Source organism: Psammomys obesus, unplaced genomic scaffold (assembly GCF_907164565.1).
Source record: "Psammomys obesus unplaced genomic scaffold, mPsaObe1.curated_primary_1811, whole genome shotgun sequence".
Lineage (NCBI taxonomy): Eukaryota > Metazoa > Chordata > Mammalia > Rodentia > Muridae > Psammomys > Psammomys obesus.
Genome location: NW_026596095.1, coordinates 9,622,911 through 9,767,089, shown reverse-complemented (window position 1 = coordinate 9,767,089; position 144,179 = coordinate 9,622,911). Strand labels below are relative to the sequence as shown.

Genomic DNA, 144,179 nt, shown 5'->3' with positions numbered 1-144,179 from the left:
TTTTGGTGTAACACACACAAAACCTTCAGTGGCTTTGTTAAGGCTTCAAAAGGAATCTTTCAGCACCCTCTTCTGGCACATTGCAGAACAGGGAGAAGAGAAACTGCCCACTAAAATCTTAAGGAGGGCCAGCCAAACACCTGACTGTGTCGTTAATTTTGAATAAGCCTGGAAGGGTTTCTCAACCCTGGCACTGTTGACTTGTGAGGCCTGATGGTTCTTTGTTTCTGGGACTCATGTGCACTGTAGGGCGCTAAGCAATAGCCCTACCAGTTACTAACATTATTTCTCTGTAACACTCAAAACATGCTCCCCATATTGCCAAATAGCTAAGGGCAGAGGGCAGCTGGCGGCGGGGGAGAATGAAAGGGGCCCGGAGAGCCTGGAGTTCTCCAAGGTTAAGAATCATCGAGAAAGAGCAAACCGTGGGTAAAGTGAAAGTTAAAGTGGCGTTAGAGGTCACATAACTTTCATTCTCCCAATTGTTTTAAAACAGAGGGGAAAGAATTCAAAACACGATAGCTGTCATTTATGTCATTAGAAGACCACTGCCTAGAAAAATGCCACAAAGCCACCTGCTCACACACCATGCAGGCTAGGACCGTGCCCCTCACCCCCACGCTGGTTCCTGTGGGCAGATCTCTCTTGAGTGCCTCTGATTCTCACAACTGCATTATAAGGTTGCATCAAGAAATGTGTGTGTCTCCGGGAAATCAGAAGACTTGTTCTTATGCCTTCCAGCTCCATCTAAAAATCTCTCCTACTTCCTCTTCTCAGTTAACAATTGCACCTCTCACCACACTTTGTGTTAGCTCAGTATTTCTACCTTTTCTTTCCAGACACAGCATCTTCTGAAAGCCTTCAACAACACCCTTATCAGTGAAGTCTCAGTATAGTAATCTAACTTATATACTTCAAATTTTATCTCTCTTGGCCATCCCTTTTACTCCATCCCCCTTTGTCATTGTCAATAGTTCATTTATTGCTCATTTCTTACCCATCTATCCTAGTCCAGGCACAGTCTTAAATGCCAAGGACAGACAGACTGAAGACCCCTCAGGACCTCTTTGTGTGGTCCAGAGGGAAGGACAGACATGTTATACTACATTGTGCACAGCAAGCGATAGAATGAAGGTGTTGGCGGAGGGCCAGGGGAGCCTTGAAGAGATTACAATTAAGCTGGGTATTCCGATGAATAGGAGTTTTCCAGGTAACGCATATGGCAAGGGAAGCACCACTCCGAGAGAACACCCCGAGCTGAAGGGAGTCCTTCCTCCTCTCCTCCAACACCTCACATACAGGCACCCCCTCAGAGCACTCAGCTCTCTATGCTCTGGCCTCTGTTGCTCTTCCAGTCATCTCTTCCTCGTCTGGCTCCCTCTCCCTCCTCTGCTCACATTTGTTTTGTACAAACACTCACCTCAAGCTCCATCGCCCCTGTCCTGCCCAGCCCTCACTTCTTATCCTATGACTTTGACTTAGACTCAGGCAGTCCTCGCTTCTCTGGAATCTGGATAGAGCCTCTTGGCGACTCTTGTCCGAGGTCCCCCGCGCCAACCTGTCTATCCATAAGATGCTTCATACCTCAGAATCAGGCAGTGAGGAAAACAACGGTTACTTCCAGCCTTTCACCCGAGATAAGCTCTGTGGCAGAAAGAGGTGAGACAGTGAGAGCAGTGTGGCTGCAGCTTGAAGGTGAGGTCCCGCCCTTAGAAGACCCAGCTTATTCTCCTTCAGCTTCCATCTCTCCATGGCCTACCAGGCCCTGCAGGCTCAGCTCTCACTTCTCCTCACCTTCTCCCCCACTCTGTTTCAAGTTTCTGGGTCTCGCATGTACCTCTGCCTCTTAGGGCCTCAGGCCTTTCTTAGCGCTCATCCTGCATTTTTCACTTTCTTGACCCCATCACTTCTTCCCTTACCCCCCCCCCCGCTCATAATCTGTATTTTTTCTCTCTCTCTTTCCCTCTTTCTCTGTGTGGTGGTATGTGTGAGTGTATATGAGTGTGTGTGGTGTGTGTGTGTGTGTGTGTATGTGAGTGAGTGTGTGCTGAGGGTGTGGTGTATGAGTGTATATGAGTGGTGTGTGTATGTGTGTGTGTGTGTGTGTGTGTGTGTGTGTGTGTGTGTATGCATGCTTGTGCACCGTGCTAGAGATTAAACCAGGGTTACTGTTCCTGAGATGTCCCGAAACAACCCTTTGTAGGCTAACAAGCTGTTAATCATTTCCAGTACCTCTTACCCTACTTGGCATTTCCATGTTTCCTTATTTTGGGTCGCCCTCCATGAGAGCAAGGATTTTGCTTACTTCCTTCTCTGCTGTACCCAGGGCCTGGAAGAACGCCTGGCACATAGTTGGTATGGACTAAACACCATCTGAATCAATGATGGAGAGTAAGTCTGAATGAGTGATGGAGAGTAAGTCTGAATGAGTGATGGAGAGTAAGTCTTATAGCTACTTCCTCCACACTAAAACATTGCCTGAGTAGAGGAAGGACTCTCATAAGACTGACACCTGATGAAGCTTATAAGGCTCGGGTAACTGAGAAAGCAGACCCTGGTAAGGGCACACGACTGCAGGTGTCATGTGAATAGAAAAAAAAAAAAGTCAGCCCAAGGACTAGGGCAAAGGTGAGCCGAGAGCTCTACACTCAAATAAGGCCCTGATCAACCTAATTCTCCTGGATCCTTGGTACTTTTGGACTCTTTGAGCTTGTTTGGGTAAGCATAAGGTTTTCTCTTGTGCAATCTAAAGTATCTCACTGTCACTCTGACCTTAGGCTGCTACTCTGTCCTGGTAATGTTTTAAGAAGGCCATTCACCAATTATAACACTTATTCATTCTTGAAGGAGTAAATTCATTCACCAAATACTTATGAAGGACCTCCTGAGTATGCGAGGAGCCTACAGAGGAGCGAAGTGATAAAGGATGGAAAACTTTATTTCAGGGAAAATGATGAAAACTGAGAGTACTTTTGCTCACGGAGAAAAAAAATAGGGGGGTCATGAAAATGTTTTCCTGAAGCATGGGGTTTTGTGGATTTGAGGCGGGACTGCCTGAGGCTTGTATCTGGGTAAGAGTTGATACAATATGAAATTCTGTTTTCTGGTTTACATGCCAAGCCTTTTACCTAAAATACAGCAGGGAAACACATTCACGAAGAACAAAGCAAGAAAGGGTAAAAGTGCAGGCAGCTTGGGCCTCACCCCCAAATTACCATGCTTCTTCTCAGAAGGAGGACAGAATCTTCCCTGGGAGGGCTAGGATCGAGGCAGAGCAATAGCCTTACCATGATGTGTTTTTTTTTTTTTTTTTTTTTTATTGATTCAGTGTGCTTCTTACTACTCCAACAGAAAGAGGGATGCCCACACCAGCCTTTCCACCATCAACTCTTCACACGAGATCACAGCCCTGTAAAAGGCTATGTTAGGTGCTTTTCATCACTCTGACACAATGCCTGAGAAAACAAGGGAGACCAGTTTCAGGGATTTCAAAAATAGATTTCAATCCATTTTTTTCTGACCCATGTGTGAAGACACAGAACATCATGGTGAGCAGAAAGTAGCTTACCTCATAACACAGAGGCCAAGTATGGATGGTACCAGGAACAGACAACCTTGAAGGGCAAGTTCCCAGTAACCCGTTTCCTCTACCCAGGCCATCACAATAGCATATCCAGTATGAGCTTATCAATGGGTTAACTAATCGATGTAGTTAGTGTCTTCATGATCCAATCATGTCTTAATAATGCCATCAGCCAAGGACCATGCCTCAACACATGAACCTTGAGACCATTTGCAGCAGAGCCACATAGAGTCATAGGCACCAAGGTAAGCCAAACTGTGTGAAGTAATACATTTCTTCTGTTTTTAAGCTATCAAGTTGTATAATTTGTTACCCAACATAGAAAACCAACACACATGGTATCAGGATCCATGATGTATAATTTAGTTTATTTCCAGCTTTTCTCAAATTTTGAATATTAAATACCTATATACATATGCAATGCCCCCATAAATATATGTATAAATATAAATATATATATATTCCCCCAAAAGATTATATACCAATTATACTCTCATTAAAATGTACTTGAGAGGCAGAGGGACATCACAGGTGGAGTAAATATTTAGCATTTGGGAGGCTCCAGGTTCAATTCCTAGCAAAAAGAAAAGTACAAATTGAAAGAAAGAAAGAAAAAAAAAAAACAACTTTGTATCTTTTGCTCCAAAACCTTATCAGTACTAAGCATTAAAGACCTTTAAACATTATTTGTTTCTATTTTATGTGTATTGATGTTTTGCCTGCACATGTTTGTGTGAGGGTATTGGATCTCTTGGAACTGGAATGGCAATGTGAGCTTTTTTAGGAATTGAGCCTGGGGCCTCAGTGCTCTTAACCCCTGAGCCATCTCTTCAGACCAGCATTATAGATCCTTATAATTCACCAATTTGGAAAAAGAAACAAAAAAAAGGAGGGGGTAGGTACCATGTCTTATTGACTCCATGTTGTACATGGCCCCCTTGCAAAACAACCATACCATGCACTGTCAGAACAGGGTCCAAGAATGGAGTCATTTGAAATGAATTATTGGTGCTGCTGAGAAAACTCGAAGAAAACAAGAACCTTGTGACTTCAGTTCTTCAAAAACACAGAACTGTTCTTGGGATCTGCTTTTGTGCCCCTTCCAGGTATATTGGCTAGGAATGAGTTTACTTCAGATTGTTATGACTGGCTATCGCCATTTGTTTACATGCCTCTATGGAAAAACATGTTTTCACCATGTGTGCCTTGTCCTCGTGAATGCACACTTTACTCATGCGACTCTTAACCTTCAGAGTGCAAATTGTCTGGTGCTCTGAAAAAAAAGCTGGCTACTGCAGGAGACTTTTAGTCTAGGCTCCACTCTCCCAGGTCCAACACCCAATTAGAGCGGTAAACAACACAGTGTCATTCTGATCCTATTTCTACAGATGATGGCGTGGCCAGCTTGGCCCGAAATGAAGGTCTTCTAGAGACTTGGGTTTCTCCATCTGACTGTCAGGCTATTCAAACATTGGATCCTAAGAAACGGAAATTTCCCAAGACCCTCATGCTGAGAGAAGGAAAAGATGCCAAGGCAACCAGGAAAAAGATTTACAACGTGTGAGACTACCTTATGGGGTGAGAGTGTCGTCCAGTAAGGTGGGCAGGACCACACCTTCATCCGGACTGCTTAGATGTCATAGCCCAGCCCTCTATTTCATTTCAGTTTTACTTCAGGGCTTTGGTGGGAGGTGTCTTTCTTCCCAGTGTGACCACATTGAATAATCTCCTGCCGTTTGCCATTATCTTGGTTGTTTTAATGTGCTGTTTGAGGATAGGTAGTCAAACTTGGCTTCTTGGGGTTCAGACTGTGACCCAAAGTTTGGTAACTATGAGAGCAACTGTTGACTACAATCTCCGGATAGCCCTGTAGTGGAACAGGAGGACTCAGGCAGAGTTCACCCAGGCAGATGCTTAGGACCCAGACTCAACGCTGGAGTCTCAGCTTTGATGAACTGAGAAGGTAGAGCCAGTCTGGTGGCCATTAGGCCTCTTGGCATCCACTTCTCTGTGATTCACACCTTCATGTTGTTTTCCCCCTCATGGCATACATTCTGTTTGCATTTCATAGTTACTCTTCTCCACCTTGCCCTGCCTATGTGACCTCTGTGAGCTTCATCACCCTGGCATGAATTAGGGTTTGGCTCCAACTAGGGTTCATCCAGGGGAAAGTTTAGCAGAGATTAGAGAGGGAAGGGAAGTTCAAAGTGCTTGCTGCCCTGAGCTGCTCCCTGTGAGAATGCCTCTGAGGGTTGTCTTTAGAACAGGGTCCATTGCTCTCCTGACCCTGCTCAGAGCTCTTGCAGCCTTCTCTCCAGCTGTTGTTTTAACACTAGACATAGCCATTAGAGCTGCAAATAGCTCCAGATAACTAAATCATACCTTTTATTTTCCTTAAATCACATATGCACAACCATCCCCTTTATAAATAATTCCTCCTTGATACATTCTAATTGGAGGTAAAATACCGTTTTCACATCTTCTTCTTCCTCATCATCATCATCATTTACTGGCTTGCAGGCATTGTTTCCAAATTGGAGTTATAACCTTTTGTTAATCACTTGTGGGGACATTTTCCCCAGCTTGTTGAGCTTTGTTTTATATAGATTTTGTAGTGTTCACTAAAGATCATACTCTGAAAAAGGTGGCCTTGAACTTTGACACACATATGGCAATGGCCTCTTTCAGCATGTTTGGGGTAAAGAGTAAGCTGTCTGGTTGCAATTCCTTTATGGTTCAAATAACCAGCTTCTCCTGAGAGGCCACAGTTCTCTGTAAGGGTTTGGAAAGACTTTGTCCTGTGTTCTTGAGTGGTCTTCCAGGAGCTGTCTTTCAGTATTAAGCACTTCTTCCCCGAGCTCCCATTCTGCTGTGGTCTTCAGATAGTCTCACTGCTGCTACCTGCTAGAATTCTAGGTATCGTCCTGTCCTCTCCAACTAGAAGCAGTTGAGATGACGAGGTGGTGAAAGCCAAACTTCATTACATATGTTCCAAAATACCACGACTTTTCTGGAAGTGCAGAGGACTTTATTTCATCAGAGGGCCTCATTGGGATACCTTGATGATTATTATTATTTAATTTTTAAATTTTTTATTTCATATGTATGGGTATTTTACCTACATGTATGTCTGTACAACAGGTGACAGGTGTGTACCTGATGCCCACAGAGGCCAGATGACGGCATCACTTTTGCTGAACTGGAGTTAGAAATGGTTGTTGGTTATCACATGAGTGCTCGGAATTGAACCCTGATCCTCTATCTGCTGAGCCATCTCTCCAGCCTTTATCCTGATTATTAACATTGCTCCTGTCCTTAGATCTCAGAAGAGGGTTAGACTTCTTCTAATGTCTGCACTGTGGCTGAATCTCCCTGTCCACAAGGATCAAGTCTGTTCTCAACTGTTTTTTTTTTTTTTTGCCCTTAAATAGTAGAATATTGAACATTGACGAGGCAGCTTCAGGCATGTGCAGGGGAAGTGTTCCTATTGCCTTTACAAGCCCCTGAGCTGCCTGAGGTAGGGTTCAGCACTACAGGGTCGATGGATGTGTTCGGAGTGGACAGAGTCCAGCTTCCTCGGAGCTGTCTGACCGCCCACAGGTCCAGTCTTCATGCTCCCTCCATTGAGTGTATTCTAAATTGCCACTCCTTTAAACACACCCAGCACAGCTGGTTTTACAGAACCTCTGGGAAGGAAAGGATTTTGCTTTGAACTGCAACAGCTCTTTAGTCTAGTGGAGAATTGGGGAGGAAGCATTGGTTGCATGCCAGTGGGAAAGGAGGGACTAGGGAGAACACAAAGCACAGATACATTTTTACTTCCTAACCTGAATCGACAAGAACAAGTCAGATTCATTTTTGTTTGTTTGCTTGTTTTGCTTATTTCATCATTATCATCATCATCATTATTAGTTACAATTTACTAACCTTGTATCCCAGCTGTAGCCCTCTTCCTCATCCCCTCCCAATCCTGTCCTCCCTCCCTCTTCTCCCCCTATGTCCCTCCCCTAGTCCACTGATAGGGGAGGTCCTCCTCCCCTATATCTGACCCTAGCCTGTCAGGTCTCATAAGGACTGTCTGGATATTCTTTCTCTGTGGCCTAGTAAGGCCCCCTCTCAAGGGGTAGGTCATCAAAAAGCAGGCAACCAAGTTCATGCCAGTGACTGCCCCTGCTCCTCATTACTAGGCAACCCCCATGGAGACTGAGCTGCCCGTGGGCTACATCTGAGCAGAGGGTCTAGGTTCTCTCCATACATGGTCCTGGGTTGATTCATCAGTCTCTGCAGGACAGCCCCCATGGGCCTAGATTTTTTGAGTCTGTTGGTCTCCTTATGGAGCTCCAAGGACATTTGTTCAACTATGTTCATAGCAGCTTTATTTATAATAGCCAGTGTCTGGAAACAACCCAGATGTCTCTCAGCGGAGGAATGGATATTGTTGTATATTTACACAATGGAATACTACTCAGCAATTAAAAACAAGAAAATCATGAAATTTGTAGGCAAATGGGTGGAACTAGAAAAGATCATCCTGAGTGAGGTAACCCAGAAGCAGAAAGACACACATGAGATATATTTACTTATAAGTGGATATTAGACATATAATATAGGATAAACATACTAAGATCTATGAAGCTAAACAACAAGGAAGACCCTAGGGAAGATGCTTAATTCTTATTCAGAAGGGCAAACAGGATAGACAGTGGAAGTAGGAGAAGACAGGGAACAGGACAGGAGCCTACCACAGAGGGCCTCTGAAAGAATCTACACAGCAGGGTATCGAAGCAGATGCTGACACTCATAGGCTAATTTTGGGCAGGGTGCAGGTAATCTTATGGAAGAAGAGGGAGATAGAAAGACCTGGAGGAACAAGTCAGATTCTGAACTGCCGATCTGAGGCAGGAGAAGACACCATGGAAGATGTTTAGTCCTCGGAAGCATGCCACTGAAGGAAGGTCATAGAAAGGATGGCATACACAATGGGTTCTAATTCCTCCCTCTTCTCCTCCTTTCTCTTCCCCTTCCTCCTCTCTTCCCCCTCTCTTCCTCCTCACCTCATTCTTTCTTCTTGTCTCACTACTTCCAATGGAATATTGGTATAGAGTTCAAGCTGGCCTCAGACTCATGATGTCTTGCCTCAGTCTCCCAAGTGAAAGGCTATTGGTTGGTCTTTACCACTGTGCCAGCAAGATCTCTCTTTTAAATGAAGACATGTTTTTCTTTTGGCCTGGAAATCTATGTCATTTGCAAACATGAGCATAAAATCTGTCTGTAAAGGAAGGGGAAATATTAAGGGGGAAGTCACCAAAATTCTGAAAATAAGACACAACATAGACTGTGTAACATTGTTGAACAAGGACTGTGTTACACTGTTGAAGGGAGGAACAGTGGTTATGGTGTGTGTGTGTGTGTGTGTGTGTGTGTGTGTGTGTGTGTGACTGTCATCTGTATGTGTTCTGTGCATATTCAAAGATAGATGCTGGTAGGTTGGGATGAGTTAAAAGACTTACTGAGATAGGACTAGCTGGAGGGAGGGAAGGAATGTTTTGCTGTAAGTGTGTGTGTCATGCAGTAAAATTTCAGACAGCCTGGAGAAACATTTGTGGGTAGTCTGAGCACATTCTGGGAAACGAAAGCGACTGTCAATGGCCCAGAGAAGGTGGTACAAGAACACAGGAGAAACTCCCAAGGGGGTTATGCAAAGGTTATTAAAAAACACCTCAAACAGAATCCAGGTACCCATTAAGCAATAACTCCTCATTCTCCTAGGTGACTTCTATTGCCTATAAATTATACCTAAATGCAGCTGATTTTTACAGAGTGCTTTCTCTATGCATGCAGTACCAGAGGGCCTCCTTCTGTTTGAGGTGATATAAGAGTTTTAGAAATAGGGTGACGGTTGGACACCAGTGTTAGTATAATTAATACCACCTACACATACACTTAAATTAAAATGGTACTGAATGCCTTCTATGCATAAATTTACCCCAATAAACTCCACCAATTAATTAAACATGAAACATGGCCACCATTTCCCAAAGTTTCCTTGCGGCCATGAGAGAACAATCCCATTCCCTCAGACCTAGAAAACTCCAATCTATTTTTTTTTTGTCACTATAATTCTTTATTTTCTAGAATTTTATATAAATAAAATCATCAATTATACAGGTCTTTTATGTCTGACCTTTTAAACTTATAACATCTTTTCAATTACTCCATGTTATTGTTTGAACCAGTCTTTTATGACAAACTTTGGTATCAGCTACTGCTTTAAGAATATTGTATGAATCACAAAGGACCCCAAAGGGCAGCAATGGTGCCCCCCTCTGGCGTAAAGGGACATGCTTGCACGCTATCTATGATGAAAGGTCTGAGTCCCCCTAAGTTTAGGGTTTCTGTCTTGTAACACTGACCATGGGGTGTGTATCTGGTAATATCTGGTCTTTCTTTTGGTACATGGTGGGAGCTGAGGCTTAGGAAATACGTACACATGCCAATATATGCCTATTGCAGTGTGACAAATAATTAAGGCCTTTGGCCATAATGCAGGAGTCTTACATCTTCTGCTGCCAGCCTGAAGCTATGGCCAGCTAATTTAAATTATAAGTATGGTAGAATCTCAGGGCTCTTCATCATTCTTGGCAAAGAACTATAACCAAGAGGGGGTGTAGACAGATGGTATGCAGGAAAGGAAAAATGAAGGCACCGCAGTCATTTTACAGGTTTAGTCAGGAGCCCATGGGAATCAGGAGTGGACGTGTTAACCAAATGTTATAATCAAGAAGGCATTGATTATTTTTCTTTCTTTTATGTTTTAAGTTCCCCTTTGAGATAAGGTCCCAAACTCACCTTGAATTTACTACATAGCTGACGATGACTTTGAACTTTGGGTCCTCTTGTCTGCCTCTTCCTTCGATTGCTGGGATTACAGGATAGCTCTATCAGGGGAATCCAAGCCAGGGCTTCAAGCATGCCAAACAAGAAACACTCTAGCAACTGAACACACCCAGCTCCTGATTGTCCTCTTCTCCTCTTTCCATGCTCTCCTCCCCATCCTCATCTTTCAGTTGTTAAGAGTGAATTAAAAAGTTACAGGTTGGGGCTGGAGAGATGGCTCAGAGGTTAAGAGCACTGACTGCTGTTCCAGAGGTCCTGGGTTCAATTCCCAGCCACCACATAGTGGCTCACAACCATCTGTAATGAGATCTGGTGTACTCTTCTGATGTGAAGGCATGCATGAAGATATTGTATACGTAAATAAAAAATTTTAAAAAGTTACAGGTTTACTATTGAAGTCGATTCAAAATCAGCTGCTTAGATAGTACCTCAGGTAATATCAGACTATTGTCTGAGCTGCAGACCCTCTTCAGCAATCTAGCAATGAAGTTTTGGGTCTGCTCCACTGTAGCAAATGGATAATACTTATCAGGGTGGGAAGGAGATTTGGTACATTTTGGAAACTAGGCCATTATGTGGCTCAATCACACCTCAATCAGTCTGGCATAACCAACCTTACACTGAGACAAAAGTAAAAGGTCTCAAGGTTTCCTAGCTGGTCTCAGTGGCTCTAATGGAGCTCTGACTTTTAGGAGACATTCTGTGACACAGACTTTTATCAAAAGCTCTTCCTTCCTGGGCCTGGCTCATAGAACCAGAGGAAGAAAACCACAGCAAAAGGAGAGATGGACTCAAAGAATTCTAGCCAATTCTTGTGGCTGGTTCTGGAGCCTGGGAAAGCTTATGGTGAAACATTATGTATATTTTGATACCAATCCAGATTAAGGTAGACTCCTTAAGTATATTGCCAACATTGAGAGCCCAGCCTAAGTCAGAGAAAGGGCACAAACCCAACAATACTGTTAAAACGTGGCTATGACTTTGAGGCCAAAGGGTTCCCAAGGCTGAAGAAAGAGAACCTTGACATTGAGAATGAAGCACTTGGCTGATCTAAAGGATTGCAGCTTCACTTGGTTGACCCACCATCAGCTGCCAAACATTGTAAAATGAAAAGTAGGTGTCAAGGCCAGACAGCTAGAGAGGCCCTTTCCTCCTTGGTTGATGTCACGCCTCCTTCTTCCTTGACCTTCACCTCAGTTATGGATAGTACAGAGATTCAGTCTTCCTTCCTATTCATCAGATGCTTCCTCCAAGGCTCAAGATGTAGCTCCGTTGGTAGAGCAGTTGCTCAGCATGTGCCACATCCTGGGTTCAGTCCTTAACACCACATGAAACTAAATTAGAAGGATCAGAAGTTCAGGGTTATCTTTTGCAGCTCAGAGAGTTTGAGGCTGTCCTGGGCTCCATGAGACTCTGTCTCAAAACAAACAAACAAACAAACAAACAAACAAACAAACTGAAATACTTGTATCCACAGGCATCTGAAGTGTTGATCAATGGAATGACCTCAAAACTTGACTCAAGTAGCTTTCTCAGTGATCACACAGTAATCCCTAAGAGATCACCTCCTGACCAGTTTCTGGATAATAATCAGAACAAAAGCAGTGGGAGGCTGTACAGACTTGAAATTGGAGGTTTCTCCCTGACCATTCCTAGGCACAAGAAATATTTCCCACTCCCCCCATAGCAATTCTATGACAGCCTTTTGATACTCCAGATGGTGGCAGCCAAGACAGGCAGCCTGGGAAATTAAAACTGAATTCTAGTTCATCCATGTGGATTCTCTAGTTAGTGTCCCAGTGTCCTGGATCATAATGATAATTGTCACTTGGCTGAGTACACACTCACCAAAACCTCCTCCTAAGGCCTACACAGGCAAATATGAAGACCTTCACAGATCTCTCACACTTTTATGAAAACGTTTGACATACCAAATAAAAAAAAGCTTTGATGCAATTAGGAGGTGATTGCAAAAATAATAAATGATAGTCCTGGAAATGGAAATAAGAATTTTGAGCAGTAGAGGGCAAACACCAACAATATCTACCAGAGTGGAAACACCTCTGTGAGGCTCATGTTTCCTGGCATTTGTCCATGGTTCCTGGTTTATAACTTTCTCTCCATGTCAGACTATAAGAGACTAGAATTTCACTTCCTCCAGGTGACTCACAGAAACTAAAAACATATTGCAATCTTTCCTTGCCTCTCTTGTCTTGGCACTACCCATAAAGACACCCTCACTCTCCAGCTTACCTTTGCTAAGAAGTAAGTGATAAAACTTGAGGGATCTTACCCATACCCTGGAGAGGGGAATGTTGTACACACTTGTGCAACTAGGAAGAATGTGCAATTGGATGAGTCTTGCTGGCTGGGTTTCCCACTAGCCTACTAGCAATCCTGTCTATGCAAGGCTTCACCAAAATCCAAAAGGACTGGGTTCAGGAAGTTTCCATATAGCTGAACGCATCACATGGAGGTTCAGAGAAATGGCGACCTTATAAAATACATGCCAGCTCCATCTTCCTGGCCGATGCCTTACCTACACATCTGTCCCTCTGCGCTCCTTACACATTCGTTATAATTAAGACAATAACTTAAATGCTTCTCTGAGTCCTGAGCAAACTGACTGAAACCGAGGAGGTGTTATGGGAACCTAAGTTATAGCCAGTGGGCCAGATGCATGGTTAAAACAGGGTAGGACTTGCAAGTGGCATCTGAAAGGTGGAAAGAAAATAGCCTTAGGGGACCAAGGCCTCAAATTATGAGGCTTGACAGGATCTTGAAATAGACAGAGTCAAAGCTGAACTGGATTAGAGGACACCAGCTGGCACCCACCTGAGAAATTCTTGGCGTGTGGGAAGATCTGGTGTCAGAAGTCTTCTGTGCTGATTATTGTGTGAGTGAAAAGAATGGGAATTTTATTTACCTCGAGCCTAGAGAAAGGGGTGGGAGGGAGGGGGTTGAATAGGGCTTGTTTTTCTGAAGGAAAACATTCCACTGTGGTGTTCCTAAATTGGTGTGAAGGCCTTAAGTCCAACTGACTGCTGGATCTGCAACCCTTTGCCCAACCGATGGCTCTGACTGATATGTCTGCCTTGTCCCTTGACTCTACTGGGAAGTCTGTAAAAACAGCAGTGGATGGCTGGCTCTCCAGCACCTCCCATACAAAACACCTGCCAATACCTACAGACACCTTTCCTAACCCAGCACTCAGAACTAGCATGGTTTCCCTCTGGTGGTGAATAACCCACAACTGATGATGCTGGGAAGCAAGTTAGATAAGATTAACTGCCATCAGGCAGTCCTAAAACCAGACTAATGTTGTTTAAAGAAAATTGGAATTTTTTTTTTAGCAGAAAAAAGTTTATTAAAAGAAAGGAAGGAAGAGAAAGAAAGAAAGAAAGAAAGAAAGAAAGAAAGAAAGAAAGAAAGAAAGAAGAAAAAAAATGAAAAAAGAAAAAGATACTCCAGAGAATAAAAGTGAGCTGGTGAGACTGGGAAAAGGCATAGCTCAAAAAGAGCTGGACCAGGAGTCACAAGACCCTTTGTAGGTCATTTCCACAGCATCCATCTTCTTTCCATCTATTTATCTCTGCCTTTTCTTATACGTGCTCTGTTTGTTACAGGTGGAGAAGAATTAGAAAGGAGAGCAGGAGGAAGGGAGGGGAGAAGGATGAAGAAAGGAAGAAAAGAAGAAAAGAAACGAAAACTATTAGCTAACTAAAAAATCGTTTGTTGAGTGATTCAATTAAAGTCAAGAAAGCCACTGAAGTGGATTCAAGTTTTTGCTTCTCCAATCTTCTCTGGGGACTTTAAGGGATGGCAAGGAAGGTTATACTGCCTGCCCTCATCACCCAGCTTCTTGCAGAAGCAGGACAGGGATGCAACCTGCAATATCAGAATAAAAATATGACAAAACCAAGTCAACAAAATCAGGCTGGAAATCCTTCTCTACCTGTGCTACCTGTAATAAAATTGGAATTTTAAAGTTAACTTACTGACCAACAAGTGAGGTTGGAGACCCTTGTAGCATCTTTCTCTAATCTATGCAGCTCCCATTTAAGGGTCCCCAACAATGATAGGCAAGCCTTTCTTCTTTAGTGTAATGCTCACACTGGGATGTTATATTATTTGTGGAACTGAGGCACTAGCCTTTCTGCCTTGTAAACAAAGTGGTTTGCAGTGTAGTAGATGTCTTAAGAAACCTTTAAACACTTAAGGAAACAGCAATGAAAAAGCTCATGTAGACCTCAGAATTAAAGGAATCTCCCCGAAAAGGCTACTCTTGTGGGACAATGGTAAATCTCAATTTCAACTTGACTGCATTTAGAATCATTATAGAAACACACTTCTGAATATGTCTATGAAGGTGTCCAGAAAAGTTTCTGGTTTGGGGTTCAAGGAGGAAACTGAAATGAGCTGTCATTTTGGGTAACAGAGTGATTGGAAGAGTTTTTAATGCCATGGACAGACAGATGGACAGCAGTACTATAGGGGATCTGAGGAGAGATTATGAGGCCCTCTGATATTCCACAGTCTAGCAACCTGTTAACTCCTTGTGGCAGTGTGGAATGATACCTGTCATTCCACCACAATCCAGATACCTGGGTAGTCTGCTAGAGAGAGGTAGAAAACCACAAATGGGGGCTCACCATTTTCTTACATCTGCTGTGGCTATGAGAAAGAGACTTCTGTCAGAAGACAGTGAGAGACCAGAGAATTAAAAATTAGTGGGTATTGGTTTAAAATTTAAAGCACAAGCCTGAACAAAGGCCAGCCAGGTGGAGACATGTCTAGCCACCTGCAGGGAAGAACTAGCCTTACTGTATTTTTTTTTCCTGCCCACCAGAGATACAATTGCTAGGAAACTGGCCCAGATGGCCAGGCCAGAACCATTTTTATGGTCTTGGTGCCTAAAGTAAACCAATCATTTAAAAAGTCAGTTTCCCTTACCCAGTCATGTAACACCAAGGCATGTACCCCACCGCTTGCAGTTTTTCCCTTTAAAATCCCTGTTCCCCTAGACCACCCGCCACACTCCTCATCTTCACCAAGAAGGTTGCTGTGACCCAGACTTAAGCTTGTATTAAATAAACCCTTATGTATTTGCAGTGGAGTTGATTCCTGGCAGTCTTTGCGGGTTTCACGAACTGGGCATAAGAGCAGAATCCTACTGTAGTTGGGTATTGTGAGACTGTAGTTGAGAATTGTATGAGACAAACTGAGTAGATTGTGTTGTTGTTATTATTATTTGGTATTATTTATTAAACTCAGGGCCTAGAACATGATAAACATGTACAGTATCATTAAGCTATACTCCAGTCCCTTTCTATCAAAGGATCATAGCCTACAAGATTTATGATTTCCATTATTTTGACTATTAGGAAACTAAGACACAGGGACTTAAATATTTTGCACAGCTCATACGTCTAGTTAAGCAACAAAGCCGGAATTCAACCCTAGATCTACCTAGAACTCACAGGGTTATCTCCATTAGTTCACACTAGGCCATCACTTTCAGCCTAAAAAGTGTTTCAACTGATTCTCGATATAGTTTCCATTGAGGCTATCTTAAGGGGTTGAGAATTTGGCCCTTCTGATCTCCCAAGTCCACCTCTGCAAGCCAGCTTCCTGCTTCTGAACCCAACTCTAGAACAGGAGGCCAGGCACCAGTGACAAATTCTATGTCCTGTTGACCTTTATCCCCACAAAGGGATAAAGGTCAACATGTGAGTTTGTATTTGTATATCATGGTCTGGATTTTAAGCATCTTGATATAATGAACCTATTGTGTGGGCCAAATCCCATCTCTTTGGAGAGACTCTTTGCTCTTAAGATCTGGCTGGCAGCAACCAGAAACTTTTAAGTGTATCTTCTTACTGTTGAGGAAATAAACAATTCTTCAAGCATGTCTCAGGAACCTTTTACATATATAGATATACATATATAAGCACGTACACAAATATCTAAAGATTTTATATTATAACACTTTTGGGGTGGAAAGTCACCTCAGGTGTTAAAAGTGCTTGCTGCTCTTTCACAGGACTGGAATATTGTTCCCCAAACCCACATCAGGTGGCTCACAACTACCCATAACTCTATCTCCAGGGGATCTGACGTCTTCTTCTGGCCTCTGAAGGCACCCGAACACACAGGTCCATCCACATATAAGTATATAAATAAAAGAAATCTTAAATATATGTTATAAAAGTTTCTACATATAAACTTACATAATTACAACTCTTCTACCTTTTGTTCAGCATTATATTTTCTTCCCTCAGTAATTAGCACAACAATAACCTCAACATTACATAAAAAGAGAGGAGAACGAGCATAATTGCCAGACAAGACCAACTTATTCACCTCTGCTCCCCTGCCCTTTGTCCCGGGATGTCTCTTCCCATCTCCTCATTGAGAGAGCTTGTCTGCTGATCACATTCTGCCCAACCTGTGACTGCAAGAAAAGCTGGACTTTGCACAGGAACAAATCCTCCCTGTCAACTCTCCATTCCCCACCCATCCTCCACTACTACCAACACTCAATCCAGATCGTTTTTTTAAACAGTCAGAACAATGAGGGGAAAGGTGAAAGACGTTCTGAAACTGGGGCAGAAGTTATCAGAAGTTTGTTTAATTTCAGGGTGGACTCTTGCTTCACTGTGAGGCAGTCCTTTAACACTGACCTGCTTGAGGTCATTTCAGAAAAAGCAAGAACAGAAATAACATTACATACTTCATCTTTACAGATTTCTGGACCAAAACATATGTGATGGTGAGTGAAAAGGAGATGGATGTACTTGACATTTGAGAGATTGCCTTATATTTAAACAGGGATGGCTTATTTATTTTGTTTTGACTGCTAAAATCTTTTGCATTACGAACACTTGAACTGTGTTTTAAACCTCTCTAAAATCAAGCAGGTGGCTCTAACACTTATCTGAATTTAAATTACAAAATGTATAAAGTCTCTTTTCTAACTCGAACTTGGCATTTTTGTTTGTTTGTTTTTTCAAGACAGAGTTTCTCTGTATAGCCTTGGCTGTCCTGGACTGGCTTTGTAGATCACAGTGGCCCTGAAATCACAGAGATCCGCCTGCCTCTACCTCTCCGAGTGCTGGGATTCCAACCGTGTGCCACCTCAACAGGATCACATTGAGCTTTGAAGAGAAAGGTCAGTGTTCTCAATTTTGTATAGATAGATAATGAAGAGGGTGCTCAAAGGGAGTTGAGATGTTTCTTTGTGTGTTTGCTGGAAGAAGTTACTTGTTTTAGATTTAAAAAATATGATATTCTTTTTCAGACCAAGAAGAAAAAGAGGAAGAGGAGGAGGAAGTAGAGGAGAAGAAGGAGGAGAAAGAAGAAGGAGAAGGAGAAGGAAGGAAGGAAGGAAGGAAGGAAGGAAGGAAGGAAGGAAGGAGAAAAGGAAGAAAGGTAGAAATAGGGGATGTTGAATGTTTTTCTCGTTGAGACTGGTCCTTTGTTTGTTTTGTTTTGTTTGTTTGAGACAGGTTTCTCTGTGTAGCTCTGGCTGTCCTACAACTTACCATGTAGACCAGGCTGGCCTTGATCTCAGAGGTCAGTCTGCTCTGCCTCCTGAGTGTGCCACCATGCTCAGCTGCTGTTGCTTTCTTAATGAAGTAGTTTAATAGTAAAGGGGTGTCAGGATAATGTCTTTATCTCTTGGAAATAAAATACCACTCCTTGTGTTATAGCTAGTAAGCATTTACTGAGTGATTCTTACAGTAGAATTATCCTCAGCATAACATATTGCATAAGCTGAATGTGCTGGCACATGCCTATGACTCTAACACTTGAGACTTGGAGGGAGAAGAATTACAAGCTCAGGAATGAGGCTTCCAGGAGAATACCAGCTTGATTTTTTTTTCTTTTAAATGACATCAGGAATAGTGTCTTAATGTCAAGTTCTGGAGAGTAGCCAATAGGATTGAGAATAGGTTATGACTCTTAGGAGGTCTAGAGGAATCATACTGGAGGTGGAGAGTGTATGCAAAGGGCATAGGATAGAAACTGCCAACATGACTGCTCTGTTAAGTGGAAGATTTTTATTGTGGGTCAGAGAGAGAAAATATCCGGAGGCATCTGGAAGAGTCTAGAGCACTGATCTCTATTCTTATAATAATGTAATTGCTGCCTTTTCAGGTTCTTTCAGGTGAAAATACCTGATGTGATGCCAGGAAGCCAGATGCTTCTGACGGATTTTCCCCCTAGTCTCCTTCCGTTGCCTGCTGGCTTGAGCCCCTGCTTTGAACCAGCATTCCAGATTCCCATTTTCTCAAGCCCCAAGTCAGGAAGCAGCTGCAGAAGCGACCATGTCATCCCTTAACACCAACAAAAGGCTGGAATGTTAGGTCTCAGAAGTACATACATCTAGAGACGGAGGAGCTAGCTGCTCAAAGGAGCTCAAAGGATCACCGCCTTGGAGTTGGTCGCTGGAGACCATAGTTTGCAAGCCAGTTCTTCGCTTGGCTGGACTTGCTGGGCAAGTTCGGTGCTCACCAGTTTTGCAGGATCATCTGGGCTGACGAGGTGCAGGCCATTTTGAAGCAATTTGTTGGATGCTGTTGATTCCTGGGCAGGGCCACATACAGACTGGGGACAGAAGGTATTAGCGTGGTCACTTCTACGCTGAAGTCCTCATTGTAAAAAGAAAAAGCAGTTAACAACTGTCTGTAAACAGATGGAGTCATAGTGAAAAAATAAAAACCTGAAGAGCTATCAACACGATAGAAGTATAAACATTTATTTGTAACAAGACGGGATTTTTTTATTTTTTTTTGACAAGTAAGAGCACAAAGGGGAAAAAGAACTTGAGGACACAAAGGATGATTTTAGGAAAAAGGATGAACATATCTAGAGGTCTGGACGTGCAGATTAGCCTGGGGTGTTTTCAGCACAATGAGAAGCACTTTTAAGTCTATATTTAGAAAACAACCAAGGGAAATTTAAATTTTTGAATCTGTGACTATGACAATTTTTAAACTTTTATTTTAATTCATGTTTTGTGAATTTTGCATCATGTACCCCAATCCCACTCATCTCCCTGTCTCTCCATATCTGTCCTCTGCCCTTGCAACCTCCCCCACAAAACAAAACAAAAAAACCATCTTGCTGTGAAAGCTGAAGTGTCACACATTATACCCTTTTGTGCAAACAACTTCGCTTGCAAATTTTCATTGCAGTGAATCATTGATCTAGTTCCGGGGCTCTGGCTTCTGCCACAATTTCCATGCTGGATCCTCACCAGGACTCCTCTGAGATACCCTGTTGTTTTGCCCTGTGTCATAGAGCTCTTGCAGCTTTGTTCTGCAGGACCCTCCCTTTCACACACTCCAGCACTTCATAGATGGGGTAGATGTTAGGGTGGTTTAACACAAAGTCTTAGATTTGGGCCTAAATGGTAGCTGAGTTGGTCTGCTCACCAGCTCTCCTGTGTCCATGCCATCAGGGCCAGCTCTCTTGCTCTCATGAGCCTGGGGCTGGCTAATCATTGCCTCTTCCAGCTGTACTGTGCTGCCCAGGTGAGGTGTGGGGCCTGCTGTCCCAAGTGCTGCAGCCTGTGGTGGGGATGGTCATGGTGGCGGTGGTGGTAGAGTTCTCCGGCCTGCCACAGGCATCAAGGGGTGGGTGGGGTCATCTCTCCCACACCATTAGTCACTGCACAGCCAGCAAGGGGAAAGTCAGCTTTCCTGCACCTATGCCACCAGGGTCAGCTCTACTGTGCTGTACAGGCTAGATGAGGAACCCACTCTCCCACACTCCTCAGGCAAGGTGTGGGACAAACTCTCCTACCTGGTGTAGGCAGCTGGGGGTAGGAAGTAAGGTTGTCTCTCCTGTGTTCACACCACCTCAAGGCTGGTGAAGGGCAGGGCCAGCTCTCCCACTCTAGGGGCCTGCCCTCCCATCCTGCCCAGACAAGGGGTTGGAGCCAGCTCTGCTTAGCCCTCAGACATCAACATGGTCCAAGGGAACAGCCCAGAGGATAGCTATCCAAATAGCCTTTCGTGTTAATGTGGGCCACAGGCATCATACAGCAGATCCCTGCTACTGCAAGGCCACTGGCCCTCGGTGGCAGCACAGGCCAGGACATCACCATGGCCTCAGGTGGCAATGTAGGCTACTCACATCAGGTTGTTTCTCATATGTACAGTTCTACCTGTCTTCATTGTGCACAAACCATTCCACTTCTCTTTCTCTGCCATCTCTCCATCACATACTTGCCATCATAGTGCTACAGTGTGTACCATGTCAGCAATAACATCTTCTTTTGGAAGATAGGATGGTTAAATGTTAGTCTAACCGTAAGATTCCAAAGGAAATAAGTCCCTGGCCAAAGCTAAACACAGAACAGAAAAATTGTAATTCAACATTGAGCTGTCCACCACAAGAGATTAGCAAATAGGCCAGTGGTGAGAAGTAAAGACAGGAGGACAAGTCCAGTCAGTTGTAGGACTCCACTCTACAGGTACTGCTCCTCTTCCTGGGCTCGGATGCAGCTCTGAAAGTCACAGTGACTCAAGTTTTCTCAAAGGAAAAGAAGGCATAGGCCCACTGGCACTTGTGTTTGTCACTGGCTCTACTGATGGACAGTGTAATTCATTCACCATTTCCCAAGGACCTAGAACAGCAACTGCCTTCACATCTTCAGTTCTGCCTCTCATCATAGCACACACACTGCTCAGCTTCTCTTCCTTTTCTATCTCTTCACCACCTATTTGCTCACTTCTTTTTCTCTCAACACTCTACCACCTACTAGGTAGCTTGAGCCCAGCCTGGCAAGGACTTGGACACAGCTCACGGTCTTGTCTTGGCACATCCCACAGACTGTGCCTGGCCCTGCCAACTATGACAATTTTTTTAAAAAAAGTTTAGCAGCCAGTGTTTTTTGTTACCAAGGCCAGATTAACAAATCAGAGCTCCACTGATGAGCATTAAACCCTGAACTTTGAAGTCTTAACATCAAATGTATCATTTTTAAGTCTCTCTTTCTCTTTTTTTTTTTGAGACAGGTTTTTTTTCTGTGTAGCCTTGGCTCTCCTGGAACTCACTCTGTAGACTCGGCTGGTTTTGAACTCAAAGATCCCCTGCCTTTGCCTCCCTGAGTGGTGGGATTAAAGGCCTGTGACACTGTCCAGCTTAAGCCTGTCCAGCAAAGACTTCCTCTGATCTTCACAACTTGCATTCAATTTCTTCAGACCTTGACAACGAACATTAACTTTAAACTTTCTCTTTTTTTTTAAAATCTGGAAACATCCAGTCATGAGACGTAGGTGGCTAACCACTAAGAGCAGTCATTGAAAAGCAAGTTCTTTAGATAAGGAATTAAATAAAGGCAGGGTTTGTTTTGTTGTTGTTGTTTTGTTTTACATTGAAACCTGTTTTGTGAATTTACCTTTCCCAAGGTGAAGCCTGCCAGCAAGGCAAACCTGTCTGCGAGTTTAAACTTTTGGTTTTAAAGTTTGTAAGTTTGTAACATCAACAAACAAACAACATGTACATCTTTTACACCCAAAGTTACTAAAGTCAGACTGTTTCAAGGTGAAAGCTGACTTTCTAGCTTCGAGTGGACTGACCAGGCAGCTACAGCCGTTAGGGTAGGAGCTGGCTGAGGATGGCTTGCTGCTGCTAAGCTGTCTGATAAAGCTAGGACCCCCGCAAAGACTCAGATCCTCCGTCACGATCTTGATGGCTTGTTGGGGGCAGAGGTCATCGGTCTTTGTCCACTACACAGGACAGCAGTGAGTCTTGGGCTGCCATACAGGGCAGCATCGGTCTTCGACCACCTGACCCAGAAGATCTGAGAGATTTTTCTTCAGAGGAGGAACTTGGGGAGCTGACCTAGCTTGCAAAGGCAAGAAGAAGCAGTTGGTTTTTCAGTGTCTTGCTTGCCCACTGTTTGGGGCAGGGTTCTGGTGGCAAGATGAAGGGGAGTTCTTTGCCCAGTGACCATTGTGGTCACATTTGAAGTAAAAGTTCCAGGTGAGGACCACTGCCCCATCTTTGGAGGGCACCTGAGGGCTGCCTCCAAGAGTTGGCGTTTCTGTCTACCATGGGAAGCCTTTTTTGTTAAACCCCGTAAAAGTACCATATTCAGCAGATCTCTCTGAGGGGTTTGAGAGCCATCATCTAATAGAGTAAGCATACCTGATTTTAAACAAGCTTCACTTGTTTTAAGTTACTTGTTTTAGGCTTAACCTTGACAACATATGTAGAAGGCTAAAGCTTGTCCCTGTAAATGAATTACATAACTAGAAATAGAGTTCTGAGCATGAAAGAATTTGATCATTTATAAGGTGGCTATCAACTCGCATGTCTTAATTATCTTTAACAGTTTATGGCAAGTTAGTAGTTTTTTTAAGATTAGAATTTTATATTTTTATCCCTGTTAAGTTTGAGCCTTAAAATTTTGAATTGAAGATTCATGAAAGACTCTTTAGGATTAAAATAAAGCTTTAAACCATAAATACAATTCACGGAAAGACTGATAACCTTATTTTCCTCATCCTTTCATAGTATACCTTTACAAAATATTATAGTTTCTTGTATGACTCAGTTTATCCAAATAGCTAAAGCTTAATAAATTTACGAAAGACAATGTGGCTAGATATGCCCTGTTCCAAGTCATTTCTGCTAGCCTGAATAGACCTTAGGAATTCATAAACCTTATTCATCAAATGGTATGTTGTTCCTTATCCAAAAAATATTTTTTGGAAGCCTGGTGTTGAACACAGTTAAACAGGAGTTGAATCCAAGTCACATACAAGCATGCTACAGCAATCATATATATATATATATATATGTATATATACACACACACGTGTATACATATATACACATATATGTATATGTGTGTGTTATATATATATGAAATCATAAGTTTTAAATTAAGTTTTTGTTACAGAGTTTACAGATACGTTTTTTTTGTTTGTTTGTTTTTTTGGTTTTTTTTTTTTTTAATTTGAGACAAGGTTTTTCTGTGTAGCCTCGGCTATCTTGAACTTGCTTTGTAAACCAGACTGGCTTCAAACTCACAGAGATCCACCTACCTTTGCCTCTCTTAGTGCTGGGGTTATAGGCATCTGCCACCTCACCTGGTTGTTTATGGATATTTTTAAACCATTCCAAATGAATTCACAAATTCTGAGAGATACAGAAAGTTTATACAATAGTCTTACAAGTCCTGAGATAAAAGAAAGTTTATAATTTAGCTGAAGTTTTTAGAGCTATGTTGTTGAATATTAATATTTACTATTGATTTATCTTTTAGTTAGCGGTTATTCCTAAACTGGCTGTATACCCAAAACACCACCAGAGACTAGGATGTATTTAGTTAACCTAGAGCACAATGCTGGGCAATGATTACTCCATCCTAAACCTCCAAGCCAGCATAGTTTCCTCCACTCAGATTTTACCCATTATACTCACTTTCAGTCATATCTTAGGTCCAGTTCATCTCTCCTGCTGGTCTTTCCTCTCCTCCTCCTCCTCACTTTCTTCTCCTCCCCTCTGGACCAGGATGTCTCATCCTATTCTCACCATTGCACAGCACTGGCTGATTGTTTTACTGACAACACAGACAATGAATGATGGCATGTTCACAAAATCTTGAGACAGGTGATGCTTAGAATAAGCATCGCAATGCATTGTCCGGATTGAAACCAGATAGTGGGGGTAGAGAAATCAGCATTTGAATGAACAAGGGTAAACTATACATTCCACAAGAATATTATACCAACAGAGCTATAATGGGAGGCAGTATCCACAGAGTAAAACTTCTGTGATTACACTGTTGTTTTTAAAGACAGTAAACAAAATCAAGAAAAAGAGTATAGAATAATTTGCTTTTTAGCTGTTTTTGGATACGGCTTCTTTTCCTGAGCTTTTCTGTTTTGTTCTCATTCTCCCTGTCCTGACCCAAGACAGAGACTTTGGGAGAAACTTTTAAACAAGCATGCTTGGGTCTGGAATGAGCAGGCTCTAACTCAGCTCCACAGCCAGCTTTTTAGTAGAGTAGAACAGAATGAAACAATTTTTCAATACAATCCACACCTCTAAAACCATTCGAGTCTCTCTAAGACCGAACCCAGTGATCAGGGGAGGGAAGAGAGCAAAGAGTGAAAAAGTCTTAGTGATAAGAGATTTTTGAGAGTGGAGTGCAAAGAAAGCTTCAAAAGATAAGGAGATTTTCAGATCATTTCCTTGCGCCGTGGCAGAGGTTATAATCTGTAAGAGTTTGGAAACTGAGTGCAGCATTGAGACTGATTATTTAGTTTGTTCTGAGGCCAAGTTGTTTTCAGTAGGACGGTGAGGCTTTAATGAAATCTTTGAGTCTGAGGAGAAAAGAGATTAGAGAAGGTAGGTGAAGAGTTGAGGAGTCTAATTCTTAATGAGAAGAGCTCAAGGTTACAGGCAGAGCATGTGCCAGGAGCGAGCTGAGAGATAGATAAAGCAGGAAAGAACCATCCAGCAGAAGCAGAAAAGGAGACGGGAGAGGCTTAGGAAAAATGGTTGCCGTCAAGAACCCTGTCAAAGGGAGGATTCCAGTATTATGGAGGCCCAGGAGGGCATATAGCAGCTGTCTGATGTACCTAGACAACTTACAGTAGGCTCCGGGAGCTAAGAGAAACAGACACAGCCAGCAGGCTCCAGTGAGCCAACAAGAGGAGTATAGGCAGAGCAGGCAGCTCCTAGGGGGAGGAGAGACAAGAGGTTAGCTATGGTTAGAGGCACAGTAAGCTCTGGAGAGACACGGGGGCAGGGAGTTAGGAGCAAAGCAAGGAGGGGATGGGAAAGACTTAGAGGGGTAAGTGGTGTGGGGCGGAGACTTCCAATCTGAGGTAACCCCAACTGGACCAAAAAAGGTCAGGTTGAGGGTATCCCTTCTTCACATGATAGGGTGTTCAAAAGCCTCTAGAAGCTGCCTGATGAACTGGCATAATTTTTTTGTAGGCTTCAGGAGCTGAGAGAGACACTTACCAGAGTAGATGAAAAAAGATGAGTTGTTGGAGCAGGTGGAGAAGTGGATGAGGAATTGGACTCTAGAATTTGGAGTGAATATAGTGGGTGGCAGAAGGCAGCAGAAATAAATAAATGATCCATACTTCAGGAGAGTCAAATTAGTAGTTTGGTTTTGGTTAGGCCCATGAAAAGGGGTCCACCTGTGCTTCTCCTGGGTTTTAGCACCAGACGCAAGGGGGTTCATTACAGAAACTGCCAACCTGACTGCTTCACTAGGGAAAGGTTTTTGGTTTTGGTAAGAGAGAGAAAATACCCACAGGTGTCTAGAAGAGAAGCATATTGGACATGGTCAGGGCTGTCTACAATAGAGGCAAGGGAACACAAAAACATGGGGTGGACAAACCATGCAGGCTATAAGAGGGGCGAGTAGCTAGAGAGAGGGACTTCTTCAGGGCCCAGGAAACCAATTTCACAAGTTCCTGAGGAGTGCTGGCTTTTGTCTCTTCACCAGAAGTCCTTCTATAGTTCAACTTGAGCTCATTTCTAGATATATGTGCTCTCGGAGACCTAACAGAAAGATTCTAAGAGTCAGATGTGGTGGATAACATCAAGGAAACAGTGTTTTCTAGACATAACAGGGCAGTTGCCCATATAAACTCAAGGATTGTAATAGTGCTCATAAGACCTTGGCAAGCACAAACCAGACAAAATACCAGCATGGAGGAAGGAAGGACACAGAATCCCACTAGCTGAGGAGCTATTGGCATTGCACAGATTCTGAGAGAGGGTATAGCAAGAGTTTCGGTTTCTTTAACAACCCAGTTATGTCACGAGTGTGCGTATGTTTTAACCCCAGGTGTGGACTAAGAGGCTGCTTCCCAGCAGGTGCCTCTGATTCCCCTCAGGCACTAGCCGGGAGGGGGCGTGATCTTTGCCGGCTGCAGATAATTTAATTCTGGAGACTCTGGAAAGGCTATTAAATGGAAGAGTCCCAAGAAGGTCTGCAGAGGCTGTTGCTCTCCCTGCTGCTCTTCCCACTGCTTTCCCCTCTCTCCCACTCCCCAGCCCACACACACTCCTGGCTGCTGTTGTTGTGGTTTGACAAGAAGAAGTTGGAGAAATCCTGACCATGAAATCGTGGGGCACGACTGGACTTGCCCCAAGGAACCCAGAACCCTTAGGCATCTGGAAGTCATCTGAAGCAGTCTACGCCCCCTTTCCCCTCTAACGTTCTTTCTTTCCTACCTCCAGTTGGGTGGTTGGAAGGGAGGTAGATATAGGAACCCAATAAAGTAGCTATCCTAATACACCAACAAGAGGGAGAGTCATTTTCTTTAATATTGTGACTTCTGGTAGGTTGACCAAGAGTAGTTGGGCAATGAAAACTGTTCTTAACTGGGAAAGAAAAGGAAAGAAAGAAAGGAAGAAAGAAAGAAAGAAAGAAAGGAAGAAAGGAAGGAAGGAAGGAAGGAAGGAAGGAAGGAAGGAAGAAAGAAAAAGGAATGCTTCAAAGTTAGGTGGGTAGGAAGTAAAGTTGGAAAAGGAAGCTATAGGGGAAAGTTTTGGGATGAGGGTGAATATGATGAAAATACATTGTACAAGATTTTCAAATAATAAAATATAAAACTAAATTATCTAAGCTGGTCACGATGGCATGCACCTTTAATCCCAGCTCTCAGGAGGCAGAGGTAGGTGGATCTCTGTGAGTTCAAGGCCAGCCTGGTCTACCAGAGAGTTCCTGGCTAGCCAGGGCTGTTACACAGAAAAACCCTGCCTTGAAAAAACAGCTATCTATTTATAGAGCTTTATCTTTATATACTCTGTCAAGTGATTCCAAAATGCAGCAGGCACCGGTTCTTGTCCTCATAGTGTCTTATGATATGAATGTTACAGATTCTGCAGCCACATCTTGGCTTTTTTGAGACAGGATCTCACTATATCTTTAAGTCTGGCTTGTAGCTCAAGCTGTTTCCCAGCCTGGCCTCAGATTTGCCGTTCTTCTGTCTCAGCCTTCCAAACACTGAGGTTATAGGCATGAACCACCATGATTTGAAAGGTCTTATGTTTGGTTCCTACTTTGTTGTGGAGAACATACTTATATGATTTCAAGTCTCTTAAATTTATCAGGATTTCTCTTATCACCTCAGATATTTTGGTATATGCTTCATGGGTCTATGGCTAAAATGTGCTCTGCAATTTCTGAATATAGCGTTCTTCACCTTTTTTTTTTTTTATCTTCCTGATTAATAGTTTTGAATTCTTCTGATCCTTGGTGATTTTTCTGCATAATTGTTCTATTAAACCAAAAAGTGAATAAAATAAAATTTATTAATATGAGTGTGTCTGCGTGCATGCCGCATGCACCACAGTGCATGTGTGGTGGTAAACGGGCAGCTTGGGGAAAGACACTTCTACCACGTGGCCCTAGGGAATTGAAGTCAGGTTTTTAGACTGGGTGACAAGTGACTTTGCCCGCTGAGCCATACTGCCAGTCCTCTATTAATTTGTTGTTGCTTGTGGGTTGGCCTTTTGTTTTGTTTTGTTTTGTTTGTTCATCCTGCATCCCTGTTTACACGGAGGCTTTCTATGTAGTCCAGGTTGGCCTAAAACTCATAGAGATCCAATTGTCTCTACCTCTTCTACGTGTTGGGGTTGAAGATGCCGACACCATGCACCGTTTTCTATTAATTTTCTAAGAGAAGGATACTGAAGCCTTTATTGTAATGGCAGGTATATCTTTCTCCCTTTTACTGCTGTCAAGATTTGCTTCTTTTTTTTTTTTTTTTTTGGTAGTGCTTGTGTTTGTGCACATGTTTGTTTTAACGTATTGACAGTAAAGGGAGGGCTTTGATGAAGAAGAGGCTTGAACTTTGTCCCATGGGGTGATGAATAGAAACAACTATGCCAGCTGGTGCAGGTACGAAGGTCAGACAGAGCTTGCCTCGTCGGGTAAACCACCACTCACTGTATCCCTTCAATCTTGCTGTTTTCTGATGGAAACTCTGAAATCTACACTGACAGATATCTCCATCTTCTCCATTGGTTATGGTCGTGACTATCACAAAATGGAATTTGCCCCAGTGTTCTCAGCAACAGCTCTTTGAAAACAAGCTTTGAAATGTGAAGTGATTTACTTAACGTTTATAATAAGAAAATTCAAAGACGCAGAATGTGTTATCATTGCTTTCTGTAGTATATAACTTCTACTATATGGCCTTCCCTAGGTCTACATAAGAACACTCTCACTGAAAAAGTTTTAATCTTAGAGGCTTCAACCTTCTTAAAATAGTAGGATGGTATATATATATATTTTTTATCATAACCCTGCACACAATGTGCTAGCCTCATGACCTTTCTGTTTCCTCACGCAAGAGAAAGGCATTAAATTCCTACCTAGCTAGTTATAGAAAGCCCTTCCTTCAGGCACTAGAGTACTTTTTAGGAAATGAGTTTAAGCTAGCCAGATCACTTATATTGAAGAAGAAAGTTCTGGGTGTAGGATCTGAGGGCTTTGATGTCCCTAACCTAACATGGAAGAATGTGTACGGAAACACATTAGTGATTAATTCCAAGTCACTAATAATGCATTGGTATTGAATTAAGGGAAGAAATGAAGACACTTGATCAAGAGTGAGTCTGGATTTGAAGTCTCTACTTCACATTCTCCATGTATCCTGACCACTTAAGAAAGAGCTTCTGCTCCCTCTCTTACTAAACAGCACAGAAAGCATCACATGGTGGAAAAAATGGGATACTTTACAGAAATAATAACAGAGACAGGGCTAAACTTGCAAACTTCAACTCACCCAGGCAGAAAACAGTACTACAAATATCATCGCTCATCAACTGATGCCCAAGTTTTATGTTCAACATCAGAGTGGATATTCATTTTTAAAATTACTGTAAACCTCTGTAGTTGCTGCTTCCAGAATATATCATTTCAAACTGTAGTTATGTATTAGCTTAGGTTATAGAAGTTGATTAGGTGGGGAATCCAAGGCAAGTATAGTTGATTGTCACATTGGTCTCTTAAAAGCAGGCACACAGTACACAGTAGGATAGCAGTCTTGAGTAACCTCAAGGTATATTATTAATATTGGCTGTGAGGTCCAGTAAAAGTACCAGGCATGTCAGTGAGGGCCTCAGCGGAGTCGGAAGAGCAATTGCTATGAACCAAGCAAGTAACTCAAGTCCTTCTGGCTGGCTGTCCCAGATGATTGCCAATTAGAGCCTTTTAATCCACACATCTCTGTTGGGGTTTCTCTGATGTCTCCACAGCAGACTGTCCAGGACACAGCCCCCTGAGGGTTAAGCCTCCTAGTGACAACACTTACCAAAAAAAGGACACCTCTTATAAAGAAATGCTTCCCTCTCTCTTTAAGTGGTTTGAGGAGTATCTCACGTTGATCCTCAAGAGATTATTTCTGAAGAATTGGCTCCTGTAGGAATGACGCTTTCTAGGACTCTTTTATTCTCCTTCCCATTTGACTCTCCCTCATTCTATTCTTCCAGACCTTACACTTCCACATCAGATAACCACACACAACCCTGGCTCAGACTCTACTCATAGGAAGCAGGTTAAGACAACAATCTTCACAGCCATAGTGACATGGGTGTGTGTGCACACGCTTTTCCATGTCATGTGTCTAGTCAGGGCTTTGTTGCTGTGAAGAGACACCATGACCACGGCAGCTCTTATAAAGGACAATGTTTAACTGAGAGCTGGGTGGGGGGGGGGGGCTGGCTTCTAGTTCAGAGATTTAGTCTATTTTCATCATGGTGGGAATCGTGACAGCACAATGGAGACGTGTTGGAGAGGTCGCTGAGAGTTCTAAATCCTGAACCATAGGCATCAGGAAGAGAGAGCAACACTAGGTCTAGCTTGAGCTTCTGAAACCCCAAAGCCCACTCCAGTGACACACTTTCTCTAACAAGGCCACAGGTCCCAATACTGCCACTCCCTAGGAGCCTGTGGGGGTCATTTTCATTCAAACCACCATATCATGCTTTATATATAACTAAAGCTGAAGAATGAGGACACTGTGCATGGAATTCCATGGACCCAACTAGGACCATGGCATTAGAATTGACATTTGGGGACTACAAGGGAGCAGCAGGTCTTCAGAAATCTTTGCTGTTAAGCCCTGGCTGTCATGGAGGAGGCTTATCCCCTGTCCCCTGTACTAGGAGTTATTCATGTTTCTACTGGCTGATGAGCCTTGAGGCCTCCAGAGCCTGAGGCTCACTTCTCTGCTCTTCTTTCTCAGCTACTCTCTGCTTGATGGCTTTCCTTGGAGTACTGCCCCTTTTACAACTAGCCTGGTCTCCCTCCTTCCCTTCTTTTTACCCTCCCTTCCTCCCTCCTTCGTTCTTTCCCTCCCTTACTTCCCTCTTCCCTCCTTCCTTCCCTTCCTTCCTTTCTTTCTTCTTTCCTCTGCCTTCATTTCCTCTCCCCTTTTATTTTTCCTTTTCTCCTCTCCCCTTTCCTCCTTTCCTCTCATTTCTCCTCCCTCCCTTCCTCCTTTCTTCCTCCACTTACCCTCTTTTCTTCCTTTCTTCTAGTAAATTCTTTGTAAGAAAGTTCACAACCCATCTTTTTTTATCTTTTTTATTTTTTATTAATTACAGTTTATTCACTTTGTATCCCCCAATAATCCCCTCCCTCCTCCCCTCCCAAATCCACCCTCCCTCCCCCTTCTTCTTGCTTGCCCCTCCCAAGTCTACTGATAGGGGAGGTCCTCCTCTCCTTCCTTCTGATCTTAGTCTATCAGATCCCATCAGGAATGGCTGCATTGTCATCTTCTGCGGCCTGGTAGGGCTGCTCTCCCCTCAGGGGGAGGTGATCAAAGAACAGGCCTATCAGACTATGTCAGAGGCAGTCCCTCTTCCCATTACTATGGAACCCACTTGGATACTATGCTGTCATGGACTACATCTGTGCAGGGGTTCTAGGTTATCTCCATTCATGGTACTTGGTTGGCATATGAGTCCCTGGGGAGACCCCTGTGTTCAAATTTTCTGGTTTTGTTGCTCTACTTGTGGGGTTCCTGTCCTCTCCAGATCTTACTATTTCCCACTTCTTACTTAAGACTCCATGCACTTTGCCCATCAGTTGGCCTTAAGTCTCTGTGTCTGCTTTGATAGTCTGTAGGGCAGAGCCTTTCAGAGGCCCTCTGTGGCAGGTTCCTACCATCTTTTAAGTAACATTCCTTGAGTCATGCTCCCAAGCAGTCTTACAGCAAGTCTTACAGTGCAATGGTAAGAAAAGGCTGCAAAAATACACAAAAAAAGCCTACATTAAAGAGCTCACAGTTTGATAAACATTGGCACTGTCATAAAGCAGTTCTCAGCATAGATAACATTTAATTGATAAAAAGTTGTATCAGTTTATGGCAATAATTTTATACATATATCCAATATGTAATACTCAAAACAGGATTATTAGCATCTCTCTCCTTTTATTTTTTAAAATATTTTAGACAGGATCTCACTATCTAGCCTTGGCTAGCCTGGAACTCACTGTGTAGACCAGGGTAAGAATCCTTATTTTGAACCCAAATGATTCAGGAAATATGTAAAGCTACTATGAGTCTCCCATAGCATCTTTTGTTGTCATGGTAACAAATAAAAGCTACCCTTTTAACAATTTTTAAATGTACAGTGCAGTGACGGCAAGTTCATTTATATTCTTCTGCAGTCATAGCCACTATCCACCTTCAGAGCTTTTCAGGATCCTAAACTGAAATGCTGTACTTGGTCAATAACAACTTCCATAGTATAAACCCAGCTTTGCTGAATTCATAAAACAATCAGTCATTAGTCTTCTGGGTGTAGTTACCTTAGCGTTGTACCTGTAGGAACTTAAAACTAGAAACGTAGTGAGTATCACTAGCTCTGCTGAACTGGGTTTCTCACTGGGTGGGTAGGTAGCCCATCTAAACTGAAGAGTCCTGGGTTGAAAAAGAAAAGAAAAATGAGCAGGCATTATGATCTCTATTTTAAAAATTTTCTGCCAGTCAGTGGATCTCTGTGAGTTTGAGGCCAGCCTTGTCTACAGAGTGAGTTCCAGGACAGCTAAGGCTACACAGAGAAACCCTTTTTGGAAAAACAAAACAAAACCAACCAACCAACCAACAAACAAAAACCCAAAATGCTGCTTGTTATACATCTATATACATAGAAGCCAAATAAAAAGGTTGTTTTTTAAATTCAGCTCTTGCCTTTTAGTTCATGCCACTCTGGAGATCATATTTTCGCATACTGGGTGATTACTTTGTGCCAGACTTCCAGGGTCTGAGATTTAAAAAAAGAGAATGATCTTGTGTTCGTGGGCTCCAGGCCCTGGAAGCAACCATTGTCATTTGCATTCGATTTGCATAGGCAAATTCACAGCTGTTCTTATCCTACTGGTGGAATGATAAAAACTTGGGCTGTGGTCAGCTGGTTCTGATCAACGATTCAGAGACATTTGAAGTGAGCAAACAAGGACCATGCCTAAGTCGTATCAGCTAAAAAGAAATGACATGTTTCTTTAGATAGCCAGCTCTTTCAAGCACTGGACATTCCATTTGATTTAAAAGTAAAGTGCACAGATAGATTTTAGGCAGGGAAAATATCCATCTCCTGTCTGGGGCTGTTTCCTGCCGAGCAGACTGTAGGAAGCACTTGGGTAGCTGTTTGCCGAGTTGTTTTGAAGTAGGTGTTTTGCTTGGCACATGACCTCTCATGTGGGAAAGACTGGTCCTACAGGCTCTTACATAATCATTCTGCCCCAACAAGTCTCATGCCTACCCTCTCACATCAAGGCTCTTTAAGAGCTCTTTAAGCTCATCATCTATTTAAATCTCTTATGCACCTAATATACAGAGCGAGAGAGTCACAGCCTCTACAAAGAGTTCCTGACCCAAGTCTAACCTGTAGAGATTTTCACGTTCTTACAGCATAGTGAATTTAGTTTTTCAAAACTTTCACTTAAAAATATAGGGATAGAGCTAGGCCAGGCGTGGTGGTGCACTCAGAGAGGCAGAGGTGGGTGAATTGCTGTGAATTCTAGCCCAGCCTGGTCTACAAAGTGAGTTCAGGATAGCCAAGGCTACACAGAGAAACCCAGTCTCGAAAACCAACACCCCCCGCCCCAAAAAAAAGAAGAGGGATAACAGGACAATGGTGGCACATGACTTTAGTCCCAGCACTTGGCAGAGGCAGGCAGATCTCAGAGTTCGAGGCCAGCCTACTCTACAAAGTGAGTTCCAGGATGCCAGGGCTACACAGAGAAACTGTGCTTTGAAAAAATTAATACAGGGATAGCAGAATTATTAAGTCTTTACCAGTACAAGACCAGGGCTTTCATCTGTCTTAGCATTAAGTTTTTCATGTGACTATGGGAACCATAGTAAGTTCACAGGTTCTTTTTTTTTTTTTTTAATGTTTTCTGTTTTGTTTTTAATGTATATGGGTGTTTTGCATGCATATAAGTCAGTTGTGTGCCTTGTGCCTGTGGAGGCTGGAAGAGGGATTCAGATCTCTTAGAACTGGGGTTACTGATGGTTGTAAGCTTTGGGTGCATGGAACCGAACCCTATGCCTCTGCAAGCACGGTCAGTGCTCCTAATAGCCTCGCTATCTCTGCAGCCCCATCATCAGTTAGCTCTCATCCAAGTGCTTGGAGTAACCCAAATGCCTGCTAGTGAATAGACAAAAGTTGTATGTATCTGATATTTGTTTAGCTGTTCATCCATCGGTGAATGGACAGTTTTGAAATGCTAATGCTTGCGAGGCAGGCGCTCTACAACTGACCCACACTCAGTCCCACCTCCTTGAAAGAGGAGGGATTCCCTCGTGAAAAGGAATTAAAGGCTGACACATGCTACCGTACGGAGGAATGTTAAAAACCATGATAAATGAAATAAGCCAGACACAAAAAAGGGCCATATTCTATGACCTCTTCGATGTCTAGAACAGCCAAATGCATAGAGACAGAAGGCATAACAGTGCAGTCACAGCAGAATTTTAAAAGGGGGACACTGGGCATCACTGTTGAATGAATAAAGAATAAAAAAAAAAAAATCTAAATCAGGAGTGGTCACAAAACAGGCCTATAATCCCAGCACTCAGAAGGGCCGAGGCAGGCAGCGCCTCTGTAACGCGAGGCCACCTGAGGCTACGGAATGACTTCTAGGTCACTGCGAGAACTTATTTCAACCTAAACCCAACCAAATCAAGTTACTTTTATGAAAGAACAATGCTCAGGGTTGCGCAGTGTGACTGTAATTTAAGTCACTGAACTGTACATTTAAACATTGGCAAGTTTCGCGTGATGTATTTTTGTAGTGCTTGGAACCGAGTCTGGTGTACAGGCTGGGCTACTTGCCCCATCTCTTGTGCTGTTGCCCAATTCTGTCCTTTCACAACTGCATTTTCGCTCAGCATTCAGTTTGATGTCATCTCTCCAGCTTCCAGGCAAGGGCCATGTCATAAGTTGGCTTGTCTTTCACTGACCTGCCTGTGCACCTTGCAGTTAGCTGGACTCTGTAAATCATTGACTGGTAAGTGCAGATTCTGAATAACCTGTTTTATAATCATGTGGCCCTGTGCTTGCGAAGCAGTGGAGCAGGTCTCAGCGTTTTCTCTGTGGGAGCTTTCTAGTGTGGTGGTTGGAGAGCAAGACTTTAGAATCCAACAGACCTGAGCTTGAACTGTCGGTTCCTAAGCGTGTGTCTTCGGGGGAGTCACTCTGTTAGTTCTTCTGTTCACTGGATTCTACCAGGAATAAAAGGAAACAATGTATGCTTGAGAACAGGGCCTGCAGGGCTCAGAAAACGGCAGAGCGGTCATATAAACTAAGCAGCATTGCCAGCTTAAATTCTTTGCTCTGAAAGTCTGGCACATGCTTAAAGCTGATGCCAACCCCCACATTCCAATGGCTATTTCTGCAGCAAAGGACCACGTCTTGGGCTGAGCTGTCTGCTGAAGTGCTTGTTGGCAAACTGAAGGGCCAGAGTTTAGAGCTCCCACAACCCACCCACATAAAGAAAGCTGGGTATTGCGGCCCACACATGCAATCTTGGAGCTGAGGAGGCAGATGTGCAAGGGTCCCTAGGGCTTGCGGGATAGCCAGTGTCGCTGAATCAGCAAGCTTTGGGTTCAGCGAGGGACCTTGTTCCAAAACAAAGTGGAGTATGACTGAGGAAAACACTTGATGCTGACCTCTTCACGCAGGTGCACACACAACCCCTCACATACAAACACACACACACACACACACCCATGCACACCACACACACAAATACACACACACACATGCACACACATCAACACACACACAGACACCCCCCATTAATACACATACACACACACAGACATACAGACACACACACATAGTCATACATATACACATACCCATACACACACGTATACACAGACACACACACAAATGTCTTGAGAACCATAAGGGAATGTTGGACGGCCTATATCTGCTTCCTAGGCTCTCACACACTCCCAGAGGCACCGGTAAGATGCTCTGTTCTCCGGCAGAGCGAGAAGAGCCTTTCTCAGGTCAGGGGAGTTCTCACTCAACCACTCTTAGGTGCAAATGGCCGCTCTGAGCCTTCAGAGGCAGCTGGGCTCAGTCATATCAGACTGAGAGGCCAATCTGTTCGGAGAAGAGTTGGGGGCTACTGGCCTCACCCGGAGAGACAGTAGATTGCTATAAAGACCAGGCAGATTTCTTAGAGGACGGACTGGTTTTAAAAACTTGTGGTGGGCTGCGGGTGTGACGTGGTTGTGTTTGCCTGGCGTGTTCGCAACCCCACGCTCCCGAGGTCGCAGGCACACACTCAACTCTTAGGGGGTGGAGGCAGGAGGATCAGAAACTCAAGGTCTTCCTCAGGGACAAAGTGAGCTCAGGCCAGCCTGAGACACAGAAGAGCCCGTCTCAAAAGTAAAAGTAAAAATAGCAGCTGTAGGTGGCGTTGCCACTGGTCAGAGCAGAGAGCAGGGGAACAGGCCACAGAGATGAAGTAACAGGGGACCAGTTTTTCCTGTAGCAGGGACCAGACATTAAATCTTCCCGGCTTCTAACTCCCCGGAGGCTTGTTCCAGAATGGGGCGCTGGGCCTCCTGTTAGCCTAGGGAAAGGGCACATGGCCATATTTCTGAGAGAATGTGACTTTCTTGGAACTGACAGCCCAGAAGCTTAGAAATGAACTTGAGAAAATGAAATGCAGTCATGTTACCAGGATAAGACCTTTGATGTCCCAGCGCCTGGTGGGGTGAGCAAACTGAAGAGGAAGCACTTGGCCTGGAGCAGTCCTTGACAGGCTAGCGGTGAGACGGCTCAGCACGTAAGAGTGCTCACAGCCAAGCCTGGGACTCACGTGGTGGAAGGAGAAAACCAGCTCCCCAGGTTGTCCTCTGACCTCCGTATGGGCAGCATGGCACACACATGTGCATGCACGCGCGTGCAGGCGTACACACACGCACACAAATAAAAAAAGTAATAAGAACGTTTAAAGAAAAATAGAGGACCACGAACTGTCCACAGGCTGCTGCATGCAGCACTCCTGACCTGGTGGGCAGCCACTGTCACGTGGCACATAAGTATCCTTCTGGCTAGCGTTTCAAACGTAGATGGATTCTGTTTTCCCACCGGTGCGACATATGTAACTAACCTCTAAGGAGCTTGATACTTCAAAGTCCTTGTGGCTAACATGACGACACTACTAATCATCACCCAGAACTTGGAAATGTCATCCAATTAGGACTTCAGGGAATGCTTATCTGTCACTGTAAGGACTTGCCTGGGGTTTGCAAGTATGATAGAGAGAATGACTATGTTTGTGTTTATATAATAGGACATCAAGTAGAACATCAATTCGTGACCTTAATTTTGAAAAATGTGCTTGGGCTGAGGGGAAATAGAGCAGAAGGTTATTCACCATCTTCTTCCGGGGGTTATGTTTTATTATCTCTTTATATTTAAATATCCCTCCCTCTGGTTTATAAAATTTTAGTTGACTGCTTCTATAAAACTGATCTAAAATTGATGTAAATTTTGAAAATAGGGTCTTATGTGGTCTAGGCTTGTCTTGAGCTTGTGTCGGCCTAGACTGGTCTTGAACTTCTGATCCTGCTGCATTCACCCTGCAAGTGCTGCGATTGTTTGTGTGTCCCGCTTATATAGGTTTTGTTTGTTTGTTTTGTTTTGAGACAGGTCTCAATATGTAGCCTCGGATGGTCAGGAACTCACTAAGTAGACCAGGTCTTGAACTCACAGAGATCTGCCTGCCTCTGCCTCTGAGTGCTGAGATTAAACACGTGCCCCTTCATGCCTGGCTTTCACACACTTTTAAAGGGCACAAATTACAGAGCTTCAGGAGCTCCTTCTGTGTAGGAAGATGGGCATCCAGGGTAAAAGGTGACAATCTATTACTTAAAAAGTGTCCCTGAGTAGTATTCCATTGTGTAAAAGTACCACAATTTCTGTATTCATTCCTCTGTTGATGGACATCTGGGTTGTTTCCAGGTTCTGGTTATAAATAAAGCTGCTACAAACATGGTTGAGCAAATGTCCTTGTTGTGTAGTTGAGTATCTTTTGGATATATGCCTAGGAGTAGTATAGCTGGATCTTGAGGAAGCACTATTGCTAATTGTCTGAGAAAGCACCAGATTGATTTCCAAAGTGGATGTAAAAGTTTCTATTCCCACCAGCAATGGAGGAGGGTTCTCCTTTCTTTACATCCTCTCTAGCATGTGTTGTCACTTGAATTTTTGATCTTAGCCATTCTGATGGGTATAAGGTGAAATCTCAGGGTCATTCATCAGGGTCACGATGAAAAGATCATCCTGAGTGAGGTATCCCAGGAGCAGAAAGACACACACGGTATATACTCACTTATAAGTGGGTACTAGACCTATAAGATAGGATAAACATACTAAAATCTGTACACCTAAAGAAGATAAACAAGAAAGAGGACTTGGGGTAAGATGACCAATCCTCACTTAGAAAGACAAATGAGATGGACTTCGGAAGTAGGAGAAAACAAGTAACAGGACAGGAGCCTACCGCAGAGGGCCTCTGAAAGACTCTACCTAGCAGTGTATCAAAGCAGACACTAAGACCCATAACCAAACCTTCGGCAGAGTGCAGGGAATCATATGAAAGAAGGAGGAGTTAGTATGACCTGGAGAGACAGGAGCTCCAAAGGCACAGGGCACAGGGGTCTTTTATGAGACTGTTTCTCCAACCAAGAACTATGTATGGATGTAACCTAGAACCCCTGCTCGGATGTAGCCCGTGGTAGTTCAGTATCCAAGTGGGTACCCTAGTAAGGGGAACAAGGACTATTTCTAACAGGAACTCAATGGCAGGCTCTTTGACCTCCCCCCTCCACTCCCTAAGGGAGGAGCAGCCTTGCTAGGCCACAGAAGAGGATATTGCAGCCAGTCCTGAAGATACCTGATAAGCTAGGGTCAGATGGAAGGGGAGGAGGACCTTCTCTATCAGTGGACTTGGAAAGGGGCCGGGAAGAGATAAGGGAGGGAGGGTGGGATTGGGAGGGAATGAGGGACAGGGCTATGGCTCGGATACAAAGTAAATAACCTATGATTAATATAAAAAATAAAATTAAAAAAAGGGGTCCCTGAAGGTCACGGTGAGCAACAGGCTCCTTCTGTTACATCAATTTAGGTCATCCTAGTTTATGTTTAACAAGTCAGAGTTTCATAAATATACTTCCTTTTTTTTTTTTTTTTTAAGACAGGATTTTTCTTTGTAGCTGTGGCCATCTGAGAACTCACTTTGTAGACCAGGCTGGCCTCAAACTCATAGTGACCTGCTTGCCTCTGTCCCCCAAGTGCTGGTGTGGGCTGCCAGCACTCCCTGGCTACAAGTCCTTTCTTAAAGGTAAAAATTGTTCCTAAGAAAACTCAGTCTTTATTCTTGCCTGCTACATACTGTTAGCTCCAACAAGACTATTCATTCAAGCCAGCACATAGTCACTACACACTATTTACAGAATGGCTTGAAATAATGCGAAGTTGAACTTTCATCTAGTAGAAAGGCCACTGTAAGCACACAAGTAATATCAGAAACCATTGTATATTTACATACTCAGCAGAAGACCAAAAAGGCTATAAAATGCCCATATAAAATTTTCATACATTCTGAATTTTGAGGGGTTAATATGAAGAGTTTTAAATAGTAAAGAGTTTCGATTTTTGTAAGCAACCAATCGATCATTTGATGACCAAAGAAATTCACTGGGTCATTTAAGATGTTCAATGTGCCACGTTACTTTGGTTCTATTTAGTTTTCAGCTTTGTCTCCGACTCCATGGATTTGAGGGAGCTTCTGTAAGATGTTTAACTGGCTCCTTAGTTCCTCCTTCTCCCCTTCTCCCTCCTCCTTCTCACTCAGTTTCAGTCTATCTAAAGCTAACCCTTGGTCCAGCCTCTCAAGGGCTGAGCTTACTGATATGAGCCACCATGCCTGGCTGACTCCACAGCAGTGTCAGGTTAGGACAGCCCAGGAGCAGGGGAGGGTGTTCTGAGTCTGCCGCTTGACTTGCTGTCATCTTGGATAGATTACTTCACTGGGCTTCTGCTGACCTGCAGGGCTTGAATAGTTTGATGTGATTCACATGGCTCTTATTCCCCGCTGTCTGTTAGGCGATGACTTCACTGTCTGTCTTAGTTGGGGTTTCTACTGCTGCGATGAAACACCAAGACCAAAACAGCAAGTAGAGGAGTGAAGGGTTTGTTTGGCTTATACTTCTAGATCATAGTCCACCACTGGAGGAAGTCAGGACAGGAACTCAAGCAGGCCTGGAACCTGGAGGCAGGAGCTGATACAGAGATCATGGAGGGGTGCTGCTTACTGGCTTGCTTCTCAACATTTAAAGTTAATTGTTTAATTTTACATCCCAACTACAATTTCTGTTCCCTGCTCTCCTCCCAGCCTCCACCACCCAACCCACTCCTCCTCTGTTTCTCTTCAGAAAAGGGTCATTAGTTCTCCACTGTCAAAGCAATCCACCCCTAACTGACAGGGTCTCTGTGGTGACAACAGCAGTGCATGCTAGTCGTTCTCCTGAGGGCTAATGGCAGAACAAGGAAGCTGGCTACAACAGACCGGGCGGAGGTGTGCAGAAGAATGCTGGCACTCTACCAGTGACGATGGGCACATTGCCTGGTGCAGGATGGCCGTCAAAGATTGTTGGTTTCTGCACTGGAGGAGGGCAAAATGAGTCCCCCCTGCCTTTTACAACAATGTCCTATACATGACACACTGTAGAAGCAACTCTGAATCCACATGACAGGAGGCAGAGTTCACCATATCTTCCGGGATAGCTACGACTGAGTAGAATTAGCTTATGAGCTCGAATCCTTGGGCAGCCATGTTCCCTGAAGCTGTCCCTCCCATTGCCTCTCTCTGACCAGCACATGAACTCTACACTGGAACATTTTCCTTTCTCCACAGTCACCTATAAATTCTTCAAAAGGCCAGACCTATATCTTGCTCCCTTCAAAAGGAGCCCCCCGGCTAGGATTAATTTATTTATACTCCAGAAGCTCTCTGTACTTCTGTCATAATTTATCACAGCACAGAGGAAGCATGAACTTTGAAGTTACAAAGCACCGAGTTCAAAGCCTGTTTTGTTTTGTTGTTTTCCCCCGTGTACTGACGATCCAAATGTGAGAAAGTCTTCATTTCCAGAAGGTAGAGAACAATGTCTGTTCCTTGTGGCTATAGAATAAATTAAATCTACAGAAAGGACCATATCGTGATTCATAGAAATGGCTGATTATTCTTGCTCTGTAGAACCATTCAATGAAAATTTTGCAAAGTAGAGATAGACTTTCCCTTACCTTTGCCTTTGCCTTACCTGTTTGGATGGGGATAGCAGGAAGCGAGGCAAGAGGAATGAAGAGGAGAATAAGAGCAGAACACAAAGATATGCTTTAAAATGTCACAATGAAACCCATCCCCTTGCATGCTAATAATAAGCTACTTAAAAAGCATCATAGGGAACAGGAGTGAATTAAAATAGGGGAGGAAAAGCAGTTATTAATTTGACCACCACTGTGATTATCTAGTGTTCATTTCTAGAAAGAACTTCTGAGGTGAATCTCAGAACTGCTCCTCTGAGAGAAAAAAAGAGGGAAACATTATCCTCTGGCTTCTAACCATATGAAGATGGACCTGTCCTCATGGCTATTAACTACACTCACTCCCATTTTGTTTATGGGTGGCAGGTGGCTTCCTATTGGTATCTGACAGCTAATCATCAGCTGGGAACAACAATGATGAGTTGCGAGTGAAGCAGCTTATTTTTTGTGCAATGCCATTTGAAGCCTGTCCAGAACTGGTTGATAGAATAATGGCCAGGTGTGCTGGAGTGCTGGATAGTTTTATGTCAGCTTGATCCATCTGGGAAGATGTGTCATCTGGGAAGAAGACATCTTACTCCAGGAAATGCTTCCATAGGATTGGCTTGCAGGCAAGTCACACATAGAAAGCAGTGTGATACATTCCACCACTTTCACTTACAGTCCTTATGGCCATGGCTGATCTCCACCACTGTTACCCAACTACTTACTCTTTCCTTGGTCATGGTGGGTCTCGTTCACATGTTTTTCTAGTGCGTCCATGAGTGTTTCTGCTGTCTGTTTACCAGGTCTAATTAGAACAATGCCATCAATTTGAGAGTCATATTTTGTGGAATGTTAAGATCATGAAAGTCGCTGCAGGTTCTAGGGGAACAGGTATTACGGAAGCCCTGGTGTAAACACGTACTGTCATCCTTTCCGTGTGGGAGTGAGCTGCTTTGATTTCCCCTTACTGATGGAGGCTGAGAAGAAAACAAACTTGCCAGATCAATAACAGCATACCTAGTATGGAGGATGTCATGTTCTTTTCTGGGAAATACCATGTCCGAAATAGCAGAGAGGACATAGCCAGCCGTGATCCACAGTTTTTAGCTTGTGTAGTGCCTACGTCGGTGATTGCCTGAGACTATAATGGACATCGATGTCCCTGCACACTGCATCCACGTGTGTGCACGTACACATGGGAGACAGAAACTCTCCATGTGACCTTTTGGGACAAGGGCTCTCACTATACCTGGAGTTCATCCAACTTGTCCAAGCTGGCCGGCAGGCAAGCTAGAGGGACACGCTTGCCTTTGCCTCCCCAGGGCTGGGATGCGTGCCACTGCGCCCACCTTTTCACGTGTGTGCTAAGGCCCTGAGCTAAGGTCCTCATGCTTGAGCAACAAACATTTTCCTGACTAGCGTTTCCTCAGCCTGCTTCTGCACACGCAGGGTCTTTGATGGTGTTGCTAGCCTCTGCAGGCCTTCCCAATACGTATTATTCCATTGATATGTTGACATCCCGTGTCCTTAGTCATTTATTGGATTGAAATCTTATTTCAAATCTAGCTAAAGGAAGAAAACCATTGTGTGTATTTTTTGCTTAAAATACTGAGATATTTGCTGAATTTGCTCCAAAACCTTCTTTCCAGGAATGTAATTGTGCTATAAACAGTTGAAGAAAAGCTGTCTGGGCTTATTACAGGTTGGGCTATCTACAGCATCCAGGAAAAGGAATCTAGCATTGCAGTGCTCTCTTGAACGTTTTCTTGATGAGGGGGAAGTGAGTCCTCAGTGTGTGACATTTGGATGGGTTTCACCAGATGGCTAAGGATTGGGGTGAAGTTAGCTTTAAATTATAGGATTTGGGGATGGAGAGATGGCTCAGAGGTTAAGAGCACTGGCTGCTCTTCCAAGGGTCCTGAGTGCAATTCCCAGCAACCACATGGTGGCTCATAACCATCTGTAATCAGATCTGGTGCCCTCTTCTGGCCTTCAGGCATACATGCAGGTAGAACACTGTATAAATAGTAAATTAATTAAAACACACACACACACACACACACACACACACACACACACACACACACACACACGTAATTTGGAGCAAAGTAGGAAGCCAAGGCAGTATTAGGTGAGTTTAATTGCCCTTCTGGGGTCGCTTCTTCCCTTGGGACAGTATCTTGAGAAACAGACACTATTTCGCACTAGGCTAGACTGGAAGAAATGAAGCTTAGTCAGGTGGGTGAATTAACACAATCTTAGTCCAGCGATGAGTGCAGGAGAAAAGGACCCTCCGAGATGGTTTTCGATGAAACATCTCTCTTTTACTTAGTGAGATAGGGCTGTATAAACCTTGGGAAAGTGGGTAGAAGATTTCAGGGTGAGTGAACATCATCCTGGGCTGGGGCTGAGGTGCTGGAAATGCTTCATTTGCATGGAGAGGGATTCCAGGTGCCAGCTGGAATAATAATAATAAAAAAGAACAACGTGTTTTTTTTGTTTGTTTGTTTTGTTTTTTTAAATAAAGAAACAGGAAGTTTTAAGCTGAAACCTGGCCACCAGGCTACAGGACTACCCCGAGGGTGGCAGAGGGTTGCAAGGCTATGTGCACACAGGCCCAGAACAGGGAGGGAGAGTCCTTCCTGCCAGTCTCAAGATGAGATTTTCAGGGTTTGGACAGGCCTTGAGAGAATCTGGCTAAATAAGCCTGACCAACTCCACGACAGGCTTCATTTTCTTGCTAGACAGAACAGGAGTAAGAGTTACAGGAAAAACCACAGAAGAGGGACAAACAATCCGAAACAGTGAAAACATCTGGCCTGGGGAAGGTAAGGTTGCTTAAGTACCAGTTTGAAAAGCAGCTAAGTCCTGACCAGAGTCATGTAGCCTCCCTAGGCACCTGCCAGTCCTGATTGAGGTTACACAGCCAATCCCAACAGACTTCACATAGCCACGGTAAGAATTCCCCCTTTTGGCTTTAAAAGGGGCCTTTGAGCCCCCCTTGCGGTCACTGCCATGTTGTAAAGGCAGTGACCCCAGGTGTTGGAATTCTCTGCAGAATAAACGCTTTTTGCTTTTACATACTACTTAAATCAGGGTTTTTCCTTCAGCGAATTCCAGACCCTAACACCCTCACCCTCACCCCTGCTCCTGGCCAGCTTCCTCGGTCGCAGTGGCCCACATTCCATAACCGAGAGAAAGGCACAGATCCTAACACCATGGACTGAGCGTGGGGGGTGGGCGGTGGAGAGTGAGGGGTGTTGGGAGGCATTGGGGTGGGGACAGGCGTTGTCACGGAAGTGTTCCGTGTCCCCCTTTCTTAACTGTGCATCTGCAGTCATGGCCCCAGACATGACCATGGGCTTGGGTGGCATCACAGGTGGCTCAGGTCAGTATGGCTCCCAGAGGCAGCATGGCTCACAAGCATCAGCATGGCTCCTGGCTGCAGCACAGACCACAGACATCCCGTGGCCCTCCGTGGTAGCACAGAAAATGGACATCAGCACAGAGCTGGCCACAGTAAGACCACACACCGAGACATGGCCCTTAGCATCAGCACAGGCCATGGAAATCACCATGGCCCCAGGTGGTAGCTCGTGTCAAGTTCCTAAAACACCAACGGAGACAGAAGTGCAATTGGTCTTATAAAGTGATGGGGCCCAAGAAGCAGCGCGGTTTGACTGCAGCCTATAGTTGAAGCAGAACCTATTTTTGCTTCAGACACTTCTTAGAACTGGATGTGTCCTGTATTACTTGTTTAAAAGCACATGAGGGATGTGCCTTCAGACAGTATAGGCGGCCTCCAAAGAGGTGGAGTGTGCGTGCGTGTGTTTGAGGGGGTGATGGGAACAACTTGTTTCTAACTTTAGAGAAGATATGTTAAGATATGCTCAAACGTGTTAAGTTTGAGCATCATGCCCATAAGTATCACACGTCTATCAGGCCACTAACGGTTCTCAGAATTCATTTTCTACCCTGTGGTGTGCCTGCTGTCTTATTAAGGCATTTAGGAGGCTGTTTCTTCATCTGCCCAACAAGTACACTTAGTATCGTGTGACCGATACAATGCGCCACTGTGACGTCTCGGCAGATGCTAGAGCAAGTGTTTCTCCATGGATTTTTATCGAGAGAGAAAATAGAGCCCACAAAGCTGTGAAACAAGACCATGCTGGCATACTGTGCTCCCTGAAGTGTAAAAGGAAATCACTTTCGATGACACTTGATAATAGGAAAATAAATTATTTAGGTCAACATGTGCATGCCAGGTTCCAGACTGAAAATATTATCCCAGTGAGTTTTTATTGTTAACTTGACACAACTTGACGGAACTTAACTGGAGTTATGGGGAAGAAAGCTATGAAAATGGCCTTTCTTGATGGCTCCTGCCTCTAGGTTCTTGTGTGGAGTTCCTATCCTGACTTCCTTCTGTGATGGACTGTTTGGACTGAAATTATAAGCTGAAATAAGCGCTTTCCTCATCAAAATTGCTTCTTTGTTATGGTGTTTGTCACGGCACCAAGAGAACAAACTTCGACAGAACTCACCCCCTTCAGGTGTGAATAAATGCATTCTCCAAGACCAGTCTGGCTTTTCATCACCCTCCAAATGAAAAAGATGAATGGAAACATTTAGTTATTAGTAAAATTTTATTCAGGGGGAGTCTGGTTCCCTTAGAGCAGGATAAAGCGGATGTTTGTACCGGCAAATGTTTGTATGGGATTTTGTTCCCATAACTTTTGCTTAAATATCCCCACTCAATGACTTAAATTCCCACTTCTCCTCTCTCAAAGCTTTGAGAGAACACAGAGAATTTTAATGGCGTCATGCATTCAGCTGACATACCACAGCCTGCACAATCAGGTTCTGTGTGTAATCACATTTTTTTTTTTTTTCTGTACCTAACAGATCTAAGATGGTGGCCCACAGGGGATGGGGAGGTGGTTCAGGTGGTAAAATGCTCGCCTAACAAGCTGAGTCATCCGAGTTTATGTCCTCAGCATCCCCACAAGAATGGCACAGAGCGGCCCACAGCAGAATTCTAGCTCCAGGGAAGCAGAAACTGACAGGTCCCCGGGTGGTTGGCTCGCCAGCCAGCCAAAGCCCGGCTTCACTGAGAGATCTTACGGATCTCAGAAATAAGGATGGATAGCAACTATGGGAGACCTGACGTTGGTGTCTGGCCTCGAGGGCACACACACACGGGCACATGCACCCACAGGGATGTGTGCACGTACATGAGCATGCATGTGCAGGCATGCACGCGCACACAAACACACAAGGACACGCATACACCATAGCACTTCCAGAAATGCTCTGTGGTGTACATTCAATGGTTGTACATTTGTCCTTTTCTCTCTATTTGCCCTCCAGGGTTATTTTATAAGACACGGTCATTCTAAGTCACGTGACTTCGCACTCAACATTGTTGCCATAGTCACTAAATGCCATGACCATCTTCCAGGATACCTCATCTGCACTACATCTCTCACACTCATGAGTAATCTCAGACCCAGTCTTTCTACCTGACAAGAAAGCTGTCCCTGTGATCTTTCTCTTGTCCTGCAGCAGATCCATTCCCTTTTAAATTGTTAGTTACATTAGTCGGGAGCCTGGGAGGAAAGAGATGGAACCCAAACAGATAATTGAAGTAAGTTTAATGAAGCTATGATTTATGTTAATACAACAGGATGTAGGGAAACTGTAGAGTACCACAGAGCCAGCAGCAGAGCCATTTCCAGGCGGGAAAGAAGTAGAGAGAAGAGGCCGATTCAAACCAGTACAAGAGACAGTATTAGGGGAGGCCTTCCTGCAGGGGAATGTGGCCTTTGATAAAGGAACCAGTAACCTGTCACTGGAATGAGGTGCAGCCAAGAGAATTTGTCTATCAGCCCTTCTCTTGCATTTTCAAGTCTTGTGTCATTGCTTCTCATTGATCAGGTCCAACTGGAAACCCAGTTAGCGCTGGTGATAAAGGAAGAAGATGGAGAATGGATCCAAAAAAGCACATAAGGACTATACAGCCTCACCAGTTCCTCTTTATTCCCCATCGGTGCGTACTGCTGTCTCCCCCCCCCCCCCCCAATAAAACCTCATTTTTCTAGATAAAGTATACACACAAACCAGTTAGGCACGTCTGTCTTTACTACAAGTTTCCAATTCATATTCTTCAGTCCTGGTTAGCATGTGCTAGCCTATCTCGAGCGAGAGGGAGGAGTCAGCCCCAGAGAAAGGACCGAGGCAAAACTAGGCGATGTGGTGATTAGCTAGACAACCTGGAGGCAAAACTAGGCGATGTGGTGATTAGCTAGACAACCTGTTTGGATGGTGTTGAGGGCTCAGATCCCATCTGGGAACAGGACAGAAGGTCAGCTAGACCCACCTTCTCCAACAGAGACTACATAGGCAAGGAGCTTCATGCTCCTACAGCTCCTTTTCAGTCAAAAAGTGTTAAGCATCTCTCAAGTACTGACCTGAAGATTGAAGGGCAGTGTTAAAGGGAAAAAGAAAAGTATACCTCCTCCTGGAACTAAGGTAAATGAGAGGAAAGAGAAATTAGATATTTTAATTCCAGTGATTTACTAAGTACTACGATAAAACATGCTGTAGGGAAGGATGGGAGATGGCGAACTTGTAACAGGAGATCCTAGTGTTTTAGACTAGTTGGGGAAGACTTCCCATGGAGACAAACTTATCTCTGAGTCTTCAGTCCAAAAGTGTGAGAGCCAAGATGCCTTTCGGGTACTACTCCTTCCAGGTGGCTAACTATTAGAGAAGAGTCGGTACCAGGCCTGGGCAGGAGACGGCAGATCAAAAGGCTGGCATTTAGAGGAGCCAGGAGCTGTTTCTGTGGTGTGTGTGGTTGCCTGTGGTAGCTCCATTTTCATTTTGTTGGTTGCTAGGATCTACATGTGTGCTTGTGTGACAATGATAGACGGAGACAGAAAGAGAAAGAACATGTTTGCTTTTGACCCCACTGGGTTTTTTGTTTGTTGTTGTTTGTTGTTTTGTTTTGTGACAATTCGTATCTGTCTTTATTCAAGATACTCTTCACAATCATGGCACTTTAGGCAGTACACACGGGCACATAATCATTAGTGGTACGACAGGACTTTTACACTCCTTCTGCTGTGGATTTGTCAAAATCAGAAGGGCACTATAAAATCTAACGACACCTTCATCTGAGCGTGCAGTTGGCAGTTCACATTCAGGGTGCCATTTAATCACCTTCCACAAACTGACTCAGACTTCCAGGAAGTGAAATGAAGATGGCAGAGCAATTGGTCTGCAGACCCACAGTCTCTTAGAAAAGGAACCGCTGCCCTTTTGAGGGTTGCCATATCAGTGACATGGCTGCAAAGCCCTGGTTGCCTGACAGATGGCTGAGACCAGTTGAAGGGAGTCAGGTCCAGGTTGGATTCTGGATTTAAGAGAGTAAAGTAAAATTTTATGGTAGGGGTAGAAGAGGACACACAATTTAATTCAAAAGTTTCCCACACCATCCAGGCATTTTGTGCCAAGGTCAGTGTGTGTGTCCATCTCAGGGATTCTCCCTTTACGGGAGTCAAGAGGAAGTCTCTAAAAACTAGGAGGGGAAGGAGTTTTCTCTTCACTGAGCCAGCTCTGGTGACAGTCTGTGAATAGCATCTGTTCCTCCCTCCATAAAACAATGAAGTGCTCTGTGTGTTAACGAGATAGCTTACGAAAGCAAAGCAAAATTATGCAATTTTGTAAAATGTGATTAAAAATATTATTTCAAACTGTTCAGTTCCCCAAGAGTACAGTTATGGAAAATGCACACACTTTCCTTGGCATCTTCAGCTTTCTTTACCTGCTCTGTTTCGGCAACCCTGTTGCCTGCAGGATTACCGGAACCCTTGCCAACATCAGCTTTTCCTTTTTGCCCTTTGAGCACATTCTCTACCTTCTTTGTGGGGCCTCTTATAGGCTTGAGGGAAGCATGGTTAGCTGGTAACCTTTGCAGATCTTCTCTGTGGCTTGTTCTTCTGGTTGGCTTTACTGCCTTTAGCATGCCCTTCAGTCTTCCTTCTGGGCATGGCAGCAGAACTAGGGAGGGAACATGAGAGTTGATGTCCAGAGGCACTCAGTTTGGGCCCTCACTTTTTCTTCCTCCTTACTCATTTCTTACTGCTTCCAACTTTTAAGCCTGGAATGCAATCTCAGACAGTAAGAGCAGATCTGAGGAAGGAAGCATGTTTGTTCATGTCAGTAATCCCAGTACTTGGGAGGCAAAGGTAGGAGGAAGGATCACTGTGGGTTGAGGCCTGGCCGAGAAACCTCACATTTCCAGGTTGGCTTGTGCTGCGGGGTGAGACACTGTGTCAAAACTGCACAAGGATCTGAGGTACTCCTGACACATGCTAATCTCTCTTCTGTTACCTGTGCGTGCCTCTTCCTTGTTGGTTCCTATGTCTGCTCAGCTTTTGACCCGCTAACTAAGGGACCATTAACTAAAGACTGAGAGCATGAACTCTGAGGTCACTGTGTTACTCAGGGTTCTTTAAAGAAACAGAACTGACCAAGGGTGTTCATTAGAATGGTTTACAGGATGCAGTCTGGGTGGACCAACAATGGCTGTGTCTCACTGGAGAGACCGAGAACCCGGCAGTTGCTCAGTCTGAGAAGCTGATGTCTCAGCATTCCCAACCTGGCACGCAACGACTGAGGATTCCTGGAGAGCTGCTGGTCTTCAGTCTTCCTTGGAATCCCAAAGAAGTAGGTGCTAGTATCTGTGAAGGAATGCCACAGCAGCAGGATAGATGGCATAGCCGATGAGAGTGTGGGCAAGCAGGCACGAAGCGAAGTTTCCTTCCTCCATGTTCTCTCCTCCCGGCTGCTACCAGAAGGTGTGGTCCACTTGCAGGGTGGTTCTTCCTGCTTCAGATAATCTGATGAAGAAAATCCCTCTGGAGTGTCCAGAGGCTTGTGTTTTAGTTAAGGGCAGATGCAGGCAAATTGAAGACCAAGACTACCCACCAGAGTCACCTAACGCTAGGTTCTATTCCTACCTTCCCTAATGATTATGACCTGGGCGTGATTTGGGGTAAATTCCCTGATGGGTCCCTTTCTCGATTGTGAAATGAAGGATGATAACAGGACCTGCCGCTTCAGGCTTTGGAGAGAATGAAGTGTGATGCACCACTCTAAATGGAAGCTCTGGTGATTATCATCTGGTGGGATCACTTTCCCCCTTCACACTGTGCACCTGACGAGACAAACTCATCGTGAATTTAACACTCATCAGACCTGGTCACTAGACTCTCGGGGTCTTCCCGCTGACCGCTGCCTCACAGACACATCATCTGCCTTCATACCCTGGCTGTGACGAGCAGAGAGGACCAGCCAACTCTCATCCACCCGTGACTTCCAGCACCCTCTCAGCCTCTCCCTCACCCCTCTCCCTCTCTTGCTCCAAATAGTTCCTAACAGGAATTTACTATTTTCGTGGGTTATTTTTGGAACAAATCTATGTGATTTCCTTGGAACTTTAAACTTATATGACTATGACGCTACACATTTTTGCCTCTGGAAGAAAGACAAAGATAACGACCTGCTCTGTACTGATGATGATGATGATGACTCTTTTTGTCTATGGTTTGGGGGCCTAGCTGTGGACGAAACGTTTCCTCAGCCTAGAACAATATGTCCTTTGAGGTTCTCCCAGAGATACAAAAAGCAAGCTAATTGAGAAAATAGCAACTTCTAATCTCACACGATTTGCAAGTTATCTTCACAGGTTCTGTTGAAGGGTCCAAGATGGCAGCACAAGGCTGATGTTCAGCAACAACAGAAACAAGAAGAGCACAACACAAGGTTGGTGTTAAAAAAGAAAGAAAGAAAGAAAGAAAGAAAGAAAGAAAGAAAGAAAGAAAGAAAGAAAGAAAGAAAAGGGTCTTTATTTTCTCTATGTTTTAATTTTTAGGATTTATTTGGGTTAGATTTTTGCTTAGTTTCTGGGTCCAAAAATAAGGCCCTTAGCTAGATAATATTTTATTGGAACACTGAGGACATGTTATTTTAGGTTCTTATTTTGAGACAGGGTCTTACTATGTAGCTCTGGCTGGCATGGAGCTTGTTATATAGACCAGTTTGGCCTCAGACTCAGTGCCTCTGCCTCCCACATGCTGGAACTGCAGGTGAGTGCCATCTCATCCAGCATACTATAGGCATTTTAACACAACATCCTTCTAACTTGATTTTGAAACGATTTTTAGATATGCAGACAAATTATAAAGACACTACAGCGAATGCTTGCATCTCTTTCACCTGCCTTCTCCTGATGTTAATAGTACCAGATGCACTTAGGTTCATCAAACCCAGGAAGACAGCCCTGATATTAGACACCACTGATAGCTAAACTGCATACTATTTAAATTTTCCAACTTCTCCACTTGCATTTTTGTTTTGACTCCAGGACTCAGTGGAATACTATGTTGCTGCTGGTCGTGAGGATGGCAAGTTCTCCAGTCTGCAACTATTTCTCAGACTTGCTTGTCTTTCCGTTCACTTAACACTGTTGAAAAGCATTAATCAGGCTGGTCGCCTTTAATCCCTTTAATCAGGAGGCAGAGGCAGGCAGATCTTTAAATTTGAGGCCATCCTGGTCTACAGAGTGAGTTCTAGGACAGCCACGGCTACACAAAAAACAACCTGTCTCAAACAAACAAACAAACAAACAAACAAATAAATAAAAGCACTAGTCATATGTCTTACAGAAAATCTCTCAGTTTTGGTTTAAGCAATATTTTCTTGTAATTTAACTGGAGTTAAGGAATTTTCATAATAACACAGAAGAAAAGAACCCCTTTCATTGTAGGGTGTCAGTGATACATGATAACAACACGTAGCCATCAAGTTTTTACTGAAAACACCAATCTTGATCACTTGGTTAAAGCGGTGTCTGCCAGATTCCTCAACCGTAAAATGACTTCACTTTCTTCTTTTTCATACTTTGAGTTCATTAGAAATGAGTTACTAAGTTTAGTTAACATTCAAGGTCTGGGTTGTGTTTTAGACATGAAAGTACCATTCAAAAAGGCCTCATGTTGAATGCTTGGACCCCAGGTAGTTGTGCCTTTAAAAGGGGATTGGATTATAAGAGTGGTAATTTCATTGGTGAGTTAATCCATTGATGAATTCACAGCTAAATGAACTTTAGGTTGGAGGGCCTCATTCAGAGAAAGTGAGTCATTAGGTACGTACCTCAGAGGGATACATTTTTGTCCCTGGATCCTTTCTCTATGTCAGCTTCTTTGCTTTCCATGAAATCAGCAACTTTCCCACCATGCCCTTTAGCCATGACGCTTCTTCCTTGGAGCCAGATAACCAGAGGTTGCAGCCTTTAAAACTGTGAGTCAAAATAAATCTTTCATCCTGTGTTGTTGTTTAAAAGTATTCTCTCACAGTGGCAAAATGTGGTGACAAACTGTTTTACCTCTCGATAGGAAGGTATCAAAGAATGTGTGGACTGCATTAAAATAAGCAAAACATTTAATATAGACTTTGAGGCTATCTATGCAACTATTCTCTTCCTTGATAAAATTTGACTCACTAGTTTTAGCATTTATTCTTAAGTCTTGTCCTTAACAAGGATCACCAATATGTTCAAATGCTGGTTTTCTATTGCCCTAGTTAATTCCACATTTATCAATTGGTGCTTTTTAATTTTTCTGTTACAAAGACTTTTCCCTTTGTCTGTTTATTTGCTCAGTCATGATACCATTACTTATGTCTATGTCCATAACAATATGGATCAATGGATATTTATTTTATTTTACTGTGCTTAATTGAATATGAAGTTTAATAATTTTGTTTCAAGATTGGCTAATTAATTTCTGTATTATCTAGCCAGCTACCAATTCCATATGAGTTCATACAGATACCTTTGACTCTTTCTACCTTCTTGCTGTTTGATAACTTATTTTCTCTGACAATGAGAAGCCTAACTTCTATGACTGACAGGTATTTTTATTTTTAATATGGTCCGTCCTAGCACATTTGTAAAGACATATTGACATTTAATTGCCACCTATATTCATGTGTGAAGCACAAGTAGAATACAAATGTTTTCTACAGTTCTGTTTGACTTTAACCGTACAACTGGTGGGCGGGGAGCAAAAGCAAAACACTGTTTCCCAAAATTACTTCTAAGCTTTTCACTCATTCCATGAAGTTTGTTTGTTCTTTTAAGATTCATTTGTATGGTCTACATTTCATCCTGAGAGTTTAGAGCTTCAACAGCCTTATCTATGTATGTATGTATGTATGTATGTATGTATAATTTGTGTGTGGTGAGCTTTACTGCACATAAACAAAACAAAAACAACCCCCTCAGACAGGATACAAATAAACAAACAAAAACTTTTTCCAATCAGGCTGCAGTAGAGATTTAGCAGGGATTAACAATGATTTTAGCAGCCAGAAGGTCATAGAAAAGATTTTCTTATGAAACGCCTAGCTTTATAAAGATTTGAGCTCTAGCAAGAAAACAGCATTCTGGAACCATGAAAGAAATATGAGGGGCTGGAGAGGGAACGCAGGGGCAGAACACTGGTGGTTCTTGGAGCAGAGGTTCAGGTCCCAGGACCCTATAACTCCAGTTCCAGGGGACCTGCCTCCCCCTTCTGGCCTCTGAGGGCACGGCACACACATGGTGTACTTAACAAGCAAATATTTTTTTATAAGTAAATATTTGTTTAAAAGAATTATTAGTGAAATGCATGCCCTTAAAAGCACAGGTCTGAAGACTGGGCAGAGGGAGAAACTTGTAGATTTGTGTAGCAATTGTAATAACAAGAGGTGGCTCTGGGAGACAGAGGAACAGTGGCATTCTGTTAGAATCAGAGGCGGAGGTACCGCAGGATCAGGCAGGATCCCAGCCAGGGCCTGCCAGTTTTCAGCTTTCCAGCATCTAGAGGAGGGCCTACCGTGGTCTGTCAAGTTAGCCTCTGGCAATAGCCATGCTACTTGAAATATAGTGCGGATGACTTTTTAAAAAAGATGATTGTTATTCCATACGAAGTTGAGAATTTTTCTTTCCAGGTCTGTGAAGAATTGTGTTGGCAATTTGATGGGAATTGCATTAAATCTGTAGATTGCTTTTGGTAAGATGGCCATTTTTACTATGTTAATCCTGCCAAGCCATGAGCATGGGAGATCTTTCCATCTTCTCATATCTTTCTCTAATTCTTTCTTCAGAGACTTGAAATTTTTTTTCATACAAGTCTTTGACTTGCTTGGTTAGGGTTACACCAAGGTACTTTATGTCATTTGTGGCTATTGTGAATGGTGTTGTTTCTCTAATTTCTTTCTTAGCCCTTTTGTCTTTTGTATACAGGAGTGCTACTGATTTTTTTGAGTTAATTTTGTATCCGGCCACTTTGCTGAAGGTGTTTATCAGCTGTAGGAGTTCCCCGGTAGAGTTTTTGGGGTGACTCATGTATACTATCATATCATCTTCAAATAGTGATAATTTGACTTCTTCCTTTCCCATCTGTATCCCCTTGATCTCCTTCAACTGTCTTATTGCTCTAGCAAGGACAAGAAACTGAGAATTGCTAAAACGATCCTCTACAATAAAAGATCTTCTGGAGGTATCTCCATCCCTGATCTCAAGCTGTACTATAGAGCAAAAGTTATAAAAACTGCATGGTAATGGCATAGAAACAGAATGGTGGATCAATGGAATCGAACAGAAGACCCAGAAATAAACCCACACACTTACGGACACCTGATTTTTGACAAAGATGCCAAAACCATACAATGGAAAAAAGATAGCATCTTCAACAAATGGTGCTGGTCCAACTGGATGTCTACATGTAGAAAAATGAAAATAGATCCATACTTATCACCCTGCACAAAACTGAAGTCCAAGTGGATCAAAGACCTTAACATAAAACCAGACACATTAAATCGGCTAGAAAAAAAAGTGGGGAATACCCTAGAACTCATTGGTACAGGAGAAAACTTCCTGAACAGAACACCAACAGCACAGGCTCTAAGAGTAACAATCAATAAATGGGACCTCATGAAATTGAAAAGCTTCTGTAAAGCAAAGGACACCGTCATCAAAACAAAGCGACTGCCTACAGATTGGGAAAGAATCATCACCAACCCTTTATCTGACAGAGGACTCATATCCAATATATATAAAGAACTAAACAAGCTGAAAAGCAACAAACCAAGTAATCCACTTAAAAAATGGGGAACAGAGCTAAAGAGAGAATTCTCTGTAGAGGAATATCGAATGGCAGAGAAGCACTTAAAGAAATGCTCAACCTCATTAGCCATTAGGGAAATGCAAATCAAAACAACCCTGAGATTTCACCTTACCATCAGAATGGCCAAGATGAAAAACTCAAGGGACAACACATGCTGGAGAGGTTGTGGAGAAAGGGGAACCCTTCTCCACTGCTGGTGGGAATGTAAACTTGTACAACCACTCTGGAAATCAATCTGGCACTTTCTCAGACAACTAGGAATAGCGCTTCCTCAAGATCCAGCCATACCACTCCTAGGCATATACCCAAAAGAGGCTCAAGTACACAAAAAGGACATTTGCTCAACCATGTTTGTAGCAGCTTTATTTGTAATAGCCAGAAGCTGGAAACAGCCCAGATGCCCCTCAACTGAAGAATGGATGCAGAAACTGTGGTACATCTATACAATGGAGTATTACTCAGCAATGAAAAATAAGGAAATCATGAAATTTGCAGGTAAATGGTGGGACCTGGAAAGGATCATCCTGAGTGAGTTGTCCCAGAAGCAAAAAGACACACATGGTATATACTCACTCATATAAGCATACAACATAGAATAAACCCACTAAAATCTGTACATCTAAACAAACTAAGCAAAAGAGAGGACCCTAACTAAAATGTTCAATCCCCATCCTGAAAGGCAAAGAGGATGGACATCAGAAGAAAAAGAAAATAGGAAACAACCTCGGAACCTGCTACAGAGGGCCTCTGAAAGCCAGAAGAAAACAGGAAACAACCTTGGAACCTGCCACAGAGGGCCTCTGAAAGCCTCTGCAGTATAGACTGTCAAAGCAGATGCTGAGCCTGATGGCCAACTGATGGGAAGAGTGAATGGAATTTTATGTAAGAAGTGGGAAATAGTAAGAGCTGGAGGGGACGGGAACTCCACAAGCAGAGCAACAGAACAAGATAATTTGAACACAGGGAACTTCCCAGAGACTCATACTCCAACCAAGGACTATTCGTGGAGATAACCTAGAACTCCTGCACAGATGTAGCCCATGGCAGTTCAGTGTCCAAGTGGGTTACATAGTAATGGGAAGAGGGACTGCCTCTGACATAATCTGATTGGCCTGCTCTTTGATCACCTCCCCCTGAGGGGGGAGCAGCCTTACCAGGCCACGGTAGAGGACAATGCAGCCAATTTTGATGAGAACTGATAGACTAAGATCAGAAAGGAGAGGAGAACCTCCCCTATCAGTGGACTTGGGGAGTGGCATGCATGCAGAAAGGGGAGGGAGGGTGGAATCGGGAGGGGAGAAGGGTGGGGATTATGGGGGGATACAAAATGAATAAGGTGTAATTAATAAAAAAAATAAATTAAAAAAAAAGATGATTGTGAGCCACCAGGAGGGTGCTGGGAACAGAACCTGGGTCCTCTGAAAGATCTCTGGACCTGTTACTCTAAATCATCTCTCAAGTCCCTATGGCATATGCTTTAAACACTTACTACTATTATGTAACTTTGTTTTTTTTTTTTTTTTAATTAATCCTTTTGTTTGAGGAAAACAAACTCCTTTCTGTGCTGTTAAGGAGCTACTTGAATGGAATGGAACTTGCTAACACGCATAGTCACAGCCCTGATTCCCAGCGTGGGCTGGCCCAGATAACACGCCCAGCACACAATGGTGCCCAAACAGGCAGGCCCCAGTTCTAGGGAAAACTGCAGCTCCTTATGTGTGAAGCAAAACCCCTGATTGTAGACACCTTTTTGGATTAGAAAGTACTCTTAACTATTCTAAAGGTTGCTGGAGAGATATTTGAGACAGACTGCTTTTCTTCTCATGTTTTCTTAAGGTAATTATTTCTCTTCCATAGTTTCAGGTACTCTGTGTGTTTCACGGAGCATGAATGTACCAGAAAATGGTCTTAACAGATTTCACGGGTCTTTAAGTAGACACAATTTGCTATGTATTCTGATTAACTCTGAGCCTTTTCCTTTTAGCAAACATGAATAGTGAGCTGGAGATACTGCTTTCTGGTACAACACTTGCCTATCGTGCTTGAGACCCCAGCTTCAATCCCCAGCATTTTAACAGATAGATAGATAGTTAGCTGTGGATTATAAATAATTAGCAAAGAGAATGGTGCAGGGTCAGGGGCAGAGTCCACTTGAGTTATTCATTTATTACCTCTGAAGAGTTTGAGTTTACTTACCATAAAAGACATAGATCTTGAGTGCCCAATTTGATGACTTTGGGCCTTGTAAGAAACCCCATCCCACACAAATGTAATATAAAACATTTCCATCATCCCACAAAGTTCTGTCATGCCACTTTTCAGAAAATTTTACCCATAAGAGAGTGCTTTCTGGCTTATATTACGCACCAATCTTGTGAGGGCTTGTACTTCAGGGTCACCAAATCGTGTTGTGATTGTGTAGATGAACCGTAAAGTACCCGCTCTCTTGCTAATGGACCCTGGGAATGGTTCTCATTGCAAGCTGTTTTAAATAAAACTGCCTTGATGGCTAGTCTGAGTTGTCAATTTGATTGGATCTGGGATTAGTTGAGGGGTACACACCCTAAGTGGATGAGTCTGTGGTGGTTTCCTTGGAAGGACTGACTGAGGGGGGAGCCCCACCTTCCGAGTATGTGGGGGTAACACAGATCCAAAGAGGTCTGTCGGAAAAGCAACGCTGCTCTGTTTGTTCGTCTGAGATTGTATTTGGAGAGTGATTAGTTACCACCAAGGCGTGTATGCTACTACCTCCCCCCTAGGATTGTTGTGCTGTGCTTGACATTAATGTGGTTCATAGGCATTACAGCTAGATACGACTATTGGTTGCTTCCTTCCTTTGGAAGTTTGCATGGCTCCTTCTGATACCATGAAAGCTAGTCCTCTGTGAGAAGGAATTCAGGTCAGTTCCAGCTCAGGAGTCTCTGGGTCCTGTTTTTGAAGTGCATGGAGTCATCAGTAATATGGACTTATCTTCCACCTCACCAAAGGCCAATGGAATATAAATCTTCCTGCTTTTGCTTCTTGCTGGTAAGTGTATCTACTCTGTTGCTGCCACCGCTGCCGCTGCTATCATTTGCTGACATTGGAACCCAGTCTCTCAAGCTGTCCAGTGTAGACTGATGACCAGTAACTCTCTGGCTTCTGCAGGTCTTTGGTGCCAGGTAGGGACGGCTGAGGCATCCAGCCTCTCAGACTGAGTAGCTACTGGGTTCTAAGCCTCTCCAGTGTGTAGACAGCTACTGTTGGACTTTGCTACTCATACTGTGTGAGTCAGTTTAATAAATTCAGTGGGTTCTGTTCTTCTAGAGAACACTGGTTCATACAGCTGCTAGGGACATTTGTCAATAATTCTTAAGTTCTATCACTCTCTCTTTTTAACAAAATTTTTCTATTTCGAAATTATTTATGATTTACCAAAAGTTGCAAGAACTAAAGCAGCCCAAAACGTGCGCTCTTGGTTAAATTATAGTATTGCTTTATTTGTGTGTATGTTTTCTTTTTACACATGTGTGCTTGTGTTACCTGAACTATCTGAAGACTTTTACTCTTAAACTGTGGCTCCTTTATACTTAAATACTTCAGTGTATGTAAAATTAGAATATAAATATCTTAGAATACAATTAAAGTAATTACCAATTTCAGCACATTTAATATTGATATAACACTCTGATCTACCAGCATTCTTTCAGTTTCGTTAGTTGTTGGTTCAATAATGTCCCCATGCTCATTTCCAATCAAACTCCAGTATAGAGTCTGTTACTTTTAACTATCACCTCCCCTTCGTTTTCCTTAATCTGAGACATTTCCATAGCTTTTCTCTGTCTTTTATGATGCTGGCAGTTTTGTCAAATACAGCATCTACTTCCCTTTCAACAACATGTTCTTCATTTTGAGTTATTCTTATCTTTTCTCACAGAAAAATTCCCATTGTGCTTTCTAAGCTGGAACCCTGCATAGGAGTCACCATCTCCTTAGTGTTACAGTTTTAGAAGCATGAGACAGCTGTCTGCCTTACACTGGTGATGCTAATTTGAACCACATTTGAATACATATTGCCCAACTTCCTTTATTTTTTTCCCATTCACAGCAACAATGTTTGAGAGTATTGTTAATAAGTTTTAAAATTTTTGCCAATATTGTAGGTACAAAATGAAGGGCAGTATAGTTTAACTTCATTTTAAAAAATATTTTTAAACATTTATTATTATTATCATTTATTACAATTTATTCAATTTGTATTCCTGCTGTAGCCTCCTCCCTCTTTTCCTCCCAATCCCACTCTCCCTCCTTCTCCCCCTATGCCCCTCTCTCCACTGATAGAGGAGGTCCTCCTCCCCTTCCATCTGACACTAGCCTATCAGGTCTCATCAGGGCTGGCTCCATTGCCTTCCTCTGTGGCCTGGCAAGGCTGCACCCCCCAGGGGGAGGTGATGAGAGAGCCAGCCACTGAGTTCATGCCAGAGACAGCCCCTGCTCCCCTTACTAGGGACCCACTGGATACTGAGTCTATGCATTACATCTGAGCTGGGGTTTTAGGTCCTCTCCATGCATTGTGCTTGGTTGGGTTATCAGTTTCTGCAGGGGCCCCAGGGCTCAGTTTTTTTGACTCTGTTGGTCTCCTTTTGGAGCCCCTGAGTTGACTTAATTTTTATATATTTTACATAGTTTACACTTCTTCATCATGATTGAAACTGAAAATCTTTCAACATGTGTAAAGACCATTTTAATATCTTTTATTTTTTGGTAAGTTGTAAACATTTTTTTTTTCCTGTAGAAATCTTTGCTTTTTTACTTCAGTTTAAAGTTCTTTTAAAATTAGGGATGTTAGGCTTTTATCTACAGTGTAGTAAAAAATGAACTTCTTTTTCTTTTCAAATGGTTACCCAGTTGCCTTAACATAATTAAACAGCAAACAAGCAATTGCCTTTGCTTCAATTATAAGATATGCACGCTATCATTACATGCATTAAATATTTACATGCATTTTACTTCATTTCTCAACTTTTTTTTTTTTTTGACAGGATTTCTCTGTGTATCTTTGGCTGTTCTGGACTCACAGACCAGGCTGGACTTGAACCCACAGAGATCCTCTACCTCTGCCTCCCCAAGTGCTGGGATTATAGGTGTGCGCCTCTGCACCCGGCTTTGTCTTTCCACTCTAAGCCATTGGACTGTCTTTTCTTATACCAGGTACAAAGGTCCCTCACTATGTTTTACTCTCCGATAGAGCTAGACCCTCCTGTTGTAGATATTCTGGGATGTTCTTTTCCTATATGGACTATAAATAAAATCAACTTTTCTCAACTACATAAAAAAAGCTCATTGAATTTTGTGTGTGTGTTGGGGGGGGGGGAGGTAAGGGTAGATTTGAGTCAGGGTCTCATGTAGCCTAGTCTGGTTTCAAACTAACTAGGTGGCAAAGGAATAGCCCTGAACTCCTGCTTGAAACTTCTCAAATTCCACGCTTCATGGAATATGCCACCATGTCCAGCAGCTCACTGGATTTCTTCTAAAAATTGCCTTAACTTTATAAATCAACATTCGGAGAACTGGCATCTGGATGATACCGAAACATCCTAACCCAGGACAAAGAACATCTTGCTATTTGTTAAGTCTCCTTTTGTGTCCTTCAGGAATATTTTATAATTTTTTTCAGAAAGATTTTGAATATTTGTTTTCAGTTTTTGAAAAAACAGTTATTTGAAAATGGGGCTTTATCATTTGTTACATTTTAAAACTTGCTATTTAATATATATACACACATATATTTATATCTTTTCCACACATTCATTTTATATCCTACTACTTCTCATATATTTTTTATTATTTTAGGTAATGTTATCATTGTCTTCCTAGGGCAGAGGTTAGCAAATGTCTTTATATTAAATCCGCGTTCTCCAGACAAACAAAATGAAGGAAGTCTTAATTTGTAAATATACATATGTTTTCTTTTACCTTGTTTCACTAAAATTAGGGGATATTTACGTAGGTCAAGCTTTCTTGTAAACACTTTACAAATAGGAACTTATTCAGTCCCCAAGACATGAGCAGATGAACACATTTGAAAATGTGGGAGGCTAAAGCTTTTCCAATAAGGAAAGCCCATGTGGGGTACGAGGCTAGGAAGCCCCTGGTAGCCTTGGCAAGGAGCTGGACTTTAGTCTAATTCAGGGGAGACCATAGAAAGGCTTTAAGCAGAAAATATGGGGTCTGATTCATGCTTTGAGAACCTCATTCTTCTCCGATGGTGAGATCTAGAGAGCGGAAGTCTGAGAGAAGAACCTTGTAGGCATGGCTAGTCGCATGCTGAAAGACATAAATGAGGATGAACTATTTGGAGCATGGGTCTGTTTGGAACAGAGTCCCCAGGGAGAGGCAGTGGCTGAAGGCTGGCCAGGTGAGGCCAGTGATCTCGAAAAGAGGTGAAATCCAGAATAACACCGGCAAACAAGGTTGGAAAAGGACGAGACTAGTATTTTGAGAATTAATATAAAATCAGGTTGCAATAAAGATTATTTATTTTCCCTGACTCTAAATGTACTCTTATTTGATTCGACACATACCTATCTCACATATTTTTTAGTGTTTTTTTTTTCCTACATGTTTGTATGTGCACCGCTTATCTGTAGTGTCAATGAAGACCAGAAGGCAACATATCCCCTCAAACTGGAGTTACAGATGCTGCCAGGAAATGAATCCTGGTCCTCTGCATAACAGCAAATGCTTTTTAACCACTAAGCCACCTCTCCAGCCATCTCACATACCTTCAATTATCATTTTTATGTTTTTTTTTTCCTTTTAAGCAATTGTTTATTGGACAATTCCTCTCAACATTTTCTAACACATTATAGAGGAACACGCGGAGTGTCTATCCTGGGGCAAGACATTATCAAAGCGTTTATGACAATTGCTGCGATTTATAGGGTTTTCTATGTGCTAATCACCGCTCAACTGCTGTATACACTCAAGCATTTAATCCTAATAACAACCTTTTGGAGTAGGTACTATTTTACTGATGAGGAAACAGAAACATATTTTGCATAATATTATCCAGTCCATAAAAGTAACATGTAGCTAGGCTGAAGACAAAAGAAATCTAGGTCAATGATGTTCCTGACAACTGTTTCACATTCAGGTCATCTATGTCCCTTATGAAATAGCAAATTATTGCTGTTCAGACAAATCCAGCCTCACTTCCTGTGTCTATATAGCCTGTGAGATGGGAATCACTTTGTAGTTCTCCCTACCTTCGCCCTCCCCCCATTTCTGAGAAAGGTTCTCATATCCCAGGCTGGCTTTGAGCTAGCTATGTACGGAGCCAAGGATGGCCTTGAACTTATTACTGTTGCATAGCAAAGGGTGGCTTGGATTTTTGATGCTTCTGCCTCCACCTCCTGAGTGTACCACCACCTCCCGCTCTTAAATTTTGCATTTTTCAGTCAACTTAAAACAGCCATGACCGGAAAACAGCATTTCATCATTCAGGAGAACTATATTGAATTCAAGCTTTTATTGCGATCGTTTTATTGTAACACGGCCTGTTCGTGTACATTATTGCCCATGTTTGGTTTGTTTACTGACAGAGCGGAGAAGCTGTAGCGCTGGCTCTCTGGCCCAGACAGCCTAACCTATTAACTAGTTGTCTCTTTGTAAAGAAGAAAATTGCAGCCCTTTCCCTGAAGGAATTCATTATTTGAGGGAAGCAGAAGACAAGTATGTTAGTACAGAACTATAATTGCTTCGTAGGGTAATTGGGTGGATTTCTATCTAGACTTGAGGATGGGAAAATTCAGGGAAAACCTACAAAACCTGAGGAAAGACAAACAGTATTGGGACGGGACAGGAGAGTAAGTTTGAAACTGTTGCATCAGAATGCAAAGGTTGGCAGAGCGTGCACTTAGTAACCCCTGTGGCCGGAGGAAGCAAGGGAGTCAAGGGCCGGATTAAACAAACATTGTAAGAGATGAAGATGTGGCTGGGTGGCTGAGAAGACCGAGGCTGCTTCTTTCTGTTCGTTTTCGTTTTGAGTTGAAAGTCACACTGTGTTGCCTAGGCTGGCCAAATTCCTGGGCTCAGGCAATTCTACTGCCTCAGCCCACCAAGACAGAGCCATAGGCGTGAGCCACCTCACCCAGCTGTCCTCCTCCTTTCTCCTTCTAAAAATCTTTATGTGTGTGTGTATGTGTGTCCACGTGTTGGAGACCATTTGCTTGCCACGGTATGCCTGTGGAGGTTAGAGGACCTCCTTGAGTATTGGTTCTTGCCTTCTACCTAGTTTGTGACAGGACATCAGGACATTTATTTATTTATTCATTTATTTATTATTTTTCTGTTCTTTATTGTCTGCCAGACCATCTGGCCTGTGAGTTTCTGGATTTCTCCTGTCTCTGCCTCCCATCCTGAAGTAGGAGTGCCAGAATTATAAGCCATCTCCCAGACCCTGTATTTTCTTTTTAACAAGACAGAAGGTAGTATGCGAAAAATTTTAGAGGACAGCCAGACACAATCAGCTACTGTGTATTATAGAAAAGTACCAATTCCAAGGAGCTTAAGCCTAGGGTAAATCGAGATAAAAACAATAATTTCTTCCTGAATCAGAATGGAACAAGACCCTGATAGTGGCTGCTACTCTGCCCATCATCAGGTGTTCCTTGACCCCTTCATCTGCTAAGGAGTTCTGTCTCTTCCCCCTAAAGACAGTAATTGCTAACAGGTGTTTAACACATTTTATAACCTAGACAAAGCAGATAGTTCAGTATGAGTTCATGCATATAAACATTTCATTATAAGATAATTTGTATGTTTCTTATCTCAAAATGTAGCATCACTATAACATGTAGTTATATCGGTGAAATTACAGTTTTATAGTTTTAAAACATTATACAAATGAAAATAATAAAGAGTCTGTTGGACTTTGTATAAATTTTACTTTAAAACTACCTAGAATCATTTATTCTCTAGGCTGAGGATGTACTGTGGTGCTTGCCTAACATCCAGAAATATCTGATCCTTGGCATTACATAAACTGAGCATGGTGGTACAAGCCTACAAGTCCAGTCCTTAGAAGCAGGAGGACCAAAGGTTCAAGGTCATCCCCAGCTACATAGTTCATTAAAGGCCATCCTGGAATATATGAGACTCTGTCTTCAACTACACAATTTTTCATTCTGGTGGGAGTCAGATAGTGGGCCCATGACTCATGGCGACTGTGGAGCAGGATTTCAACCTGAGGAGGGTATTGTGCAAAGTTCTGTTTCTAGGAAGGAGAGCTGATAAAGCTCAGTGAAAAATTCATTCATGGGTGGGTTACTGCAGCAATTAGGGTCCACAAAAGAGGATGGTGACATTGAATTGAACAACTAGTTAGGCTGAGTATTACTGAGGTTTTTAAAGGAGTGTTTGGTTGGATCACACAGATGGATGACTGGGCACTGAGTTGCCGGATGGAACGTCAAGACCAACGTCACTTTGCTCTGTGCCCGACTGAGGTCACACATACAGGAAACTGAGCACACAAGTGCAGGCATGGCGAAGTGAAATCAGTGCAAAGATTACAGTAAACATCTGGCCCCATAAGCTTGTTTTCATGCAAGTCCCTCGCCTGGATTAGTTTTTCCCTCTTGCAAATTCATAAGTTAAGTTTGATTATATACCCAACACAGCTTTTATTACATTTCCCCTTTGATTATGGTCTTTGTTCACGTTGTTAATCCTAAGAGGGCAGGGCTGTTTTATTTACTTCTAGGTGTGTTCTCAAGGCATGATTCACAAGATCACTTCTTGAGATATCAATTAAATATTTTTCTCTTCCTTTTCTCCTAGCTGGAGAACAGGCTCTATACATCATTGCCTTCATTAGTGAAGGGCTTCACGACTTTGGCCATAACTTGAATTGTAACTGAAGTTTGCAGCGACTTAAAGGATCCTACCAGAAACTGGAAGAAAGAGTGTATCCTATAGGATGCACAGATGGTGTGCCTGTTAACCTAAGGCAAAAAGAATAATACGTGGCAGGGAGGAAGTGACTGGAGTGTCCACTTATTTCCTGGGGTGGGAGGTTTGGGTAGCCAGAGCTTCTCCTGCAACCAGCTTCATGTGGATGTGGAGAATCCTGGAGTTTATCCTGGTGATGAGAAAACAGTGAGGGGCTTGCTCGTTTGCATCTCATTAGCCTTCAAAAATAGTATACACCACTTCTGTACCTTTGACTTTGGGTAAATGTCATCATCCTCTCAGACAGCTGGCAGATATCACAGGCAATTAAAAAGTTTTCTTCCTACTAAGTAACAATATCCAAATTAAATCCACAGAATTCTTCTCTTGCTATTTGCTTGGTTCTCATTACCTTTTACCTAGATATTTTACATTAGTGTGTAAACTGGTCTCTCAGCTTGTTATTTCCTCCTCCATGCTATCCTTCATGCTCCATAAGCATGTTCTACCCCCAAAATAAAGCTGAGGTACTTCCTCCAAAGTTATGCATGCTATACATAATACTTATTCTTGCATGCGGAAAAAAAAAATCACACCTTGTTAACTTGGTGCCTTCCACAAGTTGGTACTACACAGTTCAGTCTTTTCTCTCATTTCATACTCCTCCTATAACTTCAGCCTTAGCCGTCTTCCTCAATCAGTTTTATTTTTGTTTCTATCTCTGATTCCACTATTTCTTCTAAATCTCTTATGTCCCAGCTTTTTTTAAACGGTTGACCCAAATCAATCTGTTGTAAAAAGATCACACTCCAAATTTAGTGCCTTAACACAGGTAACACGTTCTGTTTCAACAGCCTCTGTGAGTCAGAGGGTGAGAAGCATCTTCATTGAGTTACATGATCATAGTTTTCTGCCTGCAGAGAGAAGCCTGTTTGTCAAGTGACTGTCAGGCTGCTGTTGGCTTCTCTGGGGCATCCAGAGATTTCTCCACAGCAGCTGGCTCCCTCTATAAAAAGCAGTCCAGGAGAACAAGGCAGAAGTCATACTATTAGGGTCCCAGACAAGAGCCACATACTATCAGGTTACTCTTTTTGTAATTAAGGAGAGACATGAAGACAAGGACACCAGAATACAAAGCTCAGGAGAACAATCCTGAGAGCTGGCTGCCACATTTTTTTTGATTCTTTCTTGATTCTCCAACTCTATATGTCCCATCTTTCCCCTGTTCTCAGTAGCTCAAATTCTTTAATGGTCAGATCTTCTGGAGACTGCTTAATTAAATTCTATTCTCTCTTTCTTGTATTTATTTGGTATGATGAGATGTGAATCTGAAATAATGCATATCAAATGACATAGTTTAAGGATATATATATATATTTTTTCCCTTCTAGAATCCTAAACTTTGTAGTTCTGAGATTGTATCACTCGAAAGAGTAGTTTCCCTTCTTGCTTGGAGGATTCTGATAAAGTGAGTTTGGTTTACAGAAGTGGCCTTGTGATGGATATTTTTATGACAGTTGGACAAAAGCTAGCGTCATCTGAGAGGAGGAAATCTCAATTAACAAAATGCCTTTGTACAATCTCTAAGAGCAGCATTTTCTTAATTAGTGACTAATGGGGGAGGGCCTATCATATTGTTGGTGCTGTCCCTGGGTTGCTGGTCCTTGGTTTTATAAGAAAGCAGACTGAGCAAGCCAGGAACAAGCAACCAGTAGGAAGTACTTCTCCATGGCCTCTGCATCAGCTCCTGCCTCCAGGTTCCTGCCCTGTTTGGCTCTCTTCAATGATGGACTACAATGTGGAAGTCTAAGCCAAATAAACTCTTTTTTCTCCAACTTGCTTTTTGGTCATGGTGATTCATCACAGCAATAGAAACCCAAACTAAGACAGGCCCCAATTTAGAGACAAGAGATTTATAGACACAACACTCTGCACTGATTTAACATTTATGTTTCCAAAGTAATAGAATCCAGAGTCTACTTTTCAACTCAAGTTTGATATTGGAAGTAGATCTCTTTTTTCTTCTAGCTTATCAAGCAATAATTCATTTAGATTTTATTCTCTAAGTGCAGACATTTCTTCTTCTTCTTCTTCTTCTTCTTCTTCTTCTTCTTCTTCTTCTTTTGGTGGTAATGATCACAGTCCTGCTGTGTGGTACCCCTTTTCGCATCAGCTTGGTAAAGCTAACTCTGTTGGACTAACCCTCAGTGGCTTGTATCGGACAGGCATAGCAACAACTAGAAAACATTGCAGCCTGTATAATTTTTCTTCCTTCCTTTTTCCTTCTTAACCTTCCACCTTCCTTCCTTGTTTCCTCTTCCTGTCCCTTAAAATTTTCCTATACTTCTTGAGCAAGAACGTTTTGTCAGCGGATTATTCTTTTTTTCTCTTCTGAATGTTTTGAAATCTACATCCTCGTGGACGTTCTCCATCAGTTTAGAAACACTCCGTTATTACAACTCATTTTCTCCCCTGGCTCCCAACACTTTGACACTACACTACAATTCACTAGTGACCCCCCCCCCCCCGTTGGAATTAAAGTTTTGTTTTGTTTTGTTTTTTCTTTTCCTATGCCTGCTCCAGCTCCCAAATAATGAGCACGGAGATCTGTTACATTTTAAAATAAGCTTTAAGTACCATAGCTGGACAGATATTGATCTGCTCTAACCCATCTAAGCTAGGCTAGCTACTTCCCAGCCATGTGCTCAATGCTACTTGACACCTAATCTCACCCTGCCACTCCAGCTCCATCTTTGTCCTCACAACCTTTCCCTTCCCTCCCTTCCCCTTCCCTTCTCTTCCTCTCCCCTCCTCACCCCCCCCCTCTCTCTTTGGGACTAGCCCCCTTCTGAACCGGGAACAGAAGTTCTGCCTACTGTCTCCTCTGCCCAGTTACAGGCTTTTCACCTTCTTTATTAACCAGAGACACTTGGGAGTATAAATTTTTGTCGTTGTTATTTTTGTTTTCGAGACAGGGTTTCTCTGTGTAGCCTTGGCTGTCCTAGCATCACTCTGAAGACCAGGCTGGCCTCAAACTCACAGAGATCTGCCTGCCTCTACCTCCCTGAGTGCTGGGATGAAAGGTATGCCACCACATCTGGCTTGGATAGTAATTTTTACACAACACTGAGACAGGAGATTCCTCAATAGCAATGATGATACCGGAATCTGTTAGCATTGAGCTCACTGCCGGTTCAGCAACTAACAATCGACTATACGGAAGACACTCCTTAATACAGTGTGAATGAAGGTCACCTTTACACCCTCAACTCCCCCTCATCTGCTCATAGCCTCCTTTGGGTGTAGCTCTGAAATCACTGTATTTGTCAAGCCTTAATTAAAAGTTCTAGGAAAATTCTAAATTTTCTTTTTGGTATTCTTACAGCATCTAGTTCATTTTTTTCTAGCTTGACACCTAATTCATCTGTATTTTTCTTCATGTTTTTCTTCTGTACCAGCCTCTGGAGAATAAGGGATTGATTGTTCATACTTGTGTTCTCTGTGCCAGGCATACCTAATTACGTAAATGATTCCCAGGGTAATGGGAAATACACGAATGGCATACGGAGGAAGCTCTACTTTTGTGTCACTTAGACTTTTGACTGATTGCTGAGCACCTGTACACAGCACACGCCACCGTGTCTGGTCTTTGCCATTCGCATAACCTTTCAGACAACCGTTCACACAGACAGAACACCTAGGGCACTACTCTTTCACCGGTTACTTTAATGCGTAGGCAACTTTAAAACGCGTCTGTATTGTGTGAGGTTTTATAAGCTCCCTTTCTGACTGACACTTGCTTCTCTACAGTTTCCTCAACTGAAAACAGCCATTCATTAAGTTACTGTGCATGCGCTAGACTAAATGCTAGGGATAACAATTTCTGCAAGATAGGGGCGGGACGGGAGAAGAAGGCTGTAATCTGTAAAGCCGGTCTGCTTCTGGGAGCAAGGCCAGCGTTTGTACAACGCACGATTGTTATTTCTGAATGTCCCTTTGCAAAGTACAGCGTTTCTCAAACTTTCTTTGACCAGACCTAACATAAAGAAATACATTTTTTCCCCAAAATTCGCCATTCCCGGTACAACACAAAAAGAAGAATTTTTCTTAAAACTCCTTTGTGTCGCGCACTCTGAGCTTTTCTTCCTACTACATTTTTCTTATTTAAAAATTAACAGTGAATAGATCGGTTCTCCCAAACTGATTTTTACAGAACTCTAGAGATCCTATTGCACGGCGGCTTGGAATAAGGTAGCTGATCTTTCTTTCCAGGTCTCCCTTCTCTGAGTTGCAAACGATGACCGTGCCTCCAGCCGTTCCCCTCCTTCCCCGGCTTCTTTAAGAGGGTGGTACCGACCCACCCAGGGGATGGCGGAGGGGCAGGGCCCACTGAGTCTGCGGCGCAGGCCCGGCCCGCTCTTCCAGTTCTTGGGAAAGCTCGGGTGTGTGGCGCGCGCCGAAGCGCGGGGGCAGCCCCGCACCAACGCCGGGCACCCGCGGCGCCTGCCCACAGCGCTTCCGGCGAGTCCTCCGGGGGTCCGCGCGTGCGCAGAGCTCTCCCCCGGGAAAAGAACCTTTCGACCCGCCCCCTTCCCCGCGCTCCCCCCCCAGCCCGGCCCGCGCGCCCGGGGAAGCCAGAGTCCGCGGTGGGCTCGGCGCGGCGGCGCGCGCCGGGGGGCGTTCCCGCGCGGCCGGCCCCGCCCCGGCTCGGCGCCGAGCTCTCCTCCCAGTTTCCTCCGCGCTTCCTGCACCGAGGCAGTCGCCGGCGCGTCCCCTGCCCCGCCGCTCGCTCGCCGCTGCCGCTGCCATGGCGGCCTTCAGCAAGTACCTGACCGCGCGGAACTCCTCGCTGGCGGGGGCCGCCTTCCTGCTGCTCTGCCTGCTCCACAAACGGCGTCGCGCCCTCGGCCTGCACGGGTGAGGATCGCGGCCGCGCCGCCTTCCCGGGCCCGAGCCGGCTGCTCCGGGAGCGCGCCTATGCCCTTCCCTCCCGGGCCCGAGCTGCGCGGGTGCCCGCGGAACGAGGCCGGCCGTCCTCCACCCCCCGCCCCCGAGCCCCGCGGCCGGGCGCTTGGCCTGGCGGCCGCCAACCTGTCCCCGGACCGCGGGGAGGGAGGAGGGCGCGCCGCGAACCCGCGCCCCCTCGCCCCTCCCTCCTGTATGTCAACTTTAAGGGTGCGTTCTGGTTTTGCCGTCTCATCGCCGCACCGAGCGCGGGGCATTCATTCGGTGGATGTTAACGTTTGCATTCGGAAGGACATTTTCCTCGCCGGGCTGGACTCGCCGGGGGCGTTCCTTGGGGCGGGGAGGGTGGGATTCTGGGTCCGCTTGGCCCGATTTTCTTCTAAAGGGGTGTCCTCCTCCCCGGATTTGGCCAGTGAACGCCCCGACATCTCGTTGGGATAAGGCTGAACCGGCTCCGCGGTGTGTGCAGGACAAAGTTTCCTCCCTGGCTTTATAGGTGAAAGGTGAAAGTGTGTTTTAGGTGAGGCTCGCTTGTTAGTTACGCGGTACCGCCTCGAGCCTGGAGAGGATGTTAAAGTTCACTTTGCACTTTTGAGACATGAGGGAAAGAAGAGAGGATTGAGTTCTGGCGGTGGGATTCCGGGCACAGTTTTTGTTTCTTGTCGCAGGTTTGATTTCAGCGAACCGAATGAAGAAAGGTTACTTCCTGAGCGTTCTTGCTAGTCTTTGGATATTTAGTATTCAGTCTTACAATAATGCTTCCATGCATTTTATTTCGTCAACCCTGGGGGCAGGTATTATTGTCTCCTTTTGATTTGCCCGAACAATCTAGAATGTGGCCTAAAATACCAGCAGAGAGCTCCTAGAACTATTTCCGTGTATTTTATACTGTATTTTAAATACTGCAAACAGTATTTTTTGCCCTTCTGTCTACTCTGACTTGCCTGTCGCTGTCAGCGTTGGCCTTTTTCTTCCTAAATCAGCTTTACAGTATATGATCTGCATCACCATCGTGCAGCAGCCATTCGCAGTTCTTTTTAAAAAGTGTTCTTTGAGTGTGTGGGAGGATTAATTCTAAATATTTTTCTATTAGATTCTGTCCTTTCTGAACTCTGATTTCTGTTTAGAAGTTATCAGTTATTTGGGAATATGTCGATAGAAAATATTAAGATGCTTTATCTTGAACTACTTTTTTTTTTTGTAGAGAAGCTTTTCGGTGCATAGAATAGACATTTTAATAGGGAGGGAACTTGACTGCTAACCGCTGTGACATTGATTTAAAACCAGTTCTTTACTGGGGCATTACCTACATACGGGAAGCAACACACAGAATAAAGATCAGACTTGCAAAATTTTTTGCAAGTAGGACACACCTGTGTAGTCAGAGTCCCGCTCAAGGAGCAGAATTTTATCGGCACTCCAGAAACCCCCTTATGTCCCTTTCCAGTCACAGCCCAAGCCAACAGCTCCACTGATTGATGGTGCTGCACACTATTGAGTACAGGGAGTTAAAGACATAACCTAACGGGAAATAGTAACAGTGGTGACATAGTATAATACAATTTATCTTGAAGTTGTTAATCTCCCATTCCAAAAAAAGTTTTTTTTTTGAGGAACTTTGTGAACTTTCTGAAGATAGAACTATGCAACAGGTAGTTTACTGAACAAAATAGAGTTGCTGATCTTTCATACTGGGCTGAATAGCGATCTTTGTTTTAGATGTTAAATGTTTTGAGGGGTGAGGATGCAAATAACGGGCAGATAAAGTTGAGATGTTACTGAGATAGAAAGATTGAACTCACAAACATTACTAAGTAATACATATGTTAGATATTGTGTGCTTCAATGATAATATGCTTATCTTTCAGTCCCTACCTTTGGTTTCACAGTCTGGAGGTTAGAAAATTCTGACCTTCTATTTTACTGGCCCTTGGGTGTGTTTGGGAGTAGAGCTAATTAACTTTAATGTCTGGTACTTAACTAAGGGGTAAGTGGTTGCTTGTCTTTATTTTGTCCATCTTGTGAATAGTAAGTTTGGCTTAGAATATATATTTTCTTGGAATTGGATAGGTAACAGAGCGCTAGTAAAACCACTTCAGAAGTTAGGTTGCAACATTATTCCAAATAGTAGAGTAGATAAAATTCTGTTACTTTTTTCCCCACTGTGTTACTTATTTTTTCTTTGAGACTTAGCTCAGTGAAGAGCTTTCTGATGGGTGTTTTCTCTTTCCTAACTCAGACTGATGTATTGATCCTTTGCTTTTTTGACACTAATATTCCTTCCTCTTCTCTAGCACTCACCAGTTAGTTTTGTACCTGTCTCTTTTCTTCCCTTCTCCTTACATCACTGAATTTCTTGAGGCTTTGGACTGAGTCATGCTTACTTTTCCAGTTTACTTAACTTTTATTTATTTATTTATTTATTTATTTATTTATTTATTTATTTATTTATTTACTGTATTGGGGATCATACCTAGGCCTTATCCATGCTAGGCAAGTAATTGACCAGTGAGCTAGGGAGACCTTAAGACATATTTAAATCCCTCATTTGGACATGTCCCAGGATAGACACTCAGTGCATGTGACAGAGGGGACAAGTGATACAGAACTGTGGAAGACCTTTTAAGAACAGTTGGTGAAGTAAATAGAGGCCTTACCTTCATAGAAGTCATGAGTGTACCCGAGAGTCTGTCATACGGAAATAAGTCTGAATAGTAGGAAATCAGTAGGCTGGTCCTAATGCAGGGAAAGGGACCAGTCTACACCACCACAGTATTTATGCGAAATAAGTAACCTGTTAAAACAGGAGGAAGCAGTTTCCCATCAGTGCTTGTTGAATAAAGTTCAGATTTCTCATCCTGGGTTTCAGAGCTTTACTCCATCTGGTCTCATCTTACCTGGCTAATCTTCTTGTGGTCTTTGCCTGCCAGTTGCTATTCTGCGTTCCAGATAGGCCGTTTTCTGCACTGTTCTCTGAGCAGGCTGTCCTCGTTCCTGGCTTTGGAGCTTTCTCCATGTGATCAGTCCTATCTGTAATTTCTCTGTCTCCATTGTTCTCCAGTTCTCTAACATTCTTACAGGGCTAGAGAAGGTCACCCTGACATGAAGCCTTCAGCTACTCTTGATGATCTAAGTGGTGATCCCCCTGCTTTTAACCGTGTGTGCTCGTGCCTTGCCTGTTGTACTCTGCCTCACGGGGTGTAATCCAGCTGGGTGTGTCAGGTGCGCCTTCATCTTTTGTCCCTTTAAAGTCTTAGTCTGTTAGTGCCGGGGCACTATTTCCTCCCAGGTATTTTTGCAGAGTTTCAGGCAGCACACATTTCTCACACTCTTGCTTACATCTCCTTCGCTTCTGTCTTTTGAGCCTGTCTCACATCTGTGTTGTGTTCTCTGTACTTTAGCATGGCCCCCAGAGTAACTATTTCTGGAAGAGTTCTGTTAGAAAATTGGCATTAGTAGTGCAGATTGTATCTCAGCTTAGTAAACATCCTAAGATACTCTTATTTAAGACATTTCTTGTATATTCCCACTACTGGAAATTTCTTTTCCATTTTCCCAACCTGAGTTTTAGGGGCCTGTTAGCATTTGGATGTCCTCCTATCTAGTGGTTACTTTTTTGTACCCCTTTCTCACTAGCCCCTGGTAACTTTCCTGCCAACTTAATTTATCCTCATATCTGTCAAGCTAGGGACTGGCTTCACCTTTCTTAGTTTTACAAGCACTGAGGCTTTTGCATAAGCACGAGTCATGGTGAGGGACTGGATCCGAATGACGTCCTTAGAATGAGCTGTTGATAGAGCTGTGTGTCAGGCCGTTGTCGGGTTTCTGGACTAGCAGGAGACACTTAAGGGAACATACATAAAAAAAGCATCAAAGGGCATGTCAGCACCAGCAGCTGTGTGCTGAACCCAGCTAAAGTGCGTCTGTGGTCAGCTGGGGCGCTGGGTAAAGGCTGTCCAGCTAATTGCAGCTCTCCGTTTTTGGTAGTGAGCCTCCTTGGGCAGCCACTCGGTTTCAGTGCTCTTGGACCCACTGTTACCTTGCCTGGAATGTTGTTTCTTTGAATGCCACGTTGCTTACTCCCTCCCCTCTTTCAGTCATTGATCAGATCACCGTTGGACCTGTTGCCATTCAATTTAAATAACATCCTTTGTGTGTACATGTTCTGTGTCCCTTCCTGGCTGTATTTTTCTCCTTAGCACTTACTGTTACCAAGTGCGCTGTTTATTGTCCTTGTGTATCTTGTTTACTGTATGCCTGTGCTGCTGGGATGTAATCAGGCTCCACAAAGGAAGACAATTGTGTCTGTTTTATTCATTGGTATAGCCCTAGTATGTAGAAGTGTGCCTGGCATATTGTACTCAGAAAATACCGTTCAGGGGTTTTTACCTGTGAGATGCTGATTGCTTAGGGCATGGTTACTGTTAATTTAAATAGCAGTTTTCTTGTTATAAATATGTTTGTTGTTATCTTAAACATTTTATATCTTTAGGAACTAGACCTCATGTTTTCAATTTGTAAGTTTAGAAACAGTATAAATGATAGCATTAAGTTATGAGTTTTTAAAACTAACTTTTGACAGTTAAGGAGTGGAACTATTAAAGATAAATAAACTAAAATTACTCATATGATTATAAATATAATAAACACTTTATTTTGCTTACTCTGTATTTACATGTCTTTTACAGTTATATCTGCATCTTTTGCTGTTTTCATTTAAGGCATAAATCCTGTTTTTTATGCCTATGATTATAGTCTGCATTCCTTTATCATACTTTATGTTATGTTATACTTTATGTTATACTTATGTGTTGTATATTTTGACTGACTGTGGAAGATTTTGTTTTTTTTCTCGGAGTGTTGGAAATCGAATCTAGAACCTTGCTTGTGCTAGCAGGAGTTCTACACCTGATCCATGCCTATGGTTTGGTTTTTAAGGATAGTACTGTATATTTTTGTTTCTCTGGAATAAATTGCAGGAATAGGATTAATAAATGGAAGTCTATGGATGTCTTTATCACGATGGAAGGAGTGTGAACATTCTAAACTGCACGGATTGATTGACATGATGTTTTTTTTTTAATGAGTCATGCAAATTTGTAATACTATGAATGAGTATTAGTATAATTTATCATTATTGGGGATTTGTTTTTCTCTTATAGAGATACAAAACAATATTGAAAGGTTAGTTCACATGTATTTTATAGATTGGCAAGAACGAAGTTTTGTGTATTTTCATTCAGCAGCAGCGTCTTGTTCATGAAGTAGCTTGGCATAGTTAAAGACATGGTCTTTGAGGTCAGGTAAGGGTTCAGAGATTTAGTTAGCCATGCTTTAGATCTTTGGCTTCTCACTAGTCTCCTCACACTCTCTGAGCCTCAGAAGAAAAAGGACAATAGTATTTGTTTAAGCCATCAGTTACATGAAGATTGAATGAGAAAATAAGGGCTCAACTCAGAAGCCTCATTATGCCTACCAAAAGAAAAGTAACAACACAACAAAATATCCCTGTTAGTTTCTTAGAAATTATTGAGGCTTCCTAAAAATGCTCTCAAATGTATCAATGAAAAAGTCCTTAAACAGCTTTTAAGTTGGTAAAGCCATTTACTTTTAGTGCATTACACTGGTTTTAGAGACATAGTTTCAGGTCTTACATGTTTTAGTTGGTATCCCCTAAATAGGATACTGTGTATTTCTCCATCTGATAAAGAGGTGGTCTAAACTCATAGTATTCAAATGTGCTCTTACTGGTGCAGGATAGAACTATGACCTACTTTGTAGACTATAAGCTTTTGGTAAAATAGCATGAAGGTGCATTCTTTTTATGACAACCAGGTATTCTTCATTGAGTTCCTTTCTTCCAGTTGTCCCATTGTTGTTATTGCTGTTTTTGAACCTTGGGTATTAGTTGTTGCTGGTCTTTGTCATACTATGTAATCTTTGGGTGTATTGCATCCTCTAAAACTTTTTCATCCTTTACCCTTCATTAATATTGTTTCTGCATATTTTCCTAGTAAATTAAAAAAAATAAGATTAGAGTAAGTATAGGTAAGGCATAACCTTTTTGTTAATAGACCCCCTTTGAGAATTGTTTTGGTTCTTACCTGTAATTTAGCAGCACCTTCTGGTGACAGACCAGCTGTCTTCCTCACTGAGCAGTCTTTTAGCATATGTCTATTGCAGGTGGAAGGGTCTTTCTGTTTGGGCCTGGGATCTGTCAGAATGAGGCCACAGAGCCAGTGGTTTCTTTTTCAGTGAAGAGGGAGAAACCCCTGTCCTAGTCTAACATTTCAACTTAGTGTTTTGTAGCATAATGAACAGCTTAGAGTTGCCACCATCCCTTCAGAGACCAGAGTCTGACAGGTCCCCATGCTTAGTCTAAAAGTTATTACACCATCTAAGTTCTCAGGCGGTGCTATACCTTTAAAGAAATACATTGTGATGCTTTCTCAGGATCCACTCCTTTAGGACCTGGTGGGTAGCCTTGCCTCTCATCTTTTGGAGTCATAGTGAAGAAAAAAATTACATTTTCTTTGGAGTTATATATAGCAAATTAAGTTCATATTTATTAAAAATATTACTTCTGCATTTCTTTTGGACAGTTTTAAGAAATGTTAAGTGTTGTTTAAATGGAATTTGTACTGTGCACGAGGGTCTTAGGCCCTTGGTTAAGAAAAATCAAGACATTCTTATTAGAGTCACTTTTGTTGCAGGTATAAATGTCAAAAGGAAGCATAAGGACACAATACTTGGACTGTTAGCTGTGTTCTTCAGTGGAACCTGTAACACACATTAATATATTTGGCTAGGAACAACTATGAATGTTTGATTTGCTAATGCTACAATTTTTTGAGATAGGATCCAGGTTGTAGTCCAGGTTGGCCTTGAACTCTAGGTAGCTAAGGATGAAGACCTTGAACTCCAGAGCCTCTTGTCTCTGTCTCCTAAATTTTGGGATTACTGGCATGCATTACTATGGCTTTGTATTTTTTTTTTTTTTTTGTAAATAACATTTCTTATTCCTTTGCTAGTAAAGCAGACCTGAGTGAGCGCAACTGAATAAAATAAAATGGAAAATGGAGCTCACCCAAGCATGATCAGCTAGCATGATGCCTATGAATAGGAGTAGCAGCCTCAGCACTGTACTGGTAGCATAAGACAGACATTAAAGTGGACTGTATGATTTACTCCATGTGTAAATTATCTAGATGATGTCCTCCTTTACTTTAGGCTATATATAATGATGAGTATTTTTTTTTTCAGACCATAGTTTAATATACTTATACTATTTATTCACACATTTCAAGACAAGCTCTTATGGAACCCAGACTGGCTTTGAACTCAGTTATGTAACCTAAAGATGACCTTAATTCTTGAGCCCCCGTCTCTCGTTTCTCAGGTGCAGAGATTGTGGGCATGTGCTGCCAGCCCTATCTTAATATTTGTGTCTAATGGCATTAACAAACAGATGTGCTGTGTGGAACGGGGCAGCTTCTTAGGTCCACATTAGCTTAGCTACTGTGCTGTGTATACGCCACCCGCTGTATGCTGTCATTTTAAAAATGCTTATGAAACTTACGCCTGTAAAGTAAACTGCAGGGTTCCTTCTAAAGAAGGCAGGGATTATTTTAATGTAGGGAATAGCAGTAGACCCAAGGAAGATTTTAGAAATTAATCTTTTAGTGCTTCATTACTTTAAATATTAAACATTTTTGAATAGCAAAAGTTAAAAATTTTAAATTTGAATACCAAAGAAAAGGAGAAAGTACCTATCATTTATCACTTTTCCATTGTATTTCATTGATCCTAAAAGTAGTTTTTTCACATTATAGCATTCATTTTCATATTTCATCTTCTGAAATTAACTTGCAGAAGCCTACTGATGCATTTTCATTTTGACTAGAACAGTGTTTAGGTTGTTGCATCTCCTCGTTATTATGCATGTTTTTACCCTGTTTGTAAAAAGACTGTGTCTCAGCGCATATGCAGTTAGTTGTTAGCGTTCTTCAGTAGATCATAAGCTTAGGAAAATAAGAAATTGTAATAGAATCATATGTTTTCCTCATTCCAGACCAAGGGTTGGAGGAAGTAGGCTGACCCAAAATCAGTAGGCGGCTATAAACCCAACTTCTCAAGGGATGCTGAGGTTTTAGCCTGATAGTAGATCATCAAGAGGTCCTCTTCTTGAGAAATGAGGGGTGTGGGCCAGCTCTGAATCCCAACATATGAGAATATAGTGATGAAGGAAGACGCTGACACTAATCTCTGATGTCATATGCATGAGCATATAAACTGCACCCACACACTAACACACATAGGTCTCACACACGTACATATACAAAAAGAAAAAAAAAAGACCATTGAAAAAGAACCGCAGTATAGCATTTCAACACCACTTTTTTAGTTCAATCTCAAACACTCCTGCTAAAAAATCTCTAGTAATATATTCAGAATACCATTTTCTGCTTACCTGTGAATACAGTTATGCTGCATTAAGAAAGAGATTTAAGGTATTTTCAACTGTAGGAACCCTTTGACTTTTTTCTGCCAGTGGCTCTCAAGATAGGCTGTTTAGAGAGATGGAGGTGGGGAAGCCAGTGCCAGGTCAGTGATAGCTAAAACTTTGTGTTTAACATGGGTGCAACAAAAAGCTATCTCCTGCTTGGAGCAAGAGGGCTCAGTATGGGGCAAATATAAAACATGTCTAGTACAGTCTAATGCATGTTTGTTGTATCTTAATAGGCTAGACAGTAAGATTGGCACATGGAATGAATGTTATTTCTAAGCCAAGTGTTGTGGAAGGAAGAACAGATCATAGAAAACCCATACAACCTAAGAATTTCTATACCTGTGTGAAGAATGTTGTCTTTTGGGAGAGAACATGGAACTAGAAAGATTTAATTAACAATCTTTTAAATACGGATAGATTTCACCTTTGAGCCCAATCTTAATCTCTTTTACTGAACAGTCAAAGGTGTTCCAAGTAGGAAGAACAGCTTGAGCAGAGATGTTGAGAAAGGTCAGCAGGGACATGAATTTGGTGTTAGCACTATAAACTGTGAGTTTTTATTTTATATTTTAGGCGTGTTTTACATTTATTGCTTACATCAGTTGTTTGGGATAGTTTTATTTCCCTTTTGTGAGTGAGGAATCAAAGTGGTTTAAAGAAAATAGGTATGAGAGACCTTAAGATTGAATTGATGAGAGCGAGAGAGAGATGGACCGATGGACCAGTGGTTAAGAGCGTCTGTTGTTCTTTCAGAGGGCCTGGGTTTGCTTCTCAGCACCCACATGTTGCCCATAACCATTTGTAGCTCCAGTTCTGGGGATCTGCTGCCTTCTGACCTCATTGGGCACCAGCCACTCATGTGGTTCACAAATTATGTTTGAGCAAAACATTTATTCACATAAAAACACCATAAATCTACAAACAATTAAGATTGAATTAATCGTGGTTTGTAAGGACTAAAGGTTTTTACTCAAATTCTTTTAAATGAACTTTGATTCAAAAGAATGGTCAAGACTCATTCGTGGGCTAAAAAAGATATTAAACACAAAACAAAATTGTTAAATTTATTATATTATTAAAATATATTGGATTACTCAGCATTTTTTCATGCACCTGTGTGTGTGTGTATGTGTGTGTGTGTGTGTGTGTCTGTCTGTCTGTCTCTGTGTGCATTTGTACCATGAGTGTGGGTACTTGCGGATGCCAGAGGTGTCTGATCCTTTGGAGTTGGGGTTATAGGGAGTAGTGAACCATGTGATTGGGTGGTTCCAAACCTGCATCCTCTGGTATGTGTTCTTAACCACAGAGCATCCCTCTAGTTCTGCTTTGTGAATATTTCTCCAACTGTTTGATTATTTGATTATTTGTATTATTATTGATTATTTCAATTGTATATTTTATTTCTTTTATTAAGTTCTTTCAGGTCAGGTTCAACTTTCATAATTTCTCTTTTTTTAGGGGATAACATTAAATTTAAAAAGGTTATGAGTCTGGGGAGGTTGTGTCACATAGCTACTGTGTATTATATTCAACTAATATCTGAATCTTTACAATGTGTTAGGTTATGTTATAGGCACTGTATGTGTTTTTGCTGATGGTAACTGATGGTGATACTGTAATTTCCATTTTGAAAGCAGGAAAGCAAGGCACAGAATGATTATATAAGTTGTCCAGAGTTACACGGCTAACATATAGTATCATTGGGTTTCTGATCCAGAAATTCCTTCTAGAGCTGTAGCTAGAATCTGAACACATTTAATTTGTCTTTAAAGTGAATGTATTTTTTGTTATCACACTAGAAAAGGCTATTTTCTTTTCCTCAGTATATTCTACCTTCTTATCACATAATTTGTTTTTTTCATGGTGTTCATAGTGTCCACCTCCTATAAGTCACCTTCACACTAAATCCTGTTCAGTTTTAAGTCTCAGTTTAGATTTTGCGTGTTTCTGGAATAGAGGCTTAGGTTAAGGTTAATTTCTCGTTTCTTTGTATTTCAAAGCACTTTGCTTAGGTCTAATATGTATCTGATTTTATAGTTCTATCAGTATTTTACTCTAGCTCAATTGTAATCTCTTTGAAGCCGAGACTGTTTATGTTATGAGCCTGTAGTGTGGCGTAAGTTCTGCCCAAAGCTTATAAGATGTTTGTTTCTAATTTTTAGTTGTATATTATATATTTTCCTAATTTTAAATTAGTGTTTCTCTTAAAAGTAATTTTGTTTATTTATGGATGTCATGGGTATACTCACGTGCCACGTGTGAGGTCAGAGCACAACTTTCAGGAGTTGATTCTTGCCTTCCACTGTGGCTTCTGAGGGTTAAAGAACTGCTACCCACTAAGCTGTCCCTCAATTAGTAGTTCTTTAATTGAAAAACTTGCTCTTCATTATTTCAGTGTAAGGACCTCTTTCTGCCCAACTATGTCCGCTGCAGACCTTTCTTTCCCCACTCTACTCTCAGTGATCTGTTGGCTTTCTTTTCTCTCTCCTTCCTTTCACCGTGACAAAAAATTTGAAGAACATGATTTTGATTCCAGTGGATCAAAAGTCAATGTTTTACACTCGACATCTTCTAATTTTATGACGTGATTTCTACTGCTTTGGGATTTTAGAAAATAAAATTCATGCCCCTAAGATGAAAGAATTGCCTTTCATGAGGAATTAGAAGAATGAAATTTAATCTGTGAAAGAACTCCATAAGGAAAACCATGTTTTGAGTTAGGTTTTGGTTGTAAATAAATGGGTCTTCAAGTCTCTACTCACTGACGTAAATCTGAGTATCTGTTGTTTGCTTTATAGGAATATGTTGTTAAAAAGTTGGTGTTGGTGTTATGAAATGTGGCTGTTGTTAGCATTTGGCTTTTAAAGGTCTATATTTTTGGCCTCAGTTGTCTTCTGGATCTTTCAAGTCAGGCAAACTTAATGGAGAAAAAAAATCTTCAGAATCTTTCTGAATTTACTTGTATTGATTGTTTATTTTTAAGCACGTTAGCCATCAGTGAACGTAGTTTGTGTCCAGGTAGATGGTCTAGCATTCTGATTTTATTCACAATGAAATAAAACACTTGAATTACTTGGGAAAATGCTAGGTGGCAGGAGGAAGTGAGCCTGGCAGTTATTGTAGTTAGTGGAGCTTTATTTTGAAATAGTGCTCTTAAAAACAGCCGTGTCCTGTGTGTCTCACGAAAAAAACTGGTGTGTTTGTCCACTCAGATTGAAGGAAGCTGCGCACTCATTCACTTGTTCTGCCGGAGTTGCAGCCTTGGCGCTGGCAGCAAGCGCTTCCTGCAGTTAGCCACTTGTGTTTCTGGTTGATTGGATTTTTTAAAAAGTTTTTTCTTCATAGACAGGTTCCAGAAGTCTTGATGTGAAATCAAATTTAAAGGCGAAAACAAAGTGTAAGTTTTGAAAACACCCGCCATGTGTCAGGCGTAGTGTCAGGCGTCTGTGATATGGAGATGAGCGCGACAGGGCCGTCGCTCCCCTGCTGCTGAGGGGCAGACGCACTGTATGGATTGTCGACGAGTCCAGCAGGTACTTGATACTCTTTGCTTGAGAGGAAAAAATGGGCAAAGGAGACTTGTAAGATAGCGTTGCCGGTTAGCTTGTTATCCTGGCTGGCACAGTTTAAGACGGAAGGGAGGTATATCAATCACTTTGTCAGCCCGAAGATGTGAGGAAGGACCAATCTGACATTTATTCCAAGAAGTCAAATAACAGATGGTTGTGAGCGGCCATGTGGGTGCCAGGTCCTCGTGGCAGCAAGTAGCAGCAAGTAGTCTTAACAGCTGAGCCTTTCTTCTGGCCCTGATTTATTTTTATTTGTATTTTAATAATTTATTTAATTTTATTTTATGTGCATTGGCATGAGGGTGTCAGACCACCTGGAACTGCTTACAGACAGTTGTGAGCCGCCATGTGGCTGCTGGGAGTTGAATCCAGGTCCCTCGGAAGAGCAGACAGCGCTCCTAACCACTGAGCCATCTCTCCAGCCCCCTGATTTATTTTTGAAATAGGCTCTCATTACATAGCCCAGGTTGGCCTGGAACTCACGCCTCAGGCTGCGATTATAGGCGTGTTCTGTGACTCTTGCCTCAGAAGACTCCTCTTAAGCAACAGCACTAACATGTACAGACACAGTGCAGCGTGAGGACATGTGAAGTTAACAGCGTGTAAGTGGGAGGTGCTCAGGAACTTGTCACTTCACAGTCTAACCTGGTTAACAATAGAGTACCTTCAGCCGTAGACAGTGCTTCATGGCACCTGAGCCTGATTGGGCGGGACCCAAGTCCTGAGCTGCCTCAGTACTGCGATGTAGAATTCGGACTTTGTTCTGTAAACTGTGCTTATTTTAAAGTTTTAATTCAAACTAAACATCCTCATGATGTAAAATTAAAACAAAACAAAACAAAACAGCACAACTACTGATAGGATAAAAACCAATCTAGTTTGTTAAGTTTTAGTAGTTATGCTTTAAATGAGGAAAACAATGCTTTATGCTCTAACTGTTAAAACTTTGAAGTTATCTGTTTTGGGGAAATTTTTTTCTTATAAATTTTTTGGTGTGTGTGTGTGTGTTTTTCTCAGTTTCTCATCTTTCCAATGCATTACCTTTTTTTCCCCTTTATTTTCCCTCTTGATAAGGTGATCAACTTTGGAAAACTATGTTTTTCTAGGAAATTTTACATTCCATTTAAGTTTTTAAATTACTTTATAAGCTGTCCAGAGACAAAAGCTCCCTGTTTTAAAATTTTAATTGCTTTTTGTCTTGTGCTTTTGTATTTCTTTTATCTTTTTAGTTTTGAGAGAGGGTGTCACTGTCTTGTGGTATAAAAATAGTGGCACAAACCATTCAGACTCAGGTATCAGTTAGATATGGATGGTTTATTAGAATGCCTCTCCAAGCTGCTCGATCAGGGCCACAGTAAGGACTCGGGAGCCTAACTGTGACCTCTGCAAGGTCTCACAGCAGGGCTTTTATAGAAAAATAACCAAATGCAAGAGACATGGGCAGTACAAATCAATGTTACGTTTTTGGTAAACTCGACAAAGTATGATTAGCTGACCTTTAGGCTGATTGGTTCTAGCTGAGGTGAGTGAGGGTCTTCCAGAGTGCAGCCCAAGTGCAATCGAGTGTAACTCGAATGTAGCCAAGTTTGAGTTATGACTCTGTTGAATCTTTAAAAGGTCAGCTATGAACAGCTGCTTCCAGGAAGCAGGGTTGAAAAGTTTAAAATTTTGAACAGAATTTCACCTTAGCAACAAAATGGAAGCTGAATACAAAGATGACTACAGCTTTGCCTCAAAGAGCTACAACAACTGTGTACCCCAGGCTGGCTTCCTGGTCCTGACTCAGTCTCTATGGTTTTGGGATTTAAGGCAAGCACAGCCTTTTGTGGCCTATATTCTTCCTTTGGTATTGGACTACCTGGTGCTTTATTTCCTGAAGAACTAGCTCTTGGATTTTTATTGCTTAAGGTTGACAGTTTTTCTGTGGATTGTATTTTGTTAGGTCAAATGAGAGTAAGGTATTTGTTCTAAACAGAGAATGCTGTAGAAACTTAGAGAAAGTGGTTGGGATTGCTGATTGGTGGTAGATAAGAGAGAACGGGCACCATTTCAAAATTCTGATTCCATTTCCCTGGCTTATATACCCACAAGTAGAATTGCTACTTGTAATTTTTTTGGGGGGGGGGAAATCTGTGTTTTCTTTTTAATGATTTTATTTACATTCTTGCTGGCCGTACAAGAGTTCCCTTTTCTGTATATTTTTACCATCATTGTTATCTTTTGTTTTTCTGGTAATAGCAATCCTAGTAGGTATCTCATTGTAACCCTTAAAAATGTATTCATTGGTTCATTTACTCATTCATTCATTTTTATTTATGTGTGTACCTGTGTGTCTCTTTGAGACAGCTAGCTTATTTGGTTACTTATGTGATTGAAGGTATTGATTCTGAGCAGTGAGCTGGAGGATAAGTAGGTTTTTCTAGTGTGATGGCTAATCTCATTTGTCAGGGTGATTGGTTAGAAGACAGAATCCAGAACTGTCTATGAGGGCATTTCTGAGGGGATTCACTGAGGTTTGACCTGCCATGAATCTAAGAAGCACCACCCAACAGACTGGGAGCTTAGATGGGACAAAGGGGTCAAAGGAAGCTCACTGTCACAGGCCCTCTCACAGCCTTCATGGTGCATGCTGCTCTGCTGTCATGCCTTCCTGCCATGTGGGACTGAAGCCTCTGAAACTGAGACAAAATCAGTCTTTCCTTGAGTTTCCCCCAACCTCCAGGTGTTCTAAGTCTCAGCACATGCAGCTTTGTGTCAGCTTGTTAAAATCCCATTGGCTAGCAGTCAGTGTGATCAGGCTTTGATTCAAGAGTGGGTAGGTAGATTGTCACCATACTGTGGGAAGATTTACAGGAAAAAAGTGTACATGATGTGTGGGAGTTTACACATACACATGCACTTACACACACACACATATACACATGCATGCACGCACACACCTCTTCATACTAGTAACCTAACATTTAATAATTACTTCCTCTAAACAATACTAGTACAGATTAAATATGTCTGCTCCGGAATTATCTGAAATAATGAAACTTTTTGAGCATCCTGGGTTATTGTTTTTGGTAAAATGTTTATAGCAGATATTTTAAATAAAAAAAAAAAACCTGAAATCTGAAACACTTTGGGGCCCAGGCATTTCATATAGCAGACTTTAAAGAGGCAACTGAACTATTCTTCATGAATGAATTTTGCTTCTCTTGGTTATGAAAAAAGAAAATGACCATTTGAAGAATTTTATATATTTTTTGACATCTTAGAATAATTTTAATTATGGAAGCATATAGCAAATAAAGTAAAGCTCTTTTATTTTTCCTTTGCAGTAAGAAAAGTGGAAAACCGCCATTACAGAATAATGAGGTAAAAAAAATTTAAGTAATCTACTTTTGGGGATGGTTTGCATTATTTAATTAATTTTGTTGGATAATTTTGAATTAGAATTGAAGTGAGAACTTTAGAGTTAGAATGCAGTTTTTAAAATATCCCTTCCAATCTACTACATATAAGAATTTTATTAAAGGAATTCTCTTTAATAGTCCCACCTAGTGGCTTCAAGTATTAATTGTATCAGTTCATGGAAAACACTCTTCTAAGGAGACAGTCATAACTCTGTTCGATTTAGCTTGTGATACAGTTTGCTGGCCATGTAGCTTTGCTTTTCTTTTTATTGAGACAGTGTCTCACTGTATGTATAGTTTTAGATGGCTTTAAACCCTTCATCCTCTAGCCTCAGCCTCCTTAGTGCAGGATTTAACATGTGTACCACTATGATAAGGAACGTTTTCTTTAAATATTTACCATATGACATTTTAATCTTTTAAAATTTCTGTATACATGCTCCTGCACTTAACGTAGAATTTCCTTAGACCCTGTGCTTAAAATGAATGTAATTACCTACAGGAGGTTTAACTAGCATGAGATACATCAGTACTGTCAAATTCATGGCATCAGCTTTGCTATTGAAACATCGTGGTGAACATTTGTTGAAAGAAGAAAAACAAAAGCTAAACCAACCTCATGGTCTAGGGGTTATTTTAGTCTTGTAAGGATCTGTTCCTTTAAAATAGTGGTTTTAAAATATAAAACAAAGTAAATTATTCTCAACATCATGGACATGTCCATTGTACTTGTAAGTTTAAAGAAAAATCACCTTTTCATATGACTTAGTTAACTTGGAAAGGAATAGAGTGTGATGAAGTTGCATAGAAGAAACATGCCATGACTTTGACTGTCCTTGTGGCTGAGGTGATGACGTGATTCATCTTGTGTGTTACGGTGTTTTCAGTCAGAATCAACTGAATATTATTTCCCTTAAAGCCAGCCAGATCTGATCAACAATAAAGGACCAACAACCTAAATTGCTTTTCTTAAAAATTAATTTTCTCCCCTTAAATACCATGCCTAGTAGCACTCACTCCTTATACCATCGTTTTCCAGCCCTCGCAACCACTGAGCTACTGTTTGTCTATTGATTTGCCTGCCTTGTGGCATTTCATATTAACAGAATCATTCAATATGTGTGGTTCTTTAGGCCTTTCACTTAGCATGATGTTTCCAAGGTTTCTTCATGTTCTTACTGTTTCCATAATCCACTCCTTTTTATGCTGAATGGTATTCTGCTGATAGGTTATACCACCAGGTAAGGGATTTTCACATTGCTAACATGAGCATAAGAGATTATGAGTAATACAGCTGTGAGTGTACCAGTTTTGAAGTTGGTCTATGCTTTTATTTCTTTTGGATGGTCTACAACTTAGTGTGGAATTTGGGCTGTGAAGTAACTCATTTGGCATTTTTTTTTCTCAAATAAATGTTATTTATCCCTGTGTCAACTTACTGGCTTTTATGTCTGTACTATTAGCTTAGTTTTGAATGTAATGCTAATACCTAGTATTTTATTAACATATATTGCAAGTTTAATTTGCCTTCTTTTTCTTCCTTAAAATTATTGCTAGAATTGACTAAGCACCAAAGTGATGATTACCCTGTTACATCCTTTAAGTTCCCTGCCACCTGTTTTCTCTATCTCTGTCTCTCTGTCCACTGTGACTGTATCCAAGTAGCAAAACTTGTATTTCTCCATGAAGGCCACTCTCCCCACCCCTCATGTAGACTACGCTGGCCTTAACTCACAGAGTTTTATCTACCTCTGCTTTCTGGGTGTTGGATTTAGAAGCAGGCACCACTCTGCCTGACCTTCTAGTAATGTTTTAAGATAAAGATGAAGTTAGGAGGACAACTTGAGGGAGATGGTTCTCTTTTTCCACCAGATGGGTCCTGTGGGTTGGACTCAGGTCATTGTGCCTGTTGGCAGGTTCCTTTACCCACTGAACTGTCTTGCTTGCCCTGTATTAATTTTGTTGTTGTTGTTGTTGTTTTTGCTATGTGGTCTTACTGTATGCCTAACTCCAGACTTCTGATACTCCATCCCCATAATCTCTCACATCTAAATTGTCTATCTGCAATGTATCTTAAGTTCAGCTAATTTCTTTCCACTTATTTTGTATTTTCCCCTTTTTTGTGTTAACATATAAAATTATTTGTAGGTTATATAGTATAATCAAGGTTGATTTAAGTTTGGTAAGCAATTGGTAATTGAAAGGATACATACTTACACTACACTTGTATTAGGTACTTTTGGTAGCAGTGGTAGGAGTTACAGAAGGAAGAGTTTATTTAGGGTTACACTTCTAGAGGGGGAGTTCATAATAGCAAGGAAGGCATAGTAGCAGGCAGCTAGAGCAGGAAGCTGGCTGGTAGTGTTTTTGCCACACAGGAAGCCAAGAAAGAAAACTGGAAGTAGGTTGAGCAGATATTCTCAAAGCCTGCTTCCAGTAACTACTTCCCCCAAGAAAACTCTGCCCTCTGCAGGCTCCAAACTTCCCCACCAGTACCACCAAACAGGGACCAGGCATTCACATAACTTAGCTTATGAGAGACATTTCACATTCAAAGTTCCATAATATTGCATTGACAAGTTAGGCAGTGCACGGATATGCTAGGATGAAATGTGGTAGGAAATGTCCCAAATACTAACAGTTGAAGGCTCCAGATGGTAGATATGGAGCTCTTTGCTGATCAGAATTTAATTTTTCCCCCTAAAGTGAGTGTTATTCATGAGAGAAAACAACTAAAAATGTTTGTATTGAAAATAGTACAGTTTATTTTATTTTAAAATATTTAACTTGATGGCACACACAGTATGAAGGTACATACTGCTGCAATTTGGTATTTAGCATTCTTTGTGCTTATTAGTTAGTGTGTGGGTATGCGTATACCTTACCAACAGTGTACATAGAACTATTTTACATATTTAGGAGTTTTATTGATTTACTGGTAAAGTGAAAGGCACACCATTCTATGCTTTTTAGCGCATCCATGTTGAAAACAGAGTCTACTTAATGTTGATGTAGTTGCTCAGTTTTTGAGATAAAGTTTTACTCTGTAGCTCAGGCTAATCTGAAGCTTACTATGTTGCTGAGGGTGGCTCTAAACTTGGGGTCCTCCTTCCTGACCCTGAGAGAATTTGGATGACAGGTGTGCATCATCATGCTTGCTGTAAGATCTGTTTAATTTGTTTGTCGGATAGTTCTCTGTTTTATAAGTGTCGCTGCTCTCTAACTCTACTTTCTGTTGCAAGGATGTGAACTGTTTCCTCTTATAGTAAGGTCACTGTATTTTGTGTAGAATGGTTTTGGTTTTATAGTATTATAAACTATGCCATTTTCCCCACTAATGTTGCTGAATATGTGTATGGGGATATCTGGAAGTTAAAATTCTTAAAATAAATTTGCTAAATTATTTTATATTTTGATAAATGATACATAATTGTTACAGTTTGCATGCTCGTTTACAACATACAGCAACACTTTAGTCATTACTGAAATGTTTTTATTTGACTGTTTCAAATAGCTTTTATTTGCGGTTTTTATACTTCACTTTTCTAAGTTGGCTCAATAAGCGTAGGAGCTTCTCATTGGTCCTTAACTTCATTGCTTTTTATTTTCTTAGTTGTATGAAATTTATTACTTCAGCTTCTTAAATGATCTTTATCTAATGTTTTATTTTCTTTTATGATTTTCATGTTAAATATATCACCAGAGTTTTTAGGTTTTTTTTTTAATACTGAAAAATAGTTTATGACAAAATACTGAGGCTTCATAGTGAGACCCTTCCCAGTTAACTGCTGCTTTTTAGTTTTTTATTTGTTTAGTGTTGGCAGCAAACTTCCTGAGTGCTGGGGCTTGTACCATCATACATGGCTTAAACCTGTGTCTGCCTGTCTGTGTCTTTGTCTTCTCTTTCTTTCCCTCTCTCAGTTGGGTAAAATAGTTAAGCTGCTAAAATATAAAGTGCTTCATTATTCTTTCATTATATTTATTTATTTATTTGGCTCCTTTATAGTACCATTTCTTGGGGTCAGCTAGAAATAGGTAGTCCTAAGTTTCTGCAGGTAGGTGGTCATTTTAACTCAGAATTCTGCTTACATTTCAAGTCGGAAGCGGGAGAGGCTATTGAGATAACCGTGCAGTGAGTACCGACTGTAAGTGGAGGAGGGAGGGCAGTGGGCGAAGCCTGACTTGAAAGTAGGTAATTCACTGTGGTGGCTGTGCAATGCTTAGCCTGTTCTCATCCTGCCTTTTCGTAGTTTGGAGAAATAAAAAGAGGTTTAGGTTGAAGTTAGGAAGTTTGGCTGCAAGAGAATGGTCTGGCTCAACTAATAGACTGAGTAGAGTTTTGTCTGTCCTTGTTACTAGTAGGTCACTGTCCTTTGGATTAGAGCCTGGAGGAGATGTTGAGTGGATGAAGTAGCCTGGGCCTGGAACTCATAGGAGGTGGTTTGCAGTTGAGCTGTTACTTCTCTTGCTGTGACAAAATGCCTGGCAAAGGCAAGCTTAGGGGGAGTTCTCTTTGGCCCACAGTCTGAGGGTGTAGTCTGCTTAGAAAGACAAAGAAGAGTCTTAGGGCTTGAGCGTGAGATGCTGGTCACACTGCACCTCAGCGAGGGAGCAGACAGCTGGATTCTGGGGCCCAGCTCACTTTCTCCTTTTCTTCACTTGAGACTTCAGTCCGTGCAGCGGTGCCACCCACAGGTAGCGTGGGCCCTCCTCTCCCCCCTAGTCTAACCTGGAGACCCCTGCACACATGAACCCAGGAGTGTGACTCCTAGGCAGTTCTACGTGCTGTTAAGTTGACCTCGGTATTAAGGATCACAACTTCCTCTGAAGACAAAAATGCAAATCTGATCCCGAGTTCTGTTTAATGCTGTGTTCAGACTTCTGTATAGTGTGTGTGTGTGTGGGGGGGGGGGGTGCACACGCATATGTATGAGCCAGGACAACTTTGTGTGTGGGGAGGGGGGAAGGGGTTGTGCACACGCATATGTATGTGCCAGGACAACTTTGATGTTGGTTGACTTTCCACCTTATGTGCGTTGCTAACTTGCACAAGTTCCCTTACCTTCTGCCAGCCTGAGATTTCCTTTATTCTATAATTCTGAACTATACTTACTGCCGGTTAGGGGTGTGTTTCTGTGTGTTTAAATGTACTTAACACAGTGTGCAAACTAGGAAGGTAGTTTGTTTTTTTTTTAACTTAATTTTAATTAATTGTTTATTTACTTAAAATGTATGAGTGTTTTTGTATCACATGCATGCTTGATTTCCACAGAAGTCAGAAGACAGCATTGGATCTCCTGGAACTGGAGTTATGGATAGTTGTGAGCCATCATGTGGGTACTGGGAACTCAGGTCCTCTGCAAGAGGAACAAGTATTCTTCCTACTGAGTGGTATAGCCAGCCCCTGTTTAACAGTTATTTAGTTATTGCTTTAATTAAAACATTTATGCAAATTCTTGTGCAGTAGTAGTTACTCTATCAAGGGCATTTGTTGTGACTGTGGGGATCTGGAAAGGGCTGGGCCCGGTATTCTGGGGTAGCTTGGGGTTTTTAGGTTTCTGTTTCCTAGTCTTCCAGTCTAAGGATAGTTGTTGATTATTAACATTTAATATTGATTCATGTTTTAGTTAAACAGCAGTTATTCCTAAACCAGCTATATACCCAAATCACCACAGTGACTAGAATTTATTTAATTAACCTAGAGCACAGTGCTGGACAATAATTACTTCATCCTAAACCCACAAGCCCACATAGCTTCCCCCCTTTCAGATTTCCTTCATTATATGTGCTTTGTAGGCATATCTTAGGTCTGGTTCATTTCTCCTGATATTTCCGGGTCCTCTCCTCAGATCTTTCCTCCTACTCTCTTCTTTTTCCTCCCGTCCGGACCAGGATGTCTCATCCTATCCTTTCCATTGCTCAGCATTGGGGCTGGTTGTTTTTATTGGCAGTACAGAGAACAAATGGTGGCGTGTTTACACAAACTTGAGACAGGTGATGCAATGCCATGTCCAGATTGAAACCAGAGAGTGGGGTAGAGGTATCAGCATTTGAATGAACAAGGGCAAATTGTATACATTCCACAGAACATTACACCAACAGGCAGAAAACACTCCTCCCAAAAGCTGTAGATGCCACTTTCTTTTTAGCTTTACAGATGACTGAATTTCTGTGTCCTTGCAAAGATGACAACATGTCTCTAAGGGAAAAGCCATTATATTTTCTCTTAAATCTCTGTCCTACGAACAGATTCTTGATCCTTCTGTGTCCTTTAGGCTCTGTCGTTTGTAGCACTCCTACCTTTTGTCATTTGTGTTCTCTTCAGAATCTTGATGCTAAGTATGCACACCAAGCGTCCTTCCCAGAACTGTGTGTGCACACGCAAGCTTGCTCTTCCTCGTGCTTTAACCTTTCTTTCTCCACTTTTATCACTTTAAGTTGAGATCTTTCTATCTAAATTATTCTTTTTTTCTTGACTTTGGCTAGCCAATCTGTATTTACTTCTAAATTTACTTTTGTCTTTATTCCCTTTATTAGAAATGAATTGCATGTAGTAATGAGCTTAAGAATTTATGAGTAAGAATCTGCAGATTGCATAGTGGAAACATAATATGATAAATCTAGTAATCCAGAAAGTGGTTTCTCTTTTCTTCTTTTCTCTTCTCTTCTTTTCTCTTCTCTTCTTTTCTTTTCCTAGACAGGGTTTGCTGTGTAGTCTTGGCTGTCTTGGAACTCACTCTGTAGGCCAGGCTGGTCTTGAACTTGCTGCCATTATATCTTGAGTGCTGGGATTAAAGGTGTGAGTCACTGCTCCCCAGCAGAAGTTTCTTGAAATTTGGGAAAATCATGTTCAGGATTTCTAAAAAAGTTTTTATTTATCAAGAAGTGGAAGCTAGGGGCACAGGACAGTTTGTGTGTGTGGGGGGGGGGAGGGGTACACACCTACCATGCAGGAGATCTTGGCTTTAATCCCTGTCACTGCAAAAGATAAAACAACCAGCAAATACTTGACCACTTCTTGCTCGGCACTTCTCAGAGTTTCAGCCACGCTGGCCACTTTGTTGTTGCTGAGTACTTTGACATGGTTGCTTTCACTTGCTTTATATTTGCTGATGCTCTTCTCTAAGAGAGATACCTTATTCCTCTTTTCACCTTTTAGGTAATTCTGTTTTCTTGGAATCTTTTTGAATACGGAGAGCTGCTCAAGCATGCATTATAAATTCAGCTGTCCATTTTAATAGTTGTCTGCAGTTACATGAAATATGGCTCTGTGATCACTATTCATCAGTTACAGCTGTCTTAAGTTTGGTTCTGTATCATTGTGGTTTGCTGCAGCCCTCTTATGAGTGGTTCTGTAATTACTTTCATTTGTTGCAGCTATCTTAATATGGCTCTATAATAACTGCATTTGCTGCAACTCTATTAAATTTGGCCCTTTAATCATTGTGCATTTGTTGCAGCTATCTTAAAAGTGACTGTAATCACTGCATCTGTTGACAGCTATGTTAAATATGGCTCTGTAATTACTGCACATTTGTTGTAGCTACCATCTTAAAAAGGTCTTTTTCCTCTCTACATGTAGAAAGAAGGAAAGAAAGAGCGAGCTGTGGTGGACAAAGTGTTTTTATCAAGGCTCTCCCAGATCCTGAAAATCATGGTCCCTAGAACATTTTGTAAAGAGGTAAGTCTGGAATTACAATACTATGTATTCAACTTTCCATATTCATGAGTATTGAGCAATCAGTCATAGCAATTCAGGTAAGTTTTTTTTGTTGTTGTTTTTTTTTTTTTTTTTTTTTTGTGAAGAAAGAAGGCTATTAAATTTGTCCCTAAACTATCACCAGTACTGCTGATATAACATTCCTTACTCACTTTTAACACCATTTTACATAGTAGAAGCATACGATAATTTTTATTTTGTTCTGCTGGATCATCGATCATCACCTGCATGCTTCATGTGGTCTTAATTTTTTTTTTTTTTGTCCTTAGCCTTCATCCTCTCCTTTTTCTTTTGGTTTGTTTAATGTATTGCTCATGCCACATCTACTTTTGTTATTCTAGATTTTACCTTTCTCTCACTTCCTCAAAGCTAGAAAACTCTTATTTGACTAAATTTGTTGCTTTTCTTGTATAACTTTTGCCTTAAAAGCTCAAGTTGAAAACTCTGGGAAAACCTGGATGGTATTTGAGACTATTTATTTAACAAACTGAATTTCATTATTCAACTTCTACAAAATTTTAAGCTTTGCTTGTTGCTCAATTAACACAATAACCATTACCAGTGTTCTTTATTAACGTAGCATATTTAAAATAAATAAGAAAATCATAACATACCTACTCAGATAATCTTGTTACATGTCTAATTTCTGCCATTGACTTTTTGTGTGAAAGCAAGTTACCTGATTTGCCTTTGGATTTTGGGTAAGAAAGACTAAATGATCTATAAGGTCTTTAACATATATGTTATAATTTTAAGTTCCTTTTAATTTCTAGTTAAGACTTATTATAGATAAATACACATAAAATGTAAATACATATTGTTAGAATAAAACTCTGAAATTTGAAACCAAAAACTTCATCGAGTTAATGTTCCTTTTAACATTCTGAAATGTATTTAGTTTACCTGGTTTATTTTAGACAGGCTACTTGGTACTTATTGCTGTTATGCTGGTCTCTCGGACATACTGTGATGTTTGGATGATTCAGAACGGGACACTCATTGAAAGGTACTTGTTCATTCACTTTTTTCTTGTGTGTGTGAACAGTAGTTTGCCTTGTATTTAAGCATTGCCATTATAAGAAAAAAATAGGATAAAATATACTGGTCCAGTTATGTGTGTGTTCATTTACATAAACCGTTTTTGGGGTATTTTCTTTGTTGACTGTGATAGTGATGGGAGGGATGTGTGCCAGTGAACAGGAGAAACTCTGAATCGGGCCTGCAGAGCTGACAGTGGGTAAGGGTAAGCCTGAAGCTGAGATGTAGCGCAGCAGTGTGTTACAAGAGCGGGCAAGTGTTGAGTGTCTAAGGTCAATAAAATGATGCGCAGCAAAATGTCAAAACACTGGTGAGTCACATGGTGTGTGTCTACTATAAGGAAAAAACCCAGACTTCTCTGATTCAGAAGTTAATTTCTCATGTTTTTATTATATATATTTCCAACATTATTGTAATCACTGCAATTGAAAATTTTGACTTTAAAGTTGAAAAATGGCAGTTGTGATATCTCAGGTTGTAACACTTATTAAGGAAGTTACTATTATAATATGAATGATAAGGTAAAGTTTTTATTGGAATTCTGTTTGGCAGTGTGCACTGCTTTATCAGATATGTATTAAAATACATAATCTAAGGTAACTTTTTTGGATAATGTCCCCATACTTTTAAAATCTTCTAAAATAACGTTTTCCATTTATATCCTTCATCTGCAGGAAGGATGCTTTACGCCCGTGTTTTTGGACTCATTTGCGTAGGAAAGTGAAAAAGTGTGCTTGAGATAAAAGCCCTTTGTGAACATGTGTGGATACATTTAATAGGCTTTTGAATCCAACCCAGGGCTCCCTGAAAGGATGCCTGTTTCTTTTTGTAGGTGTGTGGCTTTAGAGTGGGTTTGTTCACTACTTGGTAGAGAGAAGTCACTTGTTTCTCTCTCACAGTGTTTGGTTGTCAGGATTTGTTAGTTATCAATCCTCCGTTTTGTTGGGATATAAGCTACCTACAGCATGTGCTTTGGTAGTTGCTCTTTGTCCTGCCGTTCTGTTTGCCCACTGTTCTGACTCAAGGAGTTTCACATTATTGTAAAATCTCCTCAGCACATAATGTAGGATTGCCGAGCACACCAGGAAACCTAATTTTACAGCCTGGTTTTCACCAGCATCCTGTGCCTCTGTAGTTTCCTCTGTGCCTGAATCTCTTCTTGTTATTTTCCTGTTTACTTTCTCATTTTGGTAGACACTGTCTTTTTCTGAGAAAGGGCCAAGGAAAGTAAAATTTTGAGCCCTTGTGGATCTGAAAATGTCTTTCTTCTATGCTCATACTTCATTGATGATTGAGCTGTGCATTCCAGTTTGAAAATCCTTTGTCATCAGACTTTGAAAGTGTCAGTTCTCAGCTTGGCTGCAGGATGTAGAATCATCGGCCCATTTGAAGAATTGCTAATGCCTGGGCCTCACACAGGAGTTTCTGTTTTATGTAGCTGTCACAGTTTGGGATATCAGGTGATTCCAATTTGCAGCAAGTTGCAAAAACTACCTATCATGTCTGACACTTTAATTCTATTATCTAGAAATGTTCTCCACACTTATTTTCCAGATAATTTTTGGTATAATTTTATTTCCAAGAACCATCTTTTGTAGGGATCCTCATTTTTATAGTACTCATACTTTTAATTAAGGATTTTTTTTTTCATTTCTGAAGCCATTACTTTTTTTCTCAGTTATTTTGTTTGTTTTGTCATTTAGTACTCAGCATTCTGTGTCCTATAGTCCTTTTTCATGTTGGAGAATTTTCTCAAGCAGCTTGTGACTCTTGGCTACAAACTCACACTTAAAAGTGACAGCTTTAAAAAAAATACGTAGGGTTTGTTGATCATCTAGTCTCCATTGAATGGTCTCTGTGCATGTGTGAGCATGTGCTGTAATATTTTTTGGTCATGCTCTGTTTATGTACGCTATAAGCCCAAGTAATTTGAGGCCTTAGTATTACAGATATACAGAAGACATTTCTAACCTTACACGTGATTTGTAAACTTTCTTATCTTTCTATGATAATTTTATTTATAATTTTAAGTATATCTCCAGTTGTTATTTCACAAATGACATTGTATTTATGTGTGGTAAAAAAATATGCAGTTTATGCCAACTACAAATATTTATATTAAGTATCTAATAGAATCACATAAAGATTAAATACTAGTTTATCTCTGAAAGACTAGAATGAAAGTTTTTTTTTCTTTTAGATGTTATAAATCATGCTTCTGTAATCCAAAACAGTAGTTTTTATATAGTAGGGGTTTCTATTTTTTGTTGAATTGGTTTTTTACATGCTTTCTAACATGGAAAGTTCATTGGCCAGAGCGGTGGTATACAACCTCACTGATGATGACGGACATACGCCAGTTCAGAATTCTGTTACTCAGCCCAGCGTTCAGTCATAAAAATGAATTGTGAAACTAAAAAAAATAATCTATAAGTTTTCTTGGGGGGGAGGTATTTTATTTAAAACAATTCTTTCGGAGTTGGGTGTGGTGGCATATTCCTGTAAGTTTTGAGGAGTCTGAGGCAGGAGGACTGCAAATTTGGGGCCAGCCTGCACTCTTCTTCTAAGAGCCTGTCTAAAATTAAATAAAAATCATAATAATTTCTCACTGAGGGTGGGCCTTGAGGCTCCAGGAGCCTACGCCATCCCTCATTAGTGTCCTCTCTTTCTCTGCCTCTTTCTCCACGTCTCTGGTCACGCATCTCTTCACAGCGGTAGAAACAGTAACTGCCATAACTTTCTCTACAGTTTTGAGCTTCAGTCACGTATGAGACGTCAACACTTGGTTAAATACACACGTTTATTAGTTGCTTAGTTGAAAATAGTTTAATTAATGCAGAAATTTTTTTATTTGAAAAATTAACACATTTTTTGATTCAATATTAAAGTTAATATTGTGAATGAATTTATCTGTTCTGTTTTGTCTCATCTAAGTAGGTCTAGAGTTTCCAGGAAATTTGTTAGCGTTATTAATGTGCTGCCTTTTATTCTCCCTCGTATTTGAGACTTCCTGTTAGTGATGGCCAAGTGTGTAGAATGGGCCAATTGTAATAGGACAGACATCTGTAAGGGTGAAACTATTCGTGACTGCGGCTGCTTCGTCCAACTATGCGCACGTTTTATTTTCATCTATTTTGCTACAAGCGTTATTTTTAAAGTACCAGTCTTTACAGTGTCTTTGAAGGTCTGGGAGTAACAGTGACTTGGTGACGCTTTAACTGTCTCTCGTTTGCAGTGGGATAATAAGCAGAAGTGTGCCTCTATTCAAGGGACCGTTTTTTAAATTTATAGCAGCGACTCCATTGGTAAACAGTGCACAACCATGCATGGGCGGCGTGTGCCGGGCCAAAATGTGATGTATGCTTTCAAGTGTTTCACAGCTGGGCAGCACCAAAGCGCTTTGCTTTTCTGTCGTTTGATTGAGTTTTAACTGGATGTGGAAGCTTTTACACTGTCCTAATTGCTTCTTGTTTCAAGTGGAATTGTTGCTACAAGCGGTATTTTTGTACTGTAACATTTTTTTCTTATAGTTCAGCTTTTTAAAAGACTAGTATTGCTTTCTCTTCAAGAATTATGGAAAAGTTGTATATTTCATTTTTTCTGCTAGTATAAGGTAACCTTTCTTAAAACTTTGTTTTTTTTTTTTTCAAGGAAATAGGACATGCTGTAAAGCCCTTTAGATTTTTATATATTAAAATTTTTGAGAAGATCTTTGCTAAAGCTTTATTTAATCCAGATTTCCCCGTTTATTCACATATTTACTCATAAAAAATTATTTACTTATCATATGCCAGTCAGGTATTTGGGAGATGTAGGCAAATTCTCAATATATATATAATTACATTTGGGAATATTAATAAAAATTTTCTGAGAAGAAAGTTGTGTAACCGTACACGTATATCTCTTTAACAAATATGTATGCATAATAAACTCCTATCATCGTGGCTTTCAGGCTCTTATTAGGATTTATTTTTATTTTATGCATATGGATTTTCCTGCATGCATGTGTCTGCACAGTATGCGTGCTCGTGCTTGCAGAGGCTAGAACAGAGTTACAGACAGTTGTGAGCTGCTGCGTGGGTGCTGGGAGCCACACCCAGAAGAGCAAGTGCCCTTTACTGCTGAGCCAGCTCTCCAGCCCTGGATTTCAAACTCTTAAATGAAGCAGTAGAGCCCTTATTTTAGATTATTAGTATGTATTTTAAAAGCAGGTAAATATTAAAGCAGACAAAAAGCAGGTCAAAGAGGAACTGTTCTGTTGAACTGTGTCGAGGAACCCGAAGCTTTCACAGACTGATTCTGACGCTTCTCATGTGCCAGCGAGTCTCAGCAGTGGATAGCCAGGACCCACAGTGGTTTAAGTCTCATTACTCACCCTAGAATTTCTTTCTTTCTTTTTTCTTTTTCTTTTTCAAAGACAGGGTCTCAGTATGTAGCCCTGTCTGACCTGGATCTCAATATGTAGGCCAGGTGTCCTCAAATTCCCAGAGATCTATCAGCCTGCCTCTGCATGCTGGGATTAAAGGTGTGCACACACCATACTTTCTTTTTAGGTAAACCTTTATTAGAGTCTAGTTAGGCTGTCTTGGGTTTCTTATACTCCATTGATGGAAACATTGCATAGTTCCAACAAGAACTTTAGGACCTACAAACCTACACTGCTTACTCTCTGGCTTCCAAGCTGGCTGAGGTAGACCTCCTTAGTCTTTTTACCATCATTAGTTCAGTGAGAATCAAGGATGCTAAAATATTTAAAACAAGCAAATACTACTTCGGTTTATCTGTAATGTCCCAGAATTCCTGGGTGCTGTAACTCAGAACCTTGCATATGCTAACTAAGTACATGTTTTAACTCTAATGTCTACAGTGAGTACATCTGTAACTCTTAGCTACCATTTTTCTCCATCTTGTCATTTGCATAGTCCAGTTCAAGCAATCTGTTAAAATGTTTCAAAGCTAGATATGTTTGTAAGATTTTTTTATATTTTTCCTTATCAGTGATCCAGTAGCAATCCCCAAGAATGGTTTTAGAGTTCTCCGTTTTCTAGTGTTACATTTGGCTTCTTTGCAACTAATGCATTGCATGTGCTGGTTTGCAGTGGCATCATTGGGCGTAGCAGTAAAGATTTCAAGAGATACTTATTCAACTTCATCGCTGCCATGCCTCTTGTAAGTGTACTTTAGAACTCTTCTTCAGGAGAAATTTATACCTCATTAAATCTTGAATTTGTACTTACTAACTTTAAAGATTTGTGATAATAAATTCTAATTTTGTGGCTTGTAGTCTTAATTTTTTTCAGGGTAAACCTTTATACTTAACAGAAATTTTAAAGCAATTGTTTGGCTTGATTTTATTTATGTTGGTGTGTGTTTAATACCTTTCCCCATATAAGTATGCCCTCCTCTGTTTTCTCCTTTTTTCCCCTCTGTCTCTGGCTTTCTCCCCTTGGTCTCCCTTTTTTTCCTTTCTCTCTCTTTTTTTTCCTTTCAACTCTTTCCTGACCAGGTTTTCCCCAGTGTTTAACCATATTCTGTTAAATGGCACTAGGACCCCTCTCCCACTTGGGACAGCTGAAAACATCTCTAGATTGTGATATTGGGAGTAAGATGGGCAAATCACTTAGGAACTATTGATTGAAAACAAACAATTGTGACTTGAACCACCGTTAAAGGAGATTTTATTATCTGAATTTACTTAGAAATTAGTTTAACTTAAAACCTAAGTGATTTTCTTACCTTGGTCTTTTTTTTTTTTTTTTTTTTTTTATTTTCATGGTCCAATAAGACTTTTAATGACTAGATTTGGGAGGAGAAACGAGAAGTTTGCTTGTGAAATCTAATTAAATTCTACTTTAATACAGTTGAGGATGGTCATACAGAAGTTTTAGACCTTTCAATTAGAAAATTAATATAGGCAACAGGAATCAAAGGTTAAAAAACTCACACTTTACAACCAGCAACTCGGGGACTGTGACTGGAACCCACTGTCTAGGCTGGCGAGTTGAAAGTAGAGCATGGGCTGGGACTTGACTACAAGTGTCTGAATTGTACGCTCTCTATTAGGTTGAAATCAGAAAGTTTTGCATTTTTGGCTACCCTGAAAGGGTCTCAATAATATTTTAAATTTAAGCTCCAAGTAAGAGTCCAAATAGGGTAATTAAGTGCATGTGGCTTAGCTTGTTGTTTTTGCATTGTTATAAAATTTAAACAAAACAGAACTGAGCTACAATATGGCCTGTAAATTATGAAAATCGGAACTTGTAGATACAGAAAGTAAGTTACAGCTTAATCAGTAGAAGTGGGAACAAAACCACTAATGCTCTCTTGTTGCTGCAGATCTCTCTGGTCAACAACTTCTTGAAGTATGGGTTGAACGAGCTCAAACTGTGCTTCCGAGTAAGGCTCACTCGATACCTCTATGAGGAATACCTCCAGTAAGTGAGACTCTGATGTTTAATTAGAAATGTTTAACTTGACAGCAGTGTTCATATTAGACATTGTGCTCGTTTATTGGATTGTCTTCTAGGTAATTGGCTCTTAGACTAGGTGCACAATGGGAGTGACCTGTCACTGACAGGGCTGTAGTCCTAGGGCTGCTTCAGCCGCCAAGTCACCCTTCCTTGGGCTTGCTTCCCATGGCGGACGTAAGTTAGGACAGTAGCCTGGTCTGTTTGTGTACATGGGCAGTGATAGTATCAAATGAGTATGCATGGTCTCTGTAACCTCTGTTTTGAAATCATTTTCTAATTGACATTTCAGAGCTTTCACCTATTACAAAATGGGCAACCTGGATAACAGAATAGCAAATCCAGACCAGCTGCTTACACAAGATGTAGAAAAATTTTGTAACAGTGTAGTTGATCTGTATTCAAATCTTAGTAAGGTAAGTTTACCTACTTAAAAAAATGTTTGTTAGATTTGTTGAAGTTTGGATCTGAGCAAATTTATATAGAATTGATTGGTGGAAGGGAGTAGCATATAAACAATGCCTTTAAAAGAAAATTAGGATAGCTGTAATCATTTTAATTGTGTAATTAATTTAAAATCTTATTTCTGTGAAGTGTTTGACTTATAATTGAAATTAGTGTCATGCAAAAGTTTTATAAGAATTTTGCAGACTGGTTTTAGACTAGTGTTCTTGCCTGTTCACTTCTGGCACTTGCTACAGGTTAACTTTTCAGTTTATAGTTCAGATTACACATCCCTAAAATGAGACAAGGGACCTTTCTGTTTATCTTCTTCAGTATCATCCTATGTGAAGAATGTAACACGTGTGTCTGTGTGTGTGTGTGTGTGTGTGTGTGTGTGTGTGTGTGTGCGCATGTGTGCATACATGTGTTCTTTGTTCATATGTGACATGCAGCTTTGGGTGTCAGTTCTTGCATTCCACCTGGATTTAAGACACTGCTGTGTTTAAGCTAGCTGGCCCATGAGCATCTGGTGATTCTCTGCCTCAGTTTCTCATCTCCTGAGAGGAGCACACTGGGATTACAGGTGCTTATGCTCAGTGCGCAACTTTCCTGTGTGTTCTGGAGATGAGGCCCTAGGGGTCAGGTGCATGATACACACTTCGCCCACCGAGCCACTTCCCTAGTACCTCTCTCTCAGGGTTATTAATAGATGCATGAAGCTAATTCTGCAGAGAAACTGTTGCATAGCCTCTCCTCTTGGCGCTTGAGCAAATATGCAGCTCTATAAGGGTCACACCCACACTAGAGAAATGCTCTGAAAATAATTGCAGTGCACTGTAGTGCATTCTGTTTTAAACATCGGTTTAATTCCTGACTTAAATTCTGAATATTATTTTTAGTTAGTAACCTTTACATATAATTGAATTGAATCTTTAAAATATTTTAAGCTCTTTAATAATATGAAAGGGAAAGGTACATGTTAGTATGAGCCAATTCATAATGCAAGTATTTGTATTAGGACTCGTGTATTAGACTTCAATAAATAAACACAGTTTTTCCTTGAAAAAGGTTAAATAAGTACATGCTGCTGTTGGAACACTGGTTGAATTGTTCTCAAAGAAGCAGTACTTTAGTGTCTAGAAACTTTGAGTATTAGATCATCAGATAAGCTCCGTGACTCACATGGTTATCTCATTTATGTAATTGTTGTGATAAGGTAACAGACTCAGCCAGTATTATAGAAGAGAGCCCCGCCCATTTTACAGATGAGGTATCAAACCAGAAAATGCATAACAGATCTGAAATTATAACTCAAATAATTTTGTGTACTGTATTTATATTACTGTTATTAATGGGGAATTTTCCTGATAAAGCTATCTTAGTGATAAAGAGAAGCGTTTCTCATACTTGATGGTCAACAGTCATTGTTTGGGATATCTCCAGTTCAAGCTTCTTAACTGTATTTCTTGTGTATTCATTGATCTGTGCACTGTTACACTCTTTTATGCACAGTGAGAGGTGCACATATTATGTATTAAATATTGAGTTACATTTTATATTTAACATCTTGTATTAGCTCTTAGTCTAGGCAAGCTGTTCGTAGATCTAATTTTTCATATTCTAATGTTTATTTTACAGCCATTTTTAGACATAGTTTTGTATATTTTCAAGTTAACAAGTGCAATTGGAGCTCAGGTGAGTCCACTTTTATTCTTTTGTTTGTGTTTGTGTATGCACTCACACACACATACATTCACACATGTCTGCACAGACGTGTGCAGGTTACAGGACAGCTTGTAGGAGTTTTTCTTTTTCTCCTTACACCATGTGGGGTCCCAGGGATTGAACTCAGCCTTGCCAAAAAGTGTCTTTACCCTCTGAGCCCTGCTGCTCCTCCTGTTCTGAAATTTACAGTCTATAACACTGTGTTGTAATCAGTGTGAAGGGCTAAGAATGTTTTTTTTTACTTTCAGAAACATCTTCACATTGTACCTAATATGATCTGGTTATAAAATAATACTGCATGGGAGGCTTTAAAATAAGTACCCTAATTAGGCTTCTGAATATCTTTACATTAGATGCTTGCATTTTTCCTGGCAATAATAACCAGAAGTATGCAAACACATTGCGCACATTGAACAAGCGTACTTATTGCTGCAGAGTAGTGTCTCAGGAGAGATTTGGCAGCAGACAATTTTAATAAAAAGTTAGAAGAAGATCAGCAGTATTCTCAGAATTAAATACTAGTTTCAGAAGTGTTTTATAATGATAAATTGTTAGCTAGTCTATGAGCCTTATTTTCTTTTCTCTGATATTTGTGGTGACGATTTTTTTTGAGTCTCATCGACATCTAGTTGAACAATTATTTTAATTTTTATTCCATTATGTATTTATATCAAACCGTGTAACTGTTGGTGTTATGTACCTATGTATATGTGTCTTTTTATTCATTTTGTGGTTGATTAATAATTTACCTGTTTTTTTTTTTTATTGATTTCCTTTTATTTGAATTTCCTGTTTTTCTCTTTACTCCCCTGTGGTTCAGATTTAATCATTCTACTGCTGACTGCACTCTGAGTGAACAGACTTACAGTGTTTCTAGTCTTTATACTATAATTTATATTTCTTATGTTTTTCATATTTATATATACAGTTTTTATCAGCACTTTAAAAATACAGTTAGCACCCCCAGCTGATTTGCTGTCGTTGTTGAAATGTGTTGAATCAGGTATTCTGAAAAATCTTGGTGCTTGCGTTTATATACATTATACTGGCCATAAAAGATGAGTCAGCTCCTGCAGAAGGGAGATTACAATACGTTTAAAGAAGTAGTTATTCAGGCAGTTATAATAAACTATGAAATGTCCACTAGGGGAAGTTTTAAGGAAGTATTTACTGCCTGAAAGAATTGGGGCTGAGTGTGAACTCTTTTGAGGTGTTACTTTCGTGTCCATAAAGGTAAACTTGTCAGATGTAGGACCAGCCCTACTGAGTGGCATGTCAGGAAAACAGTTTTGATTGGGGCAGAATCTGAGAGATTATGCAGAAATTAAGGGTGATTTTGTGACTAGTTGGAATTTCTTAAGATGGTCAGTGGGGTTTTTACAGAGTTGTAAAGTATAGAAGGTGAAAGCATAGTGTACAAGCAGGGAAAGGTTGATAACTTCCTAAGGAGTTGCCCTTGAGGCACCTGTATACTGTTGGGAGAAGGAAGTTTGGCATATAAAATGATGGAACTAGAAGTATAAATTTATTATGAGATGAGAGCTAAGGAAGGAACCTAAGGGAATATTAATATTCAAATAGAACGTAAAGCAGAGCTATGAGAATTGTGGGCCCTCAAGAGAACAAGAAGTTGAGTTCCAGCCGAAGAGGGTTAGATGACAGAGAAGTAAGTGCCATGAGAGTTTTTAGGGGAGCAGTCTGGGGAGGGGATCTCAGGAGTTCCCGTGGATAACAGTAGAAGTGTAGAGAACAGGTGGAGTTTCCCAGGAGAAAAGAAAAGTGAGCAAAGGTCCAGCTCCCCTCAGTCAGTTACCCAGAGGCCTTGAGCAAAGGTCCAGCTCCCTCAGTCAGTTACCTAGAGACCTTCCATGGGTACCAGAGCCCTGAGCACTGTGTGTCTCCTTCATCAACCACAGGGCCCAGCAAGCATGATGGCCTACTTGCTTGTTTCTGGGCTATTCCTAACTCGACTCAGAAGACCCATCGGTAAGATGACGATTACGGAGCAGAAATATGAAGGAGAATATAGATACGTTAATTCCCGGCTTATCACAAATAGGTAAGGATAAACATTCTAGAATAATAATGAAGATTTATTTTTGTGGATATTGATATTATTTGTATTGTCTTGAAAGTCTTAACAGTATAGGTACTGAAATGGTGTGGGTTTTTACTTGTTTTGAAAATAAGCATCATGAAGAATATTAGTTTTATAAAGTAGAACTCCTGAATATTTCGGGTATTCTTTATTAGCTGTATAGTTTCCTTGATTTACCACTTCATGTCTTCTATTCACTGATTTTCTGTGAATTTCATTTTAAAATTTAGTCATGATAAAATTCATATTTGTTTGTACTTATTCAAAGAAACTTTTGCCTTAACTTATCAACTAGGTTAAAAAAAATCTAGACATTTAAAAGTTGCAGCTGTTTTGCAGTATTCAGAAATTCTATGTTTTCCATATAGTTTTTTGTGTGGAAAAGGGGTGTTGGGAGTTGAGCCTTAGGATCTCTTGCATGCAGGCCAGAACTCTTCCATTGAAGTAATACCCATAAATCTCTGGATAGTTTTGAGATCTAAAATAGGAAGAAAATAATGTCAGCATTGAAGTAATCTATATTAGCTCAAAATCTACCCTTACTACTTATCAATTATATATTATGTGATTTTTGCAAGTTATTTATAGCTTCAGTTTCTTGTTGATAGATAATTGAGTTGTTAGAGGATTAACTCTCTATACACACTTCTGGCTCAGGTTTTCATCAGGAGCTAGGGTGTTCTGTAAACTTTCTTGTGTCTGTCTGTCAATCTTAAGTCAATGTTGAGGGTCCGAGTATTTATGTAGGGACTCTAGAGGAAGTTACAGAACTACTTAGATTATTCTGTTAATAGTTTCCTCTTCTCTTACTTCCTGGTTAAAATCATATGAATTTTTTTTTTTTATGGTGGAAAAAGTATATATTTAGAATTAGCCAGCTGGACTCAGTTTAGATGATCCTACTCTTGTTGGCAACATCCAGAGCATCGTAATCAGGAGCCACCTGAAGGTACTTCTCCTTGTCTCTGACAGGCCTTATCAGGGTATTGACGTTGGCCACATCAGTGTCATAGAGTTTCTTCATGGCTTGTTTGATCTGGTGCTTGTTAACACTAGTGTTGACACCCACAGTGAACACACGTGTGTTGTTGTCCTCTCTTTTCTTCATGGTTGACTCTGTGTTCAGGGGAAATTTGATGATGGCATAGTGGTCAAGCTTGTTTCTCCTGGGTGTACTCTTTCGAGGGTATTTGGGCTGCTTTTAGAGCCACATTGTCTTGGGCCATCAGAAGGTGGGTGACATGCAGATCTTTCTGTGACTGTGGACACCTTTCAATACTGCCTTCTTAGCTTTCAAGGCCTTCACTTTAGCTTCAGCTTTGGGAGGGGCAGGAGCTTCCTTCTTTGCTTTTGGCGCCATCTTGGTGAAGAGATAGTATGAATTTTATATGTAGAGTTTCATGCTCTATGGAGACAGGGTATAGTGGGTATAATTAGTGAAAAGGTATATTTATGGTATACTTTTACTAGAAGACAAACATGCACCATAGTAGAGACAAAGGTTGTGTCACGCAAGAACCCTTAGGACATAGCAGTCTCAAAAAGCACACCTGTGTCTCTTGCTGGGTATTCTCTGCCCTGCCTTGTAACCCTCCTCTTTCTTCTAGTTCATTGCTGTGACCACAGAGTGGCAAAAGCAGTTCCATGCTTTAGCACCAGAAACAAAATGGAGAAACTACTTCATGCTGTTTCTTTAAGAGATCCTCGTCTTCCTCTTCTCCTTTCCCTCTCTTCTTTTTTCTACCCTAGTCCTTCTTTGGTCTTACTTTTCTTTGTCTTACTGTGTAACCCAGGCTGGCTTTGGACTTCCAATTCTCCTTTCTTAGTGCACGCACTGACTGCTGAGATTTAGGTATGGACTTTGATACATACTGTGTGCCTGTGTGGTGATCTAAGTTCTCTCCTGCCACCTTGTTGCATTCTGGGATAGAATTGGGCTTGCCAGGCCTGCCTGCTAGCGCTGCCTAGCCATCTCACCAGCCCCCACATACATTCTTAATGTGTCTAAGCTGTACTATTTAGGCTACCATGTATGTATTTAACTTCTGGTGCTTTAAGAAGTACTTTGTGGGGGCTGGAGAGATAGCTCTGCAGTTAAGAGCACTTGTTACTTTTGCAGAGGACCTGGGTTTGATTCCCAGCACCCGTATATATGGTGGCTCACAACTATTTGTAACTCTGGAAGTACTTTGCTTGGGTAGTTTGCATCATACTTATAGGACAGAAAGACTTACAAACTTCAGTTTAGACAGGAGTGATAATTTTAGCTGCTGACCTATGCTGGTTATTTGACTTTAAAATTTTACCTAATTATATTGAGCCTTTTTCTTCATCTGTGTGGGACTGTTATTTGCTGCTGACGATCCTCGTGGCTCTTGTGGGCCCACTCGTGTCCTCTGGGCCAGTGCTCATGAGTAGTGTGGTGCATCTGCAGCTCCTAACGCCCCTGCCGCACTATCCGGGCTTCACTTGCTTTTCTGTTTTTCAAAGGCCGAATAGCAAAGCATCACTACTTGTATTTTTTGTTGTTGTTGTTAATTTTTTTTCCTGCTCTTTTTGGTTTAGGTCTGTAATTTAACTTGTGGTCTATGTCTGTCCCAGCCTCATCTTTCTCTATAACAGGATATCTTCCTCTTCTGCCTCATTTACAGTTGGTGAGCATTTACACACTGTGTTTGTAACAGCCTGGTTACATATGGTAGGTTGTAGTCCAGTCGGGGATTCAGTCAGTTGTGTGCTCTTGTGGTCCTATCAGCTTTGCCAGGAACTGGATCTCAAGTATAGTCTTGGGCTTGGCTTATGACAGGTATTCTCATAGTGACAAGATACCCATTTATCATTTGTTTTATTATTACTGAGGAGGAACCTGCTACTGAGTGCTTTCGGAGGTCAGAAGACAGCTCTGTGGAATTTGTTCTCTCCTTCAACCTATGTAAGGTTTGGGTGAATGAACTCAGGTTAGCAGGCTCACACAGCAAGCATTTTTACTCCCTGAGCCATCTCACTGGCCCAAGATGTCCATATACACATGTTTATTCATTAAACACTGTATTTCAGTTGCATTTCAGGGTGAGGGTGAGATAACATTGGCGTTAATTACTAATTATTTTCCTTAACAGTGAAGAAATTGCCTTTTACAATGGGAATAAACGAGAAAAGCAGACAATTCACTCAGTCTTCCGAAAACTGGTAAGATAAATACTTGAGGGTCATGGGTTTTTTTTTCTATGTGTGTATGTGTGTGTGTATATATATATATATATATATGTGTGTGTGTGTGTATATATATATATATGTGTGTGTGTGTATATATATATATATATATGTATATATGTGTGTGTGTGAATACATATATATATGGATAAAGATGTATTTTTAAAAGCAAGTCTTTAAACTGTTTTAAACTAAAAATGAATTTAAAAACTACTGCATCAACATTAAATACTCCATTTATAAAATAGGTTGATTTACTAAAATAATCTTGTGCATTTTGGCAATAGTTGCTATTAGAGCTCCGATTTAATGATTCCCACAGATTGGTGGAGACTATTTTGTAGAGCGGGTTCAACAAGCTTTTTCTGTGAAAGACAGGAGTCTGTATATTTTAAGTTTCCTGAGTATGTAGTCTCTGTTGGAACTATAATACATATATGAGTGGCTGTGGCTGTGCCAAGAAAAGATTTGCAGCACAAGTGGCATGCTGGGTTTTGTGGCTCCTAGTTTGTTGACCTCATATTTGGAATATGACAGTTTAAGTTTGTGTTGTTTTTGCTGCTTGGAGATTTTGCATTTAGATGGCTTTACTCATTCAGTGACATTCAGTGCCAGGTAGGGTGCATAGATGCCAATGATACATAGGTGGTGAGTGTGAGGGCTGAAACCCTGCCTCCAGGGAGCTAATATTTTAATGGAAATTTGTGATACTAAATACATATTTTTGTAATATTAAAATTGTCTTAGGCTGTTTCAAAAATTGGATTTTGGGCGTCTAACATGACGAGTTTTTAGAATGTTCACTGATAAGAACATCTAAAGCCCTTTTCCAAAAGACTGCAGTCTACACACCAGCTTTTTACAGCGTTATTTTGTTTTGTTTTGTTTTTTGTTTTTTTCTTCAGCCTTCAGCTCATGCGCACCTTATTACAGCTTTACCTTCTCTGACAAACCAATTTGAAATGGCTTCTCATTCTTCCTTTTTGTTTTGGTGATTGATGAGTTTGGGTATATACGTGCTTGGCAGTATTGGAAACCTTATACTATTATATGTAATGGAAACAATGTTGTTACGTAAACATGGTTTGATGAAGTGTGTGTCTGACACCAGCTTTCTGCCCAGCATTGTGCTTGTTGCGTGGTGTACAGTAGAGACAGGGATCATAGCTACTCGGTATATATTTGTAAATTAACTATGTTTCATTCTTAGTTTTTTATTTGTTAAAAAATACACTTTTGTTCTCTGTCAGGTGGAACACCTACATAATTTCATTTTCTTTCGGTTTTCTATGGGTTTCATTGATAGCATCATTGCCAAATGTAAGTATGTTTTAAAACAGATGGTGCAACATGATTTGTGGGAAAAGTGAAGTTGTGGTACTTAAAATCTTCCCTCTTTTGTTCCAGATGTTGCCACTGTAGTCGGGTATCTGGTTGTCAGTCGTCCTTTCCTAGATCTGTCGCACCCTCGACATCTTCATAGTACACATTCGGAGCTCCTGGAGGTAACGTGAGAATACTCCTGAAGGGAAAACTCAGAATCAAGGCTTTGCTTTTATTTTAGAAATGTGAGCAAAATCTAATACTCATTTCTCTTTAAGGATTACTACCAAAGTGGAAGAATGCTTTTGAGAATGTCTCAAGCTTTGGGTCGTATAGTTTTGGCTGGGCGTGAAATGACTAGATTGGCTGGGTAAGATTTGCAATAATAAGCAATTGCATAGAATAATTTTTCAACATATATTATTCTTATAATGCTGGTACGCAGTTGAGATTAAGATAAGTGAGCCACTGACATTCCTACTCTAGAAAGCTGGTTTTGATAGAAAATTAACTCTCTCAGTGAACTTTTCATGTGTCCTGAAGACAGCTGTTTTCAGTCTTAGCTAGAGAATTGTCCTGTTTACTGTGTTTCATGGACACTGGCCTTAGGTAAGCTAGAAAATGATGGTTCTTGGCAGCCTTTTCTTACAGAAATTTAAGTTACTGAGTAGAAGTTTTACATTTGAACATTTTTGTTCTCAACTACAGGTTTAAGTCAGCATCTCGGCTAAATGAATAGAGGTTGGTTTTAATGAATAAAAGTTAAATTACATTGTGACATCTGTAGGTGGTTGTAGTTTATTTCCTAGCAACTTTGTCTTAGATCACGTGGGATTTAACATTCTCAGAAGCTACAGTAGATGGCAGAAACCTAAAACACAATACCAGGGTATGAGAAGCGCCCCGGACTTTGGATTACCTAAGGAAATTTCCTGACCTAAGGCCTTTCAAAGGCTTGTGACGTCTGTCCCCGGGTTCACGCTGCTGTAGTTGTTGCTGTCTTCCTAATAAGATAGTCGTGAACACTGTGAGGACTCTTGTACTTGAGAAGCTGCCTTGTGCTGTGCTTGTTAGTAACTTTTCTCAGACGTGATTAAGTCCATGCATTTGGACTTTCCTTGCAGGGCTTCCTTTTTCTACCATCCCCAAAAACATTTTTTTTAAAGGAATGATTGGTATGTTAAAAACATCATACTTAATGCATACAAAATTCATGAATATAGAGACAAATATGCTTCTGTGAAAATACCAACACCAAGAGTATGAATGTACCTATCACTTCCCAAGGTTTCCTATGGGGAATTTCGCTTGCTGTTTATAACAGACAGACAGAGAAATAAATATCTCCTTTTGCTTCTCTGATAAGAAAACTCTTTGACCTTCATGTCCTTCTTATACCCCTCAACTTCTTGCCACTGGATTTATTTCTATTGTTCCAGTGATTTCCATCATATATTAAGAATTCTTCATCTTTTCCCCTCTTCAGAATATGAGAGTGGAAATATTCCCAGTTTGCCCATTTGTACAGAAATAGTATGATCAGTGTATTGTTCCCTCTGATAGAAAGGCGAGCCTTGTGTGTGACATGAGGTCACTGTCACTGCGGCCTCTCAGGACCCAGCCTTCCTGTGTCTGCAGAGTGGAGTAGCAAGTATACTTGCCAGTGACCAAGGAGACACTGTTGTCTTGCCTTTTGTGGGGTGTTATTGGGATGAGGAACCTGTGAAACTTCTTTCCTTATTCCCCTGTTCCTTCTCTGTTACTGAGGCAAAGTAGGACATGTGTGGTTAACATTAATATTTTATGCTGATGAGACTTCTTTAGTAGGTTATGTCCTTTTAGTTAAGTTATAATTTAAGACATTTCAGTTTATATAAAAGACTTAATAGCCTGGACTTGTGATTATGGTTTCTATTAAATTTTAGTTTTACGGCTCGGATTACAGAATTAATGCAAGTACTAAAGGATTTAAATCATGGCAAATATGAACGCACAATGGTGTCACAGCAGGAAAAGGGTAAGTATAAACATAGTTTCCAGTCACAGCTTTAAGTTTTTCCTAATAGATGATGTCTTACTAATTGTTTTCCGTTTAAGGTATTGAAGGAGCACAAGTTATTCCCTTGATACCTGGTGCTGGAGAAATCATCAATGCAGACAACATTATAAAGTATGTATAGAAAAAGGCTATGCTGTATTATATGAATTTGTTACACTTCATGGCAGCCTTTCTCTTCAGCTTGTAGTTACATGTGATTTAAAATTGACTTTAAAAATTTTTTAAGTATCTTTGGAATATCATTAAAAGTTACATATATTTAAGGTATTTTTGATGTTTTGATATTACATATACATTGTAAAATGATGTCCATGTTTCAGCTAATTATTGTATCTCTTATAATTTGTGTATGTGTATGTCATCTCGTGTGTGTAGAACATATTTCTAACTGTTGCCCCTGTGCTGCTGGTTAGACCCCCTCAACTTACTCATCTTCCTTCATGATCAGTGCTTTTATCCTTTTTGAGTGATACCGCCTCCATTTTCTCTTCCCTCAGCTTTTAGCAACTACTACCACACTCTTCTACGAATTTAACTAGTTTAGCTTCGAAGTATAAGTTATATATGAACTGTTTCTTTTTCGGTCTTACTTCGCTTACCATGATGCTCTCTACCATCTAAAATGATCCAGTTAGTCCTTTCAAAAATGTTTGTGGTTTTGAGCAGTTTAGAAAAGATATTTGTGTGCTTTCCTGTGTTCCTGCCTGTCTGCATGTGCACCATGTTTGTGAGGTGTGTGTGGAGACAGAAAGGGGCATTGAATTCCCTGGAACTGGAGTTACAAATGGTTGTGAGCCACCTGATGTGGGTGCTGGGAACCAAATTTGAAGCCTCTGTGAGAACAAGTGCTCTTACCCATGGAGCCATCTCTACAGCACCCCAGGTTTAGTTTAGTTTTGTTATTTTAAAGGCTGAATACTACTTCTTTGTGTGAGTGTGTGCTTACACATACGCTATATTCTTTATTCTTTTATCAGTTGAAAGACGTTAAGGGAGTTCCCCAGTTGGTTTGTGGAATAAAAACTACAGTGGGTATGGGAGTGTAGATAGCACTCTGCGACAATCGCTTTGTTCCTTTGGATAGCCACGCGCAATAGGAGTGTTCTCTGAAGCAGAGAACTTAGAGCAGTTAAATCTTTATTTTTTCGAGCTTTCCTTTTATTGCTGTGTAATTGCATCCTTAGCTACAGTAAGGGCTCCCTTCCTCTGCATCCTCCAGCACTTACCTTTGTCTTAATAACTGCCATCCTTAATGGCTGATGCTCATTACTGTTTGGATTTGAATTTCTCTGGTGGGTAGAGATCTTAACAACCTTTTCAGTTGTATTTTGTTGTCTGAGTGTATTCTTTCATGAAATGCCTAAATGGGCTATTGCTGTGTTGGGTTATTTCTATTTGGGGTATTGAGTTCCTTACATGTTTTAATGTCTCTCTTTTTAATTAATCTTTGTTTAGGTTTGATCATGTTCCTTTAGCAACACCAAATGGAGATATCTTGATCCAAGATCTTAGTTTTGAAGTAAGTTTTAAAATGTTCATGTGAGTTTAAATCATCTTTAAAATATGAACTGAAAATTTGGTTATTTAACTTAACTTTAAGGTTTGAGTTATCTCTATATAAATCCATACAGTTACATTTGAAAGTAACTCTTTGAATCATCTAGAAATCTCACTTTTCTTAAAACGGAGTGGCTTAAAAATCTCAGAGATTACTACTGTTTTGCTGGAGAAATGTCTTAACAGAGGAACCAGCTTTTGTACCCAGCACTCATGTGGCTGCTAACTGGTACTCCAATTCTGAGAGATCCGACATTCTCTCCTAGTCTCTGCACACACAATGGTAACCTAAGCTTATACAGGTATGCACACACACAAACGAAAAAGAGTAGTCTTAAAACTTTTCTTTGTGAATGAAGTCCATCACAAAATGTATCTAATTAGAATTACTATGTATAATGAATGTTTAAACACAAATATAACTTTAATCTCCTTAAATAAAAAATCTAAATCAAAGGCATTTTTTTTGTTTATGTAAGAAGGTTTATATGCGTACAAACAATACAAAGTCAGTCTCTCTCTTTACCTTTTGTTTATATTTTATGTGGTGTTTTGGGGTGAATATGTCAAGGACAGAACACAATTTGAGTGACTAGGTTCTCTTCCTCTGCTGTGTGGGCTTCAGGGCATCTACTGTGTGAATTGAGGTCACCAGGTTTGACAGGACACATCTTTACCTACTGAGCATCTCAGTAGCCCCTGAAAAACTAGCAACACGATTTTGCCTTGTGTAGCTATTCCAAGAAAGTTGTCAGACAAATTAAACAATGATACTGATTCAGTATGTTTTTCTAATTAAAGTGGTGATATGAAATCAAAGGCAGTCAATGACTTTTTGTGTGTGATCTGTGTCTTGAATTTTGAGGATTGCTGTTTAGATTATTTGACTGTTGAGACTTTCTGAGCTGGCAGTCTTAAAAATTAGTAACACTTTCATTCCTATCATACAAATGATCTCTTTAAGTTCTGGATACTCTCCTGTAGGACAGCATGTCCCAGGAGAACTCTGTACTGCTCAGTAGCCCGGGTGAGCACTGAACAAGTGCACTGGATGACTCAATTATAGAGTGTATTTAATTAGCTTGATTTAAGTAGCCATGTACGGCTGAATTGGACAGTCCTACTCTAGAATGCTTCTCTGTTTGTGCCCATTATACTTATATATTTTAATATGTAAGTGTTTAATGTAAAGATTGTTTTCTAGCTGCTTTCATGGTATTGTTTTCTGATAGCTTATAAAATAAGGAACCTAATGTATTTAAATGCTATAATTCTAGGTATTTCTTTAGTTTTCTGTTCTTACTAGCTTATATTTACTAAATATATCTACTGTCTTAAACTAAGAGAACTAGAAAATGTTAGTTATGCAGAATGCTTTGAACTTACCAGTGAGTGTTTTATCATTATCATACTTCCTTTAACACGAGGAACTGTGTATTTTGGTTGGCAAATACTGACAGCCAGTGGTGAGAAGCCTTTTCCCATTAACTGGTGCTGCATTAGTAGGGCGGCTGCTCCTCCTTACCATAGCTTGCCAGCCCTTGAACTCTGCTCAGTCATGAGAGTCATCACCACTGCTTGCTTTTGTTTTAGTTTCATTGACCAAGTCTTTCTGAGTCCCTAGTTTTCCTAGATTTTCCATGGTCTCTTTTTTTCCCCTCTCATAATTGTGTTCCTGGTTCATCTGGTATCTACCTTTGATCCCCATTTCTCTTTCACTGAAACTCTCTGACTCCTTGTCCTTTTGGTCTGCTGTTAAGAATCCCTTTTCTGTCTCTCAGACTTACCTCTAGATTAGATTTGGCCTTGTTTTGTCTTCCCACTATTTTCCTTAACATAGAGTTTCTTTATGGGATAAACTTTTTTTTTTCCAGTTCCTTATAATATACTTATTCGTGCCTGTCTGGATTACTTAATGAAAATCAGGATTCCTTCTTTTGGAAAGTCATAACAGATTTGGGCATCAGAGAACACACATTTCCAATTGCTTGTCTGTTGTGCTGTCCTATAGCTAAACAAGTGGGCTTTCTAAGCACACTGAGATTTCTACCTGCATCCTTCTAAGCTCTCAGTACAAGAATAGTGTACCCCTTTTTAAGTTGAGTTGTAGCTGATGATTGCTACTTTATGGGTTCTTTTTCCCACCTTTGTCCCTCCCTCCCCCAGTTTCACCCCTAAAACTAGATAGAGAAACAAAGATAGAGGGGAGAGGAATTATGAAAATCCCTGAATCTAATTTATTTCCTTTTGTTTCTTTGACCAGAGCTATTAACAAATTGCAAACAACCTACCTAAATGACCAACAACCACTGACCTCTTCTCTGGAGGCCCTGAGATTTATATAGCCTCTGAAAAGTTCGCAGAATTCCAAGTGTCACACAATTGCAGAAACTATCTGCAGCTTTCAAAAACATGCCTCTGCTAAGTGTGAGGCAAATCATAGTCAGGTGCTGCTGGTCAGCCTGAAGTGGCCCTGTGTCCCTACACCTGGGATTAAAACAAAAATACTTATAATATTTCTGTGTTTTTGAAAGAAATCAAAAATCCAGAATTGTCACTACATTGAGTAGTGTTTATTATGTGCATTTAGTACATTCTGTTTACCTGTTCACCTGCTAGGGCTGTTCCTGTCCTTTGGCTATGTTGAATGAAGCTGATGTCTGTTTTATCAACTGTAGGAGCCTCAGTTGGCTTGGAGTACTTTTTTCTTGCACTCCTAAAGGATTTTCTGGCCACGGCCTCTTCTCCCCACCTCATACCTCTCTGAGCCCAGTAACTGCTGCTGTTCCCTTTGCTGTCTTCTCCAGCAGAACTTGTGTGTTCCGTGAGGAAAGGCTCATTCCTGTCTCTTGTCTGCATAACTGCTAGCTGTGGGTGGACAGGAGTGGTTACTCCTGACAAGCTTCTAACATGTCTGCAAGTTTTTCCCAGTTGTCACTCTGACATCTGCAGCGCCTGCACCCACTCCTGTTTTCTTACGTTACTCTAGTTTTCTCCATGGTGCGTGGGATACCATGGAGCATGGTAGTATACAATTTAATTTACTTATTTTATTATACATATTGTTGCTGGCACAGAAATTATGCACAATTCCATCTAAAAAAGCAAAATAAAAGATGATTTACGTACCTAATCATTGGGGAGCACTTAGGTATGTTAGGTATCTTCTTAGTATGTACTACAGGCATCAAATGGATGAGCAAGAGCGACATAGATACAGTGACCTAGAGGAATATTTGTGACATATTGTTAAGTGATTATAGACCTTTACGTAAAAGACTCTGCAGTTCAGTTAAAAATATGTTTATTGACATGAATATACCTAATTATTATTTTCAAGAATCCTCAGATCTTTTAAGTTTTCAAATTTTGCATTCTGATTAAGACTACATTATTACACAGTCTAAGTAAATAATGGTTTTTAAGTGAAAAAAGGAAATAGTAAAAATTGAAAGTAAGCAGAAGGAAAAAATCTTTGACCATATCGCTGCATAGTTGTACCTAACACTTCATTTACAGATAAAATTAGAAGCTAAGAATTAGCAAAGACCTCTTTGACTCTAAGGAAATATCAATCATAAATACTTATTCATTTGATGTAGTTAATTCAGAGAATAATTATCTTTCAGGTTCGGTCTGGGGCCAACGTTCTCATTTGTGGTCCAAATGGCTGTGGAAAGAGTTCTCTCTTCCGTGTTCTTGGTGAAGTATGTCCATACTGGTTTCCAAAGCTTGCTGTCTTATTTTGTAACACTGTTAGGTTATGAATTTCACGGTCACTTATGTCTCTTCTTTGCATTTATAGTTATGGCCTCTTTTTGGAGGACGTCTTACTAAACCTGAGAGAGGAAAGTTGTTTTATGTTCCTCAGGTAAGACTTTGGAGCTATTTTTTTAACTAAGTTTGTTTAATATTTTAAAGCATACCTTTAATGATTCTTGTCACTGCTAGCGGCCCTATATGACCCTGGGAACACTGAGAGACCAAGTGATATATCCAGATGGAAAAGAAGATCAGAAGAAGAAGGGGATATCTGACCAAGTAAGGGGTACTTATATCCTACATGCACTGCACGTGCCCCCCCCCCCCCTTTAGTTTCTTCGTCATTTGAAACATCAGATAGTGTGGCCTATTCTGTAATGCCTTCCAAACCATTGTTATAACTCTCCAAGAGGCAGTAAGAAGATAGCTGTTTTGCTCAGATGTTACTCACGGCATGTTTTAAGTGTTGCTCATGGTATGTTTTAACCGTCATGACAGACACTGCTGTCTCTCATTGCCCCCTCCTTTGGGTATATGATAGTGTACTGTCTTTAAGCTCATGGACATTTTTTCAAGGATAGTATGGCTAGGGCCAGACAGTTCAGGTCAGCTTTGTGCCATTTCTTTCCTGAAGAGCACCTAACTGTCCAAGTAGCTTGTCATAGAGTTACTAAGCTAGTCTAAACAAGAAAGTGAGACAGGATGGGACGTTAGCTTCTAATATATCTTTCATCTTTGTGTAAAGGTACTGAAGGAGTACTTGGATAATGTGCAATTGGGCCATATCCTTGAGCGGGAAGGAGGCTGGGACAGTGTTCAAGACTGGATGGATGTACTCAGTGGAGGAGAAAAACAAAGAATGGCGGTCAGTGTCCTCTCAAGACTGGTACCAAATGCTTGCTTACAGTCACTGTTAGAATCCAGAATCTGACTACTCTAGAAACAAGGTTTTGTCTTTTATTCAGCAAGTGTTATAGTATTAGTTTAAATTGTCATAAAAATGCTAGGAAATGTTTAAGTTCACATAGATTTGGAATTCTGAAAAATGTATTAGGAATACTGCTGTTCTGAGAAAGGGAAAGCTGAAAGTCTATGATATGTGAGAGTATCCTAAGGGGTACTTTCTGGAAATGTCCAGAATGTGTCCTCCTAAGATACATTGTCTAGAAAATGTCCTCCTAGGATGCATCGCCCCTGTGAGGACCATGGGTGACCACTTCTTTCAGGAGCTTTCCCTGTAGGTAGCTCTGTCGCCTCATTCTCCTGCTCTTCATGAAGAGCTGAAAGTATTGGAAACATCAGTTCTTCTATTGTTTTTTCTTGTTTTCCCTCACTGTTACTTGTAGCTTTGTTTCTCTGCTCATTAACCCACTCCTAAAGTTACTTAGAGTTTTAAAACTTTCCTAGTATAAAGAAGAATTGGCGACACTTTACATTTTTATAACAAAGTTATTGAAAAAAGTTTTTTTTTCCCTCCTGCCCAGCAATTAGTCCTCCAGTATCCCATCCCATCCTCATTTATTTTCCAAGCTCCCACACAACAGCCCATTAAGCTCTGAGCAGCAAATAGCATTTCCAGTTCCAAGTTTCAAATGCTTCCAAAATCCTTCCAAAACCCAACATGGTCAGGTCCATTGTATCAAGATCCTATTGCCTGGTGCCATTTTCTGTCCCAGTTTGCTTTTGGTGCGAAAACTTCCATGACCAAAGCAAATTTGGAAAACAAATAGAATAAGCTTTATGTGTTACAGTTTATCATCTAGTGAAGTCAAGGCTCCTGCTTGAGGTAGGAGCTTGAAGCAGAAGCCATAAAGAATGCTTCTTTCTCCCATGCATCCAGGCTCATGTTCAGCTTTGTTCAGCCCAGGTCTGCCTGCCCAGGGATGGTACTGTTGCAGAGAGCTGGGCCTTCGACAATTGGGAATCAAGAATATAGGCTAGAGGGATGGCTTAGTAGTCAGGAGCACAGTTTGCTCTTTCATAGGACCCAGTATGCCTCGTACCCACATGGAAGCTCACAGCCGTCGGTGACTGCAGAGGTCTACACCATCTGTCTTGTGTATTTACTTTTTGAGACAGTTTGTGCATTGAATCTGGAATTCATCAGTTGCTAGGCTGGCAGGCCAGGAAGCCCACAGGATTCTTTTTCTCTGTCTCCCACCTCTGGATTATAGGTGGATGCCACCATGCCCCGCTTTTTTATTTTATTTGAACTCGGGTCTTCCTGTGTGCACAACAGGCACTGTACCCGCTGAGCTGTCTCCCAGCCCCAGTCTTCAGTTTTCTACCTTACTGCTTTACAACTCTCAACAGGAGAACTTACTTTGTTTGAAAAAGATAAGTTGTTCAGGTCAGTGACCGCTAATTTTTGTGTGCTTAGTAGATGATAGTCAATATGCCAAGCAAATAACAAGGGTAACATATTATATCTTTAAAACAGTTCTATGGAATCATCACTATGAATATCCCAGTCACCAAGGAAAATGCACTTTAGTGCTTTGAGGCTTGCCAAGCAGACAGAACCGGTGAAAAGTGGCTTATCAAGCTCAGCTCAGGCAGTATGTTGGTTTATAACTTCCTGGTTTTGTGGAATCAAATATCTGACAGCATGGAGGGCAGTGGACACATGCACACATGATGAGAATAATTTAAGGAGCAGAGAGAGGCACTTGTGAAATGCTGTCAGTGAGCTATCTATGTGATAGTATCTGCTGCTTCCTCTTCCCCACCTCATGTACGTAGATGCAAACCCCAGAAAAGCAGTTTGTTTTAGTTATCCACTTGCTATATACTTGAATGGAACAGCTGTGTGAGTGTTGATTTATTGTAGTAGTTTAATAATGGCTTCTACTTTAGTGAGTCTTACGTTTTAGGCAAGCACACAAAGAAAGATAAACTTAGATTTGCAACGTCCAGACTCTTGCAATAAAAAAGGGCCCACTTGGATTGAGAGAGTGACGTTATGCAGACACTTGAAACGTCTGGAGCAGAGTCAGGCCTGGAGATTCAGGAAAGAAAAGGCTTGTTGTGAAGCATAGGTGTGATCCAAGCGTTCTGCAGTCATAGCAGGAGGACTCCATGAGTTTAGTTCAGCCTGTGCTATATATAGTGAGTTCTGGCCCACCAGAGGTAGAGTGAGAGCCTCTACCAAACAAACAATGCCACAGCCAAAACAGAAGAAGAGAAGAGAGTGACATGCGCAGTCTCTAAGTCCTGGGACATCCTACATTAGTCATTGACTGGGAAGAGACAGTGCTGTCTGGAATGCTGAAATCAGATTAGGTATAGGACCTTAGAGATGAGAAAGGGAAAATGAGAATCTTTAAGTCAAGTGGCGTTCTTTTATTTACATGTGTGGTAGGTGCTCCCTTGTTACATGGAGAATGAAGAAAAGGAGACAGGGTGTTCTCTGGAATGAGGGCATGGCAGAGACGAGGAAAAGTGCATGAACTTTAAACCCCGTGAGACTGAAAAGGATGGTGGGTGAGAGGGCGGGTAAGAGAAGGGTCAGAAAATTCAGCCCTGGCTCTGAGAGAAGAAAGAGGATTTGGGATTGAGTTCTGAGGACCCCCACATATACAACTTAATAGCCAAGTGGGAAAGTACTAGAAAGGGAGGAGAACACAGCAAAGGGAGAGGACTCCCAGTAGCTTCAGTTACACCAGGGAGGAGTGTCTTGAGTGTTTCCCAGAAGGTAACTTGATTAGAGGTAGGAACATTTCTGTTGGTTTTGCCACAAGAAGGTCTCTTAGAAGATCTGTCCAAATGGGACAGACCCATTTCCAGAAAATAACACCTGGAGTATAAGTGAGGGAAAACGTTCCACATTCTTGCTAGTGAAAGAAATGTAAGCCTTAGCACCCCAAGTTCATTTGTACGATCAGCAGGAGCTTCAGACACTGCACCCCCAGGCCAATAGCACCGACCTGACAGGAGCACTAGAGTGTGCGTGTTGCTCGCCAGCAGATGCTGTTACTGAAGCAGTAGCAGCTGGAATATGAAATTTAAGGTTTGGTTAAAACACAGAATTGTTTCTCTAGTGAACGTTAAGACTCACACTAGTTTTTGGTTTTTTCTCAGCAATAAATATTTCTACTATTTTTCTTTTATTTAAGGTGACAGTAAAAAACAATTCATTTTATTTATATTCCTTTTTTTGTTGTTGTTGTTTTTGTTTTTGTTTTTTGGGCTCTTCTGTGTAGCCTGGCTGTCCTGGACTTGCTTTGTAGAGCAGGCTGGTCTTAAACTCACAGTGATATGCCTGCCTCTGCCTCTCTGAGTGCTGGGGTTAAAGGAGTCACACCTGGCTATTTATAATAGTTCTGTCTCTGGAGGCAATGCTTTTTTATTAGGATAATTTTTATATTTCATCTCTATAAAACTCCCCCAAACATTTACTGAAATAAATTTATCTTTCTCGTTAGTTTTATTTTGAGGCCAGCTTGTATTTACATAGACTATTTCCTTTTATGCTTTAGATGGCAAGATTGTTTTATCACAAACCCCAGTTCGCGATTTTGGATGAATGCACAAGTGCGGTTAGCGTGGATGTGGAAGACTACATTTACAGCCACTGTCGGAAGGTGAGTGCCGTGACGCGGGTGCTGTGCCGGAGTATCGTGTGCCAGGGCCAGCCACAGACCTGTTCCAAAATTCTAAGCAACAAGATTGCTGCTAAAAGGTAGCGCCTGGTGTTGTCTTTAAACTGGTAGCAAATATATCTGAACAACGAGGATTATCGGTGTATTCCAAATGCAGCTTTATAGATAAGGTCTGAATACAAGGCATTATCCATGCATTCTAAGTATACTTTTCTTTAGTAATTTCTTAGTCGTGGCCTAGTGTTTAAATATATTCCCTTTTACTTCATTACTTATACTCAGAGTTAACACACACATACGCAAAATCAACCCCTTCCCCACAAAAAAAGCCCTCTGATCTTTCTTTTGTTTCATTAACTTTACCTGTATATCATTTTTTAAATTAAGAGAAGTCAGTAGTAACCATTGTGTAAATCTGTAAAACACATTTCATTTGAGGGAAGAAAAGTTATTTGATGATAATTTAATATTGCACTGATTATGAAGAAGCAGAGAATGAGGGAATGGACCCTTAAGTCTAGAACCTTTAAAGCCATTTGTTGATTTAGTGTATGTGTGTATACCACAGAGCTCATGTAGGTCAGAGAACAGCTGTGGGAGTCAGTTCTTTTCCACGTGTTAGTCCAGGAATGAAACGTAGGTTGTCAGCCTTGGTGGAAACTATCTTTCCCCACTAAGGCATTTTTGCCAGCCCTAGAAACTTTTTCTCACTACAAAAACAGTGTAAATTCACAAATGAAATAAAGCAACACTTAAGCTCAGTTCAGAATGTTTAGCATTGAAGAGAACAGTGCTGCTTCTTTGCCAAAACTAAACCATGAGCATGAGATTTCATTTTGGAAAGGTAACATCTGGTATTCAGATCCTAACATTTAAATTTTCTTTTTGTATTTTGGCTTTCATAATTCTAATATACAGTATGCTTACTGTAATCAAGGTCTAATCCAATTACAGAAAAAGTGTCTCAATAGGTTTTTGATGCAGTTGAAATTCATTTTTAACAAAGTTAAAATGGTCCTAACTAAATTGCACATGGCAGCCAAACTTTTGACACAGTTTAAGTGATACAACTTTATGCCAGCAGAATAGTCATAAAATTTTGTAGTAGAAATTATGTGGAATTTACGTAGGTTAATCTTTTCAAATTATTATCATAATGAAAATAAAATTAGGATCTGGAGAGGTGACTCAGTGGTTAAGAGCACTTGCTGTGCTGCAAGACTACCTGGGTTCATTTCCCAGCATCCACATGGTGGCTCACAACTGCCTGTAACTCCAGTTCCAAAGGATCTGGTGCCCGGTTCTGGCCTCTGAGGACACTGTCCCGTGAGGTGGTACAATTGCATACATACAGGCTAAACACTAATACACATAAATTAAAAATAAGTAAGTCCTTTTTCAAAAATAAATTGAACTTGAAAAACCATGGTGAAAATTTGCTGATTCTCCCAGACATGGAAGGTGTGTGCTGAGGACCTGCGGTAGGCAGTTTCTCACCCTCATCTGTATTGGCTGCGTGACTCCTGGGCAATGACAGGGACTCTCCTGGACATTATACTCGGTTTAGCAGCACTTCTGGTGTCTATCCATTAGATGGCAGCATTGTTCTCAGCATTCCTCCCCCAACTCCCCCACCAAAAAAAAAAAAAAAAAAAAAACAAACAAAAAAAAAAACGGACTCTGTAGTCATTACCAAAATGTCCACCAGAGAGATATTGCCCCTCAGTTGAAAATCACTGATCCAGAACAACTTCAGTTGCTTCTGTTGACATTTCTCTGAAAATCTGAAGTGCATTAGAACTTCTGAAAGCTGGATCAAGACTGAAACATTTTAAAATACAATTTTATAGCAAGCTTACTGAGTAGCAAAACCTGATCCAAACTTGCAAAACATACTTAAAATTTTTATCTCACTTAAGTTCAGTATTTGTACATGTTACTGCAGACCTATCAAGAATTCTGCCTTATAACTTTCTAGAAGCAATGAAACAGTTACTCCCAAATCCGAACTCCAAGCCACATTCCAAAATGAGACTCTACAGTAGGGAATTATGACTCTGCACTTGAAAGCATTGGCTGCAGGGTGCTGGTGCTAGTTTTCCTGTTAGCCTTTTGCCATTATTTTCTTACTGTTTTCATAACAAATCAAATTAGGGGATATATTTGACATTAATTCTTTACTGTAGAAACTGAACATGGTATCCTAACAACTTAAAAATGTATGTATAATTTATGGCTTGCTGTTACTGGTATAAATGTAAACCTTTTCTTTGAATTAGGTTGGCATCACCCTCTTTACAGTATCACACAGAAAATCCCTGTGGAAACACCACGAGGTTTGTGTTTCTTTCCTTGTATGGAATGATGAATGTTTATTTTATTTAAACCTGTGAACCTCTGACTGATTTTAGATCTCATGGGGTTATGTTGCCTTGTAGGCACACGCCTTAAAGAAAAGAGTGATTTTGAGTTTTTTACGGTATATGGTAGGACTTTGATCAGTACTGCTGCCATCAGTGTTGAAAGCTAGAGTGTACACAGTGTCTAGCTCTAGTGAGCTTAGAGAGCAGTGAGGTCTCGGGTATTCAGTGTGCCTACTGTGTAGTAGCTATGGATCAGTAAGCTGTGTTGTTATCATTCAGCTTTGACAGAAGCAGAGAAAGTGTTAAAAATTAAATGGCAAAATTTTAGGAGCATTTTCAGTAGCGGTCAGGACTAAAAGGAAGATGGTATATTTTTAGTACAATAAAAGAGTATCTGTTAGATAGTCTTGGCAGTTTACAAAGATACTGTCCTGACGTTGGCAATGGCACAGAAGTGCTGTATATTCTGGTAGCATCCCTAAAGTTGATGGGGTACTGTCGAGAACAGAGTTCCTTCCCTTCCCGTTACTTATTCTTTTCCTCCCTTGTTCCTTTTCTTCCATCCCTCCCTCCCTCTCTCCCTATCTTCCTCCCTTCCCTCTCTTCCTTCCCTCTGTCCTAGCCCTAGGCCTTGTGCTTTTTAGAGAACAGCAATCATGTGGAGGAGGGGAACAACAAGAGCAGCTAACAAATAGCAATACAGAAGATAAACAGACAAAAGCAAATCTCTATATGTAAAAGCTCACTAAAACAGGGGCCTTTGTTCTGTGCCTTCAGAAGGCACATGCTTAGCTCCTTTTTTCTCTGCTGAGTCTGAACAAAGGACTTTAAAGTGAAGATTGGTAGCTGACAAGTGCTCTCCTGGTGAGCCACCCAGGCTGAACTGCAGTTCAGAGCTGTGGAAACATCCTCATTTGTGGGAGGCCTGTACACTGGCTAAGCAGAGTGCAAAAGTCTGTGTTAGTCTCCTGCAGGGGCCAGCACACCTGTTCTTAGTTACTGACTTTCCTTCTCTCCCACAGTACTACCTGCATATGGACGGTAGAGGCAATTATGAATTCAAAAAGATCACAGAAGATACAGTTGAGTTCGGATCATAAAGAACATCTCAAGAACTGCACCCGCTTCAAAACAAGATAATGAACAGAATACATTCGTAAATGCAAAGTGCATTGTAAAATAAAGTTATGCTTGTTTTTTTTTTAAAAAAAAAAAACAGCAACAAGTTGACTAGATCTAGGATAATTGAAACATGTTAAAACATTTAATATTGTATAGGATTATTGCTAATTGTGTATATGTTGGTTTAATTATTAATTATGTACTAAGAATGTCCTTATTCTTGTGGTTAAAAAACCTGCCTGAATTAAATTGGGCTTAAATCAGTGTAACCTGATTCATCCTGGGATGTAAACCATTTGAAGTCATCTAATTTGACTTTTATGGCTCCATCTTTTCCTTTAATGAAGAACCTATTTAAAACTGGGCTCATTCGCCGTGCTGTTCTAACAAAGTCGTCTTGAGTTTCATTTGTGTACCCATGGTAGTGGGAACCAAACCAATCACAATGTAGTGTTAAGATCCATACCATCATTACAGGATAGCATTCATCACACGGTGGCAGCTTTCTTTAGCTGCTGCATTTATTCTCATTCCTCATACCCGCCTTGAGGTGCATTTGACTCCAAGAGAGCCATGTGGGTTTTCTTCAGCTAAATAGTGAATGTGCCCCCCTGTCTTGGAGACTGGGTTGTTGAAGGAGCTGGGGACAACAGTGTGGACGCAGCTGGGCTTGCAGCCTGCGGGCACTGTGCGCTACGCCCAGTCTTAACAGTGTGTGGGGCGTCCAGACATAGCCCTCCTGTATCGAGCTCAAGGTCTCAGGAGAATTCTAGGTTTTCGTGACGGGAATTGGACAGGTTCAGGAATGTGGCTGTGTGACGGTGAACACCACATGCCTGTAGAGGCACTACATGAAGTCGTGCACCGAGCACGCAGTGCTGCTGGTGTCCTTGACTGTGGTTCTAGTTTTTAAAAACTCGAAACGTTATCATGCACGCGGGTGAATGACATTTCCGAGGAACTGCCTCTGACTCCTGTGCAACTGCGTTTGGACCTGGGTTACTGTGTTGGGAAATGAGCTCTGGCTCCCCGGCACCATTAATGACTGCATGTGCTGTGTGCACAAAGGAGCAGAGACTGAACATGATGAGTTAGTGGTTGTGAAATCAGTTTTATCGAATGGGCTCCAAAAGGGGCCTTTGATATTCTTGTTCATGCAGAACTCAGAATCACTGGCTACCAAGATAACCTTGATGTATTGATTCCATAAGTACATCACATTCAATTTTACTATGTCTCCTTAGCAAACTTGTATACTTATTTTCTGTTACGATTAAAAAAAAAAAATGGATAACCTACACTGCCTCTGCTTGTCCTTTTTTTATTCTTGTGCCTAAATGCTGACATTCAAAAATTGCTTTTAGCACCCAGATGTTCTTTTTCCAAAACCTGGCCTAGGACTCACTGTGTAAATCAGGCTAGCCTTGAACTCACAGAAATCTTTTTGCCTTCCCAGTGCTGGGGTTAAAGACATACTCCACTCTATGTACACTCTATGACATATACCTTTTAATTTGCATTTCTTTCTTAGTTAAGAAAATCCTCACCAAATGTTTATATCTCACAAATGCTACCAGCTAGCCAGGAGACCCTAAAAGATGGTATCCCAGAAAAGGCTTTAAGGCATAAAGAAACTGCAAATTTTCAGATTTCTAGGCTACCCCAAGGCTGCCAGCAGAAATATTTATCCTCTTGTCTGTCTCCAAATGTCTGTTTGGTTTTTTCTGTTTTGTTTATAATTTAATTTTATGTGCATTAGTGTGAAGATGTCAGACCCCTTGGGATTGGTTACAGACAGTTGTGAGGTGCTATGTAGGTGCTGTGAACTGAGCCCAGGTCCTTTGGAGGAGCAGACAGTGCCCTTAACCACCGAGCCATCTCTCCAGCCCCATCTTTCTTGTTTTAATCTAATAACTAAGCACCTCACCATTTGAGGCTGCGAAGCAGTCTTCCAGGAGAATCCCAGTGTACTGTAGTGTGATGGTTCTCTTAGGGCTGACTGTAGACAAGTGTTTGAAAACACAGATGACACTGCTGATCATTCTCTGCATAATTGTCACAAACTGCTGGCAAATGCTGGTTTTACCTCAGCAGTAAGTCAGGAAGGAAATGGAAAGACTTCATGGGTGGCCTTCTAAAGGCAAGTTTATGTTGCTCTGTATCCTGAAGTTTTTTTTTTTTTTTTTTTCATGTTTTCTCAATTTTAATTTAACAATTAAATTTACAGACCCCCCAAATCTCAGCAAATACCAAATGGAAGAGATACAAATAAAATGCTTAAGTATTCCATAATGAAACTAGTAAAAAAGCAAGTATAAAATCTTGACAGATGAGAAGAAAATACAGTATTTGTGCACATTAAGATTGTCTCAGAGACCTGATAAGCTAGGGTCAGATGGAAGGGGAGGAGGACCTCCCCTATAAGTGGACTTAGAGAGGGGGAGGAAGGAGATGAGGGAAAGAGGGTGGGGTTGGGAGGGAGTGAGGGAGGGGGCTACAGCTGAGATACAAAGTAAATAAACTAATATAAAAAATTTAAAAAAAAAGATTGTCTCAGATGATTCATAGTCAAACTTTGGGCAGAGTGCAGGGAACCTTATGGAAGAAGGAGGAGATAGACCTGGAGGGGACAGGAGCGCCACAAGGAGACCAACAGAACCGAAAAGCCTGGGCCCAGGGGTTCTGCAGACCGATACTTCCAACCAAGGGCCATGCATGGAGATAACCTAGAACCCCTGTTGAGATGAAGCCCATAGGCTGAAGTTCTTAGCATCTAGTGGGAAAGTGTGTAAACAGTGCCGCTGCTAACCCTGCTGGAGAGAAGTGTGTCTCTGCCAGTGATTGACGCCCACCTCACAACTATGGGGTGAGTACAGCAATGCCAACTCACCTGATTTCATACCTTTAGGCTTAATTTGTAAAACCTTGGCCTGTGTCTAGCGAGTGAATCTTAGTGTTGGATTTGACACTACTGATGGTAAGAGGCTGCTCTTAGTGTTGTAAACCTGTCATTCATTTTTCACTTATGAAGCATTGAAATGTTTGACCTTCTCTATAAACATGTCATGTATATGCTGCATTGGGAAGAATTTTAGTACCAGAAAACTGAAAGACACACACACACAATAACCACCATCCAGATAATTCACTCAGCCTCCAAGGGTGACCATTTTTCACTTTTATTTATTTTTAACACTATGACTAGTTTTTTTGTTTTGTTTTGGTTGGTTGATCAGTTTTGATTTTGAGACATGGTTGGTCCCACTTCATAGCCATGGTGGCCCTCAAACTTGCAGCTGTCTTCCTGTCTCCAAAGTGCTGGAATTATAGGTGTGCGCCATACTTGGCTTTAGATAGTCCCCACTGTTTATCTTCTACTTCATCCTCCTCCCCATATAGTTACGTCATCCTAAAAACCTTGTAAACACTATGTTACAGCATGGATACAGAAAAGTCTGTAAATTTAAGCACAGTGATTTTTTTTTTTCATGTGGACACCTCTAGTCACTTGATATTAGGAAATAGAAATTAATCATAGTTCAAAAGCCTCATTTATATCTTCACCCAATTAGACCTATATCACCCAGGTTTTTTTTTTTTCTCCTTAACTTTTTACATACAAGGTATTCTTTGTACATGACTTTATTTTGTCAGTACTGTGAAGTTGATGGTGTGACAGCAATTTCTTCTCTTATGGCTATACTTCAATATCTGAATTGCTTTTTCCTAGCTATTAGTGGGTATTGGGTTGGTTTCTGTTCAGATCCGCTGTGAATAAGCCTTATAGATATTATTCAGTGTGTCTTTTCAAGTGGGACTTACTTGTTTTTTGTTTGTTTTGCTTTGTTTTGTTTTAGGTTCTGCTCAAATTGCCTTCCGTACTTTTCTACCATCAGTGTAGAATCACATTCTCCAGTCCTTGACGGTGGTCAGTGTTTTTGTGGTTCTGGTTTTGTTTCACTTTTGTGTCTTTAGCCATAGACAGGAAGTCTCATGTCTTCATTTTGCACTTCCATGATCACAGCCATAGACAGGAAGTCTCATGTCTTCATTTTGCACTTCCATGATCTTCCTTCATGGTTACTGGCTCTGAGTAGAACTCTTTGGGGAGTGTTCATTTAATCTTTAGGCCCTTTCAAGCAATAACATGTCCTGTTGATATTCCAGAGGTTCTTCATGGATTCTTGGTATAAACTCTCCAGTTACTTAAGTGCTCCAATATCAGACAAAGTAGAATATAAGTAAAAGGACATTTAATAAAATAGCCAGTTCTTTAACAGTGAAGTGTAACAATTCATTTTTCTATGCCCAATAATACAAGTTTAAAATATAGAATAGAGCAAACATTGCTTAGCTCTACTATCTTTGAGTTAAACTAATAGAAAAAAATGAAGACACACGTTCTCTCTTCTAGCCCAGCAAGATGCCCAAAGGGGAGAAGGCCAAGGAGAAGAAAGTGGCCCCAGCCCTCTCCTGTGAAGAAACAGGAAGCCAAAGAGGTGGTCAGTCCTTTGTTTGAGAAAAGGCCAATTTGGCGTTGGGCAAGATATCCAGCCCAAAAGAGATGTCACATGCTTGGTCAAATAGCCGGACTACATTAGGCTGCAGCAGCAAAGGACCATCCTCTATAAGCGGCTAAAAGTACCTCCTGTCATTAACTAGTTCTCCCAGGCTGGACCAGCAAACAGCTACACAGCTGCTTAAGCTTGCCCACAAGTACAGGCCAGAGACAAAGCAGGAGAAGAAGCAGAGGCTGCTGGCCCGTGCTGAGAAGAAAGCTGCTGGGAAAGGGGACGTCCCAACTAAGAGAGCAGCCGTCCTTCCAGCAGGGGCCAACACAGTCACCACCTTGGTGGAGAACAAGAAGGCTCAGCTGGTGGTGACTGCCCATGATGTAGACCCCACTGAGCTCATGGTTTCCCTACCTGCCCTGTGTCGAAAGATGGGGTCCCCCGCTGCATCATCAAGGGAGAGGCCAGGCTGGAACTGCTGGCCCACAGGAAGACTCGCACCACTGTTGTCTTCACACAGGTTAACTCGGAAGACACAGGCACTCTGGCTGAGCTGGTGGAAGCTGTTAGGACGAATTACAACAACAGATATGATGAAATCTGCCGCCTCATCTGTGGCTCGCATTGCCAAGCTGGAAAAGGCAAAGGCTAAAGAACACGCCACTGAACTGGGTTAAATGTACACTGTACATAGATATAATTACAAAATTATTGTCTTAAAAAATGAAGACACACTGTCTTCAAATCCACACATAGAAACATTTGAGCACGACTAAGCAATCCTAATAGATATACACATCCATAAAATACAGAATTCCTCCAACACTGAAACATGAAAAGTCCTTTTACTTAGGACTTTACTTTCTGCTTAAGTAGTGCCTAGTGTGTGGCTTTCTGTGTTTTTGTGGCTCCTACCTCTTTAATTAGTACTATTACTAAGCATTTGGTATTTGTTGATTACAGTATCAATTGTATCAATTTAACATTTACTGATTTTATCATACAAAGTAATGGATTTCTTAGGACATTTTCATACACGTGTATCATTGTACTTTATTCATCTTCACCCCTGTAATTCCCTCCCACCCAGCTCCTCTCTCAGTGGTCTCCCTTTCTCCCAAATAATCCCCTTCTGTCTGCCTTCCTCCCTCCCTACCTCCCCCCCGTTCTTCCTTCCTTCCCATCCTAGATTATGTATATGTATATGTATATGTATATGTATATGTATATGTATATGTATATGTATATGTATATGTATATGTATATGTATATGTATATGTATATGTATATGTCTTTCTGAATCTGATGTTTTATTGAACATGACAATCTCCAATTTTATCTGTTTTCCTGAGAATGGCATAATTTCACTCTTTTATTACTGAATAAAACTCAGTTGTGCAAATATACATTTCCTACATTCATGTATTGACTAGCCTCTAGGCTGATTGTATATCTTGGCTATTAACATTTCATTTTCTTATTTTTGCGATGGTAAAAAATGTAGTCGATTTTTATACATTGACCTAAGTGACACGTTGCATTTTCCAGTGACCCATCCCACGTGCTCTTTATAACAGTGTGGTGTCAGCACCATCCATGGAAAGGTGGGTCCATGCGACCTCCTCTTGAACTTGTAGAGTTTACTGTGATAGATCTGGAGATTTGTGGGTGATGGAGAAAGAGACGAGGTCAGGGAGGGCTTGACATACAAGTTTTATGTGGATAGTGTGTGGACAGGGTTGCAAGAGATTGCATGCATCTGTTGGATATATGGGAATTAGAATTTGATACTAGAAAGCCACTCTGGAAGAAAAGATGGTGTGGGGCTGTCCCTGGCTCATTCATTCACTTCGATGGTCAATAGACCTCAGCAGAGGTTCCACTTGAGGGTTAAACTGCTTACCAGTCTTAGACAGTTCTGAGGGGCATGTGGTAGACCCATTGTTTCTTGCTGTCTTTCTTCTGGAGTCTGATTCCACCATATTCCTAGGTTTGTCCTGTCAGGCATCTTTACAACAGGTACTAATGCTTCATTATTGTGCCAGCTACGTTTATGTCAACACAATGCAAGTCGGAGTCATCTGAGAGGAGGGAACTGCAGTTGAGGAAACATCCATAGAAGCAGGCTGCAGGCAAGCCTGTAGAGCATTTTCTTGATTAGTGATGGATGTGAGAGGGCCCGGTCCATTGAGGCCATCCCTGGGCTGGTGGTTCTGGGTTCTGTAAGCAAGTAGGCAGAACAAGCCATGGAGAGCAAGCCAGAAAGTGGCATTCCCACATGGCCCCTCCTCAGCTCCTGCCTCCAGGCTCCTGACCCGTTGAGTGAGTTCCTGTCTTGACTTTCTTCAGTGATAGACTACAGTTTGAAAGTGTAAGCCAAGCAAACCATTTCCTCTCCAGCTTGCTTTTGGTCATGATGTTTCATCACAGCATAGTATCCCTAACTAAATTAACCAGTTGTCTGACATATATGTGGTCCTCTGGGGATTCTCTTCCAGGCCACCCATTCTCCTGCACTCCAGGTTGGTGGTGCCGGAGGCCAAGCTTATAAGGTTCCACAGCTTCCCTCCTCCTCTCTTTTTGGTTTATTCCCTCCTTTAGCAGAACATGTTCTACAATGGCTTCCTGGGAACGGTATAGAGAGGGCAAGAGCTTTGACTATCTAAAACTAACTCTAATCCATTATACCTGTGAAAAGTTCAGCTGGAATAAACTTGGTAAGAATTTATTTTAATATTTAATATTGTGTATGTGTGTGCACACAAGTGTGTGTGTGTGTGTGTGTGTGTGTGTGTGTGTGTGTGTACATACTAGATCAACCTTGGATATCATTCCTCAGGAGCTGTTCACATTTTTTTTATTTGCAATGCATTTGTGCTCCTGTTTGTGTATAAGCCAGGAAACAGCCTTAGGTGTCATCCTCAGTCAAGTCATCCACAGTTGAAACCGGGTCTTCCATTGGCTTAAAGACCATCAATTAAGCTAGCCTGGCTGGCTAGCAAACTACAGAAGTCCTGTCTGCCTCCCCAGGGTGGGATTGATTGCACGTACGCACTGCCCTGCCATGTATCTTAATGTGAGTTTTAGGAATTCAAGTCAACTCCTTGTTCTTACAAGGCAAGCACTTTACTGAGTCGTCCACCCATCCCTCAGCCTGGTTTTCTATTGTTGGGGTGTTCTGTTGTGATGGTGGTTTTGTTTTTTGAGACCAGGTCTCTCACTGGAACCTGAAGCTCAACAGTTAGGCTAGACTGGCGGGCCAATGAATCCAGGATATCTTCCTATCTCAGCCTCCCTGATGCTGGGATTAACATGCACGTGCCACCACAGGGGCTGGATATCCAGCTCAGGTCTCTTTATCCACAGAGCCATCTCCCCAGTCTCTTTTCCTTAATAAAATTTTGTATGGATGTGTATGTGTCCACTAGTTTTGTGCACCTGCCCGTGGAGGCTAGACAAGGGCATTGGATGTGCCAGGATTGAAGATAAAAGGTGGTTGTGAGCCACCTGTGGAGCAGGTGCTTTTAACTACTGTATTAAAGCCAAGATTAAACTAAAAAAAGAAAGAAAGAAAAGGAAGGAAGGAAGGAAAGAAAGAGAAGAAAGAAAAAGAAGGAAAGAAAGAGAGAGAAAAAAAGAAAGAAAGAAAAAGGAGGAAAGAAAGAAGAAAGCAAGTGGTATTTGGAGGAAGATAACATGTTAAATACAGATGTCCTAGAACTTGTAGAAAGGGCATTTGAAAGTGAGTTTTTCCTGAAGGAGCAAGATGATTGTTTAGGAGGTAGATGCTCTGACTGAGAGTTTGTAAGTTCTAGTTTCTTACATATATGCTAAACAGTTGTTTTAAGGTGGGAAAATATCTGTAGAAAGCTTTCAGGTTATGTCTGTTAATCGGATTGATAGGGTCCGGCACAGGTAAAGAGACATTCAGGTTGGCCCCACTAGAGGGCAGCAGATCGGGGTGTCTAGTTTCAGCTGCAGAGCTGTTGATTTCAACCAACAGGAGCAGCTGTTTAATGTCAGCCAAACATAGGGGGAGAGATGGCTGTGTGCGGTGGTTAATGTCTGGACTGGAACCTTCTGATCTTTGCATCCCTGCCTTACCAAGTCTATTATGACTTCCTCCTGTTGTGAACAGCTTAGTACCTTATTATAGTCAGACCTGTTTTCAGTCTGCAGATAATTCAAATTCCTTAGATTATGAAGCTAGGGAATTACATAATGCTATAATTATTCCTGGCAGAGAAATGCAAGGTCAGGCAGGAGCTCCAGTAGCCTGCCTTCATGTGGCACATGGAGCTCTTCGTCCTGGGCAAGACATGTGAACAGGAACTCAAGATAAGGCTTGGGTACCCTTCTCTGAGGACATGACGCTGTGCCTGGCTCTTCTCTTTCTCGTTGCTGTGGTAACAAAACTGCACAGGCAGACTCAGCCCCTGCAGTGGGGGCAGTCTGAGCATGTTTATTATTGAGTAAACAAATGAAACCTACCAGTTAAATGGGCCACTGGCAACTCCCCAGCCTTCCACAGAGGAAGGCCAAAGCAGATTTGCAGTTCATCCAGCTCAGATCATCTTCATCCTGTTGAAATCTTTCTATCCAGTGAAGACCTTCGCGCCATCTGAGGGGCTCCCTCAGTTTCTCCATTTCAAAAGTCACTGAGTGAACTCAGCATGACCAAGTTCTTGGGCTTAGTTTCCCCAAATGAGGTTTAAACCAAGAGCTGAACTCAAGTGATTGCCCACAAAGAACTCTCCATCTGGAGACTTTACTCCAGCCATCTCCCTTTCTGATCCTTCTGATTTTTTCAACACAAACATCAAAGACAGTTTTCTTTCCTTTTTAGCCTCATCCGAAATGCAAGTGAGTGGCAATGGGAGACATCTCTCTAAGTCTCTGCTACATTACAGCGTTTTCTTCCGTCTCTGTAAGATTGCATCCCTGCCCTGAGACATGGTCTCTCTTAGTAGGCCTGGTCATGTCAGGCTTGGTCACATGACTTGTTTGGCCATGTGAACAAAAATATGGAGCAAAAGCGTTAAGACCATGAATTTGAATGAGTCCAAGGATCAAGGTGAAGGGGTCACATGGGAAGGGAGAAAATGATGTAATTATAACCAAAAACTGATTTTAAAAAGTGGCTTAAACATTGAAGGTGCATCAACCTCAGTTGTTTTTTGTTTTTTTTTTTTTGGGGGGGGGGTGTCTGTGTGTGTGAGTGTTTGTGAACCTTTACTCTGATCCAAATAGAAACCCCTGTCTTGTTTTGTTTTGTTTTGGGGTGTGTGTGTCTGTGTGTGTGTGTGTGTGTGTCTGTGTGAGCGTGTGTGCACCTTTGCTCTGATCCAAATAGAGACCCCTGCTTTGTTTGGGGTCTTGCAATGAGAAAACACTGCAAGGATCTACCACCTACCAACACTTAGCAAAATGTAGTGTAATTTGAAAACCGTGCATTGTTGTAATCCACTAAGATTGTCTGAATCAGTTGTTACTGCAACAAAGTCACCTACTGCAAAGACCAGGTAGTAAATAATAAACAGAAGATATAAATGTGATAATGTGAATTCCCAATAACCTTTATTTATATAAAATATTAAATAAATTATCTCAATATATACAAATAGAAGCTATATAAATAGAAAATCCCATATATAAAACCTTTAAAATTTATAAATATTTACAGTGTTAAGCATAGACATTTTTAAGTACCGTACATCATAAAACTATATGTGGTTCCTTTTTACAGTCTTAGAAAAATAGAGTTGGCAGTCAAATGTTTAGTCCCCACGCTTGTCAGTTAAAGTGCTAAACTGTAGTACGTGTCACAAAGATGCCCCAAGCAGAAATATCCTGCATTTAACACATCATATCAAAGCTTGATAATTGCTTTGAACTTCCAAAAGTACCTAGGGGAGGAAAAAAAAGAAACCAAATACCGCTTCACAAAATGACAGCTGTTAGAAAAGTCCACCCAAAATCCATCTTACTCTTCTGCAGCCCATAAAATCAGTTTCTCTAATGGTCTTCAAACGTCCACCCAGGTTATACGAAAGTCACCTGTCCGCTGGCTTTGCCTGGGTGACCCAGTATCTTCCTGAGTGTAGAATACACAATCCAAAGCATTTGTGCAAAAGTGGCTGTAGTGTTAGCCCACTCGTACCGTTCAGGACATTCTAAGTGACAAACGCTAGTGTCAGAATCAAAGTGTCAGCTGGAACAACAGGTCACGAAGGGGGGGGGGGCGTTTCGGAACTAGCATCCTCAAGTCCACGCCCCACATCCTCGGTCCCCATCCGAGGTCTTGGTAACGGTGGCATGCAGGTAGTGTGACGTTAGCAGCTTCAGCCTCCTCCTCTATGCCAAGCGCAGCGGGGCGTTCTTTCCTTTCTGCCCTGCTCTTCCCTTTCTGCGCTTGCACAGGCATATGGACAGGAGGATGAGAAAGATGGTGACCATGAGCACCACCACTGCGACCACAGTGATGAGCGTTTCTGCAAAACAAAAACAAAATAAAAGACATAGGGTCACCTGGGAATAAGGTCAAATCTCACTTGCCGGTGGGCAGGACCCCAAATTATATCACCCTGCTTTCTTGAAACTTGAACTTTCCCCCACTCTTTCTACCATTCTTGAGAAAGAATCTCCCTGGCCTCATGTGCCTGAGAGAAACTGACAGTGGCTACAGCATTAAATGACCTGCCCAATGTTCCTGGGCTGGAGAAGAGCCCCGGGAGCTGGATGTGAAAACACCTGGTGGAAATGTGGCCCAAAGGGACCCCAAGTTTGGTGGTAGAGAATATAGTAGGAGACAGATGGGAAGGGCAAAGAAGGAGAGCCGAAGGGATGATACAGGAGACAGTAGTTGGCCAGTTTAGTAAGGAGGCTTCCTAGAGGGGGCCTTGGAAATACCTCAGAAAATTTATTTGAATGGAGACGGACAGGGAAGCAGAGGCAGAGGCTGAGGTATCAGAGTTAGAGTTGGGCTGAGGAAACAATCTGGAGCCTTGTGGCTAAGGAACTGACCCAGAGGTGAATGGGCTCCAGTGGGAGAACTTTCTGTCGATAGCAGTAAGAAGGCAGAATACTTAAATGTATTCTTGCATTTAAAAAAAAAAATATTTTTAGGTTAGGATATAAAGTACAGGGTTTAATTATAGACTTTTCATAAATGGTATGTCAGTAGACTTTGTTCTCATTCATTGCCTGGGCCCTATGCCCCTTTGTCTCTCTCCAGTTCCTTCCTCCAGATAGGCCACCTTTCTACTTTCTCATCACATCTGTTCTATCACCCCTCCCCCCTTATGTTGCATCCTTCCTTGTCATGGTCCCCTTTCTAATTTCATGACCCCTGTCACACACACATAAATACAACATGTATATTTAATTTTAAATCTGGGTTCCCACATAAAGGAGAAAGATGTGGCATTTGCCTTCCCGAGTCTGGCCTACTTGGCTTAGCATAATGACTGGAAACGTTAAAAGGGGAGCCAGGCCACTGCTACTGTCCTCTGACTCTTCTCTGAAAGCACTCAGAGCCCCTTCTCTGTGGGGTCCAGAGGGATATTTACAGGCTTTTAGTCACACGCAGCCTCTGTAGCAAATGTCCGTCATAGGTGCACTTAAGTATCTGCCTCGTCCAGGAGCTAACTGATCCAGAAACCACCCTCCCCTGACCCCGCCCCCGCACAGATCACAATGTCAGCGAAAGCAGGCAAAGAAGACAGTTAGTGCTCCCGTCCTGACTGTGATCTGCACCCAGTGCCCAGGGAAGTGCTTACAGAACGAGGAAACCATGTGGAAACATTTCTAAATGCCCCTAAGTGAACCGAAAAAGCATCCCCAAAACACCCAAAGGTCATTTCTTCCTGAATGCTTGGACCAAAGAGGTACACATTGGCTCTGACAGGGGACACCAATCCTCCCCCGGCACTGACGCCCATAGCTGCTCACCTCTCGCTATACCCTTCGGTTGGTCCGTGCACACAGTTATGCTGTCTGGGCTCCTCTGTTTGTTTTTCGTGGACAGAATCTCAGCACGGACATTAAAGCAGTAGACCGACCCTTTGTCCACATCAACCGAGAATTCGTTCGTGTTCGTTTCAGCTATTTTCTGTGAAAAGACGGAGAAGCTGAGTTCTTTCCCCTCATGAAGTCACCGAGGGCGGTGAAACCAGGGCTCTAAGCAAAGCCTGTGCAGACATCATCGATGGAGGATTAACAAGTGACTTGGCTAATTCGTAACCTTGCTAAGGACGCCTTTGCCAAATCTGAAAGGTAGAAGTTAAGTAACATCCAACTCAGTTCAGCCCCCTTTCTTCTGGAAGAAAAGAAAGATGGAATCACTAGGCAAGGCACATTTAGGGACCTGGGGCTGAAACTCAGTGGTAGAGAACTGTCTAGCGTGCAGGGCCCTGTGTAACAATCTCCAGTGTCACAAAGCAACATGAACACTCATGCACATACACTCAGATTAGTTAATAAGTCCCCCCCCCATCCCCAGTATGAGCATTTGGGAAAGTTCAGTCTGCTCCAGCTCCTTGGTTGCAAAATTGAACTGTCTAACTGTCTGAAGGACCTCTGCCCAAGGGCACAGGGCAGCTGGCTCAGAAGTGACTGGCAGAACAAGGCTCTGCTGCCCACGCCACCATGTCACCCCTATTCCTCTGTATTTGAACTGGGAAGGAAGCTGGCTGTGGAGAATCAGGGGTTGTATAAAACAAGGCATAAAAATGAGTGAAAAGTCTCTCACCCTCCCTGAGCTTGAGTCTCTCCGATAAGCAAGTGTGTAAATCAAGTCGTTGCCAAAGATTTCCCGCAGGGTGAGGAATGTGCCGTTCTTGTTCCTTCTGACTAATGTATATGAGTCTTCCACCGTCACGTTCAGTTTCGTACCATCTTGTTCAAAATGCTGAATTACTGGCTGTCCAAGTTTTGCTGAAATTGCAAAACAAAATTTTGCTTGGTTGGAAATTTAAATCGATATAAAGAAAAGATCACTTAGTTATCAACTCCGCCATTGCACATCTGGAATATCTGTACGGAATCAGTTACAGTAGCAGGAATGGTGGCAGCCCTAGAGCTGAGACCCAAGATAGCATATAGCCATGCCATCCTCTGGAAAGACAAGGAGAGCCTTCCTTACAGTCATTAGAAAATGGGGAAAAGGAGCTGGTGGAATTAATGTTAATAATATACTTTAACAGGGTCCATTAATAGATTAGCATTTTAGCATGCACTCAATAATAACAATCTATAGATATTTTACATTTTTAAAAAACTGGCATATATTTCACCTTGTCAGCATTAGGCATATTTTAAGAGTTTGGTGGCCTTGTGTGGTTGATGGCTACCAAGCTGGACAATGAAGAGTTTCAAACTTCCGTATTTTAGCTACAATAAATTAGGGGCTGGGAATCCCAGGAAGTATTCCTGGTCCATTAAGGGATCTATCTGAAGCTATAGGTTCCCGGTTCAGTTCCTGTGCTCTGGTTATGTGGTGGTCAACCATGTCTTCACCCTATGGGAGTCCCAGGACAGGGTGAGTGAGTGTGTGCGCGTGTGTGTGTCTGTGTTCTGTCATGAACCACAAAGGATTTGGTCTGTACTGCTGAAAGCTCAGGGACTATAAAGAGTAATTATGGCTCAGGGAGAATGATTGTCAGTGACTTAGCAGACATGAAGGTGTCATGCAGAAGCATAAGGGAAAAAGGACAAAGGTGTGGGAAGAGAGGGGCTTGTCAACGGGATTCCTCAGAAGACAACCACAGTCATCTGGGCAGTTAGGTCATTAAAGCAAATATCACGAGTAAAATTCTGGTCAGTTGTCCCTCGTCCTTCTCACCATCCATGTCACTGAGCAGTCAGAGGGTTACAGATGGGGGACACCAAAAATTTAACACTTCTGTTTTAACCAGCAGGCCTTGTAAAAGAGGGAGAGTTTAGTGTTCCTAGTGTGCTGTATGTGCTTGTGAAATGTCAACTTCTGAAACACACACACACACACACACACACACACACGAGAGAGAGGGAGAGAGAGAGAGAGAGACAGAGAGAGGAAAGAGAAGCAGAAGAAGAAAAGAAGGAAGAAAGGAAGGAAGGAAGGAAGAAAGAAAGAGAGAGAGAAAGAGAGAGAGAGAAAGAAAGAAAGAAAGAAAGAAAGAAAGAAAGAAAGAAAGAAAGAAAGAAAGAAAGAAAGAATGAATTCTCTTCCTGGGCAGGAATTCTCTGTATTTTCTTATTAGATGGCAGGCTTGCACACCGGGACAAAGGTGGGGAAGAAGCATGCCACAGGTTCAAACCCAGCATGAGGGAGCGCTGGCACATGCTGGCTCATCTCAGGATCAGCTGGTTGAGGAACCAATGGGCCTAGTTACAGGTAGAAGTGGCTTCTCTCTGGATCTGTGCTTATTTGGACAAAATCCTAAACTAGGGTCTCTGGTCTGATGAAGGGATATAAACTTCAGCATGTGACATGTATCCTTACACGGCCTTCCGAGGAAGAGCCACAAGCCCAGCCTCAGGGCAACTTCCAGCTGGCGACTGGTAGGAACTGGGGGCTGACTGGAGAAGTTAGTAGATGACACAGTGGTCCACACACAGTTTCACATTCTGTGAACCTCCTGCCCATCTGCAGAGAGGGAGACACTTGTGTCTAAGATGTCCCCAGCCCCCATGTGATTGTGTGTGTGTGTATGTGTGTGTGTGTGTGTGTGTGTGTATAGAAATGTATGTTTAATCTAATGGCCAGTAGGGGGTCAAACAGCACAAGAATATACAGAAGCCTAGACCAAGAGTAAAGACGTTATCAACCACGTTACTTACTGTCTACGTAAGGAATAAACTTTGGGGCGTTTGTAAATAACGGTTCCTCCCCATGACTGTTACTCCGTGGGATAGATAGGACCCTTGCTTCGTAGGCCTGGTGCACGTCCTGAGTGATCTCATCTGTGAGGTCACACTCAGTGTCTGTAGTTAAGAAGCATTTGTTTTTCCAGTCTTGGGATCTAGAGCTACAAGATGGAAGGACAAGAAGAGATGGGAGGTTAGAGTTTGAGTCCAGAAGGATGGATGGCCTCCTGCCTGAGTGCCCTGTGCCACCGACAGGCAGCACGGGGAACCCTGAAGAGGTGTTTCCCACCCTGAGCATTTGAAGTATGAATGGAAGTTCACCCGGCAACCATGTTGGCTATGCCTGATTTTTTTTTTTTAATGTATGTCAGCATGGAAGACCAGAGGCACTAACTAACTTTCAAAGTCACACAGTAGTGGTAGGGCTGGGTTTGTTTGCCTCGGTATATTATCACATGCTAGCTGTGGCTACAAGAATGAGAATGCATCTCATCAAAGATCAGAGAAAACAACAGAGGTAGTGACTGTCACAAAGTCCATGCCTCTGAGGGCAAAGGACAGCTCTTTCTTTTGTAAGCCACCATCAAAGAGAAAATAAAAACTTCTGCTGAAAATAAAACTCTTCGAAAGGACAAAAACGGCCATTGGCCAAGTACCACTGTATCTTGCCTCTTGAACTCCCATCAAATGAATGGCGAGAGTCACTGTTCCGTGGTTCATATGAGCCTGCCATACAGACCCAGGTACTCAGGCCAAGTCCCAAATCTCCGTATCACCTCTTCCTTGGTGGTCAACACCCCCACCCCCACCTTACTGCCAGGAAAGCTGTGAACTTGCAGGCTCTCTTTGGACCAAGAGAGAGAGAGCCTGGGTCTCATCCTCTGCCAAGCAGCAAGGCTTCAGCATTTGCTGAGTATGAGACCTCTCCCCTTACAAGGTGAACACACACATCCCATGACCGCACACATCACAAAGAGCCCAGCACCACCTTAGAGAGAGGAAACAGGTGCAAAGGGCCTAACCACAATTTCTGACGTAGAGGAGAACTGGTGGGTTGGCTAACTATGCATGATGATCATGACAGCACGTGATTATGTAGGGAATCTATTATTCATACGCTTTACTATTCAACAGACATATAGACTATGACTTAACAATGAGCAGAGGAGTCATACATAGAGTCAGTTATCTAAATCCACACAGAAGAGGCGCATATGTAGATTCTCCAAAACCCTTAAATAACCAGATGAAAGAACCTGGCCGGGTACATATATCTTTTATCCTCAAACTCACAAACTAAAATTAGAATAGGAATATTTTAGCTCTTGTGTTTTTGAGCCCTCTCTATGATAAGCATAAGAGAGGCTATTTGGATCCAGAATGACCTTGATTACATCTTCACCAAAAGCCAACGGTAGCTTGATGGTTTCTTTGCACTGATGTGACAAACAAGCCGATAGGCTCTGGTGAAGACCATACCCCCAGGAGATGCAGCGCTTTCTTCCACCCTGCTCATGAGTCAGACCATGTGCTCTCTGGAAAAAAATGTAGGACAGGGGCCTACATCACGCTGTGACAACAGGTCGGTGAGAGGACAGTTCTGCAGTGAGGTCCTCTGGGTGTTGCTAAGGGCACAACCGCATTGAAAGTCTTCAAGGTCCCTCTAAGTCAGTGAACGACTCCCCAGACTTGGAAATAAGAGTCCCTGGCTAGTTGACTGAGGAGTTCCAACAGAAAACGGACATCCGCTAATTGAGTGAGAGGCTGTGTCTGGAAGCCTTCACGTTCAGCTTCAGAACTCAGCACACACTATTGACTGGACGGCACAAGTCGTGTCACGGTGCTGAGGGTGGGCCTCGGATGCTTCCCAGCTCCCACTGAGCCTACTTTCAGAGAAGATGCTACAGGCACTCAGCCAAACCACACAGCCAAGCTTCAGCAACATAGGTAGCTGATAGAAACAGACGAAAAGAGATTCTGGAGAAGCAGTGATGAGCAAAGCTTTCCTCTTCCTCCCAGCTTTGGGGCCTTGCGACAGACTGGCAGAGTCTCCTGCAGACATGGTACACCTCAGTTCCAGGCAACCTGGGCACTCCTCACCAGCAGTCAGTGTGAGCCCCTGGCTTTCCAGAGCAAGTTTTATCTAGAAAAGTAACTGCTATGGTTCCCTTAGCCCTGGAAGGTCCTTTCCCATGGGAAGAGTGAAGACTAGCTCAGGTCTCACACCCTGACTGACGGAAATGCTTCCAGGATCATCCACCTCAGCAGCAAGAACCTGAGGACGGTGACCTGGCCCATAGGACACCTAAGTCTTCAGAAACCCCCAAGCTATGCCCCGAGTTGTGATGTTTACAGATCACGAGTCCTCCTCATCTTAATAATGGCCACCTTAAAGACTCCAAACCTACAGCTAATAAAAGTTTCTTTTTCAAAAATCAAGTCAACCCAAGATATATTTCCAGTGTTGTTTCAGTTAAGACATTCCTCCCAAAATCTGACCTTCATATCTAGAAGGAAAGGGTTTCCTAGGGTAAAAGTCAGTAATTTTCGAAGAAATAACTCTCAACTATTAGGATACAAATTGGCAAGGTTTAAATTTGTTCTAAGTCAGAGTCTCACAATATAGCTCCAGTTGACCTTGAACATACGTGTAGCTTGAACTCATAACCAGCCTGCTTCATATGACTGAGCTGTGCAGAGATGACAGAGCGCCACCGTTACCAGCTCAACTAACTTGGGCGGTGGAGCATGGGTTATGGAAGGGGCCTAAGGCTTTGAGCGTGGTAGACGAGAGCTCTTACCACTGAACTGTGTCTCCAGCCTTTGATCTTGACTACAGTTGCAGTGATAGATCACGCAGTTCATGCGTATATATTTATACATACACATGCATAGCTACACATGCGAATGTGCACACAAATTCTCTTCCCTTTCCATCCGGCAACTGTTATCATGGGGTTCCTTTTGAATAGCAAGGAAGTCGTTTAAAAGACCCACACCTCAGAGTTGCATCCTAGCACTACAGAAGGCTTGGCCCAAGCTGAAACAGCAAAATGAAGAGGTAAAGCGTGCTTGACCTGTACCAGTCACCACTATTAAGATAACTTCCACACCCTGGATTTCTCAAGTCCCTTGCACATCTCCCAGGACCTATCAGAAACCAGAAGCTTGCCAAGAATATGTAAAAACCCTCAAGGAAAACGTGGTGGCACGCCCTGATACTTAGATTAAAGGTGTTGAATTACCTGTTCCCTAGGGCTGTCAATCAGTGACCAGGCTTGCATGAGCCAAACAGCCCCAGACAGCAAGGGAGGTAGACAATCCTTCAGTGTTTTCTAAGCAGCTCAGTGACTCAGGAGTCTGGATCTACCAAGATCATGTGTAC

At 41.6% G+C, this 144,179-nt stretch overlaps 2 protein-coding genes, 1 long non-coding RNA gene and 1 pseudogene across 5 annotated transcripts in view; 2 read left to right on the top strand and 2 right to left on the bottom strand.

Moving 5' to 3' along the window:
- The first annotated feature begins 17,077 nt into the window (after window positions 1-17,077).
- LOC129692010 (uncharacterized) lies at window positions 17,078-19,225 on the top strand. Of its 2 annotated transcripts, none has more exons than XR_008722593.1 (4): window positions 17,078-17,252; window positions 17,499-17,651; window positions 17,781-17,911; window positions 18,641-19,225. It is a non-coding gene; the product is annotated as an uncharacterized LOC129692010 (long non-coding RNA). The 2 variants fall into 2 exon arrangements; XR_008722594.1 differs by having other exon boundaries at window positions 17,495-17,651.
- Window positions 19,226-70,148: 50,923 nt separating this feature from the next.
- On the top strand, window positions 70,149-126,733 carry Abcd3 (ATP binding cassette subfamily D member 3). 2 transcript variants are annotated; one of them, XM_055628107.1, is made up of 23 exons: window positions 70,149-70,416; window positions 85,869-85,905; window positions 93,526-93,624; window positions 94,581-94,669; window positions 99,801-99,870; window positions 101,038-101,135; window positions 101,461-101,584; window positions 103,251-103,307; window positions 105,254-105,396; window positions 108,555-108,624; window positions 109,899-109,968; window positions 110,056-110,153; window positions 110,250-110,341; window positions 111,897-111,988; window positions 112,069-112,141; window positions 113,486-113,549; window positions 117,217-117,294; window positions 117,393-117,458; window positions 117,539-117,628; window positions 118,095-118,214; window positions 121,828-121,932; window positions 124,230-124,286; window positions 125,336-126,733. In XM_055628107.1, the coding sequence occupies exons 1-23, from the start codon at window positions 70,307-70,309 to the stop codon at window positions 125,411-125,413; spliced, it is 1,980 nt and encodes a 659-aa protein (XP_055484082.1). In that variant the 5' UTR covers window positions 70,149-70,306; the 3' UTR covers window positions 125,414-126,733. The 2 variants fall into 2 exon arrangements, with proteins under 2 accessions (XP_055484082.1, XP_055484083.1); XM_055628108.1 differs by lacking the exon at window positions 85,869-85,905 and having other exon boundaries at window positions 70,363-70,416.
- Window positions 106,325-106,795, bottom strand: LOC129691927 (60S ribosomal protein L23a-like; annotated as a pseudogene).
- An 8,768-nt stretch (window positions 126,734-135,501) lies between the features above and the next one.
- F3 (coagulation factor III, tissue factor) overlaps window positions 135,502-144,179 on the bottom strand; it is a 10,718-nt gene continuing 2,040 nt past the window's right edge. The window contains exons 3-6 of the mRNA XM_055628157.1: window positions 140,768-140,955; window positions 138,696-138,880; window positions 137,897-138,056; window positions 135,502-136,437 (exon numbers count right to left, since the gene is read on the bottom strand). Of these exons, the coding sequence (XP_055484132.1) occupies window positions 136,301-136,437; window positions 137,897-138,056; window positions 138,696-138,880; window positions 140,768-140,955 (670 nt within the window). The 3' untranslated portion in view covers window positions 135,502-136,300. The remainder of the gene's footprint in view (window positions 136,438-137,896; window positions 138,057-138,695; window positions 138,881-140,767; window positions 140,956-144,179) is intronic.

Coding starts and splice junctions, on each gene's coding strand:
- Abcd3 (XM_055628107.1), top strand. CDS start 70,307: ATGGCGGCCTTCAGCAAGTACCTGACCGCGCGGAACTCCTCGCTGGCG. Junction 112,142..113,485: donor AATGCAGACAACATTATAAA/GTATGTATAGAA, acceptor ATCTTTGTTTAG/GTTTGATCATGTTCCTTTAG. Junction 124,287..125,335: donor CCCTGTGGAAACACCACGAG/GTTTGTGTTTCT, acceptor TCTCTCCCACAG/TACTACCTGCATATGGACGG.